This window comes from Embiotoca jacksoni, unplaced genomic scaffold (genome assembly GCF_022577435.1).
Source record: "Embiotoca jacksoni isolate LCO1_2020_lvr unplaced genomic scaffold, fEmbJac1.0.p SCAF_15, whole genome shotgun sequence".
NCBI classification, from domain to species: Eukaryota; Metazoa; Chordata; class Actinopteri; family Embiotocidae; genus Embiotoca; species Embiotoca jacksoni.
This window is the reverse complement of record NW_027185285.1, coordinates 1836258-1980436: the sequence shown is the minus strand read 5'-3', so window position 1 is coordinate 1980436 and position 144179 is coordinate 1836258. Positions and strand designations below refer to the sequence as shown.

General features: G+C 39.6%; 6 protein-coding genes across 8 annotated transcripts; 1 reads left to right on the top strand and 5 right to left on the bottom strand.

Moving 5' to 3' along the window:
* Window positions 1-59669: 59669 nt before the first annotated feature.
* On the bottom strand, window positions 59670-71697 carry micall2a (mical-like 2a). The gene is made up of 17 exons (XM_069148746.1): window positions 71555-71697; window positions 71065-71113; window positions 69796-69937; window positions 69448-69614; window positions 69154-69284; window positions 68541-69053; window positions 68244-68428; window positions 67058-67118; window positions 66379-66578; window positions 65183-65290; window positions 64925-64989; window positions 64599-64725; window positions 62199-62301; window positions 61723-61796; window positions 61518-61632; window positions 61341-61387; window positions 59670-61252 (listed from the first exon to the last, which is right to left on the bottom strand). Exons 1-17 carry the CDS (start codon window positions 71695-71697, stop codon window positions 61173-61175), a joined length of 2310 nt encoding a protein of 769 aa, XP_069004847.1. The 3' UTR covers window positions 59670-61172.
* A 2956-nt stretch (window positions 71698-74653) lies between these two features.
* Window positions 74654-76338, bottom strand: LOC138197704 (visual system homeobox 2). The gene is made up of 3 exons (XM_069148562.1): window positions 76104-76338; window positions 75642-75799; window positions 74654-75070 (listed from the first exon to the last, which is right to left on the bottom strand). Exons 1-3 carry the CDS (start codon window positions 76336-76338, stop codon window positions 74654-74656), a joined length of 810 nt encoding a protein of 269 aa, XP_069004663.1.
* Window positions 76339-83661: 7323 nt separating this feature from the next.
* ints1 (integrator complex subunit 1) lies at window positions 83662-101864 on the bottom strand. 3 transcript variants are annotated; one of them, XM_069148744.1, is made up of 48 exons: window positions 101761-101864; window positions 101301-101429; window positions 100911-101201; window positions 100587-100783; window positions 100101-100238; window positions 99839-99998; window positions 99635-99740; window positions 99231-99417; window positions 98877-99022; window positions 98651-98792; window positions 98347-98523; window positions 98148-98256; window positions 97937-98057; window positions 97758-97835; window positions 97508-97665; window positions 97123-97222; window positions 96950-97041; window positions 96787-96847; window positions 96502-96699; window positions 95875-96004; window positions 95111-95290; window positions 94818-94967; window positions 94562-94741; window positions 94350-94454; window positions 94089-94256; window positions 93679-93790; window positions 93438-93596; window positions 93199-93345; window positions 92999-93097; window positions 92596-92720; window positions 92144-92398; window positions 91884-92043; window positions 91673-91804; window positions 90761-90929; window positions 89998-90139; window positions 89772-89887; window positions 89591-89678; window positions 89228-89478; window positions 87580-87709; window positions 86711-86844; window positions 86407-86599; window positions 86177-86301; window positions 85946-86055; window positions 85619-85732; window positions 85447-85517; window positions 85265-85356; window positions 85013-85122; window positions 83662-84816 (listed from the first exon to the last, which is right to left on the bottom strand). In XM_069148744.1, the coding sequence occupies exons 2-48, from the start codon at window positions 101353-101355 to the stop codon at window positions 84701-84703; spliced, it is 6579 nt and encodes a 2192-aa protein (XP_069004845.1). In that variant the 5' UTR covers window positions 101356-101429; window positions 101761-101864; the 3' UTR covers window positions 83662-84700. The 3 variants fall into 3 exon arrangements, with proteins under 3 accessions (XP_069004845.1, XP_069004846.1, XP_069004843.1); XM_069148745.1 differs by having other exon boundaries at window positions 97123-97219; XM_069148742.1 differs by having other exon boundaries at window positions 97499-97665; window positions 101823-101837.
* Window positions 101865-108010: 6146 nt separating this feature from the next.
* mafk (v-maf avian musculoaponeurotic fibrosarcoma oncogene homolog K) lies at window positions 108011-118072 on the top strand. Its single transcript, XM_069148741.1, is given in 4 exon segments — window positions 108011-108104; window positions 108106-108191; window positions 114120-114198; window positions 114277-118072. Coding segments are annotated over 4 exon segments (684 nt in total). The 5' UTR covers window positions 108011-108029; the 3' UTR covers window positions 114721-118072.
* A 1049-nt stretch (window positions 118073-119121) lies between these two features.
* On the bottom strand, window positions 119122-137962 carry tmem184a (transmembrane protein 184a). The gene is made up of 9 exons (XM_069148740.1): window positions 137618-137962; window positions 137187-137408; window positions 131565-131730; window positions 130561-130651; window positions 128179-128254; window positions 124705-124796; window positions 123186-123355; window positions 122901-123098; window positions 119122-120838 (listed from the first exon to the last, which is right to left on the bottom strand). The coding sequence occupies exons 2-9, from the start codon at window positions 137385-137387 to the stop codon at window positions 120609-120611; spliced, it is 1224 nt and encodes a 407-aa protein (XP_069004841.1). The 5' UTR covers window positions 137388-137408; window positions 137618-137962; the 3' UTR covers window positions 119122-120608.
* Window positions 137963-139012: 1050 nt separating this feature from the next.
* psmg3 (proteasome (prosome, macropain) assembly chaperone 3) lies at window positions 139013-141889 on the bottom strand. The gene is made up of 3 exons (XM_069148493.1): window positions 141780-141889; window positions 140548-140770; window positions 139013-139595 (listed from the first exon to the last, which is right to left on the bottom strand). The coding sequence occupies exons 2-3, from the start codon at window positions 140758-140760 to the stop codon at window positions 139443-139445; spliced, it is 366 nt and encodes a 121-aa protein (XP_069004594.1). The 5' UTR covers window positions 140761-140770; window positions 141780-141889; the 3' UTR covers window positions 139013-139442.
* Between the last annotated feature and the right edge of the window lie 2290 nt (window positions 141890-144179).

Genomic DNA, 144179 nt, shown 5'->3' with positions numbered 1-144179 from the left:
AATGTATATGTAAGTGAATTTTGCTCTTGTAATATGCATTTGTCACTGTCACCATGAACATGGTGGGCTGGTAGGCTCGTTGCTGGTACTTTCCAAATATCAATGATGACAGAGGGTGCCTAAACTATTGTGTAGTTTCGGTGTAAGGATGTGTTTTTTTGCTTTTAGTAAAAGTAGTAATACTTCATAATTCAAAGTCTTGCATTCAAAATGTAACTTAAGTGAATAGTGTTAGTGGTATGAGTAGTTGTATTATCTGATGTATTATTTGCAAAGCTTACTTAAAGTATTAGGAAACAAAAGTGGTTATTACTCAGCATGTCCATGTTAAGAGTGGTATACAGTTATACCACAATTTTTTTTTTTTTTTTTTATTGCTGAGTATAGTTTGTAATTCCCAGCAAATTTAATTCACAACAACAATTCTTCTTCTTTTTGGCCCCATTAAGTGCAAATGTCCCAACACAATTTAATTAAAAAGTGGAAAAAGCAGCAACCACTGTTGGGCTAGTAGTCAGAGTTATTTCCCTATTTAGCTAGTTATATCCCAGAGGAAAATTTGAGTTTGAAAAATTTGGTTTGAACTTCAATTTAGTAAATTCTAACTCAACACAATTATTTTCACAATGAATAGACTGACATGTGGATGGCGTTTAACCTGTCGTCTTAAAATTTGCACTGCATGCTAATGGAGGTCATAAAAAGGTGTTACTCCACGTAATGTCTGCTGGAACTGTTTAAGTGACAGAATCAATTAGTCTTCAGTCAGTTTAATGTGTTAAAGAGTCTCACTTTATTTTGTGCAAATAACCAAAGGGACAAGGCAACAAAAGAAAAGCAATCATTTTGCTCCAGTGGTCAATAGCAAATAGATGATTCCTCCAGGTAGATTTTTTTTTTTACTTCAGTTGAGCTGCATTGATTTGGCAGCATCGGGTGGATGTCACACATGCACTGAACAATGCTCAATGACTTTGCTATCCTATTCCCATTTAAATTGCCTCTACGTTTCCTTCCTGACACCTGTTTAAATCAATGCCTTCCTCTGCAGGTCATGGGCTGAATGTACTAAGGCATACACCAGCCGCCTCTCAAATCCGCTAAAATCAACACAATAATTGAAATATTTTCAAGCTGATTACACCGAAGCCCAGGGCTTGGCTGGTTGCTAAGAGTACGCTCCCTAGTTGCTAGGGGGAGTAAATCATCTTGCATTATTTGATTTTTGTTACTGATATGAAGCTGCTAGTCCCTCGATTAAATGTCTCACAGTCAAACACCTTGGGGATGGACAGGAGAGAAAAAAGAAAATAGTCATTGCGAACCTGTAAAATAGCATCTCTAACTTCTCTTCTCCGTGGGGCTTCAACACAAATCTGTCTGCTTGTTTATGTTTGTTCCTGCTGAAATAAACAAACTCCGGTTTTGCTCTCATTGAGGAAAAACAGAAAAGACAGCAAAATATCCTGAAATCCCATATCGCGCTCGAGTTTGGTAAGATCGTGAGAAATCAATCTGTCCCTTTTATCAAAACAGATTGCACAGTGAAGACCATGATTTTTTTTTGCAGCAGCAATCTTTGGGCAGTAAGAATCGTATAAATAACAGTCAGTCAAATACAAAAGGGGAAATATTGAGTGAATAATATACTGTCAAAGGAGATTCAAAGATAAATCACAGTTTCTACAAGTGTCCCAACTTATGGAAGATCTCTTTGTCTTTGCAGCAGACATCTTTATAGTCAGCTTAATGTTATATGTAACAACAATTTTTCCTTCTTTTGCATCTGAAACATGACATTACTTCTCTATAACACCTCTGTTGATTATAACAAGCTCTAATACATTTTTTTTCCCTCCTACAACACGAATAAAGAAGGGATCCCAGTCTATTGCACTATACTCTTGGATCTGATGCACACTGATTACAACTGGACCTTCACTCTCATTCCATTTAATATTAATACTGCAATGAGGAGGATTTTCTCCAAAGACTTGTCAGACATTGAGGGCTTCTCCAGCCGGCTTTGTCAAATGAGATCAGTGCTCACCATAATGGTGAGGTCAAGTGGAGGGGCAGCCTCTCAACTCCATAACAGCCTGACAGCGAGCATTATATTATGCTCAGTAAGTATAGAGCACATAGACATACGCGGTCCATGCACATTACAAACTACAGATGCACTTGATGCACATCCAAGGTGTGCCATATCATTTAAAAAAAAGTGTCAAAGTAATCCTCCAAATGGGTGTCAGCTGAATTAGTTAATCTACTTATGCAACATTAGATTCTATATCTATCAAAGGACTAAACTCCCGTGAAGAGAATACAAGCCATTTAACAGTATTCCTTGACCTCCGCTATGAGCTAGCCCCTGATGTTGTCATCCTGCAGCCAATGGGAAAAAGCCGCTTGACAGCTCCACTAAAGGGAGGCTGAGCCGTGATCAAACCTGGCTGCTAAGTCCCTTCATTAGGGGGCCGTCAGGTCTGGCTCACGGTAGTTGGATCAATAAAGCAGTCCCACTCTTTTTTTAATTTTTTTTATTTACCAACTAGCACATTTCTTGTAGCTGAGTTGTCTTTAAACTGTGCTGCTGTTTAACTGCTTTATTCAGCCTCTGTATGAGACCATCTGGTCCCCTGTCCTGTAAGTCTCTTCTAAAGCCCAGGCCTGACAAGCAAGAGATATGTCAATGCAGTCCTCAGCACAAAGCAACATCTGCCATGCCTGACGCCCACTATTGTATGGCCATTTAATCTGTCCCCCTCCTCCCCTTAACGGCACACAACAGTTCCTGGTATTATGTTTTGCCACTCAATTAGCATTATCATCCCGCTGAAATAGAAGCCAATTTACCTTTAATGACGTGATTGTTAGATGAGTGACAGCAGTCGGTGCTGCCACTATCGCTAGATAAACGGAGGCCTGCCCCTGTTTTCCTGACTGGTCATGCCGAGGGCTGGGAAGTCAGAGCCAGCCAATCGCGATGGCCTGACTTCACCCCTTCACCACCAACATTGTTTCCTCCGGTTCATAGAGGCAGTGTGCTGGAAAATTGAGTCCAGATTCATTAGGTTTTCAGTGTGCCGCTCGAGTCAGTTAAATTGATACATTTCCTAACAAAATTGAAGTGCTTTTGTGGTGCCTGCGGATGGCTGGTGACCCCACTCGGCCCACTGAGCAGGCGAAGCAAGCTGATGGATCCATTAGACCGCTTAGACTGCTTATTCCTCTCTCTCCATCTCTGACTGACACTGTAAATCTGAACCAATTTCAGACTCTAATCACCATTACAAACCCCTTCCACTGTCCATTTGTTACTCTGCAATTCGAATACACTACCTAGATTGGTTCAGAAATACCAGTTTAGAGGGGCCCTCCCGCTTTCCCATGGTTAAATGGCTCATGACTGGTCCCTTTTCTCAGCTGAAGCAGAAAAGTAGTGGCTACTGGAGAGAGGTGGAAAGGGGGGAGGGGGGGAAACATACAGTGAAACAAAAGGCCTTGAACAATTCCCAAAAGATAAACTGGAATTAAGAAAAATGATAGATAAATGAATAAATACGAGGGAAAAATGGGAAGTGTGAAATTCAGTGAGATGACAGACAGGTCTCAAGGCCACACTGCCGGCTGTGGAAGAAGGGTGTCCCTTGAATAACAATCACTGTTACACCTCCAAAACATTTCCTCATCCACTAGCCATTTTTACCCAAGCTTTTATCTGCTCAGTCAACCGCGCAGCACTAGCGAAGCGGCTGGAGGATATTATTTCCCTGTTGGCCCCAGTCATATAACTCTGCTTAATATGCACTCTATAATTTAAGAAACTTGAATTATAACCCGAATACGCCTTGCTTTATATTATCTATCTAACCTTCAACTTTGTTCAACTTTGAATTAGTGACTCCGAACATTTACACATAACAGGTAAAAAAATGCTCCAAAAAGTCTGAAAGTAAAGCCTCACATGCATTATTTATACCCTTAAATCATAGCAGTTCAATTGAAGGGCTTATATTGAAAACCGGTGAGCTCACCCGTCAGTCTCTAGATCTAATTAACTGCTGCACCTCATATCCTCTAAGTGCAGTGGAAACACATTTTAATTGATATTGAGATGTTTATGCCCTTAGAAAGTAATTAAGATTTTCAATTAATCCCGTCTTATTTCTGGACATCTTGGTTCTGTGTCCTTGAGCGTCCAGCGATTAATTCCCCAAACCTTCTCCAAATGAGGGAACTTCAATTACTTTGTACTGAATCGCAACCCTGTGAGTGACCTCATCCGAGGCTGCATCATCATTTAAATTAAAGGCAATACAAACCCAATTAAATCATAGAAGGCTGCTGAAATCACCGGTAACTGCGTGGCTCCTTGGTATATCCCACATAGTGAAACGAGGTATTTTGTTTATGTCTACTGTGGTTGAGGAGACAAAAACAGCTGTTTTTACATTATCAATAGTTCTACAGCAATCAATTACAAATTAATGTTAAATTTCCTCTGGGTTTAAAAAAAGCTTTATGTGCCATTTACACTGACCTCTTCCCACTCCTCTCTCCATTTGTTTACTATATTACATCCAAACATGCACCACACGGAACTACAAAAATGTAAGCTCGCCGATAGGAGAGACACTTTATCAATCAACTAAAAAAAAAACATTTGTTTCCACTTCCCAGATAGACCCACACTGATATGTGTAAAAGGTAACGACTGATATGAAAACATAATCCACGTGCTACAGTATTTTTATACCTTTGGAATTACATCTCCCCAAACCTCAAATGTGTACATACAATATGACAACACTCTGACTGTCCAAACCTCTATTGTCATGCCAAGAATAAATAATAAATTTCCCTTGCTGCCCTTGCAGTACTGCTTTGCTCACACATAGAATCACCTGCCCATCTAGGCAACAGAAAGCTTGCTTAGGGATTATGGTGACATAATCTTAGCAGTGGCCTGTGAGTCGGGGGCTGAATGGGTTTGAACCCTCTATGCCACACAGAGATAACATTTGTCACCGGGGTTCCTGGGCGCCCTATTCATAGATTAGTGGACTGTCGCCTTTTCAGAATGTGAAATGGCTTTGGCACTGCTGCATGTTTATTTTCAAAACCTATGCCTCCAAGGATGAGGAGAGCATCTTGTCCCCTTCTTGAGAACACAACCGCTTGGCTTCATCCGAGCACACAGAAATCAGTGGCCTCTGTTGTCTATGTGGATCTGTGAGGGCAGTGAACATCGGGGAATACTGTTACATCTTGTTGTTGCTCAGTGGTTCTCCTGAGATAACACATGATATGTCTAGTAGGAATGGTGTTTATGTTGCGCATCTTTAAAGAAAAAACAGACGGGTATTATGTTTGCCTTTTTTTATTGCTCTGAACCATGCAAGCAAGAACAAGAAATAGCCTTTACTAAATGTTCTGTCAAAGAAATATTTTAATATTTTTGTTGAAAACAAACACCATCTGTGCTTTCTATTTGAACTGGGAAATTGGAGTTTGTGAATTCTTGGTGGTCAATTTGACCTGAAATGCTCCCTGAAATCAGATGTACAACTTGGAAAGTTGGAGGAATCTTACCAGCTCTCACCTCAAAGTGCAAGTTGGCTACTCTGTGCATCAACAGTAGTGAAAGCTTTAGAACTGCTGGCACTTCTTTATTTAAGTCTCACTACAATAGCCATACATACACTACTTTCCAACTTCTGTCTGTGGACATGCTGCTATGGTATCTATATGCGCAAAATACTGCATAATGCGTTGTTATCAACTAATATGCTAACAATGGCTCCATCTTCTTACATTAGAACGCAGTCAATTTGGGTGTGACGTCATTTCGAGCCCTGTTTTCTGAGATAAATGGGACGCACCATGTGTTTGCTTTCTCGACAAGAGTCATGTAGAAGGAATCATGTAGTGTAGCTTAACGCAAATAGCTTAATGTAAATAACAGTTAATGTGGCTCTGTAAAGGTTAAGAGAAATTTGTGTGTTAGCACCTCTAAAGCTCTCGGGTTAACACACTCACATCTCATTTGTTTAATTTGTACAAAAATGTCAATTTGCCATTTTATAGTGGGCTATGTTTCTGAGCTGTTCCCTAGCTGGGAACAGTGATTTCCTGCTTCTCAGCTAACTAACTGCCCCCTTTGAACATTATTTATACTTTTTTCAGTCTTTAAGCAAAACTAAACTAAACTAAGCCAAGTTAACTGCCAGCGGTAGCTTTGTCTTTGGGAAATACTCTCTTCTTTTTTTGGCTTTCTGGAGTGTCACAGGAGAAGACGAATAAAATTATAAATTACATTATAAATGTCTTACTATTCCTTTAAGTGACGAACGCTGCTTTTCCTTCTCATCAAACCAGTCATTGTGAGCCACGACTGATTGGTTTCTTAGTTATTTATTCACTGGAAGTCATTCAACAAAAGATTTGGGGATGTTCACTGCTGGAACATCCCTGCTGTCCCTCTCTAAACATCCACAGTTTATTATTTGAGCACGCTTCAAGGGGTCTTTAATCAGCCTGAGCGGTCCCCACATTTAGCATTTAAAGCGAATCTTTGCATCACAAAAGGGTGGGATGTGTAAATGAGATGTGACATTTTATTTGTGTGGGGCTATGCAGCAAATAAATAAATATCAGGCCATGACAGACAGAGACTGCTGGGAAAATCTCCTCTACATTGCAGTCGCTGGTTAACTGTCACACCATTAAATTGTCTTTCACGTTGACACGTTGCCTTCCGATTGGTTAGCAGATGTAAAAAGAGGGAACACTTGCCAAACAGTTTCCAAGAGCATGAAATTGATATTGTGAATCATATGTGACACTGACTCTTCTGCCCTATAATTGATCTACATTAAGGCTACAAGGCTTCAGCCTGTGATTGGAAAGCGAGGCACATCATGAGGCTCTGTGTATCCCCGGCTGGCAGCCAGAGGAGTTTATTCTTGCACTGGAAAGATTACATCTTCAATTTTACCTGGGGTGTATAGACCTCAGTGGGCCAGCAGATATCTCTCTATAAGTGGGACCTTACTTATTGCTCTTTCAAGTGGTAGATCTATCCATTCACTCTAATTAAATTGAGCTTTTTAATCTGGTTCTTCTAATCCAGAGTCAAGTGTGTTGGGACTTGGATGATGTGATTTGAAAGGGAATACTCTTGATTCTCTGAAACACTGTTATCTCTCCTCCACTATTGAAATAAATTTGAAAATGAGGTTTGTGCACTTAAGCACCACACACTCAGATGACCTGAGCCGGGTGCTTTGGTGTACAATGTGTTCCAAGTAAAGCAGAAGGATATAATGGAAAGTAAAAGCCTTCAATCAGCGGCTGCCATCTTTTTTAAACTGAAATGAAATTACAGAAGCAGGAACTAAAACCAGATCTCAGCAGGGATCAGCAAGAAACATGCTCTTCATTTTTTTTTCTTTTTTTTTCTCGTCAAAGCAAACCTGGCATCAGCGTGTGGTTAAAACCTTATATAGTGGTGAAAATGTAAAATCGAAATTCCTAACTAACCTGTGAATTTTAGTCCCAAACTCTGCAAGGTGAGTATTGAGAAATTTGATTGATAAATGAGTTGGATCTGTAAATTGAAGATGACCTCTCTTAGCAACGCCAGGGTCCATCTAGTTAAAGTTAAGCCTTCCATGTGAAAAGCAGTAAAGCATCCACTATATAACCTCTCTGCTGGGGGAATTCATGCAGTTTGGTCTTTAAGATCCAGATCAGGACGAGGCTTGATAAAGCTTGTTCTAGCTGGGTATCCAGAGATAGGGGTCTTACCTATGAGTCATTTTCAGCATGATCACCCTTATCTGTGTTGAGCTGGGCTCCCCTCGCTACTCGGGGGCCTCTGTTTAGCCTCGGCCCTCACATGGCTTCAACACCAAACACACCAAAAAAAACCCACTCACAGCCAAAGATGCTTGTTTGTCAGGGATTAAAGGTATTTTCCCTGCCTCTGTCGCAGCATCCGTTTTTGGCAACAGCGGCCCTCTAATTCAGGTCACGGTGCCATCACTCCCACCAACAAACTGTAGGCCACTTTCCAAGTTACACTGGCTCACATAAAACTGTGCAAATCATGCTGTACAAATATCAGAAACTGCCCCCAGTGTGAAAAAATAAAATGATATAAATTCAAAGTTTAATGGTCATTATTCAGACACGATTTGAGTCAAAATCATGAGAAAATTAAACAATCTGGGTGGAGAAATGTTGCAGCAATATGAGTGAAAATAATGGGACAACGAATATATTTTAGGCAATAACCTGAGAGAGCAGAGTTCCATAATTTATGTCTGCTAAGATAAAAGTAATCCACAACACAGAAACTAAAGAGCTGATCTCATAATGGATATTTTTAATCAACTCCCTTAAAAAGAAAGAAGAGCCTATTAAATTCCAATTTTAATTTATGAATAAAGAAATGATTTTGCTCCTTGGTGAAATTACAAACGGCGCCCTGACAATATATTATGCAGGATTAAACATTTAACTTAAAAATGCAAAAAAAATACTTTGTAAATGCTATCCATGTTTTTTTTTAAGGTATTTATTTAAATACATATACATATATATACACACATATATAAAAAGGTATATATATATATATATATATATATATATATATATATATATATAGTAGTTAATCCATCATCATACGCTGTCACTGTGGAATTATTAAGTAGAGCTTGTGAAAAAATGTTTTCATCAATATTTCATGGAGGTTTGAGGGACTCGGTTAAAGCCCGCTGTAGGTTGAAGTGTTGTCTCTATGGAAACAATATATCTAGTATATTTACATCTCTACCTCATGGGAGTGTGCATGCATGTTGGGCTTCCATCCCCAAAAGGAATATCACAGTAAACTAATCATGAAGCTCTGACACCAGCAGCTCTCATGTCTGTGTATCCCAAAGTAGAATACTCTCCTACAGACTAATTGCTAAAGTTAGCCGCACTGCGCACATCTGCAGATAGAGCACTCAATATGATTCCACTGTTTTATTAACATTTATTATAAAGAGACAAAAAAAAAAAAAAAAAAAAAAAAGAATCATCATATTTGTTTTGTTTCTGCACATTCATCTGGCAAAGTCAGTAGGGGATCTCATTTTAGGTTATTATTTGGATAACAGACAAACACCAATTCAGCAGCCCTGATTCCATCTATTTAGGCTAACATACATTACCGCTCAAATAGCCCAAATGGATGTCTAAACGGCAGCTCGTAAACAAACAGCAGCGGGGTGGGAATGATCTTTGCTACAGCACAAAGCGTGACACTCTGGGGGGTTGCGGATGGGATCTCCCCATAGTGACAGGATGTGATCAGAGACGTCCCTGCTGAAATCTATCCAGGTTACATGATACCCAAAGCAGAGGAGTCTGAATTTTAGAGAAAAAAAACGATGTGTGGCTGTTGACCTCAAATGCACGTACCTTTAAAAAAGCAATTGTGCCGAGATGTAACAAAGGCAAGACCTTGGAGAAAAGGAGGAAGAGGGTATGAGGAAGAAAGTAAGACCAAAAGGGAGAAATAAATGGGGAGATGGGGCTAAAAAGAAGGTAAATGACAGAAGAAGGAAAGGAAGTATTGGGGTCACACTGATGGGTGCTGAATTGTGTTGTGAATTGAATGAACTCATCTTTAAAAGACTACTGTGTATTTTCCCTTTATTGAGAGAATAGCCATATTAACATCCTGTTCTCTTTGCGAAGCCAAAGCCATATCCGATGATGATTGGGTTTGGGAAATGCTCTGATGGAAAAATAGAGCCCATTGCATCCACATCACCATCTCACACCACATTGGCATATGCGGCTCACTGCCTCCCACTTTTGGCCAAAATTGAAGAGCTTGCACAGAGGAAAATAAATAGATGGTTGAATAGCAATGGCCTCTGCCACTGAACCTTTTATCAGTGGGAATCTAACAGCCGTGCCGTTTCAGAATTTCAGTTTAGCTTCCGATTACGGTATGTCCCGGCATTTTATTCCCTACATCTCTATGCTTCATAGCCTTCAAACACTTCTTGGTAACTGCCTATTATCCAACAGTTCCACTTCACTGACCCTGCCAATAAAACTTTTCATATCCTTATAAATGAACTCAATTGCAGCGTTCTAAACATTTACACTGCACTAACAGATCATCTCCACACCTTGGAATTGGCTAAATTCTCTTTTCCTTATGAATATATAGGAGGAGATTAGCGATATGATAGCTTTTCAGATTGCTGCACCCAGTGAAATTAGTTTAGCGAGCATTTACAGACTAAATTGGAACCATTAAATAGCGGATTGAATTGATGGCACATTCATTGTCTCTCCATCGGTATCACTGTAAAATCAATTAGCCGTCACTTTTCCATTCTCAATAAAGTATGATTGTCAGCTACGGATGAATAAAGAAGACCCTGACAGCCACTCAGACCAGAACACCATGTGAAAACAAATCTGTGTAGGCCAGGGACTGGCAAATGTGATCTGTAATTGTGCAAAAACGCACAATTGTCTTCATCAAAAGACCACTATGCATTGGATGGGCCATTAGTTTGAAAATGTTCCACATCAAAGTGATATTGAGCACATGAAAAGCTGCAATCACTGTTTCAGTGTAAAGATTTGGAAGGAATGCTTATTGATTTTTTGGATGAATAATGTTATTCATAAATTCTTTGCCATTGTCAGATAATTGTGACGGTCATGTATCGACAGTCTTCCTAAATGTTTGATAGCTTTGCGATACTATGAGAGATGAATGAGTGAAAAATGAATATATAATACAGTTCATTTCACAAGTCATTATAAATTGTCCAAAATGAATACGGCAACAGTGTCCCATGTCAGTAATTTCTGGTTTAGACACACAGTGAAGCCCTCGTACACAGATCAGGTAAAATATGTTTTCTAGGGTTACAGCGGGAAAAACATGACACCACAGACGCACATAAAATACAGACCCGTATCACCCCGAAGTGTGAAATACACCTGTCGGTCCAATAGAGGATACCGTATTAGGGCCATGTTTTGCCTCGCCTACACATGAAAAGAACACGCATGTATAACGAAGAAGGAGGTCATGTGACAAACAACAAAGACTGCTGAAATTTGTGTATGGAAGACGACAAGGGGGATTGAATAAAAAAAAGGCACAACTTTTACCTAAGAGTCTGAGTCTGTAAGAAAGCAAACTCAAAGTAATGCATTTAACTTGCACTTCAATGCGCAATGCACAAATGTTAAGTGACAACGTACATAATGACGTATAAATAAATGACTTATCTAAACCCAAACCACAATCCTTTCTTAACCCAAACAACATGGTTTCTGGTGCCTAAATCTAAGACACCGTACTTTTCACGCCTACACGAGGTAAAGCGTCACACTGACACGCTATCCCCTGGAGGACTAAAAGGTGTACTACAGACTTTGGTGTGATACCGGGTTAATACATTTGGTGCCATGCTAGTTTCCTGATCATGCGATATTACACCTCTTGTTTTCTGTATCAATACAGGGAGTGCTATTTGTTTAACTAAGCGCTCTGTTTGTACCAGACGTTCATTGTTAGTCAGCTGTTCAGTTTGAATTGCAGATCAAACAGCATTATGTCTGTCAATTTGCCAGAGGCACTGCTAAGTGTCCTCTGAGATCAAGACTTTCATCAAATTTTTCTTTCTAATGAAATCAAACAGGGTCTCCCAATATCCCCCATCACAGCGCTTTGTGCAATATCTGCAGAGAGCCTCTGCTCTGACAGCTGAAGTCCCACCTCTTTATTTTTTCTGTATAGAGTAACATATGAGCATGCATATGAAAATTACCAGAGGCAGCAGCATCACATATGCTGTAATGCCATAGATGGCACAATGAAACAATGCCAGTTTTTCATTAAGCCATTTTGTTGAATTGATAGAACAGCTGAAGCTTTTTTTTCTGAATATGCCAACAACAGATTAAAACAATGTGGCCAACAGCCTGATGGACAGCAAACACTGCAAGTTTTAAGACCTGCCAACAATCACTAGCCAAACGCACCAGCTCCAAAGCACTGATGCTAATACAGTACAGCAATAATATAGTGATTTCAACATTTGGTGCCAATTTTCTGTACTTTTTGCACAGAATTTGCAAGTTTCAACAAATTGTTACCACACTATTCTTTAAAAAGCAGAGTGGCAACATCGTTCTATTTCGTCCATTTAAACCTTCTTATCACAGAAAATGTCAACACTTTAATGTACATTCAAAATGTTAATTCCTGCATTTTAAAGGTGTTTTACCAAAAGCCAGGGAAAATTCAAACCTTTTCATTCTAGAATAAGTCTCCTTACATCTGAAGGGAATTATTATGTGCAGCTAAAATGCATGTTGAGTGGATGATTAAAAAAATAATGTGTGCCATAGCATTTACAGGTAAAGGTATTAAATTCACTGTCAAGACCACATTGGTCTAATTTCTACAAAATTAATGAATCTTCATCTCCCTGCTGCAATTACTCTCATGTGCATTGTACTGGCAGAGGATTGGTTATCTCCACACAAAGTAAAGGGCTTTGGGATTCCCAGATGAAAGGTGAGATGGAAATGCGATCGGGTATTATTGCTTCATGTTATCAACACTTCAGCTTCCAGTATATGTACCAATACATAGTAGATGCTCATCTCAGAGGTAAATACTTTGATTTCATGAATACAAATGGTTGTTCACAATAGGTAGGGTAAGAATTCAATCTATATCAATCTGATTCAGCAACAATTCCCGGCCTTTAGAGGAGAATGAAGGGATCCAGCGGTAGCCTTTAGATATGAGCTCAGTGTTTGGTTAGAGCAACGAGGGAAGGTATAATAAACCGCCTGTGTGTTTTGCAGTCGGCCAATGGCTGCTGTGCTCTCGGGTATGGTGTGAGATTGACAATGTTTAAGGAGGCAGGCGGAACAGCATCGGGGTCAGAGGATGTCCCAGGTAACAGATCAACCTCAGACCAGCAGAGGAGCTCTTTAATGTTCGAGAAGTAGCACAAGGTGAGAAAAGCTTACAGGGGGCTTTCTCATGAACCATGGCTGACCTAGGGGAGAGGCTGTAGGGGAGGCCTGCAGCATCAGAGGAAAAATAGACAGCTGATGTTTGGTAGCAGGTGGGGTGCTGCTCTGTCCACAGGTGCTGCACAGATGCCTCTGAAGCAGAGCAAGCACCAGTTATCCTGGGACACTGGGACTCGCCGCAGTCTCCTGATTCAGTCTCACCACAGCCTTCGCATCTGCTCAGCCATTCTCTAGGAGTAATTACACATGGCACCGGGTGGGCACATGATGGATGCTTGGAAACAAGGACAGAAATCTGACATGATTGTTTTTTGGGTTCAATGGCAACAAATTAAGCCAGATCCTTTTTTTTTTCCCTTTTAAATTATTTTCATCATGATCTAAATTATGTTTTGTGTGTAGAAGTGAGGTCAGGCGCAGCTGTTCTCTTCTAAGGAGATTTCCAAGATGTTCAGTATTTCAAAGCCATAATGGAGAATAAATGAAATGTATGAGGAAATGCTGTCCAATTGGTGTCATAATTGCTATTTGGAGGATTCATAATTACAGAGTGCAGCCATCAGATAAAGGAGTGCAGATAAAAACGAGTTGGGCTGGTAATGGAAATCTGTTTGGAGAGGAATAGTTTCTAATAAGTAATTTTGCCTAATAAACTATAACCGATTTAATCTCCACCTTATCAGGCCAAGATTTCACCACTTTCCTTTTTAATTGGCTATTTTGTAATCCCGATTCCCAACAGAGCGGATGGTCTGTCTCCCTCTCCTGAGAGTTAGCATGAAATCAGTTTGAAACACTGTGTCAATCTCATTCTGAAGTGGCCATCTGGCCAGTGTACAGAAGCTGGGGATGGCACGCTGAACCATGGGGTCTCTGTGAGGCAATCATCAGCAGATTTACACAATGTGTTAATGCAAATTTAATAGAGACTTCCTATCGGCCACTTTAATCTTCCATGTGTTCTCAGTGTCAGCCAGACCAAAACCTACACGACAACAGGAAATGCAGCCAGGTCTGTGAGCTATTTTGTTTGTTACATTTTTTTTAAATAAACATATCATTTTCTGCATATTTAATGATGAGTTGAGATGAAGTCGCAGTAACAAAAATAGCAAAACGCAACAGAACTACAAAGCTTTCTAGTCCAGCATCAAAACTTAACATTGGCATTTTATGTGGAGTAAATACTGACGGTACATCTGATTAATTCTAAAATATTTCCCTATTTCTTTATTGTAGCATGGCGGTTGCCAAATCCATAAAATACATAGATTACTGATTTGATGGATTAAGTACGAACATGTGATCCTTCCACATGGATTTAATGTGGATTGTAATGCTGTAAAAAAGATTTTGGCTTACAACTGAATTTCAATCCATCGGATGAATATACATGAAATTCTTCACTTTAGAATGTGAAAAGCAATGCTTGACATGGATCATACTTTATTCAGTGCTATACACTCAGTCCTGGCACATTCCCAAGAGTCTTTGCATGAGTGCAAAAGCTTGCGTCAGCCAGAACAACAGAAGTCAAACAAACATCAGTAAGCGGCCAGCTGGTGTGATATGTGTCAATATAGGAAGTATCGTGTCCAAGACACTAAATAATTAAACTATATTTTGTTCTTTTATTTACAACAACATAAGAAACTGATGTTAAATTTTTTTTTTAACATCAGTATAGTCTCATTTAATTATGAAAAATCTGCCGTTTAATGAACTGTCTTCTAAATATTAATTCCACTGTGAGAATACTGAGCAGTAACTTTTAGTCTGCTTTACAATAAATTCCTTCTATTCATTAAAGTGGAATATATCATGCAGGGCCATAGCTAGGAATTCTGGGATCCTCGAAAGAATATTGCTCTGGGCCCCACTTAATTAATTCATGCACCCTACTAAAATTTTAATGGTCCCTCTCCAGCTGAGGGCCCCTAATATTATCCCCACCTTTCGCCCTCCTGTGTTCACACTGGCATTTTCAACAATCTTAAAATCTTTGATTTCAATTAGGGTAACACTGTGTATTTTGAACACCTGCACAAGAAAAACGGTATATTTATCATATTTACAATACTGCACTGTACTGACATTTTATTGCACTTTGCTTTCGGATTATGTAGCATTTATATGGAATCATATACATTTCAGTAGTGTAGAGTCCTTTCTTGATCCTAAACACCTCTTGGTCAGAGAACAAAGAACTGCCACACAGCCTGAGGGTGGCTCAGTGAATGGGACACACTCTTATTGTGGTAGTGCTCTTTTTCCCTGATGTGGAATATGTAGTCTGATCACCAGAAAATTGTCCAGGGCAGCTTGCTCGCTCACTCTCTCTCACTCTCTCTCTCTCTCTCTCTTTCAGTGACCTCTGCATTTTTTCACTCCATTCTGTATGGAGGGTCACAACAGAGTGACATCAGAGATTACAGTGTGGAAAATCCTCTCTTTAGTGGCATTGCAGAAATTGGGGATTCTGTTCATTGAAGTGTCTTAACTAAAGCAATAGCACATTTCAACGCAGAATTACAGATGTAGTTAAGCACGAATCCCCTGAACAATTTGGATCCATTCAACATCTTATTTTGCGTTTCTGTCTCTGAGCATGTTTTCCTATCCTCTATGTTTATCTCTGGTTTTTCTGCCATAAAAGGATGTGAAAGTTCAACTGAATGAAATTCAATTCAATTATATTTACATGGCTCCAAATCACAACACAGGTTATTTCAGGGCACTTAACACAGTAAAGGCCTTACAACAGAACTTTAGAACATAATACAGAGGAACATGAAAGCTTAAATGTATACAGCTTCTAAATATCATGTTCCATTTCTGCCAATAGAGCCCCCTAAATCCTATACACTGAACCTTTAAAATGTATGTAACTATTGTGTATAGTTGTATTTACATTAGCGATGTGACAGTTATCAGTTCAACACACAAGGAAAGACAGTTTTGGTGTCAACATGGAGTGACTTAATGAGCAACATTTACTGTCAACTGTTCCGAAAAAATATGCCTTAGTATTTTTGCTCTTTTTACCACACTAACTGTAAAAACACTTTTTATTTTTTTAATTTTTTTTTTTTACGTTTTGTCATTCTGCCCTATGAAAAGTTTTATTTTTTGTCTACAATTAATCTCTTTCATTTTCATTATTTAATCCACCACAGCTTCTGTATTTGCTCCATTTTGAGGAAAGAAGAGTTGAAGTGAAAGATAACACTGTTGCTCCTCGGCCAGAGGACATTTTATGCTTTTGTTCACAGACAATAAACAGACATTGTCTTGCCAAGTCCCTCTCTGTATTATTTGCTCTGCCCCTGTCAGGCCCTTTGTTGTTTCATAATGCTGCTCCACAATGCTACGACACCAGTCACATATGCATCAATAGTCTCCAGTGGGAGTATTGTTATGTAAATGCATATTAATGAACTTCGCTGGGAACAAGTGTACAGCCACTGGTGTTGGAGATGTATCAACGCAACAGAGGACGTTATGTCCTTTTTTTTCCCTTTACTATTGATATACATGGAGTCAGACATAAAAATCTATTAGATATTTATTCCTTCAGAATAGGTGGTGAATGAATAGTGAACCAGTCTCTACAAATCAGGGCCTTTCATCGACTAATAGTGCCGTTTTCCCTACATTCAGCAGAAGTCACAGATGAGCAGAGGAGTGAGTGAGACATTTCCCCAACTCTCCAGAAACTATTTGATAAACTAGTAAACTCAACACAACATTATTTATTCCAATCAGTTAAAATAGTAAATGGACTAAATTGTTTTGTTTCAACAATCCAAACATTGAAAATGTCATCATATTTACACTTGTTGGACCTCTCAGCTTTCAGGCACTCTCAAATATTTTTTTGTCATGCTAAATTCTGAACTAATTAAAAGACGCAGAGTGGTTTTCAACAAAATGACATTGTCATATCTGCATAATACAGGGACCTGAATTTTTAAATGGCTAAGAACAGGTAAATAAAAACCTTTGATTTCATTTCAGCTTGAATGATTTTTTTTAACAAAAGAGACAAGGCTAAAGACAGAAAATGGATATCAGGAAATTCCCTGGCTGTTTAATTGGATGGCCACTTTTACTTAACTTATCTTTGCAGCCCAACTCATTCACTGGAAGTGAACATTTCCAATTAGAGAAAATAGCAATTTCTTCTCAGTTCAAAAGCACGTCTTTTTACTGTGGTATTCAGTTTTGACAGCACGTAGCAGTGTAAACAAATAAGACGCTCAGCGATGTCCTCTGTTAACCCTGCTCGTGTCTGTCAACGGGTTTGTAAAATAATACCACTATACAAAAACATGTCAGAATCACACTCATCTGAAAAAAAAATTCAATATCATAAAACATATCCTTATTTATAGCTCTGGAAAAACTATTCTGGCAGCAGCAACCACCCTGGAGATCATCCCCAAGTAAGTCAATATGACATGAGTCATGATGAACAACATTTTAAATGGCACGCAGTTACGATCTTAACAATATTGCAAACTGATTTAAGAACAGATGATTTCATCCTCTATAGCCACAGAATAATGGAAAAGACTCCCATATTATTGCCCTTTTTTCCCCCCCGAAAGCCATAGAGACTAACATTAATCCCAACTGTCTGTAAAATTGAAGCAATAAAAATCACAAGCAGTGGCTTCAAACTTCACCATGGTGATGCTCCTCAAAAATATAGATCCGCAGACAAACAATGATATACTTGATGGTTTCAGTAAGGATTCCTGGATCCTTCCCTTTGTTGTACATGAGAGAGACATTACACCAATGGTGGAATATGACCTCATTTGCTGCAAAGAGGAAATTTAATTAACAGAGCAAACAGCGGCTGCCAATATGCCTCCATAGAGACTGCAGAGAATAAGAACAAGAACCTGCAATACTGTCTTAAGACCGGACCAACAGCTGGACGAACAGCACCGACGCTCTGAGGCTTTTAACTCACAGCTTTAAAGTGCCATTAAATCGAGATCACTGAAAGGATACACTTTACGTACACTATAAACAATGCACAAAACATCATAAGGTCCTGAAAGCTGCATGAGGCCAGTTTAAAGAACAAGAGCCAATAGTGTGCTTCTGTACCTTAGTAGCGGAGTAAAACCTCTAACGTTTTCTCTAATATTATCAGCCTTTTTTGTCTTGTAAAACTGCTCACTTGACTTCATCGCTGTTCTTCTTTGCTGCTTCTATTGTGCCAAAGTAAAGTGAAAATCCTCAGAGGAGCTATATGTGTATTTCCAATCGAGTTAATTTTTTGGCGAAACTTACTTTAAAACAGTAATTTTCACACTTCACACTGGTACAGTGACTTAACATGCAGAAACAGTTAAGTAAAACTAAATGAAAGTGATTAATATCCATGTTTTTTTAAAACTACAATCCATGATTCAAAAGGACAGCCCCTCAACATTAAAAACAATATTTGTAGTCTTTATTTATTAAATATTAACATTCAAAAACTCAGTTATAAACTTGATCAGGACTGTGAGTGAAGTTCGATCAAATTTGATTGGCAGTGATCAAAGAACCAACCAAACAACTGCCACCAGATTTTAATTCAAATGTTTCTTAAAGCAGATTCGTGCACGAAAGTATGTGATATCATCGCTTTTTAACAAAGCGCCGCCAACTTCAAACCATTGAGAAGAGCCCAAACAAAAAACACAAAAAGTCTATCCTATAAAATGACCAAAAACTAAAAATTTTGGCAGGATGAATTGCGTTTACAGGGGATCCCATCACTCAGTAATATGCTCAACATGAAAATATGTTTTGGCCTTTAATACATGGATGAGTTATTGCTTACATGATGCTATGAAATGCTTGTTGGCGCCAGAAATATTTCATGAATAAGGCGTGACAGCTCTGTAGATTAGTTGATGAACACATAAAATGCAAATTTTTCACAATTAACACTCACTTTACTTATAAATCTGAATGTGGCTCAATTTTACACAGAATAAGGAAGACTGTTGAGAAAGACATGTTCTTTCTGTCTGACGACCATCTCTACTTAACATTTGGCTCCAGCACAGTCAAATAAAGTTAACACCTATCATCAAGTGTATACATAAGGACAGCAATAAGGTTGTTTGATTTAATTAATGTGTCACCTTTAAGGTTTGCTAATGACTTGACCTTTCGCTGCCTCGACAACGCGCCAACATCTCAAAACTTGTGTGAAAAAAAAACACCTTCACATGGCAAGCAGCAATAGAGGTGGTGCTCCATTACCCATGTAGCCCATTCATGGTTATGATTATTATGCCTCTTTGGGTTCTGCCTGAGACTTAAAACACTTCCAGGGAGGACTAGCTTCACTGAACCGCTGCTACCTTGATGGTTCAGTGGACTGATTTGTTTGCCCACAGAATTGTTCATGAGCTATCAAGAACCGATAAAATACACATGGAGCCCGGACTGCTCGATGTGGAAGCTCATCATCATCTGTCAGAATAACAAAAAAAAAAAAACAAAAAAAAAAAAGGAACAATAGATACCCAACCTAAATGTCACTATATCCATGTTTTTTCTCATTCTTAATCTTTAATGTAGAAGCATAATTGGTTTCTGGGGTATCAAATTCATAACTAAAGCGAAAAGCATCCAAACTTCAGTAAACAATTTTAAGCCTAATTTGGTATGAGACATGACTGGCCCAGTGGCAGTGTGCAACTCCAATTATGATAAGGATTAAGCACATGCAATCAAAAGATATAACAAGATAATGTGCAAAGATACATTTGGCAAGCAAGCAATTAATTGGAGAAGCATGACACCCTGCCTGCAAAAGATGAGGCGGGAGATGATGGTTCAACACTTCAGTATTATTAAACGGCAAAGACAACTGATTTCTCCCCATTCCTGTGAACTGGTTGCAGTCATCGCAGGAAAGGCTGTCGGTATGATTTGGAGGAGCCAGACGGAGCTGTCAGGGAGTCCACTGCGTTCGGTGGTCGCTGTCTGTAACTGCTGTCTGTGCCTACTGAACCCAGGAGGCAGAAAATGACCGAGTTCACAAGTTGATTAATGAGCGCACTGCCACCAGTTGTCAAAATCTGACACTGATTGTGAAGCTTCAAGCTTTTTTATGGGGCAAAAAAAATAAAATACTACATCCTTTGATGATTCAATTTAGTGCAGAGAATTAATTATTTATGGAAATATCTGCTGCTGCCTAAGAAAATCAAATACATTAGAAGGCTTTGCAGAATTGGCTAAATTCAAACAGATCAAACTCTGATCTTGACAGACTGCTTGAAAAAAGATATAATGACATATCAAGTTTTCACTTTGCAAGAGAAATGATTGCAGAGTAGTAGTCGTAGTGATGATAACATATGTTAAATCTGTTTGGCTGCTGACTGTCCAACTGTTCGGAGAGATGATGAGATTAATTAGGAGTGGGATGACTACTGAGGGAGAGATGAAGCTGTCATTATACAGTAGGTGTTGAGTAATGATGACTACCTCGTCTTTATCCTCGGCGAGACCGTCTCCGCCGCGCTTTTAACTCTGACCCAATTAATACCCCAGGTAAACAGGCTCCTGCCGCGGTCACGGGCTCATTCCTCCTGAGATTACCAGTGAAATGAAGCTGTACATTTTATCTGTGCATCATGGTTGGAAAGTCAACTTGACAGAACACGGGGCACTTGATAAACAGTCTATCTAGGGCACACACTGTATCGCGAGTCTCTCAGGGGGGACAGACAAAACCCAAGACATTACAGAGAAACCCAAAGCAAATTATCCTGACATGGATGAAACAATAGCAAATTGGACAAATGATATAATTTGAGTCATATAGGCCCCAGCAGAGTCTAGTTGTTTCTTGCACTCGGAGGGATTTGGAAACAAGAATAGTGTTTGATGGTAAAGGTCAAGAAACAAAGGTGGCTCCCTCCATGGTTTCCATAGAAGGAAGACACAGTGTCCCTTTGAAACACCCCCACCGCCAAAAGTATTCATTATTTTGTTCCTGTTTTGTAATGTGCCTCATATGAGAGGAATGCTGCTTTCATTATTCACAAGTGTTTTCTTTTGGTCTTTGCTCAAAATACAGAGAGATTTGAGGGATTGTCGAAGGTGCCAACCAGAAGGCAGCGTTGTCTCATTTTCCGCACACTATAAATCATTTTTGTATATTTCTGACACCAACACTGCTCCTCACCAATACTACGACTGGATATCTTTATTGTCAAGCAGCACATTGCTAATGCAAAACAACTATTTATAATAGACCTTCTGATTCCAAAAACACTACGTCTCCACTTTGTCCAGCTAATTAGACTTGATTAACCATGTGGGAATTGAGTGATGTAAATGTGACTTTCCACTTAAAAATCAATTATGTTTTTTTCAGTCAAAGGAACAAATGTGTTAAATAAGTTCAGGGGGACAAAGGTCTCTATGGGATTTAAAATTCCTCTACCGGTGTATGGATGTCTCCTTGGTGAGGTGGAGGTAGGTTGGGGAAATCTTAGTCTAGACTGAGTATGCACTTTTCAGCAGGAGGGAGCCACAGCGAGCCATTAATCACCCGCTACTGACACCGAAAACCTTCTGCCCCTCATAAGGGCAAAATAACCTCCAACAATGAGAGGAACTAAGTGGCCAGAGACAATGGGATATTGGGTGGTAGTTTATGTTCCTCTCATAAGCAGCCCAGCCAGCCTCAGAAGATGGAGCAGCCATTTGATGCAAGTCCAAGACCATACGCAGCAGCAGGGAGGGACATTACATGGTCGGCCTCAGTGAAGCGGCCACAGAGACACAAAATGCGAACTGGAACGTATGTCGTTTCTCATGATGAACCTGACCCTAAACAGCATCATTACATGAACATTTGGGTCTGAAAAACAAAACAAATGAGCTGTCACAACAAGAAAACTGGCGACCAAGTTTAATGGTGCAAAAAATATTAAACTTCAGCTATAGTTAGTGGCACCATTTACAATTGTAAACAACACCTGTCCTGTCACTGTCTTTTTACTTGTTATCTATTGCCACAAGCAAAGACAGCAGTGAACAAAGTATTCAGATCATCTACACATGACACCGAATGAATAATAATGTTGGTTTCTAACTTCTGGATGAGTACATGCAACCCATTCACATCCCAATCAGACATGGACAAGGCACCAAAAATCATGTGGTTCGATTTTGGAAAAGAATATGGTTTGGGCTAGGTAATTTTACGTAGAAAGTAACATTATGTTGTAGTAGAATGTGTTACTTCATATATGTTACTTACAAGAAATACACGCTTTTGCTTTGTGACGGACTAGAACTCTGGCCTCCCGAGTGAAAGCCTTGCCACCCCCGACGTCCTCCTTCTCTGATTGCGAAAGATCTGACAAAGCAAAAGTATCTGACTCTCTGGGAATGAGAACCGGCAGGTAAATGACCAACTGTTTGCTAACAACGTTGCCATACCAACTAAAAAGATGATGTCAATCTTGTTTTTCATTGCCAAAAAGTCAGTTATTGCAAGTTCCAGTGTTTTTAGAATTTTTTTTTTTAATATAAATTCCAAATATAGAATATCTATACCAAATAGATATATAGATATATACCAAATATCTATATTTGGACTTTGCTGTTTGCAATGTGGAGTTACACTATTTTATAGTTTTATGTAGTTTATTATGTCACTAAATACAGCGAATTGCTATGTTTTCCATCAATGGAGACATAAAATGTTTTCTTTTAATCATCATATATCCAGATTTTAAAAACGTTTCCTTCATGTTAACAAACATTAGACGACACTATCCAAGCATTTTATTCATGTCTGACAACAAAGGTGAAAGATATTGAATTCCAACATGGTCATATTTATAATTTCTCTCACCAGTTATGTCTGTATTGGGGAGAGCACACAGCTGTCTCCAGAAAACAAAACAGCTGAGTTTGTTCTGTTCCCTAAATTGTGTTGTCAGTATCATCATGCTGCTGCTCTCCAGTGAAAATAAACCGGGAGAGAAATGATAGATTTGACAGAGTGAGACACCGGGATGATTTTCATGGAAGCTGTTGTTGTACAGTGAAACAGAGAGACACTTATTTGATTATAAATCCTCAGACAGACACTTGTATCTATCTGCAGGTCTATTCAGTCATTACCAGCTACAGTATTTAAAATTGTGGTCATGTTCAGTGTTTCCCAAATGTAACTGGAGACTTGTAAATTCTTAAACTGAGAGATGCTCTTCTTTGCTTGTTATTGTATTAGTCACATATTTGAGCTACATGTATGTCACAGGAAATTGGCACTTGAGATCTGAATGATTTAAGTAGAAAAAAAAAAATCCATAGAAATGGGAACTTCAGCAATAACACAAATTAGCATCGCAGATCTTGTGAAGGCATGAAGCTGATTGATTAATAGAGACAGAGCATGCCAAGCCATATCAGGGCCCCGGCACAGGTTAAGTGGTGCTAAGATTGTTTTATATAGTCTGTGATTAGAGCATGAGGAGGGAGAGTTTGATCTCTCAGACTTGCTGACCTCCTAATCACAGGGGGTCTTTCGATCCAACCTGCCCCAACAACTTCAATCAGACACACTCGGCGAGTTTGAAACTGGCAGCAGGGAAAATGAAACACTGAGAGAGGAAGGAAATCAATGGTTTTGGATCAAGTAATTATATATATATATATATATATATATATATATATATATATATATATATATATATACACATTATGAAATGTGGTATTATATGATTAACAATATTAAAGTATTGTTGTGTAAGCAACATTTTGTTGATATAATTGGTTGAGGTGGAACTAGCTTCAACTACTTTAAATACCAGTTTGTTCTTATTCAGAGGGCATCAAATACTGCCTTTTGTCAAAGCCATTGGTGTTAGAGAGACACGCGCAGGGTGCTCTTTGGCTCTGTTATGACCTGGGGTCAAAGAAGGAGGTTATGTGATGGAATAGAAAGAGCAAAAAAGTCGCTGTTAGGAGGAGGTTAGAGTGATCAGATGAAACAAACTTTCACTCTGGAAACTGGTGTTCAAGTATGTGAGAAAACAAACGTTGACGTGGATTTCTTTTTTGTAAGGTAATATATTTAATTTATGTAATAAATTAACGTAATGTGACGCATATAACATTACTCACGTAAAATGACTTTTTTTAACCTAATCAATGATTTTTTTTTTTTTGTAACCCGATAACCAAGTATAAATGGTACCTGAACCAAAAGAAATTGCGAGCTTTTCACAATTAACCCTCTTTTCCTCAACCTAACCATGTGGTTTTTTTGGGGGAGGTCAAGAAAAACTTTGAATTTGGGCATATTGGTAAAATATTATTTACATTGGACAGTTGTAGCTTTAAGGTTTTTCTGTAATTTACTCAATACAAAAACTCTCTGGAGTACAACATAATTATCTACATCATCAAAAGCAATTATGGATGCATAAATTGAATGCTTGTCTACGCCCCCATTGTCCCTTGCATATTTGTCCCTTGCACAGATAACTCGGCATTAACATTACAATGGAGGAGCAATAATGGAGTTGCCCAGCTGGGGTTAAGGGGACGTGACAATAAGCATGACAAGGCTCAGTCAGATGCACGACTGCAGAGATGAACTGTGATGTTAAACATAAACTGACCATCAACATAAATAAACTCAATAAGAGAACAACACCATCCAAATGTGCCGTTTTATACCTTCAAACAGACGTCGTAATTGTAAGTAAGTAGTAATAATGATAATAATTAAAAACTTTAAAAACTTCTATGTAGTAATAATGACATTTCTAGTTGTTTGTTTGTGAGAAATGCGCCTTAAGTTTCTGATAACATCAAACTCTTTTGCCTTTATTTGGCTATACATAAGAGTTGTAACAAGTAAGGAATAAAGCCTAAATATAATACATTAATGCAATTGCTAGGCTGACATATTTTAGCATGAAGGCCACTGAGTAATCTATAACTACTTACTTTTGATTTATACAGTGTCCATTTACTGATTTATAAACAGATGCAGATATAGACATTTTACATTTAACATAATTTTGGGCATTGTCTTTCCCTAAAAGTCAACTGCATCAGTCATTTTAGCAAATGACAAAATACAAGATGTGCTTATAATAGATTTAAAAAAAAAAAAAAGAAAAGCTATTGTAGGAAGTCTTGTTTGTTGGGATCAAAGTAGGAAACATAATTCAGTGTTGTTGATGATCATTCCCAACAAGTCTTGTTGTGCCTCTATGGTACTAAAACCTTTAATTTTTGTATCTGGGCACCAATGATTTGGTTTTAGAAGGCACTGGGAAATGATGTTGTCCTGTTGATAGTATCCAGAAAAAAACAAAAAAAACAAAACGATTTTACTATATGTGTGGTTCTGGAGATGAAAAACAATGATTTCTTTTAGTTTAATTTTGAGGACTAAAAGACAGTAAAGAAAAATTAACTTTGACGCCCGTGTCCAGCAGTCAATATTAGTCAAATTTTCCCACTCCAATCAGAACTGCAATTAATCCTGGGAACCACAATTGATGACACTGATATACAAGATAATTATGCTATTTTTAGAAACACATAAATACAGGGCACTGCAGTAGCCTGATGGATTAAGTGCATTCCATGTAATTATAAAGTCCAGGGTTCATGCTCTGGTGCATGTCGTACCCCTATATCTCTCTCATCTATAATGCATTTATCAAATGAGGCAAACAAAATTATATTCAAAAATAGTTGTGAGTTTGTTGTTACATTCTTTAAGACTTTTTCAGATTTTGTTTTCAGAGTAACTCCTCTGTCATCTTGTGGGAAGTTCACCATGAGTTAATGAAGCTAGGAGAAACACCAATAGTCCAAGTCTGTTTGTTGTAGTCTATGCAGACACACAAACTGCTGTTACTTTAAACGCTGGGGACTAAAATAGGCCAAATACAACCACTGCTTGCAAATGAATAAGCACCGTATTCAATATTTTGATAACAGGGATGGAGCATAAATTGTTTGCTGTCAAATAAAATAATTATTTCTAAGCCTCTTGAGACTTTCATAAATTATGTTTCTCTTTTTTTTCTTTATCAGAGGACCACATTTCTCAATAAAATAAAGAGCCACAAATGGATATTTTCATACTAGCTACAAAATATTTTAATGTAAATCAACTAAGTCATTATTTGTCAGGAGAAATCTTCATGCTGAACATTACTTCTTTACACATTCACCATCCAACAATCTGCAGTGAAATGATCAACAAAACCCAAAACTATTTAGACATTTTTCATATTTTAGCTTTTTAATGAGAAGTTGGCATTTGTCAAACAGCGAAAAACATCTCTGTAATGACGGATCGTCAAACATCAAATCATCCTCTGATCTAACATCCGTATCCTCAATCAACAAGAAGTGATAAACGTCTCCAAACGCTTGATCCACATTATTACCACAGTCTGCTGCAGTGGCTCATTTTGGGCCCGTTTCCTGAGCTGCAGTCAACACACCAGGCCTTCTCTTCCTCAGCTGAGACACTCTGAGAATCCCTGGCAGCTCATATATCAAGGGAGATCCTCACAGCAGTACTCCTCTTCCTTTTTCAATGCACAGGGTAAGTATTTTAATTAGTTGGCTAATTGTCTAAGTAATTGGAAGACAACTTAGCTCAAACAGTAATCAATCTCTACAGGGCTGTGTTCTATCACATCAAAGGATCTGTAATTAACACTGCAAACCATGGGATGGTCTTTGACTGAGCTCAATAGCGTGGGGGCGTATGATCACAGATAACACAGAGGTTGAGGAGACGGATCTGGGAGGCGTCCACTGACCAGGGAGAGGTGTTATCATTTAGACACAAACGGACCCAAACACTTTAAAGCCAGAGACAGTCGGACCCTCGTGCACAGACTGTGATGCAAAACAAAACAAAAGACAAGATAAAGCCACTGCTTATTAAATAATGTGTATGTGTCTGTGTGTTTTTGGCTCACACACATCTGAGCAGCTTTTACTTGTTACTAAATTTTGGAAAACATTGGTTTTATCGTCAATAATAATAATAATTAAAAAAAAAAATCAATATGAATATTTCCCTGCAAAGCTCGAATGTCCATATGTGCATCCCCTCTTAAATTTCCCCCAAGAATATCTGTTAGCTTGATTTTGACAACAGAATTGGCAATTCATTAAATGTTTTCATATACCGAGTATCAATTTCACTTTGCTGCACAGCTCACGCCAGGCATTAAAAAAATTATACATTTGGGATGAACAAGACTAATCATGTCTCAAATTCATCCATTTGAGGCCCCTTAATTTCCCCATTGTAGAAAACAAGACGTATAATGAACAATTATACATAAAGTCAATTTCAGTGTTGTGCAGAAGACTTAATTAAAATTACTAATGAAAAAAGAACTGCTTACAGTGTGGAAGTTTACTTGTCAATTTCAAAATGAGTAAATGCTGTGTCTTCATGGACTCTAATGAAAATGACCCGAATGGCAACACACCCTATTTTTTTGTTTTGTTTACAAACAATCATTATGAATAAAATTAGTAACCACAAACCCATCTTGTTATCCATTCTGAGGAGAAGTTGGCATAATTGGGGGAAATTGCTGAAGGAAACAGTAGCTAAACATCAATACCATTACATTGTTCTGGGACAACGTATCATATTATCAATTAACAAATGTATTCAAAATGCAGAAATGACTGTCATGCTTGTGGCAGCAGCCTAAAATGGATAATTATGATGAAACATCCAGAGGAGAGCAGTCATTGGAAGACATGATATTCCCTGAAGTGATCCCCTCCCCCCCCTCGCAGCCCCACGCTCCCCGCTGCAAAGCACAATCCGCGCAGTGGCACTGACAGATTGACAAATAAGGTTAATAAGTACTTTCCACCCCTCCTAAAAGCTAATCAAATATTAATCCTTGAGGTGTGGTCAGCAGAAAAAAATACAACAAACAATTGGTAGAGGGGCATTGATCGAATTGATTCTCTCTCGTAATGCTTGGGGCCGGGAAAGAGGAAGAACAAGAACCAGAAGTGGGGAGGGGTGGTGTTGAGTTGGAACTGTAGGAATTCATTTCAGGCTGAGAATGGACAAATATTTGGATATAAGCGCTTAAAGCAATTTCAATTTTTAATCCATCTCCACATTCTGGTGGCTTGGTGGGCGCAGTTTATATGCTGCATGCTCACAGTATTGTGGGTGTGAATGTGGCTCATGACCCCCCATCCCACCCACGCACACCCAGCCCTTCCCAAAGCCTCCACACACTCGCACACAAACCCCACGCCTGAAAAACAATCGTTTTTATGTTATTCTCCACTGCATACTGCATGGAGTGCAATTGAAAACTGTCTTTTGTATCTTTCTTTAAAAACAACAACAACAAAGCATAGAGCATAGAGTTTAGTCAGTACTACATGTGCATATGAATATGAGCTTTATAAACGCTACCTTGTGCACACGGGTGCAAGAATTAAAAAAAAAATGGGAGCCTTAAAAAACGTACTATTGGTGACAAATTTGAATTTTACACAAATCTCTTTTCCCCCCTCGAACAGTTTTCACTAATCGGAAGCCTCGGGACATCTCCAGGCCTGGTGGACCATGTGAGCAGAGCCACACACTCATGTACTGATAGGGCAAAATTGGATCCAGTGAGAATGCAAAGAAGCTTATCAACCAACACTTCCAGGCAGTGCTCCCTGCAAGAGCATATGTCAACATCATTTATTAGATGTGGCCAGGGACTAAATTATGTATGATCACAAAAAAAAAGGGAAAATAGGATCACACGCAGCAGGTGGATAGAATAATATTTGGAGAGAATATGAAATTATTAATAGAGGCCCTTAAGGGAGAATATTTGTTAACATTAACCGGTGAGTCATTTGTAATGCTTCCAGTCTATAATTAATCATATTGGACATTTCAGAAGCGCATATAGAGTTAAGTGAATGTTTTATTTGCTCTGTTTTGAGAGGAGCAATACATATTATTACTGTCACATATATTTCTATATTTATGTGTACTGATACAACAAGAGGTACATTTTGAAATGGCATCCGGTAAATTGTATAAAAAAAAAAAAAAAAAAAAAAAGAAGCTGCGAGCAGAATTTAAAAACCTGTTAACTGTACTTCCTTCATTCCAGCCAAACATATACTAAGTAGCTTTAATATTGCCAGATGAGCAATCTCTCAAGCAAAATACTCTTCAGAGATACTATGTAATTGACTCCACATCTAACAGTATGGAACAAATCCCACTAGCAGAGGGAGTTGACAAATTGCATTAAAAACACTCAATTGGGCCAGGATTGGATAGAAGCTCATGTTCCTCCTTATCCCATTAAACATGAAACAGTTTAATCTCTAAAACTTGCTGACATACGGAGAAACGCTTAAGCATGCAGCTCGTATTTGATTTGTGGAAGCAAATCAAGGTACAACAACATGGCCTCTGAACCACTGTGCGCTTCTGTATGTGCGGAACACATGTAGACAAGAGCAGAATTTACTCATGCTGCAACATAGAAATAGCACTTTTTTAATCAGCGTCAATTACAACATCATTAAAGAGTACAGTAACAGCGAAACCGTAGACGTGCATATCATTTGTTTCAGCCTCCTCAAAGTCGGCAATATTAAAGAGACTCAAACTGTCAAATCATCCAAGTTTTTTCTTCAATAGCTTACCCGATTTGAACATGTTCCGCTTCTTTTCATGACATGTAAACAGGTTTTGACATGGGTCTAGTTAAATGTGTAAGACATGCTGAAAAAAAGGAAAGGGAAATGCCTGTGCAAAAAAAAACCTGAACCTGTCAACACACAGTACCTGCTTTAAATCTGTTCCCCATTTCAGGCAATCTGTGGGAACCAGGCCTGTGGAGTCTAATCCTGTTTTCATCCGTACCCCTTCAACACCCCCCTCATCTGTATCACACTTTCAATTCCACTTGCTAGTGCCTTTGTGCGATTTTCATTTGATCTAGCTTTTAAAATTCAAAATCTATTCAAGGTTTTTTTAGTTGGATTCACGCCGTTGCCGTGAAGCCCTATTTATGGTCTAGATTTGGAATTGCAAATCAAGAGTGTGTGATTTAGGGGGGAATGGAAGTCTAAAATTCCCCGGCATCACCTTTTATGATTCTGTAGGTTTAAAATGTTAACAAGGGTGTTTTAGCAAGCTGATTTGTGCACTATCAGCCCGTCTCTGGCTGTGTGTGAACAGAAGACTCTTTCTGATTGTGGCAGAAAATAATCGTGGTAAACTTATTCTTATTTAGTCTGTGGTACAGAGGCACTAATTCTAAGGTCTAGACGCAAACTGACTTCCATATACTATAAGTCCCACATCATCTACTTAACAATGCCCTATTTTTTATTTTGTATATAAAAAATTTGATTTATTCTTTACAGCAGAGCATCAATGAACAATAGCTCTTGGTTGAAATCAAAAGATTTTCAAAAAAGAGTTAAAATATATTCTTTTGCAAGAACAGTTGGTTTGTTTTTCGTTTCCAAACTGTCATAAAAGCGGTCACACCGATATCATTTATGTTGCCATTTTTAGGTGTTTTGTAATTTTTCCAGTAGAAGTCTCAGCAAACAAATATTTAACGTGAAATCTAAAAAGATATTGGTTTAAAGTTATTGGTTTTATTGGTTCGTTTCTTCTTTTTTTTTTTTTCTATACTGTGACAAAAACAGTCCATCTCATTTTTTACTTGTAAGTATAGCTTTTTAATTTTAATCACAACTTTATATTGTAGAGCAAACATGTGTGCTGGCATATTTAAGTATTTTGTTTGTTTTTCTTGTATCAACACAACCAAACAACCACTTATAGTGAAATATTGATTACTACCAGAAATAGTAAGTAAAGGCAATTTTTTTTTATATATTTTGTTAATTCACCAAAGTGGTCCCATTTCTTACACAAAGAAGTATTATCCATGCTGACATTTTTAGGAATAGCTTACTTGAATTACTCTTTTTTTGTGTGTGTGCAAACTTACAGTATACTCTAGATTTTGGGACATTGTTGTGATAGGGGACAGTTATTAATGCAGCACCTCTTTGGCTGGTTTAATCAAGCGTGCAGGCCATGATGCATTGCAGCGCCTAAAATAACCATGAATATCAGGCTGACTGAACAATGCACCTACCTCTTCATTGAGGTGTTCTTCTCTTTATACTCCTCATCACTGCTGTCACCAAAGTCTCAACAAGGTGCAGGATTTGAGGACTGCGTAAAAACAACGAAACAGCAGCACAAAGATAACCCAGTGAGTATAAACACATAATAACTCGGATAGATGACAGCTGAAAAATAACCTTTTCATCTCAAACAGTGATGCCAAATGTCAGCATAAATTGTGGTGGGTTTTTAAGGAGGAAAAACATCTTGGACACTTTGATCAAAAGTATAATAATCTTATATGTCGATATAGAATTTCCCTGCGAGAGCAGAACAATAAGTTTAAGAAAACACACAACAAAAGGATTAGCATTCATGACAGCATGCAATTTGGATTGATTTTCCCCTTAGACTTAACCATTATAGTGATACCAATGGGAAAATATCAATATCGGCCAAATTAATAACTTCCCTACTGTGAAAGATCTCCGGCTGTGCTCCACCTGCATGTACTCACAATCCATAAGAACTAGTGAGGAAACTTTGAATCTATTGAATAAATTCCTGTGAGAAATTTATGCAAAGAAATTTAATATTGCTGCCGACTCTCATCCGCTCTGCAAATAAATGGTTACTTCTGTACTCAGATATGACTCTAAAGAGCACATCAGAGAGAAACCACAGCCGGCCCATTCATAATCCTGAATCACAGACGTTAACATTTAAAAAAAAGACACACTCTGTTGTTTTTCAAATGTCAAGGCATAATAAACAACTGAATATGTCCTATGTGTTTAAGCTCAGCAGTATCAGCTGTATCTAAAGATGAGCAGCAGTAAGTATATGTGAGCCTTTGATGACAACAAATGTTTGTTTTGGAATAAGTTGCGACTGATAATCGTATTACGGGAAAACACTGTATCGGCTTATCAGAGAATATTTCTGCCCTGCTCGATGCCCAGTGAAGGATTTAGGTGAGCGTTATGAACTCAGCCATAAAAAGCCACACTTCTTGTGATTATCCGACACAAGGTGCTGACAGACGCTCACTGTTGACATTTCTGTTGATATTGGCAGTGGAAAGGACAGCAAAGGCAGAGGACTTAGAGCGCTTACAGGACAGTTGTATTTTCCTCTTTGTTGGCCCGTGTTTGTAGGACTCGGCGTGTCATCTGCAGCTGAATGAGCTGTGGTACTGACCTGTCGTAGCAGACCGGGATCGTACAACAGGGCTGTTTTCTCTCTGTCATCACTGTTGTGTGGCCAGGCCTGACACCTGGAACAGCTGAAACATCACAAATGCAAAATGTAAAAGCCCCATTGTAGAGCTGCATGTCAGAAAGTAGTATGTGTAATGGATAGAGGGTCACCATGTCAATGTTTTCTATGTTGCAGTCTGATCCTAACCTGATTGGCGTCTGTTAGAAGTTATTATTAGAATAACACAGACCCTACTTACCATAAAATAACAGGTGAGGTTAATGGCAAATGATTTTCTGCATTAAAACCACAGTTTTTGCATTTCCCTCTCCTTTTTTTGCCTTAATGGATTTTGTTTTACTGACGATTCTCTGAAAGCATACATAATTCTGTGTGGAAGCAAATCTCTGTTTCATGAATACAAAGCAATATTAAAAGCACAACTTAAGAGGATCTGAATTAATCATTTTGCATTACTAAAAATGAAAAATGAACAATTAAGAATATTTTTTCACACCCTTCTGTGTGGTGGCATAGAAGATAAACTGTATCATATTTTACTGTGAAACAAATATTGAGTTGTTTAGCTCTTGTTACACAAACCTTACAAACACAAGAGAGTGAGTTTAGACAATGCACAAGGGTAATTTTGCAAGCATCAGAAAAGTTCATGCAATCGCAAAAACAAACAAAAAGCAACTTACTTGTGGGATAAGAGAAATCTACTGCTGGTCAATGCAGGTCAATCCTGCATCCATCCACAAAAACATTGATATTTATGTCATTGTAACCCTTTGACATCTCCAGAGGCCTCAGGTAAATTATCTGGTAAGTGCCTAGGAGTGATTAGACATGATTAGACCTGCATGTTAAATTATACATTTGAGCTGATATTGGTACATGAGCGATATGACAATATTCTGTATTTTGTAAATATCAAAAAATCTTGGAAAAGTCTAAAACCAAGCACACATTGTGTCTTAACAGTTTCCAACATCTTTACTCATCCTGCTTCACACCATTTTGGTACAATGGAAATGGCTATGCAATATATATTTTTTTTAAATATATCTTAACTTAAGAGACTATTGACTAGCACCTTTTGGTTCCCTGTTGTTTCCTGATTATAGTTTGGGAACCCTGTTCACATGGAGGCTCGCTCAGCCTAAAGGGCGGAACAATCAGGGACCAGGTAGCCACTAGGTACTTTCTAGCCCAGTATTACCAGACCAAATTCACTTTCTGAATATAAGGGTCTGCCACACTCCATTGACTGCTGAAACTCTACTACTGCAACTGTTGTTGGAACTCATCGCACTTAGCCACCCCCACTGTTCATTGATTGGTTCATGGTGTATTTTTAACAGTGTTTGAAGATATTTTTTTTCTTTCTCTAAAAAGTCTAAACTTATCAGTCGGATCGTTTCTGATCTTTTCATGTTTTTTGTTTTTTTTGTATCCCCAAACTCTATAATCTACAATTCAACTCAATGTTAGCACTATAAACATCTAAAACTCATTATCAATAATGTGGTGGGACAACATTTTCACTATCAACAGCTCACTAAGGTCAACAATCAGTGGCAAATGGGACCATTATGATTCTGCGTTCAGCAGGATGAAACACTTGCGAGGTCTGTAGCAGCAGCTCTTCTGCCACCAAAAGCTTTGCTGTCTTTTGGTAAAACAGCTAACATGTAAATCATACAAAATATTTTGTATGTGCTTAAAAGTCCACTGATACTGATATATCATTTACAAATTTATATCTTAACACATATGTCTGGTATAATCTGTCACCAAGCTTTTCCTACCTGCAACGCTTACAGTAATGACTGTGGCACCGGCTTTTCCCATGACATTTAGAGGTTAATTTGCGCTGGTTTCATGGTCATTTATCGATGGCGGGTTCAGAAATTAGCATTCTCCACGCTCTTTATTGACAGAAGTGTTTAATAACCCATCAAATCAAATAGGATGGTCAGCCAGACTGTGCTTCTCTGCAGAGAAAACGGGCGCTATTTAAATGTTCAGTTTAGTTTCAAGCATACGGATGCTTGAACTCATGATGTTGGAGCTGAGAAGTTTCTGCGCAGAACTAATTTCAGAATATTAAAGGAAGCACCGAGACAGATTTATGCCAGGGAAGCTTTGTGGTAAATATTCTCATGATGCCTCATGTTGGGATAATGTGTGTGGGGGGATTTGGAGATGACGAACCTGCATGAGTTGCTTTGATCTAGATGGACCTGGTCAGTGTAGTGGAGACAGATGAGGAAGGAGGAAGGAGGGGGTTCTTGTTCTCACCACAGGTTTCCTTTTTATTTTAAGAGATTTACAGCCTTGCTCAATCTATTATATCTTTTTTCAGCTACGTTCTGCCGAGCACTGTGTCTGAGATTTACTGTCTTTCTTTTCACTTCCTTTCACATCCCTATTCCCAAACTTTGCCACATTCCTCTAAGCAACAGTGAAATTGTTTACTTGTGTAGCTCAATGAATGACTATTTTATTTCTGAAAGGCTGCAGAGGAAGCATTGTAGGTTATGAAACAACATGCCGTGTTCACAGACATGTATTTCATTTGGATTGAACTTATTCATTAGACAAAGTGCTCGTAACAGCTGAAATGCCAAAGAAAATCATTTGCATTTTTGTCTAGGAAATTAGTTCAAACCCATAAAATACATTGCACAGAATTTCTGTGATCTCCTTTATAATTCCCAGCTTCCTCCTCCACCCTTATCTTCCTCTAACCACTGTTTGCTCAAATGTGTATAATTTCTCATCCACAGATTCACACGGCATGTCACCAACTCCGAGTGAAATATACTTATGTTCAAAGGAGTCCTAATGTGGAGTGATAGGTGGGCCTACAGTAGCCTCAGAGAGTTGACACACAGCTGTCTTTGCTATAAATCTTGTAAATCCACACACACACACACACACACACACACACACAGGAAAAAAACTGTCTCTTGAGACTTCTTTGAGTGGTAAATTGCTTCAGCTCGGAGAGTAAATGTAGCACGAATCTTCCTGCATGTGGCATTATTGAGCAAATAATTTTAGTCCAACAGAGAAAGGCAGTCAAAGCTGCAGCTGCATATAATAGCACTAAGCAATTCTTTCAAATTATGTGTGTGTGACCAAATGTAAATAAGTAAACAAATCTGACTTCTAACGTATAGTTACTGGACAAGGTTAATCCTGCAGGTTAATAAATACAACGCATTCCCCTCTTAATAGCACACATGGCCTTGTCAGAGTTCCTTTATCTACAAGACTTGTCTGTGAGGCTATTATATAATTATATCATTGCATTTGTCATTTGGTTTCACCCTTGGGGTGAAGAACAAATTAAAGCACTGAGTATGTTAGCTTTATAAGCAGAATGTGTGCTACACAAACCAGAACAAAAGTTCATATTTTCTGTGTAATGAATGTTATATTATTTATACTATGAATTATGGATGAACTTGTGCAGACCTGCGCAGCCCTGAATGGGATGGCTTGTAATCAATCCTTGTCTGATGGACCTCTCCAACAAACATTTATTAGCGGTTACTCTGTCTCAAGTCTGTAACTAACTGGTGCACAGCAATAATAGGAACTATTATTACCTGCACTCAAGGTGTAAATTACACTACTATTCACAGGAAATGTATTGCCTGTAATTTGGGAATAAATATTAAGATAGTGGTGATTTGAAGACAGAGATTAAGGAGCTTGCTGATTTAGCATCATTGAAAAGCTTATTGAAGCGGGCTTTTAATACTATTCACAAAATACTAAAGAGAATGTACATTAAATGACAGCATCCTTTGAATTAATACACTTTGTAACTTCACAGGCACTGGTATAAGCACTGAGCTGAGATAGGGTGGAAACATTATTCATGGTGTTTTTCATCCTAACTCTGCTTTATTAGCTTATTTGATTCCCCATTCTCCTCATAGTTGATTCAATACATTTCCTATTTGCATAAAACTGTCCGGTAAGATTATCTTCACTTATTCGATCTATCCTAAGAGTCACCTTGTTCAGGATCTTATATGAATAATGAGATTTTAAATTGGAAGACACTCACACAGAGAATGAGGCATTTACAGTTAATTCATCTCATTGAGTTACATTGCTTAGAGGTATTGGAGGGTTTAGATTTTCATTCAAGCATCATATTTAACAGTGTCTGCTTCCCCCACTTTACTGGCATTGAAATTTAAATGGCCTGAGCCTGACAGATCCAATATTGCGACCCACTGTTGCTATTTTCCAGGGAGCAAATATATTGTCAAAATCCGTATATTCAGAGAATGAGAAGGCAAAAAAAAGAGTGATCACATGGAGCCCCTCACCTTTGTGGTCTCCCTTCTTTACAAATATTTGAATAGGATAAAACTCCATGCTTTATTTGCCTATTTATAGAAACCCATCCGAATGTTGCAGGAATCGTTTAACATCTCTCATTCACTTTTAAACACTGCTTTAAAATAATAGTGTGTCAGTTTTGTGAAACAATACATATTTGTACAATAGCATCACATGTTCAGATTTCTGTCACACACATTCATGGTGATTTGACAGAGAAAGACACAGAGAATGAGAGAGTAGGAAAGAGAGAGAGGGGGAGGGGGTTAATTGGCTTTTTATGACTCCAATTAAATAACATTATGCATATACTGGCTTAACGGCTTATATGTGGCCTCCATTAACAATGTCCTCTTGATTGGTTCTTGGGCTTAAGGTCTCCTCAAACTCAGGCAGTGCTTGTCATAGTGTTTAAATCCATATGTGGGGAAGAAAAAAAGCTCACGACAGATAGAGACTTTATGCGGGTGTGAATAATTTAAATGGAAAACTACAAATCTGGAAACGATCAATGACCCCATCTGTACCAACACAACCTGCAACAAGACCACTTGAAACACTATCTGTCCGAGATGACAATTGAATCAAATAAATCTCATCATTAAGGCCTGGGTGCGTTATCTTCAACGCAAAAGAGAGAGAAAGAAAACAAGTATGTGCCTGTCCTGAAGCGCAGCTCCTGAGGTGTTAACTAATCTCTGGTGGCCAGTCTATGCACTGCCTCCTCTAATTGCTCCCTGTATTTCAGTCTGGTGTGAGAGCAGCCATTGTAGCGAGCGCCCAGTCAGCCCCCAGAGGTCTCACACCTTCATTATCACTCTTTATTGCAGAACCTTATACGGGCACTCGGCACCAAACAGCCTGCCCGTTAAAAATAGAACCTTCTCCTCTCCTCTCCTTTTGGTGGTTTCAGTTTTAATTACTAACACAGAGCCAAAGCCAGAGTCCTCAGCAGGCCTGGCGTTTTTGTTCACTAATTAAAGCGAGGATGGAGTTTATTGAAGGGACCCTGACTCTGCTCTCTCATCTATTATTAAGAGGGCAGGACAAATCATTTTCAAATTTATATGCTGAAACCTGTCCAGGGACAGGCAAGGGGCGGCAAAGGTTGGGGGAAGGTGGGGTGAAATGGTGCTGAACACAAGGGAAGGTGGTTGAGACGCTGTGTATGAGGAGAGTCGAGGAGACCCCGAAGAAGAAGGATAAATGCAAGAAAATCAACTGTTACATAACACATCGCAAACGGAAGGAGGTGCAATAGATTAATGCTTAACTGCTCTACATGTGCAACGTTTGTGTGATGCAGCAGTCCCTTAATTTTGATCATTAAAGGGGATGAGAGTGTGATAGGCCTGCACCAGTAGTATTAGCAAAGATAATGGCATTGATTGGAGGACCCCCTCTGTGTGCTCTGTGTAAACAGTGGGCATAAATACCAAAACAGCAGGGTGGTAATGCGAGAGCACAATGTCCAGCCAGATTGATGTTCTCAGTGATTCACTAACCTCCTCCGAGCTAACAGTCTTAATTGTCTAAACAGCCACGACCCTGACAGCTGCACAGGTACCTCGGTGAAGGAACAAAAAGACAAGCCTCTTACCGGTGAGGTGGGACGAGGCACGACAGCTGGCAACTGAAACGTCAAGTAGAGCAGGAGAGGCAGTTGAAAGTAGTCCTTTAAAGTCTATTTTTTCTAAGTAAAGTATGGCAAAGATATTTCAAACACAAAATAAATACAAAGGTTTTAAAGTTTCTTTGCATTATTTTGAGAGTCCTGCAACATTCAATTTCTGCACAGAAATGTGTGAAAGTTTAACATCAGAAAAACTCATCATAGTGTAGCATTAACAGAAAGGCTTCAACATAAAAAGATAAATAAAACGTACTTTTATAGAAACAGTAACGTACAAATGAATGCTCTGTCAAATTGCTGCTAACTGCTCTCTAACAGTTACAGTGTTGTGAACAATCCATGCTGAAAAACACAACTGGGAACAAGTCCACATGGAAAATTAGCAACATACAATTAGAGAAAGAAAATCTTCATATCTGGTTTCTAACCTTTATGAGATGAGGTAGAGTGAATTGAAAAGGAGAAATAATGAATTTAGCCAGCTGAAGAGAAAGAGAATCCTCCCTTAGCCTAACAAGCAGCTCGCATCCTCAGGGCAATTAGTCACTGTCATATGAGGGCAAATGTAGAACCCTTTGCATGCTTGTTAAGTAAAAACTTACACAGAGGTCACTGACATGTAAGAGAAATGCAATGTAACCACTGAGCTATAGAAAATTTCCAGAGTAAAAAGAGCCAGACAAAAATCCTGCATTACAATAAATCAGTGTTATTTCAAATAAAATCTGACTTATTAACCCTATGCTAAGTAGGTAAATTAATGAATGCACAGCAAAACTCAGAAACACAGCACATTAAAGCACTTTAAGATCACTGTCTTTCTGACATTCAAAAATGTAGCGTAAATGTGTAATAAGGACTTTTACATTATTTATAAAAACAAAAGTAAAAGCAGAAATAGCAGGGTTTTGGCATACTACACAATCTGGCAACTACTGTTTCATTTAGCATTTGTGGAGGATTTTACTGCATGTGCTGCATATGTATCCGACTTACTTCCAATTCTTCATCCTGTTAAAAGCAAACAAATTCTCCATGTGAAGCAAACTGAAGAATAAAGAGAATTTCACAGTCACTCAATGCCTGATTGTTTAATTTGGCCACTTCTATGCATTATAAATGTACACTTCTTTCAGGGGGGATTTTTCCAATACATACAGGGAGGGATATATAGGTCAGAGACCCCGGTGCCTTATCAGTAATTCGCCATTGCCTGGTTATTAAGGACAGCTTAGGTGGAGAGGGCTGGAGTACCAGGAGGGGTTAAGGTGAATTGATTGCCTGTGGACATGTTAAACATGACCCTGTCAGGCCTCCACTCCACTCCTAAAATGCACCAACCTGTGCACCTCACTCCAAGTAATCAGCTGTAGAGGCTTTAATAAAATTCAGAAAGCCCTGAGAACCTCCCCCCAGGGACTGTACCAAGTTGGAAATAATCGAAACCCGAGGCAAGAGACATTTGCACTGTGTTACCGTAGGAAGCATAACAAAATGCCTCGTGCTCTGACCCTTTAAAAATGTTTTCAGGGTAGAAAAAAAAGAAGTTGTGGTTTATGAGCGTAATGGAAGCACATAGGTTGTTGTTGTTCACTGTTAAACAGATTGGAAAGTAATCACCAAAGTGTCTGTTCCTCTGCTGACAGTTCAGATGCAGCAGCTTGCAGCAGAGGGGCAGTGGCAGGGTAATTACGGGGTAACTTGGGCTCAATCTGTCTGTAGACGCCCTCCCTCTTGGAAGGGGGTGTTTCCCTTGATTAGCCTGACGCAGGGTGAAGCCCCCACTGCAAACGGCAGATTGAAGTTCATCACAGGGGTCTCAGCTGCCAGTATGTTGCAATGAATTGCTTGGTGTAAGAAGGTGTTGACAGGAGCAGCTGGACATCAGAGAGTGATGAAAAGAAAGGGAAATTCATGGAGAACCCAGACAGAACAGTCCACTGGGGAAAGGACACAGGATTGGTCATCTGCCGGTGGAGAGCAGAACTGCAGCTTCTGTAGCCCCGCCTCAGGGTGTGTGTGTGTGTGTGTGTGTGTGTGTGTGTGTGTGTGTGTGTGTGTGTGTGTAGACAAGACATATCTGTTTATGTGTGGCCTTTATTATGGAGAAACCCTGCGTTTCAGAGTTGAGAACACTGAAGTGTATGAAGTTCTGTCACGCTGATTGACTGGATCACTGACGCCTCTGGCAATTTACTAAAGTGATAACCTCCCTGAAATAGAATTTTAAGTTAAATGATAATGTAAACCATTCAAAAAAAAATTAGGATATGCCTGCAGCATGTTGATAAAATGACAATCATAGTGAGACTACATAATAAATATTGCTATTATCTTTTAAGTCAACTCTCGGCAGGGAGACTGAAACTGTCAGTGATTTGTCTTTAATGTGTCGCAGTTTAAAAGACAGATCACATCAAACCTTCTTTAACATCCAAGTGATAAATAATGACATCGCACAGGCCGTTCAGAGCGGCTGACAGCAACTGTAGGACATTACATGTGTCTATTGTCTCAAATTCTGCTCCTTAGCTCAGCAATGGTGACTAATGTTAGTGAAAATGAGAAATGTGTGTGTGTGTTTTGATGAATAGAGATGGTGCCCTAAGGTGAGGACAGACTATATTGGTGTGATTCTACCATTCACTATATTAATGAACTGCCTAAAGGTGCAAATTAGGTTTTAATGGGTGTTACTTTACCATCCTGGTTCTACCACACACAAAGCCCTTTCACTCAATGTTACGACTGCACCTTTATATATATATATATATATATGAAAAAAGCAATTACAATTTGTAGTAATTTTAGTGTTGCTAAAATACAATACAAACTTTAGCAGCTCAACTTGTAAAGATAAAAATGTGTATTGATTTTGTTATGACTACGTTATGACTTTTTCTTACCTCAACTCGTACTGCTAAATTGTGTTTTCCAATAAATTAGAAAATAGCATTTGAACATAGCCAAACCATTTTGCAAAACTGCTGCATAATATTACCGCCCAGTATTTTCTAGCAGAAAAACTTGGGAAAAGAAGCCGTACATCGCCACATTTGAAAAACAATAGGGTGACAAAAGATGAGTTTAGAGATGAGAAAGACTAATAGAACAAAATGCCTTTTTAAGTCAATGGTTTGAGAGAGCAGCATCCTGCTTAACGTGCTCTCCTAGCACACTTGACACCAGCCACTACTTAATTAGCTGCCATCATTTCGGAGCCCTGGAGGAAGAAGGACAGGCTAATAATTAATGATACAAATTCATGGAACGTTTTTTTTTTTACAAAACACAACATCCTGTGTCCTCCAAATATGTTAAACACTGCTGTTATTCACTGTCTTTCATGCTGACGAAGATTATATGAGCACACGCTGTCCCTGTTTTTTCCCCTTTTGGACACTTTACATTTCTGAATTATTCTGTTTCCAACCCAATCGGTGATTGATAAGATATTTTTGACACACATAATGGCTGACTGTGCAGAGTCTGCAGGGAAATCTGAAGAGTCATGTTTCTGTCTGTATGGTCAGGCTGTATTGCATTTTTCATGCTTTAACTCATCCACTGAATCTCTGAGCATACTGCAAAATCAATTGCCTTATTGATCTATAACTAATTAGGGGAAGATAAATGGTTCAACTATACAAATACAGGCTCTATAATGAGCCTATGTCGAGCAAGACATTTTAATTGAGTTCTGCTTATTAGGCTATTCTTCTACATTAGACTTTGCATGCTGTTAGATACCTGCAACCGAGACTACAGTGGAACATGAAATAATTTTTACATATTTTCAGATTACAATTGTTGAACCTCCACACCAAGGTATTTTGTGCGCTCATGTCAGATCCCATGGTAAAACCAGCTTTCGGGTGTGACTCGTGTTGTGTGGAGTCACCAGCGATCAAAGGCTAATTAGTTTCAGCTGACACGGAGTACGGCCCTCAGGTCAAAGATCATGACTGATGTTATGGAGATGATGGTGGAGAGAGGGAGAAAAGCAAGGGAGAGCCGAGGGATCTGAATCCTCATTAACCAGAAATTGTTGCTCTTATATCAAATCCCAGGGCAAACTATTTCCTATTCTAATCACATGTTTTACACTTAAAAAAAAAAAAATCTCAACTTTGGGCTGCTTGTGTGAACACCTCACCATCGCTTTGGAGAGCGTTTTGTAGAAAAGGCAGAAACAGAAAGATATAAAATATAATAATTTTGCTGTATATTTCCCCAGAGGCTATTTAAAAATCCATAAAAATATACACCATGCAATTTACATTATACAGTACTAGTGCCAGTGTGGTTAATAGACAGACATGTAACCAGGGGCTCCCTCTACAGGCCGACAGCTAACTCCAACAGCTGAGTCTCTTACTGACAGCATGCTCTCTTGCAATGCTTCATTTGTCATAGCAGATGTTCAAAACTATTTTCCCTGGAAGCCTAAAATCTGAAGAAGTAAATTAATATCCCCTCCCCTCCCATTTTAAGTCCCTCAGACTCAGTTCATAGCCTGCACTAAGTGCCCTTGTTGACTCAATTGGATTAGCACTAATATGTAAACACAGGAGGTAAGAGGACTAATCCTCTAATGAGAGGAGAAAAAGTGAAATAAATAACTTGAAATGCCATGCCTTGCATTTAACTGAGGCATCTGTCAGGTAAGCTGGATATGTGTAGATTGAAAGTAGGTATTAAATGTGGACCAGGGGATATTCGGAGGCAAACAGTTGTGACCATTCAGTGACAGCGTAATTACTTGTTTGTAACTTAGTTGGATAATAGGAATAGAGCCTCCAGGGGATAAGACAAAGACTTGTTAATTATTAAAGCTTACATCAGCCGGGCACTAGAGAGTTGCAATTATTAATGTTGTTGTTCTTGTTTGTGCTTAAACACTACTTCTGCTGTTAATATACTCATTAACCAAAATGAGTGATTTTATTACTCTTGATTTGGTTTGGGGTTTGTTAAACATATCAGGGCTCAGCTGTCGCTGGTTACTGAGGGGTAAACGCTTCCAGCACATGTGACGAGAAAAAACATTCCAGTCTTATTTAAAAAAATCTAAAAGATAAACTTTTCACTTTAGTTGAATTACACTGTGGTGAAGTTATGTGTAATCACTTCTATTAAGAAATACTTTCATTTTGATCTAAATGCACAAGACAGCAGGAGCTGACTCCAGTCTAAAGTCACTTATTGTACTGCAAAGAATCACTCACAATTTAAACATAATATCAAAATGAGTTCAAGATTAAACAAGCTGTGCATTAGGCAATTGTTCTGACTGAAATTTTCTTGTGCAATTATTTAATAATTCACTGCATAATTCAATGTATTCTTGTAAATGTAAAATTCTCTTATTTTTGTTGCATAGAACATCATGGCACAAAACATGAATGAGTTTCAGCAGCACAAAGCACAAAACAAATTCAGTAGGAAACAACTTTTTTTCTATATATGTACAAACGTTTCTTTTATGTCCTGACATATTAGAAATGAAAAGAGAATTTAGTGTAGAGCTGACGAAATGTTCTGTTAGTTAAACTTTTACCAATGAACGCTCACTAACCTCCTGCCAATAGTGACTTCAGGTGTCTTTACTGTTGTTAGTGCTCAGGAGGACTTTCTAATTATACCTGTCTGTTGATGCAGGGCTACAGCAAGAAGTTGGGCGATAATGCACCACTGTGACATATCATTAATAAACAATAATTAGTTCATTGAGTTATTTACTAAAAAATAATCTGCTTTATTTTTGTTTGATATTTCTATTTTCAGCTTGCTGTTATTGTTCTTTATTTAGTTCACCACTTCAGATACAGTGAGCTGCACAGTAACTGCTGTCACTCCTAAAACTGCTCCAAATCTACACGTAGCCTTTGTCTAATTTGGCAATTTTTTTTTTACCCAAACAGATTCTTGAAATACACAAACAAAACCAAAAAAAAACAAACACGTAAAGCAAACAAGCAATTATATTTGTTCCCTCTCCATTATGAGCTAAAACCATATGCAGCTTTAAAGGGTGTTTCTCTTCCTAATGGGCCCCGTGGGGATGAAGGGGTTAATTGATGCAGATGTTGATCGCTTTTACACACGATGCAGGGAGCATCTCCCCGGTGGCTCCTATTAGAGGCAGTTTTAATGAAGTGCTAAACAGAAGGCCTTCCTACAGTGTGGCCCGTCCTCAGGAAGATTCAGCAAAGAAAGCACTTCACAGGAAAACAAGGTCCCCTATTGATTGTCATGCCAAATAACTGAGTCCTTTCCCAATCAATGCTTATTTCTCAATTTATAGAACCTAATAGAGGACGGCGTGAGAGGAAGTCAATCAGAGAGGTGTTATGTTGCTTAAGGCACATGACTGAGTGTGTGGTTGTCATGAGGAGAAAAAACACCTTAGATTTTAACCTCTTGATGGTAATGGTCCCAATAATTCAAACGTAATTTACTGCACTTCACTTAGTAAATGTAATACAGGATTAACTGGTTTATTTAAGACAAATATGTTATTTTGTAAATTTTATTTTATTATTATGTTAGATACTCTGAAATAAACATTAGAAATGTAAAATGCCGTGATTACATGTTCTGAACTTTGGGCCACACAGACAAAGAATTATCATATTTGCCCCCCCAAAAAACCCATACATGAATTTAATTCCAAAAATGACATTTTTATCTCCAAGATTACACATGAAGAAAATCACACCGCATATTATGTACTAGTAAGTGGAGGTTGGTTAAAGTGATGGTAATGCAATGGGGCTTCTCACGCAGCGTTACCAGCCCATAGTCACTAAATTCTGCTCATTAAAATGACAAACCCAAACACACAGTTACTCAGGCGTGATCTTCAGCTGTGTGTGGCATCTGGCCCTGACGCACCTCCACCCCCAACTCCCCAGAGTATCTCACACACATGCATGCACACAAACACACAGAGAGAGAGAGAGAGAGAGAGTAACCCCAATCAAATTTTAAAACAATCAGCATTCTTTTCATTTCCAATTTAGTCACCTGCCACAGTTTCCTATTAGTGTCCACTATGATACAGTATTAGGGGTTTATAAATGAGGATGGTGTCTTCTTTCCCTTCGGTCTGACAGAGTTCTCAACATTTTCCCCAGCCAGCCTCTCACTCCATCCGTCAGCGTTCTCCATCCTGATTATCAGGAGACTCCAATTTCAAAGAGACATCTTAATAGTGATGTCAACGTATTAATTAGAAGTGTTAATGAGCTAAAAGCAACCCAAATTAAATTAATGCAGCAATAGACAGAGAGCGAAATTAGCTTCAATTTCTGTAAATGATTCTGAAGTGTGCACAACATATCAGCCTGTCTGAACATTCCCATCCCCCAAAGCTAATCAAGAGCTACATTGCAATTAGCTGCTTAATTAAAGCAACACTCTGCTCAGAAAATCCGGCACAATTAAGTAATGGCTGTTATAGCATGAAGACAGACTGTATTTTTCTTCTGGAGGAGAAAAAAAAAAAAAAAAAATAGAACACAACATATTCTATCCCTAATGGCCTGCAGGGGATTGAGCCAGCCAAGATGTGCCAAAATGGAGGGGTTTCCATCTCACGCTTCAATGGGAATCTTTGCTCCAGCTGGAAGCCTTGTGAATCAATGACAGCGAGGCAGATCAAACTTCCGTGCCCAGGGTTGCTAAGACATCTGAATTGGCACTGACTGGGGTGACTGCGTCCTAATCACCAGTTCTATTTTAGCAGCTCAATGGCTTCCAGTTGGACAGAGGGGCTCCAGACTATTGACACTTTGCACATATTTCAGCAGCGGACCTGTTACTGATCCCTGTGGCAGTGGACACTGTTGTCCTTCAGTCCCTGCTGGTGTGGCTGGAATATAACACAGTGTGGAATAAACAGTCTCGGAGCCAGAGGAAAACGTGTCAATAGCTTTAAATTTCAAGTTTAAATATCGATGGATAATCTGGATGTGTTTATGACTCAAAAATAATGTAAACTAAGATAAAGTGGGGACTTAATTGGAAAGCTGTGGGCCAATTAGTGCCTGAAATTGAAATTTCCATTGTAAGGAAAACAAAATGCAGACCTAACAAGAAGAGCCCACAGGTGAGGTCATTTGGAAATTTACATTTTAGCCAATCAACCCCCTGATGTCAAACGGTATGACTTTTCTGTACTTGTTTTGCGGTTGAATAAATTCTTACACATGGCTATTCAGGATATTTGAAGAGCCATACTACTCCTTGAGGTTGACTGTTAGCTAACCGAGTGCTTCTCTAAAATGTTCCTAAATGTGAGCGAGCTTCGAGGCAATCACAGGAAGGAAAAACTTAAGTAGCTTAATCAAGATGGACCTTTGGTTACTAAACCGTAACTCCAGATTCTATAATTACAGGCGTCATCCGCCAAGCAGCTAAATTAGCCTCAAAACCAAATCTTCGCCGTAGCTAAGACCACAACAAAACCACCCATATAACACAACCAAATTTAAACATTACAGGCACATTAATGCTAAATGAAAAAAAAAAGTTTCTTCAGAATGTATACTTACCAAGAGTAAAGTATCTCTGTCATGGTCACCTGTACTTTTCTGTTGTTTATCTTGAATCATTTCAGTTAGTTTGACTGGATCAGGTCAGAGAGAGGAGGGCATTGCAGTGCTGCTGCTGCAAAGTGCAAAATTAGTGCAAAATGTGTTCAATCAAAAATGACAAAAGGCACCATAGCATTCAAAATCCCAAAGATAAATTTTAGTTTTTAATCTGAGACTCTACATCTTTTGATACACATATACTGTGCTATCCATTGTAAAAAAAATAAAAAATAATAATTACTGTAGATGTTTTATTCTACATTGATAATTTGACATATTTTAGACTAGCTAGTATGAGAATAACAAAGCTTCATATCTTTAACATAATTACATATTTCCTTAAAATACCCAAAAATGTATGCTTACTTACCAAGACTAAAGGCACGTTACTTCTTTGCTCCTCTTGTGGGTTGTACATTTTTCTCTGTATGTAAAGACAAGCCAGCACTCCTGAGATAGTTGACTCAATTTGAATCTTTGTGTTCATTCAGTGTGTATCTTCCAGGATTTAGAGAGCACAATGTAACATGCTGTCCCAACTAATTCAGTTAGAAATGGGTTAATTCAACATAAATCCAGATGTCCTTTTTAAAATGTGGAGCAAGGGCATTGAGGTGGACCTATTTTGTCCTAAATACTTACTATATACAGGGCTTTATATACTGTAGTATAATTTTTGCAGTTATTATAGAATAAATACATACATTTTACTGTTATATTTTTAACAGGAAATGATACAAAACACTACTCAAAGTTTTTTTTTCAGAAAGTCTTTTGTAAGTTGATATATTTTTGGTTGTTCGTTGTTTTGTAACTGTGAGCAACTCCTCCAGTATACAAAGACTGAATTGTGCAACAGTAGTTTCCATCAAAAGTAACTCAATAATGAGGTGGTTTTATATTGTCCTTCTTTGATCCCTTCTTTCTGTTGTAGAACAGCTTTCAGAGCCTCTTAAATGCTGTAATAAATGAACCAAAAGAAAACAGTATCTTAAATCTAACTAACAAAAACGCGCTCAGCTAAGTTCAAGTGAGGAACCCTCCCATGCCACCGAGTTATTTTCCTTGTTTTAAAAGTGCCTGAATGAGTGGTGAGCTGTGATTAACAGCTTTCTCGGAGGTGGAGTCCAGGGACTGTGGTGTAAACGCCATCCTTCAGCAGGTGTAGGCCACAGCAGAGCATATGCCGTCAGGTAACCAGGCTGGTTCGCTCTACAGAGACTCAACTGTGATCATTTCCCTGGGCCTGCTTCTGCTGGGAACCAGTGTCACTCACAAACACCATCTGCCAGAAATCAGGTCTGCCTGCTAAGAGCATTTATCAGAGGGTCAAGGAGTGGTGCCTTCCTCTCATAAAAAAAAAAAAGCCCACACACCTGCTGATGGAAACAAAAGGAGAAGCTGTTTCGCACGACTTTTACAGCAACTAATTTCTTCTTTAGGAATCAGCCATATAAACATAAAGCAGTAAAAGCACCAGGCACAAGAGATGGCGCAGACCCCGCAGTGCTCCGGGATACCTTTCCCTTTGCTGAAGAGAGGGGAAAAGACACCTGAAGTGTTTGACGCTAAATTAGCTTTTCAAAGACAATAATTAGACTTCTACCCTAAAGGTAAATTACCTGCTAACCAACTGAACTGTGTTCTAATTATAGGATCTTGCCTCTGAGCCATTGCCAAAGATCATTGTTCGTAGCAAGAAGATGTAAAACACATTTAAAAAGGAAAATACATGTTAAAGTGGTAACGCCTATACAGAATACAGAGTGGAAGTGCGTTCAGTTCTCCCATCGCTCCTTGACACAGACCTGGAAAACTGACGGATCACTTGCGTAACTGCAATAACCTTTAGAGGATTTAAACAAGATAATTTCATACAGCAAGCAGATGGCAGCTATCGTTCCTTATGTGGATCCTGACAGAGGAGGTTGACTGAGCAACACTGGATGGCTGACAACTAGGTACTTATCTGTGCTTTGCATATTTTGCAGTTGATGTTGTGACACTGCAAATTGATTTGTAAGACACACAGTCACTGAAAGGATATTGAATATTTGCACTCGCCAAGTAATAAAACCTATCATGCCTGTGATGGGGAGGGTTTCGGTGGCCTTTAGGTCTAGGTAATTTCTCATTGTTCTGCAGGGTTGAGCGCTGAGCTGCCCGCAAGGCGGCACTGTTGCTGCGGATCACGGCAAAGGGCCACAGCAAAGGGCCATGCATTTGAATTCATCAGCCGTACTGATAGCCTGCCACTAATTAATATGTAAATTTAACATTGTTTGTTTGCTGCTGTGTCAAACTTTGATGTGAAGAGAGGCTTCCAGGTTAACAGAGATTTAGTGGAGATTGAGGGCTGAAGACCCACTGCATATCCCAACCACTCTGTAATCTAATATTTTATTTAAATACATCAACTAATACTGTACGTCTCCACAGCTTAGAACCTGGGAGACAGGCTAATGATATTTTATTAAGCCAGAGTAATTGAGGATCCCATCAAAATATGTAATTAAACACTTAAGCATAATTATCCAACACAGTAGGAACCCAAATGAATTAATTAAAAAATGTCAATACATCAATTTATTTGAATTCCTTTGTCCCTTTTCTACTTGTAATGATTAACATTTTAATTGCCTTAATTTGTGATGAGTAAAAGAAATTCACACTTTATTTGACACCAGCAATAAAGCAAGAAATTTGAGCTCGCACTAATATATTCGCAGGAAAATTATGATGAATGTTAGCCACATATTGCAGCTGAGAGAAGAGAAAAAAAAAATCTAAAATGTATTTTTTTTTTTTTTATGCAGTAAAAGTGGGGGATGTGATGAGGTGTCTATCTGTGTGTGTGTGTGCGCGCGTGCGTGTGTGTGTGTGTGTGTGTATGTCTTTGCTTGCTTGCCTGGGTATATGTTCATTATCAGCCGGCTGCCTGGGTTTGATGCATACCTGGAGAGCAACTTAATATCCTCAGGCCACTACTACATGTCAGGCCATGAGAAAGATACACACACAGGACAGAGGAACATCTCTGGCCCCGGTGGAGCCATTTACCTTTCTCCAAGTAGGTTCAAGATATTAATTAAGATAAATCTACCTCAATTCACACATTCTGCCATCTGCCTATTTATCAGAATTATGTTAATCATTTCTGCAGGGCAGAAGAATTATTACCCATTTTGTACGTAATTCGTATTAACATTCAGAACTAAATGATTTTGCATTCTGCTCCTTATAGACTCCTTACACCATGACATCTTTTCAGCGTACTGTATTAAAATAAGGGACACATTCATAACGCTCATACAGAGCGTGTGACAGCGCTCTCCCCCCAGTACTCCCACAAACAATATGGAAATGTATCCATTCTAATCATACACAGCCTCTCAGGATTTATTCGTCATGATGCACCTCGTGCGTTTGAACAGCTTTAAACAAAACAATAATCTTATGATGATCCGTTCTGTCTCGGTGGCTGTGATTTGAAGTGATTCAAGGCGGCTTCTTTTTTTTTTTCTTTTTTTTTTTTTTTTCCTTTTGGCCAATAGATGAGGTAGTTAATTAAACTCTGAGGAGATAATTAAGATGAGACGGCTGCTTGAATCACTCCGGTCATTCTGCCATTATCTGGGGCAGGCCGACAGGTGGCACAGGCCTGCATCAGGTGACAACTCAGCCAACAGATCGCACCATATGATGGTATGGGCACATTTCATGGCATCCCCTGGTGCAAGACACTCCTGCACACCTACATGTCATGCAAATCTACTGTAGGTTTACTGAGTTGTTGGCTTTGATCTCAGTTTTAAGTTTGTGCCTGCATGGATGCTGCTGGCACGTTTGGGTCAGAGTTGGGGGCTGGAGAGGAGAGTGCTAGGACTGAAACAGGGCAGATCATACTCCTGCACAAGCCAAGGACTAATGAGGGTGAAGACGGGGCCAGGCAATGCTATGTGATTAAATTTAGATCTGGTGGGAGATCTTGACCCATGGTGGCCTATGTCTAAGTGACATTTACCCAGGAGGAACACACGGCAGCTGAGGCTTATTAACCTTTTATAGATCTAAGCACCGCCACCTGTCTTAATTGGCAATTGGATTATTAAATGGACAAAATTCAGAGTGATTTGATCCAACAAGGTCTACAATGTGGAGGCTATTTTGGAAGGTCCAGTCTTTGACAATGTGTGCATCCAATCCCTGAACAAGGTTCAATCTTCTAAAGTAAATTCTGTGGGAAGATTCTCAGTCAATTACAGGATTGTAACAAGCGTTATTGGAGGTAAGTCATTAGGTTAACTGTGACTTACACTGTCATCCATACAGTTTGACTTATGTTTCCTAGGAACTGATTTAGAGTAAAAAAAAATTATGTCAAAAGAAAAGAAGACCAATGAAGGAATGGAAACTGTGTCCAGCACTTAGAATTGAAATCTCATCAAATGCTTTTTTGTCAATTGTTACAAAAAATAAATTCCTAACTTTCATTCTCATTCAGTCAAATAATACAAGATGCTTTCTTTTGCAGAATTGTTTGTGCACGGTCCGAGTACCAATTCAGTTCATTGAAGTTTAAATTAACCAGGAAGGTAAAGTTTCCTGCCCGGTAAGGAGAAGTAGACTTTGGCCTTTCACATATACGCATATAAATAACTCCTGCTTTGAACAAGATAAAAGATGAACAGCTGAAAACACATTTATTAAGGTTTAAACTAGATTTATTTTTTTTGTTGAAATTTTCAACGAGATATCTTAATTATTTTGAGTCATGCAATTTACACGGCTGTCTTTTTTGTCACAACTTCTTGAAAGTATTTTTTTGGAATATGAATCATGTGTGCTTAGATTTCTTTACAATTCTGTTGTGACATTATTTTGTGGAAAGTCTCACTGGTGATTTATGTATTTCCCTGTTAAAGTCACACATACAGCAAGTTGTAAGCTATAATGTAATTCTGTATCATGTGCCTTGCAGTGCCAATGTTTGATTTTTGATATTCAAAAAGCAGATTATAACTGCTTACAGTATAAATCTGTATCTAGACTGACCACTGAAAACCCATGTTTTATGTTGCAGGTAGAATAATTGGGTCAGCTTAAAGGTTTTAAATCATCAGTCTGACTGGGATGATTATTTGTTTGAAGAACACTTTATGAACACAGTGTGTCGAATGTAAAAGAAAGAGGATGAGCGGCTGAGCCAAATATCATCAGTGCAACCGTTTTCCCACATGCTCTAAAACTTGTGTCTGTCTTGTGGTGTTGATGCAGATACTCATTCAGTACAAGACGGCCACTTTTATAGACTTCTTACAGTCAGTTAAGATGACCGACAAGCACTGGGAACATTAGTTCTGTGCCACAAGTCCCATACATCAACTGTCTTGTGGCGAGTAAGGGAGGGGATCAACATATTCTAAATGAGCAGACATAATCCCACTGAATGTGGAGTTAAGCCATTTCATAATTAGCAGATTTTCTAATGTATGCCAGGCTTTAATGACCTTTGCAAATGAGAATGGTTGTTTGAATTTCCATCCTTCACATCGTTTTATCCCTGCCATATCTGCCTGATAGAATGAGTGCACCAGCTGATGATATGCATAAGCTTAATGAACAAGTGCACACACTTCTGAATGGAAACTGATGGGCTCAAGCCAGGGAGATTGGAAATGCATTTCCACACCTTGCATATCATCATCATGACCATAAGTGGTGTCTCTCTGACCCGTTAACAATGCATTTCAAGCCTTTTCCTTCAATTAGGTACACTTCTCACTCAGATTTCTCTCATCAAAACGCTATTAGCATGGTCTAGTTTCAAAATATACTAGACTTATGGAGCAACACAACCTTTTAACTATTGTAAATGACAAAATTATCATTCATTCAGCAGCATAGATGACAGTTGTAAAAGAGCAGAGTGTTGCTAGATCGATGGGTTGTTTCGAAGTATATCTAGATAGCAAACCTGAAATTCTTATATATATCAAGCTTTAAAGCTGATATAATCAATATTTTACATAAACATTAGATCATGACTATGGTTAACGTAAAAGTGGTCACACGGAGTAACAAATTTCCCTCAACACTCTCTGCTGTGTTGTGTTCAGTAACAACATTTATTTGTGAAACGGGTCTGACAAACATGCTGTACAGAGAGTTCATAAAGTACTGCAAGTAGGTATTTCCAGTACTTCACGGTGGAGACCAAAACCAGAGTTAAAAGATCGGACTGACATTCCAAGTCCAAATGAAGGCTCATCTTATTCTCTATCTACTGGATGAGTTGTCTGTTTGCTAAAAACTTTATATATTAGCTTAAAAGTGGAGTCAGCGATTATACTCCGATTCACTTTTTGTGTAATTGATCAAATATCTCGTCACAGTTACGCCAGCTGTCCGTTCTGTGTGTGCACAGGGAAAAAAAATAACGTTATTTGTTCAGCCAAAGCTCTCTAAAAATGAAACCGACAACATGGCTTGGACCACGACATACAACCCTATTCCAGCCAATCCACAACAGCTCGTGTTCTTGCACAGGATGGGGAAGAAGAAGTTTGAAGAAGAAATGAGGGAAGCGGGACGGTGGGAGCCAGAGGCACGGTAAAGATGGCACATGCTAACTTGTTGAAGTGCACAACATAAGGACGTTGCGAAAGAGGCGAGATGGGCGAGAAACAGCCAAAGAGGAAAATAATTCAAACTGAAAAAGAAGAGCCCGGATAAGGCAAGGACAAAGCACCACGTTAACACTGGTGAGGGCTTTCCAATAATGGAAAGACCTCGGAGAGTTGAAAGGTAGACGGATGCGGATGTGACAAGGGTGGATAACATTAGTTTTGCAAAGCAGGTAACGTTGTCATATTTACCCGTCAGGTAATTTTATGTTAGTTTCCGAAGCACATTCAGATTTCCTTCTAGTTTGTGAAGATATGCTGTTGTAGTGATGCCAGCTGTAGCAGCGGGAGAGTTGTTAGTGTTGCGAGCCGGAGCTGGCGAGCCGACTCTGGAAAACTAGGACGCAAACCCGCAACCTAGATACGGTTAGTTACATTATTTGCCGTGTCGTCATTCACTGTATTTGTACATAAAATGTTTGGAAAGCATTTTAAATCCACACGGGGCAAAAATAATACAAGTTTGCACTGTGGAATTATTATGTTTGATGCAAAAATCAAATGTCAAGCCAGATAACGTCACCTTTTTTGTTTTGTTTTTAAGCTTAGCTTCAAACCTATGATCCAGCAGAGTTTCTACTCAGGTGGGTTTTGTTTTTTGTTTTTTTTAGTCGAGGCAAAGCTGTGACACCGAATTGCTGTCCTTTAGTGGACTGGTAAGTGTATTACACGTTTTGGCGTGATACCAGATGTGCTCCAGATGCTTATGTTTAGGATTTCATAAATAACGCGTAACGCTTATAAAAATGTAAATAAGGCTGTTGTGTACAAGCTATTAACAAAGTGTGTTCACTTGCCTTCAAACTGCACTTAAACACATAACTAGACAGACAGGATTGTTCATCATTTGGAAATCCCAAATATCGAACAACCTTTTTATGTTTTCAATACAGCCAGCAAATGTAGCAGGAAGTGACGAGCTTCAGTAAGTGCAGTTCCCTCTGGAAAGAGAAGTTCCAGGATATTAAACTCACTGACTCACAAAAATAAAGTGTCATTAAATGATACCAGGGATGTATTTACCACTCCACTGTCACGCTGCCTAACTTTGCCTCTCGTCAGACGCCCGCTACGAAGCCACATGGTGGGCTCTGCAAAAAGCCACCAACATTCATCATGGCTTTAATGCTATCAAACTCTAATCTGTCTGGGATTTCATGTGTGTTAAACACGGCTGCAAACGCAGAGCAAACACTTCAACAACACTACATAAATGTCTCAATATCTTAGCAAGACAATAAACAACCCATTCAATTCTGGGGATTTGCATGAGAAACGTGAGCATTAGCGAACAGAGACAAGTCCTCTGCCTTTCTGCTGAGGGGAAGGATGGCTTCAAACATGATCCTTTGTCAGACGGGATGGGAGACATGGACACAGAAGCCTCTCGGTTTTGGCAGATCTGGGCTCACAATGCCATAGATTAGTAGCAGCCTGACCACAGAGCTGAAATAAGCTAATTGCTTAATTAGCTGACCCAATTCTATAAGCTTCTTTTAGCATATTAACAAGAGCTATGTAACAAATAGTTGTGCTTCACAGAGGCAGTGTTTGTTTATGGAATTACAATAATGGGGATCAAACACAAAACATACGGTCAATGGCACTCCTTTTATGGAAGAAAATCAAAGCCTTATGCGATTTCAGAAAAACACTGAGGTGCTTTTATTTATGTAAAACTGATTTCAGTCTTTGTCTGATCCACCAGCAGGGGATCCTACTGCTTATTTATTTCCTTATGTTTTTATTTGTATGTTGTTTTACGCCGCACACCCTTGTATTCTGTTAAACAATTAAGCAGCTTCGGGGAACAGTTTGACCGACCTCTCAATATTTCTGGACATTTGAGCAACGAGGGACAAACGAGAGAAGGGATGGGGAAAAGAAAAATCTTATTAGATTGAATAATGATTGAAATGGATTAATTTACATTTTCTGCATGCATACTTTACATACATGATCTTTGCTCAGCAGTGGGAGTTCTGGGCAAAAGAGCACTATTTGTATGAGATGAACTCATCTATATGCTAATTCATTGGCATGTAGACCTGCTTCATTTCTCCCATTCAGGACTGTTTACCTATTAGCTCTTATAGATGCAAAGGGAATTGGAATATTAAAACCAAAAAGCTAAGGAATACAGAACATTAGCAGTACATCAGCTGTTATTATATGTATATTAGGGCGGCATTTCTGCCCTTTGTTTAAGATGTAACCACGAGTCAACTTCCAAGACACTTTACAAATAAACCAACTCTTTCACTTAAGTGGGACTTGTTGCAGCTGACAAAGACACAGCAGGTTTTCAGAAGTCCTTCAAAAGGACCAGAACAGACTGCACCCTGCTGAAAACCACGTGAGCTCCCATGATTCAAATGAGGAATGATCTGACGCTCAAAGGCGCAAAAAAGTCAATTTCTCGGTTTTAAGGTGCTCTAATGTATTTTTGTGCACAACGAGAATACAATCCAAGCACAAGAGCAGATTTAAATGTTGGTTAAATGTTGCATAGAAACACCAACATGGCCTTATAAAGAGATGTTTGACAGATCAAGTTACAAGTGCTGCCTAAATGCTAATGTAATTTCATATGAACCAGGCTAAAAGAGATGCGATCAACCATCCCTGATTCAGAAGACTGTTGTGTTTAAGAGGATGACAACCCCCTTTCTTATTGTCTATGTAATTCACCAAAATTGCCACTTACAGCCGCTAAGAGCAGGACGTTTCATCTCCAAGCTTCCTCTGGTCTTTGCTACTCATCCCATTTCTACTTCCTCCAAAAGTGCCACCACTTCATTAACCTTGCCAGGCATGAGATAAGAGAGGCAGTGCATCAAAGCTGCCTGCCCACAGAGAGAACAGAGCCCTGCATGTCTCCACTACACAGCAGCCATCACACACACTGGCAGATACACAGTCCACAACCCATCCAACATGCAGAAAAGACCTTTTGTGTTTCAAACTGTCATTCAGAAGTGGGTTTTTCCTGCGTGTCTGTGTGTGCACATGACATCATTATGTTTGAAATATAATTCAGGGTAGGGCAAAAACCATTTGGTTGTTCTTGAGTGAAGGGAGTTTGCGAAATAATTGGTCTGGGTCAGACTTTTCATTGCCTCAGACACTTATCTCATAACACGTATTGTCCGTTTGCACAGTTATAAGAGGAGTCCAGGTACACAGCGCTGTCGCCACTATGACCTACACTCTTAAAAACTCAAAAATGAGAAAATTAAACAAGAAAAGCATCAAAACCAACTTCAGCCCAATGAGTAACAACTCCCGACTTCCTCAAAGCCTGAAAGCAGATGGTAGGAAATGTATTAACTGAGTCACAATATTGTTTTACTTGCACCACATACAAATCTCTCTGGTGCATTTAATCCCTCTACCCACAGTTTCTCAGAAAGGAGGATATAAATTATTTTCCTTTGGTGGAAACGGCAAATCCCTGTCTGGATTCTGTTAAAAGGCTTAAAATGTCACTAAATGCCAAGGCTGAGACTCCTGCTAACACGTAGGTCTTTAAGACAAGATGTTAAAGCGTTGAAAGTTACCTGAAATTGATGAGGTTAATATTCTTATCGCAAACTGAGGCTTCTGAGGAAGTGGATATTGAAAATAGCCAGGTAACCCTTCATATTAGAGGCTATCATACAGATTAGCAGCATAAACACCAATTACACATTTCATTGTTTATTGTCAGTAGTATTTAGAAAACATGTTAGAATGCATGAATTAAAAGGATTTGGTTGTGAAGGGAGGTTATTTTCCGTAATACAGTATTATCACTCGTGTGTATTTCAGTAAAGAAAACAAGAAAATGTCCCTAAAAATAACAAGTCAAAATGCTGAACGCTGGGTTGTAAATGAGTAATTTACCATGAATATCCTTCTATATCCCTTTACGACCATATGAATTTCCAAACCACATTATACGAGCATGGAAGGGTCTGTCACTGAAATTTGAAATAGAGGACAAAGGGCCACCGAGCAAATAGGTTTTTTTAGACACCATCCTCTGAGTTCTCTGCCAGTGTGAATCAGAGGTAAAATACAGTGCATTAAGTCGACCTCTGAGGCAGCACAGAGGAGGGTAGAGTGAGACATTCTGCTATCTATTAAGACTTGCGTTATGTATATATTGTGTTTTGAAGGAATTTTACTGATCCACAAAACCAGCAGGAAAGGATAAGAGTGAGTCCCTAAGACCATGTGGTAAGCAACTGCAGTGCAGAATCTCAGGCAAGTTGAAAGTTGCTGTGCCGTTAAGGAGAAAGTCTGGCAGAATCCTGCATGCCCGCTGATAACATGGTTGGATTAAGGATGTTTAAGGGAAGTGAAAATTATTCATTTGAGATGGATGAAAGCTGCACTTGTCAAGTCTACCAGTCATGCACTTTATACATTTCATTTCCACTAGCCAGCATGCATAATTTCCCCTCAATGCAAATTTCTACACACTGGAAATTGTGAGCATATTTACACCGCTCCCTTAACACATTCTCTGACACAGAAAACGGATAATCTCTATTGAACAGGGAACAAAACAATGCAATTTGGTTTGCAGAGGTGTGAGAATCTAATTTTGTGCAGGAAGATGAACGCACAAGATCCAGCAGAATGCAAACAATAGCTTTCATTTGAAATCACGTCTGCATCAAAAAGAGAATGTTTCGTGCCCTGCTCATCACAATGAGATGTAGGCACATTATTTTAGCATTTGCACAATTATCCAAACAGACTTCTGTAATGAGCGCAATTACTCATTTTAAGTCACAAAGTCTTGGCCTCAGTGTTGGTCTGGGTAACCGAGTATATGTATGTTGTTTATACTGCATCTCTCTCTTTCTCTCTATACAAATATTATGATCTCTCTGATGAGAATTAAGTCTCCAGCCTGGATGGCCAATAAATTAGAGGCACGCTTCTCGTTTACTCATCAGAGCTAATGAGCCTGATAAAATTACCTCGAGGATCATAATTACAGGCTAGTGGCAGAGACTCTGGCAGGGACTGGAATAAGACGAAATGCACGCACACACACACACATGCACGCACACGCATACATACATACACACACACACAGAATTCAGATTGTGTTGCAAGAGGCAGAGTACAACAGCAAACCTAAAACATCACAAAGCACCCACGCCTTATTAATAGAATAACAGACCAATATCAACATGCATAAAAATTATACATTAAAAACCTATATAATTCAGCTAATGAAACAAATAGAAACCAATATGGGTTGACATCATCACATTTTAAAAATGTACAGGATTAACATAATGCAAGGTGCTGAACAATATGAACAATTTCCACCTCTCTGTCAGAGCAGTTCAAACTGATTTTACCACCCTTTCATAAAGATTAAGCACTTCATGGGTAATGGCATATTTTAATGAACGATGGCAGCCTGGACACAAGAGCTCACCTCGGAGGATTCCATTTCATCACACATTCACAGGATGAATTGTTTTACTTATGAATATTAATGTCCCTCTAATTTGAGGCTGTTGTTAATGCTTGTCGCTAGGAGCTTGGCAAATCAGGTCCCATTCCTGTTAAAACCATGTATTAGACACCCCCCTGACACTAAGCCCTCGCCTTTGATTCTTAATTGCAGAAGTGCAAGCATTTGCAGTAGATGGGGCGCAAAGCTTTAATTAACTCTAATATCACACATTCAGTCTCGACTGTCACCCACATCACGCATGGCATTTTGTACCAATATCATCCCCAACTCTGCTCAGCTAGAAAGATTGTGTTCCAAGTTCATGATCACAATTTCATGCATCTCAAAATGAGCGATATGTAGTTTATAAGTAGCTGAAATACATTGACGGCAGTGAATTACGCCATCTTTAAAAAGCTTTATTAAAAGCATACATTGATGCAGCTCTATGTGATCGCTGCGCAGCTTTAACGCAAAGGTGCTGCAGCGTTGTTGGTTTTCTTACTAAAAGCAACGTCTGATCTTCATTGAATCAACAGTCAGTGGTGAAGTTTGGGAAGCGTAACGATAAAAAGTTCAGGGATCTGTATAAATAGTGAAACGTGTGCCAAATAAAGCCGTTATTAAGTAAATAATTCAGCCTCTCGTTCCCTGTAATCTTCAAAGGATTTATTGGACAACAGATTTCAAGTTTTTATAGAGAACAAGCACATACCATTAAATAACACTTCCAAGTTGCCACATTACAGTACATTCCTCACAAACATAGCGAATGCCATTTTCACACACGAGTGACTTTGAATATTTTAATAGCTCAGGTGCGGAGCAATTCTGATGCAGATATTAGTAAAGAGTAATGTTTAATTAAACCAGGTTTGAAGATAAAGAGCTCAATACAACCTATAGTTTATAAGCCTTCGCCAGCCATAAGCTACTGCTCTACCTAATCCTCTTTCACATAACATTATTGCATCAGCACAGCCGAACATTTTTGCAGCATTTATAAAATTAGCAAAGAAATTAACTGTCTGCACTGTGGCAAATTGGATTTCCAAGTTGTCGCCTTGTGATACAGCATACCCAGGCTGCCACCTACAGTACAGTGAGAGAGGGAGCCACAGTCTGCAGCAGCTCAACATGTGTGGCTCTCCATTTTACACTCCACAGCCATTCAAACTTCATTGTGAATGCTCTTAGAGGAAATTTGTTAAAAACCATTATTGAATAAATAGTGAAATAATTTCATTTTGGATCAAGGTTTACACATTTATACTCCTCAGTCCTATTTGGATGTGGAACAGCCAGCGTTCCATCCATAATATTTAGACATCGTGACAGTTGATGATATAAACCCGACATCCATTTTTTCCTGACCAGGTGTCTTTCATATTTGATAAAATTATGAATATGCTACCTCACTCCAATCATTCCATAAATATTTAGCGTCTTTACACAACAGACATTCATAAAGGACAACCTTCCTTTTGACAACGGTGCCGTATAATCAATATTAGGGAAACGTTCACAGCAGCATTCACCACACAATTAAACCGAATGTTCTTTTTTTTAACAGCAAAACATTTGTAAAAAAAAAACATGAGACCCCTTGTGGAACAAAAGCAAAGATTGAACAATAACCGAAACAGAAAATGCACGCCCCACTTAACTAACAACAAACCAAGAACTTACGGTGAGTCTTTAACCAACAAAAGATTTTAAGCCAACATTTATTTTTTGAAATATTGTGAATAGATAGATAGAATAGATAAAAGCCAATGATTTGATCCATTATGCTTCCTAATTCTACAGCTCTTCCTTTGCCTCATTATCAACCTATATACTGCCATAGTTAAATATAACAACTTGAATGTTTGAAAGGAATGTTAATATAATAAAAATGCCCCCATTTACTAAAAAAAAAAAAAAAAAAAAAAAAATCCCTCAAGCATCATTCAACTAGTCTTTTACTTCTTCGCCTGAACAGTTTTGAGATGGAAGATTTCCTCTTATTTTTGCCTTTCTTCAGTCCTGTTCACCAAAAGAAACACTAAATATTAGAAGGTGCATTTAAATTGGAAAAACAAATGTAAAAGAGAAATTTGTGTACAATACTAACCCAGATTTTGCATCATTTTATTCAACTGCTGATCCTCTTCTACTTCCCTGAAATTCACCAAAACTCTAGTTAAACATTTTGTCTTGTTTACAACAAGCTGTTAAACTCTCTGCATTGTTCTGAAATGATTATCTCTCTCGTCATGTAAAAAAAGAATTCTAACATGGATCGTGTTACCTCAGCCTGTCCTCATCAAGACTCTCCACAATCGCATTTCTGCCGTCCACGATCTCCATCAGTCGCTGCATCAGCGTCTTCTCCCTCTGTTGCTCCTCTCTGGACTTTAAATGATCTGTGATACCGAGTTGACAAAGTTGCATGTTGGGGGGAAAAAAGGTGGTTAACAGAAGTGTTGTTGAGCATGAAGTCTGTGATGTCTTACCTGGCCTCTCCATCAGCCTGCGAAGTTCCCCCTCCACACCTGGCTGCTGCTGCTCCAGCTCCTGAGTCCTGGCTCTGACAAATGTATTCATTAATGACATCAATCAGGATGTTAATTTATAATGCATCTCAAAACCGTAAAAACAGACCTGAACAAATATATATGATTTGACAGTTAATAACTTTGCTGACCGTGTTAATTGTCAGTAAAATGAAACGCAAGTGAAGAGGAATAATGTAAAAAGATTAAAAAAAAAAAATTAATAGTATGGAATCGTTTCATATCAAAATAATAAAAGCAGCTTTCAAGTCGCAAAGCAAAACCTACACTGTAGAAAAAGCCTTTGGAGGTAAACAATTATAACCAAAATAAAGAGTTTAAAAAGAAATCACTTGCGATAAAATGATGGGTGACGGGACACTTAATCTTAGTCTACATTTGCAGTTTTAAGTTATTATAAAGAAAATGATACTCACATGTATACGAGCTCCGATTCCTTCCTAATGTACGTCTGCTTTTTTCGAATGAGGTTAAACCAGTCGACCATCAGTGGGTCCATCAGTATGTCCCCCTCTCCCTCTAAAAATAGGTTAGTGATACACAATATATCATAAATGAGACAGTGCATATTACTCCTGTGTTATGGTCTTGGTGTATTCTGCGATCGTTGATGTGTACACATTGGGAAAAAAAATAAATCGAACAGTTCATTTAACATTTCGCCCGTACAGACTCTACAGGTTTCTTTAAAATGTGCGTTTATCATGAGCTCTGGGTCGCTGGTAGACGATTCAACACAACTCAAATGAATGTTGTGAGTAAATTAAATCCTGCAGGGATAAATTTGGCTCAAACGAAGTTTTCAGATGTCGACGTGGCTCTGAGCTCTTCTAATGTCAGATGATACAGCGCGAGAGCAAAGTGCCGAATTCAAATAAGACATTTTACATCATCTTATTTAATATAACAATCCAGAAGCCCACTCTCAATCAGAATCATGGCTCATTTTATTTTACCCAGATAAACCATTTGTTTTCTTATGACTGTGCTATTTATTCAATATTAATAATATTAATTGCGAATGAGGTTTTTAAGATAACTTGGCTGGTTTGTAGGGAGGTGGTTAAGAGGTTTGTTCAGAGGTGGGAGGTTTATTAAGATGGCGCGTGACTCACATCTTGGGACTCTGTCAACACCTTTATTAAGGACTATGTTGCAGCCAACGATCCCAAAATGGAGCCCAGACTCTTGGTAATCTGAATTTTTAAATTTAACACTGAACAGACTGTCATATGCCACAGAACAGAGTGTTACAACAAACGTGTCCTCCTTTACTGTATCTTCAGCATTCGTCGTCTCCGTTGTTTAATGTACTTCGGAATAGAACACCACTCCCCTTTATTTTGCTTTAAATATCTTAAATGTTATACTCGTTTCAATTCACGCTGTTTAAGAAAGTAAATTAGAAACCAAACTAAATGATAATTACGTTAGTTCTCATTTTGACTGTTGAGTCACACAAATAAAAGCATCTTTAACTCTCAAATTTGTGCAGTATATATATTTTTCCACAGACAGAAAAGGACAACTTTCAAAAAGCCCTCACCAAACACCCAAAGAACAGAGAAGCTTCAACATCCACAATGATTCATATATAAACCTAAAATGTTGAAACATTTACTTGAATCAGAATTGTTCAGTGATTGGTCCACTACAATATTGTGACAAGCACTGAGACACAGCTCGCATTTTCTGCTTAACCAAGTCCTACATGGATACCCGAGAAGGTGGATCAAATGATTTTCGGCTAAATATTTGCCGATCCCAATTAGTGACCCATCAATCAAAGTACATGTACAGTACAGACTGAGCTGGACGGAGACAGAGGCACATCCTGCCGCATCAAACATGATTTTACTCTGAACCGCATTTGAGTGTCAGAGTTTCGTTTTTATGCAGACAAATTCCAGTTGAGAAGTAGATGATCTCCTAGGTGGTGTGCAATTGATGTCAAAATCTGGCCAAGCAACTGCAGCCTTCCTGGGTGCCGTTCAAAAAAAAATAAAAAAGGAAGCAATAGACCAGAATATATATTACTATACCCAAGTCATGTTGACCTTGAGCAAAGCAATCAGGCCCCCTACTCCTACTACCTCAAAGGAGAGGCACCCTCCCTGTGGGCGGGCTGTGCCTCTCACCTCATTTGGCTGCAGAAACAGTAATAGAAATGGCAGATAATCCCCCCACCCCCCTCCAGCCCGCCCCCACACATACACACACACACCTCCAGCTGATGGCGAGTGAATGTGGGAGGCAACCAGGACAACTCACTGACGCAGCAGCGGGATTCAGCAGTTCACACAGACACCATCACATTTTGCATTGAGGTTATTCATTGCGAGAGTGCAAAATTGACCATTGGATCGACACCTTAAAACCCATTTCGGAACAAAGTGACGCAGGGGTCACAGCCAACAGTCCTCTTGACCACGGTGGGACCCAGCTGCCCAGCTTTGTAACCAATAAGCGTTGCCATCAGAAAGAGGAATAAGTCAATGAGACCAACGTTTAAAACGTCATTTACCCGACTGAAGGGGAAGCGACAGAAAGAAGGAGAAAGAAATGGTGTATCCTGGGTAAGAAACAGAAAGGGAGAGTGCATATTGGAGGATGTGAAACGCAACTTTCTTCTGGTAATTCTCGGGTTTATCAGTGACTTTTATGGAACTATGCTGCTGAGTGAGTTCTTTGAAAGACTCAAAATTTTTCTAAACTGCACACTTATTTTTAAATCACATTTGCATGTCTAAACAAGGAAAAGGGAAGAAAGCGGGAGAAAATGGCGAGTTGTGAGAGAAGAGTAAAAGGAAACATACCTTCCTCACAGCTGCGCAGCTGCTTCTCCAGCTCCACTCCCTCCCTTTCCAGCTGAGCCAAATTTGTCTCAATATCATTGAGCTCTCTCTCAATCTGCTCCACCGGAATATGATAAGACTTCACCTGCTGTAAAACAAAGAACTTGTGAGTCCCAGTCAAGTCAAGATAATTTTAATATAAAAATTCTGACTTTGGCCACTTTAATGTAAAGAAGGTCATCCATTTTTTTTTAATTTTTTTTTTTTTTTTAAACCAGGAATGTAATGAAAGCATATTTGTAGAGCTGTTAATTAATCTCTTAAGAGACTTAATGGAGGGAACTTACAGAGGGTGACCTCATTTCAGTCCTGGAGGCGTTGGTGGGTGACAAATACTTTCCCTTTTTAGCAGCTAAGAGGTAGATAAAATAGGATTAGATAGTCCTTTCATGGCAGCTTTTCAGAAAAGCATTGTCACATATGACTTCACCTGATTTATTTTCAGGGAAAAAAAACGACTGTTTATATGAAAGCAACGAGATGGCTGAGGCCATGTATGTGTGCCTTTGATGACATTTAAAAAAAAGAAGAAGCTGGGAACCAACCTGAGGGATGTCCGTGATTGGCTGCTGTAGTCGTTGAAGAGCTAATAGATTCCACAGCTGGCGGTCTGGGTGGGGATTTCACAGGCGAGTGGCTCCCATGTTTAAACCCTAAAAATAAGGACAGGAGGTTTTACATGCTGTACATCTGTCAGTTCAGAAGTTATTTCTGCAATGCGTATTTTTATTTGCTGGTCACATTTAGTAAAAAAAAACTACAGCGTTCACCACTTCAACAGCTTTTGGACAGATAACATTTCGTAGAGACATTCATCATCTCCAGAGGATGATTCCTACTGACATGCATTTATATTTTCCTCTAGTGCTTCCTTTAGGCTCACATTCATGGTTTTGAGTGAAATTTGTAAACCTTTGGATGAATTGCCATGAGATTTGGCACAGACGCTCATATTCCCCCTCAGGATGAACTGCAATCAATTTGGTGATCCTATGACTTCTCATGCAGCAGCATCATTGTGTCAAAATTTATATAAAAAATAGAAATACCTTGGTTATGACCATTGACTGTATACAAAATGTACATATAATAAGGCCATTGCAGAAGTGCAATAAACTGGGTTTGCGCCATAAAGTCTCCGGCTCCACAGACTCCTATTCAACTTCTCATGAAATGCAAAGCTTTCCACAAGTTCTTATGGTGTTGTTAGCAAAAGTCACTCTTCCTTATTAGTTTTCAGGCAGTCCATTTAAAAATAATTCCTTCATTAATTTGAAAAGAAGTCTCTGAAAGCCATGTGTTTGGGGGCGTGTCTGTTTGATTGACAGGCCTCATCAAGTTTCCAATCAGATAGAGTCAGATCCACCGCTTGCTCCTCCTCTTAAAAGCTCAAACACAAGCTGCTTTTAACAGCTTCAGTTGCTAGCGGGGCTGCAGACGAAATTCTAATTTTGTAATCACTATAATCATTTGGTGCTGCTCTTAACATCTTGCTGCGTTGATTTCACTATAAAGAGTCACTTAAAGACAAATTGTGTCTATTGAGGACAGTCAAATTTCTTAAAACTGACAAGATGAGCTCAAAAAAGAAACACTTTCAAGCACTGAAGCCTTTACTGTGATGTAACAAACTGACTACATCTAATAGAGCCAATCTTTTTTGAGATCCAACACTCAATTCATAGAATTTACTACACTTGCAAACATTTGTCTCCCATTATAATGCAAAGAAATGTCTCACCTTGACTTTTGGAGCCCGGCAGAGATTTCTGGGGACCGACTTCTCTAAAGCATGCAGGGTCAAACACAGCAAAGTTAACTGAAGGTGCTGCAGGTGTTGGAGCCAAGAGAGGCCTGGCTGTACAGATGGAGTCATTAGTAGCAGTCGTGGACTTGAAGCCGGGTGCATGTTCCTCAGTGAAGGCTTCAGGTTTAGCATCTCTGTAAATAAGAAACAATGAAATAAGCTTTTAAAAATGGTGTAACAGCACAGCATTTGTCTAACACAGATGGAAGACGCCAACAGGTTGGCTCATACAGATTGAATATATGCATTAGAAAAGGCCTCACCTTAGATACTGTAATGTTAAAAAGGTGATGAAAAGAGTGGAGGAATCATCAGCAGGAGTTAGAAATGAGAGAGCCTAGTGTTAAAGGAGGAAAGGTTCAGGCCTGGCCCTCCTTGCAGCTTGTTAAGATGGGGACAGAGCTAGCGGCTGCACTCTGAACCAGTCAACAATAACAGAGATGGACGGAGGTCGATGGTTCCGCAGTCTGGAGGAGTGAATAAGCTCAGAGGTCAGAGATGTCGGATGGAGAATCTGTCAAGCCATTCTTTGGTCCACTTATGTGACATTTCAACTTCCAGGAGAGTGAGTTATATAGTTAAAGATATTATCAAGATAGTTAAGCATACTTACTTAAGTCCTAACTCAGTTTTCACAGGTTTGAGCTTTTTTTGCCACTCGTGGGTAAGTTGATCTGTAAGAAAATGTAGGGATAAAAAAAAAAAAAAAAGTGAAAGACGAATATATAATTGGGGCTGAAGCAAGTTTATTTTCATTATCAGTTTGTTATCTGTTAATATTGTTTGTTAAATTTAAGACCAAAACAAGTGAATCACAAGTTTAAAAAGAGCATAAATTATTATGTTTAAACATCTCATTTGTATGATCAACAGTCAATAACACAAAGATAATCATGTTTTAAAATCAAAATGATATCAAAACAAACAAAAGCAGCAAGTCATCACATGGAACGAGCAAAGTTTTATCACTTTTGCTTGGTGAACAACTAAAACAATCAATTATTAAAGTCAGAGCAGATCAACTCAATTAACTGTTACTCTTTTTACCCCCCCCCCAAAAAATAAATAAATAAATAAATAATAATAATGGCATCTTGCACAGCTACCAACATCCTTCAAAACCATTAAGAAGTTAGTGCATTGCAGATTATGTGACATCTTTAACAATGACTTGCACACTCAAAGCAGTTCATGTACACAATAAACAAAAGACTCCCTTGACTCGTCTGAGCCACCTGAACAGCTGATAATGAGTTCAGCAGCTGCTGGTTTCATTATCTAGTCTCTCACAACAATCCACTAAAGGGACTCGTCTTCACCTCCAAATCTGTATTAAAGACCCAAATGATGCTCTAATCTGCGCTCGTAACGTCCACAACAATTTGCAGTTACATCTGGTCTACAAATGGTTAATATTAGCAGGCAACAGAGTTCATTTCCACGTCAGGAAGACTTCTATCAATCCTAACAATAAAACACCATTCACAATGAAACCAGCAGTAATTGTGTTTCTGTCTGCAAACCCTCTGACACCCGTACATGCACATCCATCCCGAGAGAATGACAGTTCAACTATGAAAGTTCATTAGTGTGAGACAGAAATTAAAACGGCCTGCTAGATGCACAGGCTGCATAAATGGGGCAAAAAAAAAAAAAAAAAAAAAAAAAAAATGACAAAAGGGCTTTGTTTTCTGTGAATGTTTGAGGCAGACAGAGAATGGTGGGGGTGGGTGTGTGGATGTTGGCGACATGTCAAATAATGGATCAAGAACAAATGGAATGAATGTAGTCGAGCTTGCCTTTGGCGGTTTTGTGTACAGTTGTTGGCCTTGTCTTGTCTTTGTGGATGGCCTTTAGACATGGTGATTCCTTATTGTTTGTCTGGCTGGTGGAGGGCCGTCCTGCCCAGTTTCCTGCTGGGCCTTGGCTGTATTTCTCCTTTCTCAAACCAGGGCTATCAGCTGAACTTGGCTCATCACCAAACCTGCAGAGACAGAAAGGCTTCACCGTTGGCCTCACAAAACCGTGCAGACAGTGGGAAAGCGTTGGAATATACAAATTCATGGCCACATGTGGTATAGAGATGCGTTACTCACCGTCTCTCTGCTGATCGGATGGTAAACGGGCGTTTGTTGTTATTGTTGCAGTTTTTCTCTGCTAGGTTCTTTCCGATAACGACCCTGACGCTGCTCTTCTCCTCATCGGGACTCAGTGGGACCTTAGGCTTCGCTAAAACATTTGAGGGCTCTGTGAGCTTCCTGTTGCCTGTCGAAGTTTCTGTGACTTGTGTCACAGTCTGGAAAAACTTCTGCCGGGCCACCTGCGTCTTCTGGGCCGAGTCCGTCCAGGACTGGGAAGGTGGAGGAGGACTGAATGGCTTCAGAACAAAATTCTGTGGGGCTGACGGCACCGAAGAGGGACGAGGTGCATGATGGGTCTGGCTGGCACCATTTGGTCGTACGGCTGAACCGAGGGGTCCGTGTTTGACCGCAGCATCGGATGAAGAGGAAGGCTTGACGCTGTTCCAGTGGGCGTTGCAGATAAAAGTGTCTGGATTCTTACCTGGTTTGTAGCCTCCTGCATGAAGTACGCAGGAGCACTCACTGCATCTGGTGGTGGAAGTTTATTAGCATGACATTTTTTTTTTTAAAGAAATAAACTCCAGCACACAAAAAAAATAGTACGAATGAATGTAGATAAAATTCTTACTTGAAACATATTCTGTGATACAGCTTGCCCTCCACAAAGTGCCTCTGAACCAGATGAACATGGCTCTTGCATGCAACACATTTGCTATTAAGAGTCCCATTTTTGTTGCCGTTTTCTGCCAAAACCACCTTCTGTGAAAGAAACCAAAGCTACAGTAACACTGTATCCAAAAAGATTCAACATTTTCCTTTTAATATTAACCTAAACCACTGAAAATAAACATCCTCCTTGCCATTAAATATAATAATCAAAAAAGTATTATTATAAAATAACAAAGATGTATTGAGTTCGGACCTGAGCGGCTGCTCTGGCCATCTTGGGTGAGGTCTGAGCGGTAAGAGTGGAAGGTAACCGATTCTCAATGGCGCTTTTGGACACAAAGGTTTTGGCAACCACTGGGAGATTTTTCTTCTCTGACGGCTCCTCCTTGGAGCCCTCTGCTGGCCTTTTCACACCTCCCACTGAGGAGAAGTGAAACACCATTAGTGTCAAACAACACACGAGACAGAAACAACATAACTCAGCCTATTCTTAAAAAAAGAGACATGTCAGAAAAAGCTCTGCATTGACGCAGTAGGAGGGAGGACACCTCAAACTTGTCTATAAAGTTACTGTGGATTTTTGAAGCAGATATATTCTCACTGGGAGGCCGTCCTTTGAAGTAGTTGTGGTACTGGGAGACGTAGGTAAGAATGCTTAGTCTGTCTGGGATCCTTAAAGCCACCATGTCTTCTGCATCTAACAAAGCTGGGATCCCCAATTTCTCCTCTGCCACCTGAAAAGCCTTCAGAAACAAGAAAAAAAAAATACAAAGTTTAACCAGCATCTGATAGTAGCATATAATGGACAAAGGCACATCCAAAGTGTTTTTGCAAAATAAACATGGAATTCATCGAGCACACATTCACATACATTTACAGCATGTGTAAAAATGTCATACAATACAATTGACTTTAAATAGACTGGCAGTATTTTGCGGTGGAGCCCAGAGAGGTCTGGAAAGGTCTGCATAATGAATAGCACACTTCCTGTGAGCTTGTACAGATAAGAAGGAGGATGGAGGGAGCAGGATATCAGGGCATTGTTTAGGATCAGTATGGACATGCTCATTAAATTTAAAGAACAGCCTCACCGAATATCAAGAGTGTGCTACAGCAAAAGAAGAACACAAGACATAAAATAATCAGAGGATCCATTTAGCTACAAATACACAGACAAATTTCAACTCATGAAATATACCACCTGTAAGAAACACGACACTATTCATGAAATATAGAAGGGTGTGAATTACTGCACCAGTCACACTCTCACGTTTCAGTACGTTTCAGCAACGGTTGATCAAAACTTTAAACCAGATCAAATACACGATTCTCTGGCCACAAATCTGTTCATTAGTGTAGCATTCAAGCAGTATACATCAGCAGTGTATTCAAGTGAACTGTTATCGTGAGGATCGAGTGGCAGGATGTCAGCAAGCCTCATTTAAAATGAATAAACTGGAGACCACCTCCGAGCTCAGGTTTGCTGCTGACACTGTCAGGAAGATCCAAGACAACAAGGATGTCATAGAGAGTGCAAACTGCAGCGCTCAGCGGGGCCTGTAACCCTCAGAGGAAGCTGGGAAGATGGTAAAACACTAAATAATGGAGAGGTCCTGGCTGTGCAGCTCATGTCAGGCAGGGGGTTAACAAAATAAATGAGTTCAAGTGGACAGAGGAGGAGTGAAGATTTAGAAATGTTTGAGAGGAGTTTTTGTTGTATTTTGTGTGTGTGTGTGTGTGTGTGTGTGTGTGTGCGCGCGTTGCTGCATGCTCCGTCATGTTTCCAAGGTTGATGAAGTGGATGTTTTATACTCGAATATGAAGTGTGTTCCTCTCAGCAAGGCAAAGACTGAACAACTTGACTTCTTACCAGTCTGTTATTCTCAAACACATCCTCCTTTCTGAGTGACTCATAGTCTCTGGGGGAAAAAAAAAAAACAGAAATACAATGAACAAAGAGAGGAGTTAGACATGTTAAAGAAATCATCATCTAATTTAGGATCATGAGGATTTAAAATATAAACGCACAAAGTGACATTTTCAAGTAGTTTTTCTTATGGCCATTTATTGACAGCAGAACTGACACACCTAAATACATTAAAAGGATCATGAGTTAAGATTAGGAAAATAAACACAAATAATGAGTACAACATTTTTTTTTATTTTTATTTTAAATAAATAATCACTCTTAGGTTAAAAAGTACCAAAGACAAATAAACCTTTTGCAGAAAACAACAAGATATGACTGCAATTCAGGAGGAAACAGACTGCTTCTGTCAAAGTTAACAGTTATAGAACTCAACCAAACCCCAGCAGAATTTCACCACGTTTTAACCAATTCGTCAGAGGTAAACACTCACATCAGATCCGGTCTGTACTTGTGTATCAGCGCACAAAAAGCCATCCCGTTCCTGAAAGAAGTGGTCATGTTGGTGATGGCTACATCTCGGTAGCCGTCACACTGCAGTTTACACCACTGTTCCAGAGCCTTGACGGCCGCCATGCTCCTCTGCGCGTCGGAGACTCTCTCAGTTCCCAAAAGTGCGCAACAGGCAGAGGTTTCAGTGCGGAGGAGCCAGAAAGGAAAGAGAGATAAAAAACAAAAAACAAAGAGTCTCTGCTCGGGGTTTGACCATGAACTGCGGGGCTGGAGCTGCAGCTGCGTCCTGTTTCCTCCTTTTTCTACCTGGCTGACGGACCACGGACTCTCCGGCACAAGCTGCTGCTGCTGGTGTGCGTTTCTCTGCTCATTACACTAATTGACACGGACTGCTGATTCGTCATTCACTGACAGTTTTATAAAACTCACCCAGGAGAGTAAATAGTTCCTCTGGTGTTTATTTATTTATAAAGCATGCACGTTTTTAATCCCAGAAAGTAAATTCTGGAAGAAAAAAAAAAGTGACTGACCAACAGAGGAAAACCTATGGAGTACACATAACGCTAAAAATGAATAGATACAAGAAGTTTGAGGTAAAAGTTATACCCAAATGTGGTCACACACTTCCTAACCAAGTCTTGCATCCAAACATATTTTGTATCATATCATCAGCTCCCAGGATTCAAATCCAATTAGTCCATCCCTATTAACCAGCAGGCAGCTGGGTGGAAAAAGCAGTGAAAGATATGCATTTTTGGGGTTTGCTGCTTACAGAGCCTCATGTTGAACATCCAGTGACTTTCAGGTACAAATATGACTGATGTTGACCCTTTTATTGCATCTAATAGTGTTTTTTTTGTCCATATAGCTATTCCTTATATGTCAAACTAAAAGAGAACAAAAGTAGTTATTTGTATTTCAATTTGAACAGATGTGACCTTGTTTGCCTGCCCATAATGAGACTCCATATTGTAATATGACAATGTTTTGAGTACAAAAGACTCAGCTTTAATTCTCACATAAGTTATAAGGGCATTTACAAAAATATATTTATTTAATTATTCATGGGAATTATCTTTTGGGCTCTGGTGAGAAAGAATTGGGCTTCGGGATTTCTGGAGAACATAAAATACTAGAGTTTGTATCTCAGCCAGCATAAATGTGAGAATAACCATCTGAATTTATGACATGCATTTCTTTCCACCTCACTCTTTTTTATGTGGGGCCTAATTGGGGACTAATTGAGGCCAACCATCCTCATATAAGGACCCTGACCTAATTAGCCCATATCATGGTGTCCCACAAAATCTTTGGAAAAACTTGTGACTTGATTTCCCAGCAACTTCCATATAGTCAAATAATTATGAAGAAGAAAATCTGTGAGAATGCTTGCAGAGTCATTCAAATTTACAAACTAGCTCAGTGTGCTTCTCTGACCCATTTTGAATTTGACCCACAGACCTCATCTATCAGTGGTCAAACCTTTGACACAGTCGATGTAATTAGAGTGAGACCAAGAGTTGAAATTGACTCTTTGAAATGTGATCGACCCACAGCGACCTCGTTCATTAAAACGGCCCACAAACACTGTAAGACATGAATTGTTTATTAATTGTCAGAAGAGGACTTTAGCCAGAGCCAAATACTTTTAAGAGTCTAAAAGTATTGTAAACCACAAATAAGAGATGTGTGACTCCATCAAAGAGATTGTGACTCCAACACACACTGCCTGTTGCCTTGTCTAAACTCATCTTTCCTGTCTGAGGACATCTTCATGCCCAGGAGGGGGCAGTGTCACACTGCACTGTTAGAGGACTCTCTATACACTCCCTACCTGTGGTCAAATCTATAAACAATTCATGATCATCAGCATTTGTCCCTTTTCAAAGCACAAGTATAGATCCATGTGGGAGAGTTTGAACTAGAAATAATGCAGCACTCATTTATAGATATTCCTGCCTGCATCTGCGTGCACAGAATTTGATTTTATATTTTCATATTTAAAATGTTTCAATGAGTTTAACATGAAAAGAAAACCTTGTAATTCACTTTTACACCTCCCAGATTATTTTAGTCCACTGCTTTAAAATTAATTTCATATACCAACAGTGTTCATTGGCCTAAAACCAGGAAAATAATGTTTCAAAGCAAACTAAACTGTTTTACATTAATTAAGTTAAATCTAAAGACTGATCTGATTTGTTATTTTGTTATTACAATATTATTTTGTATTTGTTGGTTTAAATTTCTTTTCTTCTTTTTAGAATTACAGTTTTTTATGGAATCTGTTAGTACATTTAATCTTTGATGCAAACAGTTTCAGAAAAAACAGACACTTATCATCAGACACTGTGTCATAGAGTTAGGAATAATGATTTCATTTTTCAGCTATTTCCATTGTTTCCTGTGAAGACGTGTGGCTGCAAGTAGACATCCTGTCTGTGAGTGAGGGGAAACCGAGAGGTCAAGGATGAGCTCATCATTATTGAAATCATTTAGAAATGATGTCCTTGTATTCCAATTCAGCTGTTCCCTGATGGGCTGAAATGTAAGATAGCAACATTTGTCACTGTTATTTGTTAAAGTCCCCGGCACATGTACGTATGTAGCATTCGTTCAACGCAGATATTGTCAGAGGTACTGAAAACTGTATTCAAAATATAAACAGACATGCAGAGTGCATAGCTTGAGAAATAATCAACCAGCTAAGTACAGAGTTTTTACATATGGATTAAAATAGACACATTTATTATTGTACATGTTAACCAACCCAATTTCAAGAGTTTTAAATACAAATTCCCACCAGAAAATATTAGTTGAGATGCAAGAGAAAGATAAAAACTGAACTTTGAAAATTGATTTTGATGTGGCAAGATAAGGCCTCATTTATCATTTGTTTCAGAAAAAGCATACACACAGAAATATTCAGTCCATACTACCCAAGTAATGAAGCTCCCCAAAGAGTTAAAAAAAAAAAAAAAAAAAAAAAAAAAAAAAAAGTTTGTTCCTGCATATTAATAGTGTCTACACAGTTATTCTGAATTATTATTATCTGAACAAACAGGAAGAAGGAAGGTGATCAGTCATTGTGCACGGCATCAGTTTCCTGTGTTTGGGACTGTGTGTCTCCTCCCGATATGCTTACTGTGCTGTGGATCTCGGCCTCGCGCTCTCTGGCTTTGGCCCGCAGCTTGGCGATGCTGCAGCAGCGCAGCTCCTCTGAGCTCGGCCCCTCCGGCCCCTCCCACTTCCCCGACCTCTGGGTCAGCGGCTGCACACGCACGCTCAGCACCGCACTCGCAGCTTTTGTCCAAGGGTAGCTTTCCCCTTCCTGTTGTCTCTCCCAGTGCTCGGCGTCACAACTTTCTGTGTGTCCTGAACTCTTGTTCCCTCTCTCGCAAGTGTCATCGATGTCTCTTTTCACGAAAGGGCCTGCGAGCTGGCCCTGCAGTTTCAGCTGCCGCCTCATCTTGGCACGGCGGTTTTGAAACCAAACCTTGAAACAAATGAAAGAGATCTAAGATATAAATTATAAGAGAAATTAAAAAAATAAAATAAAGCTTTTTGTAACACACACACACACACACACACACACACACACACACACACACACACACACACACACACACAAAATACAACAAAAAGAGTGACTTTGGAAGATAACAACATTACTGAACTCACTCTGACTGCTGAGTCCAAATACTGGTTTCAGCTGAAATTCTGAATGCACTTTTGCACAGACTGAAATTTTGACCCCCATGTCTTAGTGTATCTGTGAAATAGTTTCATGGTATGGTATGTTTTCAATATGTAAGTTTTTCAATATATATATATATGTTCAATATATACAGTACATTTCATTAAGGTGTTCTTGGTATGGTTGAACACTTTAAAATCTTGAAAAGAATTGAAATAAAACGCAATATTGTGTTACTTATTAGGTTGGTTTTGATGCAAGAGAGACCGTGGGGCTAAGGAGCTGAATTTGCACACTGTACATAAGAATTAATATAATTTGACTGAATATGAAATAAACTGTTCCAGCAGGAGTTGAGTGTGCCAATTACCTGCACTCTGGCCTCGATGAGATCCAGTCGGAGGGCCAGGGCCTCCCTCATGAAGATGTCCGGGTAGTGGGTGGTCTCGAATGCCTTCTCCAGCTCCTCCAGCTGCCAGCTGCTGTAGTTGGCCCGTGCACGACGCTGCTTCACTGGCCTCTGTTCATCTGGAAAGCACAGTGCAAGCAGCAATTACACAATTGCCAACGGGTGACAAGGAACTAATGGCTCTGGATTGGATAATTAGCGCAGCAATCATTAGGCCCATTTTAACACTGCTTGATAATTGATTGTTAGTTACGAGCTGTTAGTCAGTCTTTTGTAAACATTTACACTGCAATCAGATGGTGCTCACAGACTGTCTTAGAGACTGTGGCCACACAGTGCCAGTTTGGCTGCGCTCTATCTGAACAAGTCCAGCATCATACAATCGGTCCCATTTTATCTCCAGCAGCTGTGCTTTGAACTCACCTATGCTCTCTGCGAGTGGCCCCATCCCGACAGCCTGCGTGGCCAGCAGCAAAGCCTCCTTGCATGGCTCTGGCTGCAGATAATTCCTCAGGGACTCATAGCTGATAAGGGGCCCCGGGATCAGGAACTGAGGCTGAGAGCCCAGTCTGGTCGGGAACGCAGGAAAAAAGTGAGCTGCAGGTGAATGAAAAACTGCAGGCAAGAGAGTGGATACCAGCTGCCCTGGGCCAAACATGTCAGAGCGGTTAAGAGTCCAATATTTAGATTCAGTCCAGTGAGAAGGACCAGGGTGGCTGTTAAGAGGATGCTGATGAAGTGGTGAAATGCATCCCAATGTCCAGGGAGAAAAAAAGAAGAAAAAAAAAAGACTGATGTGTCCACTTGGCTGTCAGAGCTATTGTATGTTGCTCAGGTGCTCAGCGCAGGTAGAAGGTGTTACCTGAAGAGTAAAGGTAGGACTTGCGAAGTGGAGGTGGCCTCACCTTCTTCTCCTTCCCCCAAATCCTTTCCCAGTCACATGACATCCAAACAGACAGCAGAACTTCGTTTTTGAGACTGAGGTGAAAAACCTGTGACTCATCGGTGTATTACCGTGTCAGTATTTACTGAACATGTCATTACTTTTCTAACCACATCCTACAATCTATTTCTAACATGCTGCATGTTACCTGAACGTCTTTCTCTCTGCCTTCCTGGGACAAGTTACAACATCTTTGCCTTCTGAAATTTCACAGGGTGAGACAAATGGGAGCTCGGTAAGTTGTGAGGACGTTTAGACACATACACCTGAAACGAAACAAAAAAAACAGTTGTTCGGGTTTGTGGGGAAACATGAAGGCAGCAGAACTTAAACAGCAGGTTCAAGGATAAACACATAAAGTGACAAACCAGTGGGTTTATTTTCAGTTGTAAATCCCTGCTAATAACCTGCTATTTACACTACTGTTGACTTTATTTGATTGTTTTTAGTGAAGTAACTGGCGGTGCTATTTTTTTTAGCTTTCACAACATGTATTCCTTGACTTCTATTGATTTCATTTCCATTATTTTTCAAAACATCCTATCACTTGCTATAGATTGCTGTTAAACTTCAGACAAACTCTCAGCTGTAGCTACAAAGGCGCTGTTCTCACCTGGCATTAATAAGCATCCTGGTGCGATCAGATCCCAAGTGGGCAGCTCAAAGTTCATATGTCAACAAAACCCAAGAGGCATTGAGATCCAATCTGCTCAGACCACGTACGGAGGTGGTCTGAGATGCATTTTGTGTTTAGCAAATGTTGAATTCAGCAAAGTTAACATGTTATCTGTGCTAATTTAGCTAACGTGGTTGAGATTCCCATCCTAAACATTTTATCTGCAAAATATATATATATTTAAAAAAAAAAAAAATATATATATATATATATATACATGGTGTGATTTTCTTCAGATGTCTGTGCAGGATCCTCATACAGTGTAGAAAACAAGCCTGTTAACGAGAAGATGAACGCTGTTTTATTTACAGTTGAAAAATGGGGCATTGGCACTTATTGCTCAGACATAATTAAACACACTTCTGAAGGGTTTTTTTTCTAAAAATATCATGACATTAAAATTATACTTTCTCATAGCAAATCCTTTAAAATGGTCATTTCAAACATGGAGCGCTTTCGATTTGATCATTACTCTCCTACTGAAACTTGGGGTTAGATGAAACTTCAAGCTTCAATAGTTATAGAGAAACACTCATGTCATCTTATTTGCTTGTTAATAACTGATACACTAAGTAGTAATACATGATTACCACTGCAGTAAAGTATGTCGTCAGTCGTCAAAGTGTTACCAAACAGAGGATTTTTCTGTCTCAGATCAAAGCATACACATCAACACATTAACAGCCAAGACAGGAAGATTATTAACACTTTTTTTTCTTCTTCTTTGAGCAAAGGCAGCTGTAGCTTAGCGCTGACGGATCTGTGATGAGATGATCACCAGCACTGTCTGTGTGAATTAAACACAGGTGTGTCAATTAATCCAAAGACACACATCACCCAACAACACATCTCGCTAACTGCTCGTCAGGTCGGATGGTGGCGAAAACACTGAGCCGTCAGTGTTCGTCACCGCTGAACTGACGAGGCCGAGGGGGCTTTGATCAGCCCGGGACCTCTGCAGGAGGCAGCTGGTCAGAGCTGAGGTGAGTCACGGGATGGTCATTGCAAGGCATGCAGCGAGGACTTGCAGCTCCATCACCTGTGTGGCCCTTTCATCTGCACCTGTTCAAACACTAAATTAAAGCCCCAGTGGAGGCAGTGGAGAGGTCGGGATTAGGCGCTGAGCAATTTGGATTTCTTTAAGTCCCGAGTTGAAACTGAAAGCCGATATTTAGGTAAAGTGGAGTGATTTGGATCAAATTGCGGACAGAGTTTGCCTGTTTGCCCCATAATGTGATCTCCTGACAAAACCCAAGAAAACTAAACACTGTAGCATCTCTTCAATCGGGAGCCTGATCCCTTAAAATCTGTGAAAAAGCTGCCCTACACACATTTTACCTAAAAACATTTCGATAAATGCATATTAAATGAATAATCAATTCCAGCACCCCTTTTTTTTTTTAGGTGAAGACACCACCAGTGAGCTGAATAAAAAAAAAAAAAAAAAGCTTTCAGCACTGCTTCCTGTTTCAGAGATTGAAAGAAATTATTTCCTGGGTTTTCAGGGGGAAAAGGAAAATAGATTAGAAGTGTCTGGTTTGAGCTGTGGCTAAATAAACACTGTGTGCGGTTGGACTGACGACTGAACAGCCATCTCCGTTTGTCCCTGGCACACAGATAGTTAGGGGGATTTCTGGCCTGTCTGAAAGTAGACCCCCCCACCCCCCCACCGTCTCTCAAACTGCTGTGTTTGTCTGTGCCTGGGTCCTTTAATGCCCACTGATCCAGATAATCAGGGACAAAATTGGTGAAAAACCAGTGGGGGAGGTTCTGACAGTAGATGCTCAGAAGACCTGCTTGCGGATAATTGAAGGAGGCTTTAAGACAACAATAGTAAGGTGTAATGCCCGGCTGTATTGGAACGTCGGCTCCCTGAATGACAAGGCAACACTGGAGATCTGCAGCGAAAATCATCGTATTATTAGCAGACCTTCAGCTGCAGGGACAGAACGTGCATTATCTCCGGGTTTAGCGAGTCACCAATGGGATGCCCTTCACCCGTCTTTAGTTTGAAACAGGCTTGTCTCAGCTTGTATTCATTCATTGGAAACGTGCAAACGTTCAGGACCACCTGAAATCACCCTGAAATGTCTCACTTAAAGTCCCCCTCCAATAAAAAAAAAAAAAAAAAAAGGAGTTTGTTTTTGTTTTGATTATTACTTGAAATGGATGTTTGACTTAAACTTCAGAATAAAATCTGTGCAGTTTGATACTAGGGGGCCGTTTTCACATCCATCTGCTGAAATGGGGAAGTTTCTGTGTGGTCACTCAAAAGTTTAGTTGAAGAAGTTCATGTATGAGCCTGATTGTGTGACATCACAACTCATTTGGAAGCCAATCATCATCCAATGTACAACTTAGACAACTGGGACCACCTCACCACATCTTTTTTTTTTTTTTTTTTTTTTCAGTCACAAATTATTATTCAAATTAAAATATTCGTATACATCTTACAGCATGCCTGAAGGGGACTTTTGAACCTACTATAACTGATTTGGGATCAGTGGAATGACTTATTGCGTTGATATGTCAAACATATATGCAGCCGTAACACAGAGAAACATTATCAATCATTTTAAGATGTGGGCACCTGACAAATTTAAATCAGATATCCACTCTCTTTTAGCTCAGGTTTTCATCTCCTTCAACTCTTGAGGGAAATATCTAGCTAAATTCTCCACTATAGCCACACCAGCTAGTCACTAACGGTGTCTGTCTGCTATCAGTTGCAAAACAATTAGTGTACACTCCATTTTAAGAACACTTTCGCTAAAAGAAAAATGCAGCCAGCTGCAGCCAAAAAAAAAAGCTCTGAGAGTGAACCAAAACAAAGTTGAACAATAAGCCGGACCTCCCTATAAAGTTCTGGAAAGGCTACAGCAGCTTCAACTTTAGGTGACAATGTTCTGTAGGCTCTCCACTACGACAACCACCTTTCACATTATCATCTATTATATTATTATTATATAAATATTGATAATAGTGGCTTCCGAAGGGGACAAAACCCTGACACTTTAATACATGGCTAGCCACAATTATGCATAAAATAATCTGAAATTTGAAATATATCCACATAAAACACGTGATTATTTTTTATTCTGTTAACAAGGATCATGTGTTGATGTATAATCTTTTGGAATTTGTTGCAGAAAAAAAAAAAACTTTCACCGAGCTGAAATTGAAATGAAATGATGTGGGCTATTTACCTACTTTTTTCCTTTGACAGACACGGCTGAAGTGGATTAACTGTCACACACTCTGCCCCTCACTGTGATAAGATACCATCTGATATAATGGAGATCGTGAACACTGCACATTATTATTCTTTCTCATCCACTACAATGGCACTTTAGCTCGTAAAACGAGAGTTCTGCCAAACGTCAGGCGAAGATGGATGATTATCGTCAGCTCCACTGTCGTGGGAATTTATCTTTGCGATGTAATTTGCAGGCTGAAGCAGCAATGAGCACATGTTCAATATTTAATGAAAGTATAAGTGAAGCTTAAGGGTTGTCACTTATGCCTCTGCTGTTAATGACATGTCACATTATCATACTTATCACATTGGGTCAATCTTAACTGCAATTACTGGGCTCATTTCTTTTTAATTCATTACAAATGTTGGATCATCTCAGTTGTCCACCTCAGTGCAAATACATCGGAAGTGTGTTCTTGGACTGCTTGAATATGTATTTTAGAGTCAACAGCCTGCACAAACTCCAGACTAAAATCTATTACTGGATCGGTATAATTCAATCATCGCACCTAAAATGTGTTTGTATCTTAGAGAAAAAAGTGTATTTCATGGCTGAGGAAGCCCCTATGCTCGGTGCCTCACTCTCCTTGGTAATAGTATCCCAGAGGGAGCAGGTTGATTGTTTTAGTCCTGGATCACTGGCCGTGGGATAAACCTGAGAGCCCAGCCTGCTTTTCATGTCAAAACCTTCAAGGGAAAGCGGCCACAATCCAAGAGCAATCACACTTGAGACATCAAAGTGCCACTGAAAAGAGAGGCGAGAGACGGTCCACATTTTTTCCATGCAAGCCAAGTGCAACTCAAGCGTGGAGTAAGAGGAGATGATCTAAGACGAGGGTGCCATTGAGAGGAAGACGGAGAGCAGACAGATGTGCACGGGCAGGTAGCGGCACATCGGGGCCCCTCCTGGAGCCGAGAGAGACACCGAGAAGCCTCCGCTGGTCACATTCCTGATCGCTGCTCAGTCACTGTCCACTTTCACATGGGCAGAAGGAACCAGCGACGGCCATGTGCCTGCACTTTTGAAACATTATTTTAAACACTTGCATTGTCAGTGCCCGAGGAAGTATTCTGATCCTTTACGCAAGTGAAAGTACAAACCGGGGGGGGGGAAATGCTCCATTTCGAGTAGAAGACAACATTTTACATAAAAGTAGGGGGGAAAGTATTATCAGCTTAATGCCCTTAAAGTATCAAGAGTCAAAGTACTCGAGCACAAAAGTGTCCTGAGCGACATACTGATGGAGAAACGTGTAACGCTTTACTATTTTAGCTGGTCGAGACGGAAGTAGTTGTAACTACTACTTTATATAGCGTTGGCTGGATTAGTCCAGTGGTTCCCAACATAAGGGACAGGTTCCCTCCATAGTGTCAAAAACTAAACTTTGAGTGGACGGGGGCATAATATGACTAATGAGGTAGGAAAGAAGACAAAACAAAGTTACACTGCATGAATTTGTTTGCTATTTTTTTTTTTTTTGCCTTTTTGGGGGAAATATAATATTTGTGAATAGATTATTCGATGTTACTGTCTGAGCAATCTCTATTGTGGGACTGCACACAACAAGAGTGGACACTGTGTTTAAGGGGTCATGACGAACAAGCCAATGAGGTTGACGTTCAATGTATTAAATAAATGTAATGTTTGCTTTAAAATGTATGCTTTTAGTCTGAAAGGCCCACTGCAAAAATATGCAGCTCAAAACAGCGTTAGTTTTCAGCTCTGCTCACGGTTGCTTTAACATGAATTATCCAATGTTTTATTACCACGAAGCAAAAAATGTTTAGTATCGACAAAGAAGCAATTGGCTCTGAGCAGCTGCATGAGAGGGCACCCAGCCTGGTGTGATGAATAAAGGCAGAGGTTGTTAACCTGTCAGTGGTCCATCAGACTATTCAGCAACAGGCCGGGAGCCTCCACCCCCTCCCACCACTTCCTCGTTAGCTGTCACTCATCTCTGTTCCACCTCACTGCTGCCCAGCCAATAGGATGCTGGCGCCCGACCAAGAGCCCAAGCTGCTAGGACTTGTGTCGTAAGTTGATTGATAACCATAAACAGAGCTTTTGGTCAGTTATAGGACACCATACAGGTGCAATTAACACATCAAACAGAAACAGCACAGAGATGAGCAGGCATGGTGCATGATGGGTTCACATATGACCGCGTCAGATATAGAAATGGGTGTATAAACGCATTAAATGCTTTTAATTTAATCTGTGTTCCTCCATAAATTGGCCTAAATGGCTGTTTTGGATCAAATTTGAAGAACTTACACCACCGGGTTTGTAACGGTTTTATATTCTTAAAAGAAAACGCAGCATTAATGAAGTTTTCGACAGCCTACTTCTCAACCATCCCGTCCACGTATCTCACTGAACGCCTGTTATTTCTGAATGACAGATTCCACTGACCCACCAGTGTGGGCATGTCTTACCTTCAGCGAGTATCCTCAGCAGTGCTGTGGCTACATCTCCACGTCTTCCTATGTAACAAAACACCGGCAGCATTCTGCTGTAAAATGGCCTACCCACATCTCACCTTCAAAGAAGCGTTTGGTCTGTGTGATTGAACAATTATCGCCGTGGTTAATTTACCATCAATAGGGAGTTTCCTTGTTTACCAGTATGCCTACACATTGTTTAACTTATCCCTTTGACTCCATCAAGAGGTTTTCAGATGAAGTCACTGGCACTGGGCAAAACAACTCCCACTTTCATGGCAAAATGGTTTCCACCACAGCATGAGCATCACGCCTTTAATTTGTCTGTTACACTCCAGTGAAGAGCGAGCGTACCTGTGACAGCTGTTTCTAGTTTTATCAGGATTCAAGAATTAATGGAATGACATGAAACCTAACACCATTTATTTTTTTTCCTCTCAACCTTTTTTTTTTGAGGTGCTAGAATATTTTTTTTGGAAAAGTAATCGTGGGTTCGTGTGAAATTTCCGTTTTTATGATTTCAACATTAAAACTGCTTTACAAATGAAGTTGCAGTGAAATGTCTTCACTGAGCATCTGAACTACAACAGATAACTTCTGCAATCTTACATAGCTCACTTTATGTCAGTTAAAGCTGAATAAGAAACGATAAAAGAAAAAAAAGTCATATTTCAAAGGTATTTTATTAAGCTCATACTAATGTGGTTTAACGATGGTGTTCGGGGATTTGAGGAATTCACAACATTGTTTGGGATGAAAACACTTTTGTATTTTGGCTTCTTAGTTTTAGTAATATGAAAGTTTTTTTAGCACAAAGAAAGGGATGACCAGCTAAAACAAACAAAGTTTGTCTGACGATACAGTCTCATAAATAAGTCAACCTCTCGTAGATTTTGGAAAATCCAAATTGCTACAGCACTGATACACACTGCTGTGATGAGGCACCTTGATACAAAAAGGTTCAGTTAAATATATTAACTGTACAATAATGTTGACGTTTCATATTCATACTAATAAAAATATGAAGCCAAAACCGTGTAGAAAAACATTTTTCTCATGGGGCTCTGTAATAACGTATTCTATTGATAATTTAATAACCACAGAAATGCAAAAGTCTCCCTCTAAATCACAACCAAAACAGCTTTTACAAGTATTTCAAAACAATCTGTGTAATAATGATAATATAATATTTGTTTCTATATCTATTTTTTAGCAATTCCTGTTGACAATTCCTCCAGTATTACATATTCTGCTGTCTTGAACTAATATAGCTGATTTACTAACGGCGCCTATTAATGTTCTATTTCATGTAGTTATCTTTTTCCATTTTTAGTGTGAATTATTATATCATCGTTGAATTTTTTTTTGCATCCCGTACAATGTAGCACACGCTCTAATTGTTGCATTATTACAGTAACATAAATGGTACAGTTTTAATTGTTTTCTACTCATTTAAAGGGAATCTTAATGCATTCTGTGAAGTCATTAAATTATCCAGAAGTTATTACATTACTGGTTGCTATAGCAGCTCGGTGGAGGATCCTTTAATCTGCACCACCGAGGAGCCACCGAGTTTGTTAATCTGTACTGATCAAATTAAATGTTTGAACTGAAGGGAATTAGAAAAAATAGTAATCGAGCTCTGGAATGCAGAGAGGGAACGACACGGTTTCCAATCAGATGTGGAATTGTACGCTGGGTTGTTATGTTGTTGCTTCCATGTGAAGGACCTTCATGGACTCCGAGATCATTGAACTGGTGTCAATTTGCCCGTAGATACCCACCAAAAACGCCTTGTGGAGCAAGATGTCCGCATGTTCTGGAGAGAGAAGAGAGTATAGTGCGTCACGCAGCTGCAAATATGTGACGATTACGGTTGTATGGTTTGTTAAATCACTTTAATTACGATATGATAAATACTCTTTATGAACGATATTGTGTTTTCTGGCACGGGAGTGAGAGCTTCTGATCAGCTCACCCTCAACAAGGATGTAGCTTATTAAGAATTCCCGTACCTTGACAGAGAAGCACGTATTCTGGGAGATTTCTCAGAGCAGTCTGCACCACGTCGAAGTTACCGCTGCCCATGCAGTACATGAAAGTGGGCAGGAAGTCTGTTGCCAGGCTGTGGCACAAAAAAAACATAGATGGTATCAAAGAAAACATGTAAACAGATGGACTGAAGAACAATGAGAGACTTTTTTTTTTTTTTCTTCTCAGCCTGCTTTTACTGGCTGGTTTGTCCTGACGTAGCGATGTAACCTTACCAGGGATTATTCTGGATGCAGCGCAGGGCCAGACTGAAGGCCATGTTCCGACACAGCTCCTCAGAAGACGTCATGAGTCTCTGCAGATCATTCTGCAAACAGCAACGCAAAGTGGTGATCGATGTGTTACACACGAACAAGACATGCTCTGTTTTTTTTTGTGCATGTTGTTTGTGACTCACAATGAAGTACTGTATGATCTCTGGGCTCCTCCTTGACTTGTCATCCACCTCTGTCAACACTTCCAACACATCTATGAGCAGATGGCATTATGTGGAGAAATAAAAGAGTGCATTACTCAGTGTGATTTGGGACATACACGGGTGAAATTGCTGCAGCAGAATGTTAGTTTACCCTCGACTGCCTCTCCTCTCGACATCTTTTTCAGATACATTGTCATGTCTGCAGCACTCAGTGAAAATGAGGCAGATATGTTGACTAGGGGAAGGGAACCAGCCGACAAGTCATCTGATAAAGAGCAAATACAATCGTTTCGTAAATGTAAGCCTCTGTGGAAACTGTAGCACAAAAACTGCTCGTAACAGGTACCGCTGAAAATTTAACCCCATCTATTCAGGATTACTTGCAGCTTGAATGTTGTTATATTTTAGATATACGAGGGCTCTGTAAAAACTCAAAGCACTCAGAGGATGTGAGGCTGGTAATTACAACTGCGTTTACCATCTCTTTCTTCTGCTGTAATCTCTGCAGAGGACCTTCTCACTGGTAAAGTGAGCCCAGCGAGCAAAGACTTCAGCTGGACCAGGTCTGGATTTTCTGCACACATACACCTGAAACAGCAAAACAAAATCTCTCATTTTCAAGCAAAATCACATCAACAGTTTGAAAAAGAACTGATTCAAGATGTTTAATCATCGCCGAATGTATTCAAAAGATACTGTTTCCGCTTACTGTAAGATGGCAGAGTGCCTCTGTAGATAAGGAATGGCTGCTGCTGCATCGTGCGTTATGTACTTCTGAGTGAACTGCAGAAACTTATTAATGAAGACCAACGGAGAACGAGTCCTCTGAAAGTTCTACAAGACGAGACGTGGACAAATACATGCAAATGCCGTTAAACTCTGATTTGTAGCTCATCAAAAACGAGTTACGTCTGATCCGAAAGCCTGCCAGCAGCCCACCTGAAGGACCTTCATGAAGGACAGAAGGCAGTCCTGAAGCGCCCTCTGGTGATCACTGTGGAAAACAAGCGGCTGCAGCAGCTCCAGGATGGCCAGCACGTTGCTGAAGAATGTCATGTGGTTCTGCTGACGGAACTCCTGTATGTTTAGGTGCATGCGACCGTGCAGGAGGCCTGCAATCATGGGGAGGTGTCTGGGGGGGGAAACAACAGTCAGCAGGTTAAACACGGCAGCAGATAATCCACAAATTAGTCATAACCCCAAAAACTGCAACAAGGTGTATTTTTTTTTTTTTTTTTTTTACCTGAGTAGAAGGACAGGGTGGGACACAGCGAGCTTCCGACAGGCGAGGTTAGCATCAGACACACGACCTTCAGCAGACTTTGAGTCTCCAATATCAGCCAGCAGTGTGACCAGGCGATGGACCAGGACATCCAGCTGAGAGACATTACGTTCCCAAGTTACAATCTATATCATGCTGAAATCATGGTTTGAAGAACGGTTTGTCCAATAGTATTCAGCACAAAACAAAGCGTGTCTATTTGACAAAGACACAATAGTTTATGAAGAGAGTATTCTGATTATGAAAACAATTTTCAGCCAAAATGTATTTCCACCTTTCATTCCCCCAGGCAACACGAGGGGCGGTGCAAAATGCAAGGGGAAGGCATAATCAACAGAAGCAAACACAATCAATAAAAACAGGCACAATCGATAACAGCAGGCACAATAGATAAAAAAGAGAGGCACAGTCAGTAGAGGAAAGATATTGAAACAGGCACAATCGATAAAAAGAGAGGCACAATCAATGAAACTCTGAAAACTTTCTGTGGGTAAATGTCAAGCGTGCCGAGCAGTCGATTAAACTTTCCCTATTTCGTGACCGTACGTCAGTGTTTCGCGCTTCTTGTGTTTAATTTTAATAGGACTTACAAAAATCAGTTTTAATCCACTTATGTAGGAAGTGGCTACATTTAATCAGACGTTTGATGACACGTGCGGAATCTCTGGTCAAATTTTGACGTCTCTATAATATTCACAAGACAAACAAATTGAAATAATTATATCACGAAAGCAGCACATCAAAATTCAATTCAGTTGCAAAAAAAAAACAAATCACTGGTTTTGTTTAGCAAGAACCGTGTGACGTGTAAAACACGAACACATCTTTACCTTGCAGCTGCTGCCGTCTGCGGCCCCTCCGCTGCTTAACGTGCCTTCAGGCAGGGTAACGTGCTGGATGACCTCGGGGAAGTGCAGATAGATCTGCAGTAGCAAATTCTGGCACCGCTTACTCATCGCACTGTTTAGAGCCAAAACAAAACAACCAACAAAAAGTAAGTATACTGTATGCTATGGTTTCATCAATGAGTTAAGGCATCAAGGAATAAGACATTCACTTTGTGGAAAATACATTTTATATTTGTATTCTTAAGAACAGTTCAGCTGTCCAATCTGAAGCCACAAGCTTAATATGGAAAATAATCAAGTGTAATCCCTGATGTCATTGAGTTGTGTAGCTGGAAGCTATTTAATTGACAGTGAATGGCTGACCAGTTTTGTGCGGCCACAGAAACCCTGTCACAGCTTTTCTACTCAAGTGGGCTTTACTCTATAGTTGTTCTGACATTATAAAACACTCTCAGAGAAAAAGTACTCCAATTCACTCTCACTTGTCTTTTTCAGTTTGATCATCAACAGAGCTGACATGAAATCAGAGATTAGGGAGCACAATAAAGTCCTCAATTGTTTCTGTCTACAAGCGACAATAATTAATGTACATTAATGCAAACGAGGGACATGAACAGCATAATGTAATTCAGAGGTATTGCTTTCAAGTGACTGCACTTTCATAAAATCCTCTTACTGCCTAAGGCTCTTGTCAAGCTCAAATGATGCACTGGCTACTAAGTGAAGAGTTTATTACAGCCGTGCATTAAGCAAATCACAGTGACCTTGACCATGAGGAAAGCGTCTAGTCGCTGTTCAATAGTTTGTGTGTAATTGGAATAAACACCAGCTTATCTGACAGCAAGCTCTTGCAAGAAGAATGCTTAACATACAATCGAGTGTTTATTCCACACAAGGCCAAAACCCTTTACTTTCAACATGTTTTTATCCTGCCATATTTTCCACAAGCAACCGTTTTACCAGACAGCTTAGCTGTACTTAAAATACTGTAATTCTGAAGCTAATTTTGCTTGACCTTGGCCAAAGTTTCCTCATTAAAGTGGTTTAATAACCAGAGACATATTCATGAAAGGAGGTTTTGCCTCCACAAAGAGTTGCACCCTGATCTCTGACAGCTAAGTCAAAGCAGGAATTCACAACACAGGCAAGTTTAGAGCTCCAGCCTTAATCCTCTTGCCTTCATTATAATACACTGAGCTTTTAAAGAGATCACAGTACAGACGACTTCTGGTGGTTTTAATTTCACACCAATAGACCTAATTATCGAGTTTTCCCTGGTCCGCAGCATTGTGGCTGACAGAGGAAGTCTGAAAAGTTCATCTGCACTGAGAAGTAAAACCTTGTGCTATTTACCCCAAGTTTATCAGCACACCATAACATTATAAAAAAAGAAAAAAAAGAAGAAAAAAAAAGACTTTCAGTATTCGGGCTTATTAGAGAGAACAATACAATGTGTCAAAATGGACTGGCTGAGCACTTTGGTAAATTGTGCTTGGCAAACTGTAATGAACATACGTATCATAAACTGTGGATGGACGAGCAAAAAGAAATGAAACAAGAGAAATGTGAAGAAGAGAAGAGAGGTGTCCATAATGAATATATACCGGATGGCAACTAATATACACCTTACCTGTCCTCCCATTTCTTTGTGCAGTTGATGAGGTAGTCCGACACTTTCTTAATGTTTTCCAGCGCTCCGTTGCAGTAGGAGTGAAGGAGGGGCAGTCTGGACTGGATGAGGGAGCAGGAGGCCTGGCCCACACCGCTGCTGTCATTGTGGGGCGAGTCGCGACCGTTGAGCTCCGACTCCGACAGGATCAGGTCCACCAGGCTGATGAGCTCCTCTGAACTGAGTCGGAGCACAAATTTTTCTATTTTCTTCTGCACAGAAGAAAAAAAAAAAAATCATCATCATCAGCTTCAGAACTGTCTCCCTCTGATGTTGCTAAGTAAGGACTTTATAAGCAGGTTTTTGTTTTTATTTTTATCCTACTTGAGGGATCTTCTGGTCACGTCCTTGCCAGATACGTGGAATGTGGCTGCACGCCCACAGGAAGTCCAGAGCTGACGATGGGTCCAGTCTGAGAAACAGAAATTTGGCAAACTCTCCATGTAAGAAACAACATCCTCAAGAAAAATCAAGAAAAGAAAAAACGTTTAATAAAATGACGTACTTGTAGTCTCTGCGCTTGCTGAGAAGAGCACCGATGCACTGCAGCAGGGTGGACCAGTTTGACTGATGTGTCAGCAAGGCCAAAAGATAAGGTCTGTAGGCTGGTGTGCCTCGTGCCTTAAACAGATAAACAGTAAGAGAGGATGCGTCGCTAATGCCGAGAAAACACCTACTCCGGTGTGATAAGACGAGAGGAGAACACTATCTGCAGACAATGCTTATCTTACCTTGTTGAGGGCAAACAGCAGCTTCTGCTGAAGGTCTGAACACACTGAAGTAACTTCAGGGTCGAGATGCTCCAGCCAATCAACGAGCAGCCCACAGCTCAGTCCCGACTTCGTCACCTCGGAGCCAGTGGCAACGGTCAAACTAGAATGTTACATTTATAGGAATGTAATTCAACTTCTATTGACTTCAACAGCCTAAATCAAGACTTCAAACAAAAATAATGCACATTACATCCACAATACGACTAACAAAGTCATTTCGTGTGTTCAGAAAATGAACTGTTCATTACATCCAACAAATCCAAAATTGCACCTGTTGCGTTTCATTTAAAAGCTGCTTCGTTTGCCTTTGATTGATTGATTTTAGCCCACAAGAATCACAGGGCGACACACTCTCTACCAACAATTTACAGACACTATTCTACACAAATAAGTGCAATCACTCCATCTACTGGCACTCCTCAGATCAGACATTGATCAGACAGTGAACAGCTCGTTAGTATGTACCTGCCTCACCGGCATGATCGAGGTAAATGCAGTTCCCTGTAAATTTTCACAGCATGTGAATTGGAAAAGCCCCAATAAAGCTGCAAAATTAAACCATCCCGAACAAAACCCAGTAGTTAGTTTCCGAGTACAAGGCCACAGACAGCCGGCGCCGCTTTGCTATGTTTGTCACAGGCAGCCGTGTTTGTCATTTATTCCTGTCAAATATAAATGTTTCTTGCATGACTTGAGAGGGAAATAGAATTGCAGAGCTCACTTGTTAGAATCCACTTCCTTTTTCACAGCTCGCTCCTCACTTTCCTGAAGGAGCAAGGAAATCACCATGGCAACAGGGCCAGCCGTCCCGTTCTGTGTACCCACAGTCATCAACAGCGACAGTAGCTCCTCCAGATATGGCGATTTCACTTCCATTAGTCCTTGTAACACTGAAATAACAAATAGCACATTCAGTAGTGGGCTTTGGACGGCCCTAACTGAACGCTTATAAAAGAAAACTAAATGTTAAATGTGACAGCAGCTTGTGTGCTTTCGTGGCAGCAAACTGCGGATGTAACAATATATCACCATATGATTTCCTCAAACCAATAAAATGGATTCTCTTCACCAGATGTTTTGTTACTGATTCAAGCTGCTGTTTTTCTCACCATCCCTGCTTTTGTTTTCTTTTTATTGTAAAGGACTATTTTTGTCTCGTGCTACCTGTATAAAAAAAATCTAGAAGGGTCAGAAATTATACTTTTATTTAACTGATAGAAAAATTTGAAAATGCAACAATCCATGATGACAATAAACCGATGTATCTAAGCTGTAGGCCGAGGTACCCTTTTGTAATTAGCAAAAAAAAACAAAAACAAAAAAAAAACCCACAGAGCACACCATGTTGCACCTTCATATTTCTACACAAGCAAGAATAGCCAAAACAAACACCGGCACTAGAGAGGGCCCTACACATTTTTGTGAGTTTCCGGGCCACCGTAGACTCTTTTACATGCATGGAAAGGGAGGAGTTATTCAGTTTGTCACTGAGATGCTACTAAATCTACATACTGCTCCTTTAAGTCACCAAAACCAAGTAGTTGATTAACTTCCTTTTTCAGATGCTCTATCGACTAATCTTTCAAACAAAAATCAATGCACCTTCACATCCACACAGTGACTCCAGTAATACCTTTGCCGATGAGCTCAGCTTCTGCATTACATCTCTCTCCAGCTTTCAGCATCGCCATGACGGCTCTCAGTGGCACTTCAGTATCTCTGCGATAGGCCAAGGCCTCAGCCAGGTGAAGGAAACCTGCACGGACTGCAGAGCGGAGACACTTATCAGTCCTTGTTTATATAAAACGATGCATCTGAAGAAATAAAACAGTCAGGGTTCTTACCATCACTGTGTCTGTGTTTATGAGAGTTCTGACCAGCAAAGGATTTGAGGAGGGTCTTCAGTGGCCCCGGCTCCACAGTTGGGTTGTCCAACCAGATTAACATCTCAACAGTGACTTTGAGGAATAGTGAGGAGAAAGCAACATCCTGGGACACGAGACGCTGGAGAAAAAAACAAAAACAAAAAAGGACAGAAATATTAGAATTACAGGCTTTATAAAGCAGCATACAGAATTATGCACTTCCTGTCCGTATGTTTTACCTGGTAGAGGTGAAGTTGGCGCATAAGTGGACACGAGAGCGCATGGCTGCGGTGCATTGACATGACAATCGGCGCTGCATGGGCAGACGAGAGCAGGGCTAAGAATGCCTGCAGCAGACGAAAGGCCAAACCACCCTGCTGAATCTGACCCTGCTTGGCTCGCATAAGCTCTTTAGCCAGGGCCTGCTGCAGGGCCAGGGAGAGCTGACTGGGAGGAGGGCCGTGCCAGCGAGGGTCCACCTTTACAGGGAAAATCTGTGGAAGGAAAGGAAAACAAACAAGTCGGTTTGATAGCGAAGTCACTCAACAACAGTTTCAAATGTTTTGATGTGAAACTATTTGCAATTAATAACTGGCATTTAGCCCAAAAAGAACAGTGCTCACAGACGATCAGTTAAAAAGAAAAGAAAATATCACAAAGAGATGAGAAACAAACAAATTGTAAATCTTACCTTAAGCAACATCCCTGTGAAATCATCATCAGGCCCGACTGCAGGAAGCTGACTGGCTGCTCTCATCTTCACAGAGCTATGAGGCGTTTCCACGGTAACTTTGGCCTTACTTGTTTCAGCTGAATCTGTCAGGGATAATGTAATAGGGGTATTAAGTAATTTTGATAATTTACATACATTTCTACTATGTAACTTTGTCATCTTCTTCACATGAAAGGCCTAAAACATCTCAGATTATGTGCGAGTAAAAATCAAATCTTGATATTATTAAAAACATTAAAAAAAATTAAAGTTTAGAGAAGTGATGAGGATAAACATTGAACAAAGCCATATTTATTTAAATGTGAAATATTGTAGGAGCTAAAATTGCACATAAACAACCATTAGGAGGATAAAGTCTGACCTCTGAGTGGAGGAAGAGAAGAACTAAGTAAAGAATGGAAAGTATGCCCCCCGGTGGCACCTCGCTCATGTTGCACCTCAACCAAGTGGGCCATGTAGTCTGTTGCAGAGGAAATACACATTAGGCTCAATTATGAAGATTTTAAATGAATCCAAGACATTTTTTTTTTTTTAAGTGCTTCAAAGTAGACAAAATCTCACGCTTGTCCATGATGTTCTGCTCCAGCGACTGAGGATCGTGAGAGACAGCCTGATCCAGGTACTGCAGGAGTTTACTCATGCTGGAGACAGGAATGCCAAAGGATTGCACGAACAACAGCAGCTGCTGAGGCTCCAGGTCTTGTAAAGCTGCAGGAAATACGTGCATGGGTCCATTAAAAAGAAAGCAATTATTTACTCGGTGAGCAGCACACAGCTTTGTATACAATACCAGGTCGTACCTGCATCGACCAATCGGGAGACCTCAGATCGGATCATCCTCAGTTTCAACCAGTCTGGCAGCAGAAGAGCCTCCTCTGAGGTGTCCACCAGGAAGGCAGTGGGTAGAGGTTTCTTGTCGGGAAACCAAATGTCCAAAAGAGCATGGAAATCACTCTCTCCTGTAAAAATCCACAATCGTAAACGCGTTCTTACAGCCCGTTTAACAATGTAAATATTGAACTTTAAAGTGAAGCAGACTACCTTTGGGTGGCCCCAGAGTCAGCAAGATAACCATGGCATGGACTACAAGAATGTGCATTGTAGCGGTCTCTCCTGTAGTCCAGCGCAGAAACACCTGGTCCTGAGATTCTGACTGGAAACAATAAACAACATAAGAATTGTCGAGCACAAGTGTTATCAAGTAAATCCACACTTTTATAAATAGTAAATGCCTATAGTTACAATACAAGACTTAACCTTCATTTAAAAAAATGTATTTCAGTTGGCTGACTGAATGATCACAGGAAAAGGACAAGATCACAAATTCGAACTGCGAGAATATTTCTTATGTATTGAAGATGAAATCACTGAAACAGTGAGAATATAGGCAAAAAGTTTCCCATGATGTAAATGTCAGTTCAATTAGTAACACAACTCTCGTACGCGCTCACCCAGCTGTAAAGATCCTCCCCATCCTTGGTCTTCCTCATCCGCTTGATGTAGCTAGAGAAGATAGTGAGAAACGCAGAGAGCACAGCGTCCGACTCAGGCCGGGTGGAGTGTTTGGAAAAGAGACTGTTCATGATGGTGGAGCGTTCCACAATCAGCCGGGCAATGTCCTGCCAAGAGCAAGAGAAAGACTGCTCTGTGAAAACTAAACTGGCGAGAGAAAATCACGTAATGCGAAACTGTAAATAGCTTGCCATTATTACCAGAGCCAGGTCATTATGAGAAGCCTGCTCCTCCACTGGTGCATGCATGGATAGGTAGATGAGATAGGCACTGATCGTCTGTGGATCTGTCTCCATGTGAATGGCCTTCAAAGGAGCAGACAGACAAACAAACAAACCCTTTAAACTCCTACTTTTCAATAGTCATACATTTATTTCCACTGAATGACAGTTCACTTCTAAATCACACTGACCTGCTGCAGTGCAGTGGATGTCATGCCCCTCACACTGTCAAACAGGGGGAGCTTTGGTAGGTCTTGCAGCAGCCACTGGTACCCCGGCAACAGTTCAGCATCTGCAGAGTCCTCCTCCATTGGCTGGTCTCGCTCCTCTCCATCTTTCAAGCCTCCTTCACTGAGCACCAACGACAAACCCTGCACACAAATACGCAATACATGAAATAATTGGTTACAGTGCGACTAGAGGTTTGTTCTGTTTTCGATACGGTACCTTCATAGCCAGAACTCTCGATGCCACCTGGGAGGAGCTGAGACGACGCAGGAAGTAATCCAGCACTTCGCACGTTGTCTGTTCGTCCGCTTTGGGACCCAACAGAAGATCCTGGAGCCGTCCAAGTAACTGCCTTTGCTTTTGTTGTCTCTAACAGGAACAGAGATAATATCAATCCAACAGTCCCATTTTGTGAATGCAAATATGTATAATTAAAATGTATCTAAAAAATGTTGCATGCTGCATGTCCAGTGCCTTGTAATCAAGACAAAAATCCCAAATAATCAAAATACTTGTCTCTTCTTGGCCTTCTGCTCTTTGCTCTCTCCTTCTTCGTCGTCCTCGATTGGCAGGCTGTCGTCAGCAGCGTCATGCAGAAGGAATTCACACAGGCACTGCACTGGAAGCACATCCAAGGACCCTTCACTGGACTGGACCAAGTCAGCCAACCATGGCATGGACTGAGAGGAAGCCTGTCAAGGATTAAAAAACAATGCATTACAGTTAAAAGGAGTCACACTGACACTACAAAAGCAAAGACTAATGTCATATTGTCTCTTCTTTTAGCCACGGTACATTATATTAGGCTCAATTTGTTTGCTCCTGGCCAATGCTGTACCTTTTTAGCTTAAATTCTGGGTCATTATAACAAGTATTTGCACCAAGCTGACACACGTTATGTTTGTCGAGGCATGATGTCTATTTTGAAGGCAACATATGTGTCCGTTTTGTGTGAGTTAGAGGCAGTCTGACAAAGACTTTGAGCACGTTTTAAAACATCGTAATTTGTTTTGCCTCAACTCTGTTAGATTTTGGTGATAAGTAAAGACGGGTTGAGAAAACTGAGCAACAGACTGAGTAGCACGCCTGATTAATTGACTTTCTTAATGATGGCTCTTTTTCATTAGATGTCTCAGAAAGCTGAGTGAATCAACATGCACAAGACCAAGGCTCCAACAAGAAAAGCAGCCATATTCAAGAAACTACAAACTGAAACTTTAGGAAAATAAAGCTGGGGGCTGTTGAAGCGGGGTCAGTTGTGTACGAGGCCATTTACCTGTCTCTGGATGATGTTGAGAAGAAAGTCTGGGTTGCGGCTGCGGCAGAGCAGATGACCAAGACGCAGAGACTGGTTGAGAGTTTTTACCTGCTCCTGGACCTGAGGAGGAGGTCGGCGAGGAGGACCCCTGAACACAAACAACAGCCATGAGTCGATCTTTCCATCACAAGAATGTTCTGAACATTTATTATTACTGTTAAAAGCTCACAAGTTGATCGAGTTACACAGGACATTTTGCTGACCATTATGTTGTAAGACTTGCATGCAGCATAACAAATAGAACTGTCTAGGTCAGCTGTCTCAGATCTGTATAGCTTGAGTCTGAAACCCCTACTTCCCACTTTGAGCAACTTTTCCAGCTGATAACTAAGGCATATTTTTTGAGGATACAATTTGTTTACGAAGATGCTTACAAGCCTGCCTTTTTGGAGGACTTAAGGAAATATTCCTTTAATGATAGGCTTTGACTTTATGTGGAACATCTAATGGTGATGCCAAAATAGTGAGATTGTATAATGTAAAAATGATGAGTATTAAAGTTGAGCATATTCCCAGCACAATATGGTATTTCAAAGGTTCTAATTTAGGAGCACAAATCTGAAGTCATTTCTCTCGCTTTCTTACTGTGGGTCCAGACTGGTAAGCTGAGACAGCAGCAGGCTGTTGCTTTCTGTGATGGTCTGTTTGGTGGAAGCTGCTGCCAAGTGGCTCTCAAAGGCCAAGATCTCTTGTTTCTCTCTCTGGGAGATCTGGAGCTCCCTGTTGATCATCTCTGTCTTTGTGTCCTCATCCGCAATGGTGCAGGGAGGGTATGTGTAGTTACTATGGAAACAGAGAGACAGAGGTGTGTTAGCTGTTCAGCATTATCATATTTAAATGGTTTTATTCTCATTTATACCCTTTGCTTACTTTGTCATAACCATCTCCATGAGCATTTTCAGAGTAGGATATCCATCCCAGGCAGCCAAACCTAAAGGGAAAATTGTCAGACAACATATTTTATCAAAAATATTGCTTTTAATACATATAACAACTTATCATAAGTATGTGTATATGTGTGTGATTAGTTTACCTATCTTCTGAGGATTGAATGCAGCCACCACAAGCAACAAGAGCCATGCCTTCCAATAGAGCGTGGATATTGCCAAATTTGGTGGTTGGTACCTTTGAACAATAGGAGCCATCTGTTATTTTAGTCTGTAAACCGTACGTGACATTAAAAGGCATTACAGACAGCTGACGTACCCTGTTGGCAGCTGAATGTTCTCTGGGTGGTGGTATGTACACAGATTCAGCACTGCATCAATGAGTTGGATCCTTTCCACCTTCAGGACCTCTAGATCTGCTTAATAAGAAACAGTCTGTGAGCTTTGTGGCTTACAAATGCTACGCTGAAGAACCACGCCAAGAAAACTATAACAATGAACTATTGCCTTTTGTTCACACTTTCCTGGCACGATTTAGCAAAGATTTGCAAAGATAAGGAGTTGACTCTTGGAAGACTTAAGGAAGCTCGTTAAACTGACGCACAAGCATTTACTTATGTCCAAATGTTCTGCCAGAGTGTAACATAAACATCTGTAACTGTGATCATAAACATTTCCAGCCAAAATGGAATCACCATGCACACCATCAGACTGCACTCCAGCAGCTCTTTTAACCAGGTGATCTGCGAGCTCCATGGCGTCTGCCGGACCCAGAGGCAAATCACGCGACAGCCCGATCACCAGGATGCGCATCAGTGTGTCCTCCAGCAGAGGCACCTCCGAACAAAGGCGGAGGAAGAAACTGAGGGATGAAAACAATTAGCTCCGTAAAGTCTCAGTTGTTAAAAAAAAAAAAAACTGTTATTCATTTGTGAAGGCTGGAGGGAGACTCACTTTCTGTCACTCTCTGGAGGCCAGTTGTCCCACTTGTAGTACGTCTCGGGTTGCTCTGTGAAAAGCACTTTGTGAAGGCTGCGGACATAAAAAGGGATAAATCATTTATCAAGAGCAGAAAGTATGACTAGCTCATGCAGTTTGGACAATAAACACATAAGTTACATGCAGATACTGACCAGTGAATGTAGTCTTTTGAGCCAACTTTGCTGATAGTAGGAACCACAGTGTGAAGCCACCACACAGCGTCTCTCTGAATGGCAGCTATCTGATTCTGAAACGACCTCAGCCCCTCCAGATCTGAAACAAACCGGAGACATGTTCAACCCAAGGCGAAGCCAATCCCTCATATAATGAATTAAACTAGAAGAGCAAAGACACAGCACGCACTCTTCTTCTCTCCTTTGTCCCATGCAATGCCGGCTTCCTTGACCTGAGCAGTGATGCCCAACATCATGGAGACGGTGAGTAAGTCAGTCACCTGGATGACAAAGCGCTCCTATACAAGAGAGGAATATAAACAGTTCAGAGTCAAGTGTAAATAAAGGAACAAATGAGGCAGTGCTGGGGAATATTGGTGTCTACTTACCTTGAATTCCATGTCCACGTAGCTGGCCTCCTTCCTCTCCTGCATCAAACCAAAGCAGAAGGACTGGAAGTTGATCTCGTGCTTGGTCTGTTTGATGATTTCTCTCAGCAAAGCTCGGGAGGCACGGAGATAATCGTCCTTATTGGTCAGCAAGTCTTGGAACACCATCGCCAAGAACTACAGACGCAACAATACAAGAAGAAAGACAATTTTGAGAAAATAAAGGAATTTCAAACCAGAATTTAAAAGCGAAATAAAATTAATAATAACATTATTTATACAATTCAAAAGAGTCTAGTTCCACCTTTGGCGCCTGCTCTGGGCTGTGCTGCAGCACTGTGTGGAGGACTTGCATGTTGTTGGGGTTCCTGGCATTCGACAGCTCATTAAAGATCACCAGCTTCACCATCGTGCTCAGGTTGTCTCTGTGTGCATTTAGCAGCTCCCTGGAGAATCACATCCAAAGCACCAGTTAAATGTGAGTTACTGAGATTTAAAGACAAGATGGAGGCAGGACAATAAGCACAGACCTGACACACAGCATGTAGTGGTTGAGGAGGACTTTAGGTTTGAGTCGGATCTTGATCAGGTTGGAGATCACCTCCATGTCGTCTGCTCCGTGGGTGTTGCAGTTCATGCACAAAGACATGAGGAGGTCCTGAGCTGGTCGAGTCAGCTGAGCACACAAAAAGATAAATATAAGAGTTAATGCTTAGTAATCAATAAACAGTTACTTTTGATTGTTTTGTTTTCTACATCAGAGGATACATTTAACATTTCACTTACAAAGATACTGTGACAAATGATCAGGATCCCTACTTAAGAACACGTGACAAAATACTGTTAAAATAAAGTATTGTCGTTATCAGTGTTAAACCCCTCACCTTTGGGTTCTGGAGCCACATCTCCAGCCTCTGCACAGCCATGAGTCGAGCCTCTTTGTAGCCACACGTGGCTGTGAGCAGACGCAGCAGGTTTCGGGACACATTGTCCATCGGCTGCCTGCGGTTCAACTGATCTCTGAGGACGTCGAGCACGTAGTCCTCCACGCTCTCTGCCAGTTCATCATACCTGCAGATCAAATCAGACCAGTGGATGAGAAGAAGAAAAAAAAAAAAACGTCAAGGAACTCAGTACATTTTTGTAAGCATCATTCTACATAATTCAACTGAGAAATATTAATGAAAGACCACAATCTAATCGTCCACCAAAAATATAAATTTGATATACAAATCAGAATGGACTGTACACTGTAAAAGTAGTCACAACTATGTGGGAGCTTTAATACCTCGGCATAACCTGTCCTTCGTCCTCAGGGCTGAGTTTCTCTTCTGCTATCAGCAGTTCAGTCTGGCTGTCATCCTCATCTGGGGTTGAGGGATGAGGGCTGCTGCCTAGAAGACCGAAAAGCAGCATAACCAATTAGCACTTGTTTCCGACATCGACAAGCCTAACTCCGAACAAGCCGGGGCATCTTGTGAATGTACCATACCTGCACTGAGATCTCCGCCAGAGCGGCCAGTGTCCGCCTGCAGTAACATGCTCTTTGGGGGCATCCTTGTGCCAAAAGCAGTGTGGAGGTTGTCAACAAAAGTCTTACAGTGAGAACTGTCCACCCAAATTCTTTCCCCCAGCGAGTCCTCAATGTACACCTGAAAATGCATTAATTGACCAATTAGAATAAATGTCTCATGCATGACAGCAATAAAAGGTTGCCAACATATCATTTCTGAGAATTATCTGGACATTCTCACTTTGACAAAGATCTCTGGCCAGTTCTCGTCCTCCTCGTAGGCTGCCATCAGCAGATTGCAAGCGAGAACAGAGACCAGGCTGTTGCCTTTAGCTTTAAAGTTGATGGAAGCGTCCCGACGCAGGAGGCTGCACAAGGCCTAGTGACAAAAAAGTGGAAAATAATACAAATCTAGTCAGATTCCATCATCTGTGAGGTTCACTTGAGGAAAAAATACTGATGTTCACTGACTTTACAAGACTAACGTTCTATTTGTGCAATGCATTTAATATCAAAATGTACTTTTTATTCAACTCTTAAGTTAAATGATTGTACAACTACACTGCTGAAAATGTATCATCGCTATTTTGTCATGACTTTCACATTATATTAAAATTAAAGAGAACATTAAGATAAATGTGTCTTACATGGTTAAAACTGGTCCCTATAAATCAGTTAATTTCCTCTGGGCATATATATTAAAACATCACTGCATTAGAGGTCTTACCTCAATAATTCCTTCAGTAGCAAAAACGTTGGGCTTGATTTTGGCCAGAAACATGAGGCTGAGGTAAAGTGTGATGTCAGGCTTGGCTCTGTTCATCTTTAGTTGTTTCACTGCTCCACACAGCAATCCCTCAATGCGATCATCATTTCCCTCCGATTCTGCAGCCTCAATTTCATCCAGCAGTACTGCTGGAGAAACTGCCATAAAAAAAAAAAAACATGAAGCTTCACTTGCTTTGGCAGTCATCAACTGAGGGTTCGCAGCCATTTCCATGTCAACTTTAGCAATTCTTTCAGAAATACAGACATACAGCCAGTGACTTACCTTCAATAGGTACGACTGACGGTTCCTTTATTGAGGGGGATATAGCCCTCTTGTCCACAGCTGCGACATCAGCAAGTCGTCCCAGGGCGCTGACTGGAGGGGTGGTGGATAGTTTGGGTCGCTTGGCGAGGTTGGACAGACCCGATGAGGAAGGCAGAGCCGAGGAAGTCTCTCTTTTTCTGTCGGCAGGTAAACCTGTGGACGCTGGCTTCAGGAGGACAGCGGGGGCTTTGGACTCTCCAGCCTGGCTCTTCGACCCGAGAGCAATGAAATCTCCTGGTGGAGGATGACCTGGGGAAAAGTCACAGTTAAGATTTTTGCTTAGACACTATCATCACGCCAAGACACTACGATAACACTCGGGATGGATGGATGGATGTCAAGTCATACCTGAAGGTTTGGCAGCACTGGGGCGCCTGAGAGTCGTTGGCTTTGGACGATTCATCTTCACTGACAGGTACAAGTCTAAACCAAACCCACAGCAGGTTGAGCAGGGGACATGACCGAGCTTAGGTTGGCCTGTGTGTGACAAAACAAAGAATAAACACAACGTTAGGAACATTAGCTAGGTGCTAACATCTATTGGCTTTTTGAGAACCTAAATCAAAAACATATAACGGGCTGCCAAAGACAACAGACTTAGCAATATAAGAGCAAGTTCAGAAGATATGGTCAGTCTTAAAGCTGTTAACTACATCTGTACAACCGACGGGACAAAAAAAATTGCTCGGCTAACAACAACAAATCTGGCAAAACGCTTATGTGGCTCTTAGCAAATTTAGCGTCACGCGTTAGCAATGAAAGCGAGCTAAGAGTTAATTATCTTTGTTTTAAAAAAAAAAAACCTCACCGTGATAAAAAAAAAAAAAAAAAAACAACCTGAACGACGTTCTTTACACAATAATTACTGACATTAACCGCCTCAAAACTGAGAAGGACCGAGCTATGGTGGCTTGTTCTTCTCTGGACTGGTGGTCCCCTGAACGATGCGCCCTCCAGCGCCCTCCAGCGCCGGGGATGGTCGGGTACACCGGAAGTTAATTTACCGGTGCTGATCAACCTCCTAAAAGCGGGAAGAAGTATCGATGCCTCGCTTCAAAAGTCTTAAATACTTGTGTTTTGGGCGTCTGGGTAGTTGCCGTGAGTGCATGTAGCTGGCAAGAGCGACCAAAAGTTTTACTTTGAAGTTTTTTTTAACCGGAAGCTTTACTTTTTTTTTTACTTTTTTTTTTTTTACGTCTACTTTGACGAGACTTTTAGTTACTCACTGCGACCAGCAGGGGGCGTTATTACAAAAGTTCAAAATGCCACATTTTGTACTTGTGTATTGTAAAGATCTGCCTGAAGTATGTCTGCTGTGCAAACTTAAACGATAGAGGCGTAATTACCTACTACCGAAGGGCAACGTGTATGTGTGTGCCGTCTGGTGGCCATAGTAACAACTAATGTAACTTCCGGTCAATGCCTTCAAAGTAAAACTGTCTAAACAGACGGAAGTGTAGTTACGCGCTGTTCCTAAGGAGGGCACTGAAACGCCAAAATTTGTTTATATGAAGAAGAAAAAAAACAAAGATTTTTTTTTTTTTTTTATAACAAATTAAATAAATACATTGTGGTTTTACTTAAATTGTTACTTCATACCTATTGCGAAATCTAGTATATGATTATATAATTACATTTTAGCCCTTGGAAAAGTGTTCAGTATTAGATTTATAGATGCACTGTTAGATGGGCAGCTTTCAAAGCTATAGTGTCCGTTTAACATACCATACATCAAGTAAAAAAAAAAAAAAAGGCCTTGCTGTCATGCTGGTTTTGAATACCTTGTCTGCCATTCAAAGCAGAGAGTCACTGTTTTTAAAGTTATCACTTTTGCACCCTGTACTACAAAAACACCAAGTATGAGAGTAATGAGTTGATTTATAATTTGATTACATTGCATGGTCTTGTAATTCATGTGTGTAAAAATACAAGACCAAGAACTCACCAGCAGATGTCATCTTGCCGTCTGCATCAACCGCGTCAAAACACTGGTTCATTTTAAACACAGATGTTGACAATTTAATGGGGTTCGGTAGCTGTTTGGGAAAGGATTTTCCCCACCACTAGTGACAGTGTCTGCAGAGTTTTTGCCATTGCATAGTCATAATTGTAGTCCTCGTTTTTTCTGTACACAGTTCTTAACTCCACCTTCAGACTGGTCCTGGTGAGACATTACCCCTCTACTTTAGCTTTGAGCCCTTAACGTTTGTTTCATCTCTCCGGTGTGAAAGCTGTCTGTACCTGATCATACACAGACTTTAGTCCTTCCCTCAAATGATAATAGCTACATAGGATTCCTGACTCTTATAGTGGAAAAAAAACAAAAAAAACAATGTGTACTATCTATATATGGGACATATATAGGGCTGATGGGACAATGTTTTCGTCATGTGTGTTTTTCACACAAGGCACAATCCATAAAAGACAGTACATGCAAAACGTATCTTGTTTTCTTATTCATTTTGGAGACAACCCTATGGCACTAAAAGCTACCTTTTTCTAAAATAACATTAAAATGATAAAAAAAATAAAAATAAAAATAAAAAAAAACGAGCATTACTTGCAACTGAAACGGTTTTGGGAGCTTTATGTTGAAAAGGTGGGCTCCCCCTCATCAAGGAATCTGATTCTGATCATCACATCAAGAAAATAATTTCTGTGAAAAAAATTACTTATTATCTCTGGAAAAACAGCACATGTTGTTAATGGCCTCACATATTTCCATATTCGACAGTAGTTTTAAGAAATATTATTTCCTACCGGAAGTTCATAGGGTTTTGTTTTTGTTCCAATGTAAAAGTAGAAACCTATAGGGGTCACAGGTAGTACCAGTTTAAAATGTCATGCTGGCTTTAAATTACAGTGATTTAACACAAGGTGGCAGCAGTCTCTATTCTATGTTATTTCTTACTACCAGAATTGTATCCTTTGTACATATTAATTTGAATATAATCTTAAGAAAACAGCAGTTACTTCTAAACAAAATAACCTGCCATGACAAAAGAACATTTAACCACTGAACCACATAGCAGCCACAAAGTACATCCAAAAGGAAACAAGATTGGTCTTATGTCATTAAGAAAGTTGTAAAACTAGGAACTACGTGATGATGGGTCTGAAATGTCAAAGCAAGGACACCATGCAATTTTTTTTATCTCAACAACCTATGTCTCTTTTTTCACAACTTTCCATTCCCAGAGGGAAATAAAATCAGAGCATCAAAGCTCCACCACCCTTAATAATGTCCATATTTAGTCCCACCCATGGTCAGCGGCCGTGATTTGTTCATTCCTGGAGCATTGCTCAGCTGCGACAAGACTATCAAGTATAGAAAGATGTTTCTCTCTTTCTGTGTTTTACCAGAACTGTTCCATTCCTTTTATTTCAGCTCGCAGTTCCCAAAAGCCAAAACTTTTATTTTGGTAATAAAAGAGTTTTCAGTTTGGTGAAGTTTTAAGTAAAAACATAGTAATAGTTCACCATGGCCTGCTCCTGCTCCGCTGCCTCCCCTACTACTGTAACTTCATGTTCATTTCCATGCAGCTCCAAGCTGCCAGCTGGTTACGTAAAGTGTTTTCATATGAAACACATTTTGGTGAAGTCAGTGGAATGTTCAGTAAGTTCTCCAAATTAAATCTTGTGTCATATGGGAAATCGACAAATCTGCAAAAACAATTCTCGAACTTTCGAAATTACGTATACGGCTCAAAGTGTGCCAGAGGCGGCTGTCTAATGTGTCGGGTATTTTCAGCAAGATATTCCTGAACACTGTGGAAAGATATTGAGGGAAGAAAACGTGTATAGAATTTAATATTTTTATGCAGTGTGACTTTATTTAAGTCAGTGGTAATGCTATTACTGCAGTTAACTGCCCTGTATGGTTAATATCAGGCTTTTGTTCACTAATAATTTAGAGCATTTGGAGGTAAAAATGGTCCCCTTACAACAGGGGGCCTCTTTGTACCAGATCAGATTTCTGAGTTCAACAGTCTGAGTCAAAAAGAAGCAAGATTAGTGACTCAGTGTTACTTCCTGTAATCCAAAACTGCCTGCAAGAACCCCAGACCCCACAGCAAGTTGATCTAACAGTCTGCTGCACATGGTGCCCTGTTTTTATTTTGTTGGACACAACGGGTGTATTTCAGGTCAGCTACATTGTGCTGCTGCCAGATGGACAGTGATTGGGTGGTATGGCATTGACTGAGCAGCTGGATGTCTGACTGACGCAGAATATCAGTGGTCCTACAGTGACTTTGTCTCACCACTGTTGTCTTTTTCGTCTTTGACTGCTGACGGATTCAGGGGGGGAAGAGACAAACATCAGTCTTTTTTTTTTTTTTTTTTTAATGTTATTGTTAGTTTAATTATATATCATCTCTTTTCTAATCTCATGGCTCACGTCTACAGAACAAATGTAATCTCATTTAAAATAAATGTCAAGGAGCGTAATCTCATCTCATCACCTCTATTTTAATCCATTGTGCCCAAGTCTTATTTGTTTAATCTTGTGTCACATGTCCTTTCTAATCTAATGCAATCTAATCCAATCTGATTTCTCAGAACAATTCTGAATTAACGTATTTAATGTAATCTCATCTCTAATCTGATGATGAAAACAAATCTTATCTCAAACCTTGATGCTTTAACTTAATTTAAGACTACAACAAAGCAGTGTTTCTATTTTATCTCGAAAGTGAAAAATGCAACCTGGTTCACCAAATGATGTATGTTTCTAACTCATTACAGAAATGCCACTCACAGGAAATGGTGTGTTGTCCCTTGTGGTCAACATGATAGTGATACAAGACTGACAAGAACACAAATCTGATTACACATCTGGTTCATCGGCTTTTTTTTACTCGAAACATACTCTCGTACAGATGAAAGGATCAGGTCCACCATCTTCAGTCAACAACTGATTCCACATGCAATTCCGGGGAAGAGGCTGATCTGCTGAGTCATTAGCCATAAACGATGACAGTAACTATAAAGCTACACTGATCTGCCCATGTGGCGCAAAGCCAGGGTGAAGAAAACCAAATGGAAGGGGTTTGTCAGTTTTTGCTGGAAGCAGGACTTTGTGAAGCTTCTAAGGGAGTATTCCTGTGTGACTCATAACTGTCAGTGTCTAACGTCAGTACTTTGGAAAAACAGTAAGAGTAAACCCTCCTCACAGCAGAGAGTAGTCTGTACAGTGTGTCTTCAACGTTTCTGCTTCTTCTTGCCTCAACAGTCGCACTGACTAAATCCAACTCAGCATTTATGATTTATTTATTAATCAGCCACTAGTCACACTCTATCTGAAGGTGAAACTGAAATCATGCATCTGACACCACGTGCTTGAATTTGTGTGTCTGTGTTTCCTCTTTTGTCTCTTCTGTGGCTAAACATAGCACCATTAACCACCCTTAAACAGAGGCCATCATGGGACAAAAATGATTCAAGAATGAAGGTGCTTTTGGCCTAAAATGGTCAATGAAAAAAAAATTAAAAAAAATACCACCAGGGAAAACACCAGTCCTTCATTGACGGTACTGTCGGGGTTTGCCCTGTAGATGCACAATTGGAGTTCATTATGATGGAATTTCTGTAAAGTTTGCAGTTTTTAAAAAAAAAGGTATTTGACAACTTTATATATCTTTAACAATGTGTTTCTAACAGCACACATCAATGGACATAAATGAACAAATACTCACCAACAGCTAGGTATGAAAATGGATGACACATTGAATGAAGCTCTCTATCTTCATTTCATCAGTGGCTCCAGATCCAGATGTTTGACAGGCATTTGTAGTGAGGATGCTGTGACCTAAACACAAATGTGTTTTACATTACAACAAAATCCATCCTGTATAAAGACAGAGTCAGCAGTGCCAGTAAGGCGCTGTTGTTGGACTAAGACTAGACAGATTGGAGGCTACAGTGGACTCGAAACCACGACCACCCAGGGCAACTGCACTTTATGATGTGTTGTGGTAGATAGGGAGCACCTTTAACTGCAGGCTCATCCAACCCTGATCCACAGGTGCAAGACTGAGCTTTGTGCCAACAATAACAAATTGTTGCTCTAAATTTGTTGTACAATAGTTTATTACTCATTATCATTTTCTGCGTATTTGACCTTTTGTGGTATTGTTTTGTCATGTATTTTTTTTTATCTCTATTTGTTCTTGCCGTTCTTAATTTTGCAGTAACACACAACTTTCCCCACCTGAAGCTCAATAAAGTGTTATCTTATATACACATGTAATGCACGAATACTAATATACTACTGAATACTACTTTTCTGTGATGTAACAGACTATTATTTGTTTTTAAAAAATGGCTCAAAACCACATTGGTCCAGTCAGCAGAAAACAAAACAAATTGAATGTGCAACTTGTTCTTCTTCTTTTTCACTTTGTTTGAACTGTGCAGCTCTCAGTGTTTATAGTGTAAACACACTTCATCTGGTTTTAACAGGCCCCTTTAGTCTGAGGCGACCGCAAAGCTGAGGTCTTCTTCTTCTTCTAACGGATAACGGAAAACCCACACAAGAGCAGGCCTTAAAAGGCTTAACATATTTACATTCAGTACTTAATTACCCAGAATAACCTGTGACGTTACTGGCAGCAGAGCAGTTAAAATAAGAGAAATCCTGTGACTGCTGGGCTACTACACCACATACTTTCCTCAGGAATGGAATGCTGCTGTTGCTCCCAAACTCAGACGGAGAGAGGAGGTCCCTGTTTTCCCTTAGTTAATGCACATTTTTGAATACCTTGTAGTGTAGACCTGACCATAAAAGAATCTGGTTATATTAGAGGAGTGGGTCAGTCCTCTGCCTCAGTGGACTGAGAGAGCAAAATCCATGACTTCTTTCAAAAACTTCAACTTTTTTTTCTCGGTTGCTGGCAACATGACCTGACTTTGATTAGTTTTGTAAAGTAAGCAAAAGCAGCAGTATCTATCTTCTATTTATGGCCTCCCCTCTGCCCCCCCTTCCCAGACTGACGTCAGCAGAAAGTTATTTTCATGAATGGAGGGGGCGGTCACGAGGAATCGGTGACGTGAGTGCTTGCGGAAGCAGAGCGTGGAATGTTGGTACATTGTTGTTGTTTTGTAGTTAATTTAGTACGAGGATACACCGCCGCTCGTCTGCTGGACGCTTTATACCAACTGTGTCAAGTTACTGCGTCGCCCGTTTCGGAAACCTACTCCGCCACTTTTACGCATTCCGGTCCACAGATATCGGCAGAGGTGAGCTGATTGTTGTTGTTTTTTTTCGGGAAGATGTTTTGACATTCCTTTCTAAATCGCTCAAGTTCTCACGGTGACATATTGGCGCATGCAGGCAGGTTTGTGTTGACGACATTAAAGCCCGTCATGTAGGACAAGTTTTGATCCCGATTATGAAAGCTGATGTTGACTTTGTAGATTTGTTTCAGATCGTGCGGACACGTGTTGTGTTGGAGAAACATAACACAATGCCCAAACAATAGCTCAGACATCGGAGTAGTCGCGTGTCTGAAGTGGAAAACATATGAAAAAAAAAAAAAAAAACTACATTTTTTTTTTTTAAATGAAATAACTTTTATTTTTACTTTCTTTATTTACAATTTTTTTTTTTTTTTTTTTTGCCGAATTCCAGCCACTTAAATGTCTTTATTAAGTGGTTTAATTATGACATGATTGATGAACCCTTTCAAATTTGTAGCTAATAAATTTTAAAATGTTTCTATAATGAGATCGGGGAACAGAAACACAGGGGCGTATTCGACAAACGTAATGAAAAAAGTCAAATTTTTTTTGGTTAGTTCATGTTTTTATTGTTACTAAAAGTTGTTATGTATTATTAGTCTTCGCCACAGTCATTAGCCATCAGGGTAAAATGTATTCGAATATAAAAACGTGATTTTATATTTACTCATTTATGTCAGACGTTTTGTTACTTTGTTGAACTTTCTGTCACTCCGAAGAGATTTAGGGGGAAAATGGAAGTGGAATAAATGTCTCAACTAGCCTGTTGAAACAACAAAATCTTTTCACATCCCCTTTAATTGTGGCACTCTTGTTCAATTCAAGGCGGCATTTGAGAGACTCGGCGAAAAAATGCTAAACACAAGCCTTCTTTTGACATTGGAATCAACACGTGGTCTGCATTTTAGACATGTGGGACAAAGGGCACGATGTGAATTTAGACCACCGGGGCTGACTGGCCTACACAGGAGAAACAAGCAGTCACTAAACAGCGGGAGGGGGCATGTTTCCACAACCAATCAATCACTCTGGAGGACCAAATGGCTTTTATCTTATCAATCTGTTTAGCTATAATTTCTAGTTACCATCAATCTTTGTGACATGGGTGAAGATAAGGAAACTGCCTCCCTGAAACTACAGTGACTTAATTTAATTTTTTGGCAGTGACCTAATGATACCTCATAATGATCACTGCCTCAGTCTTTATGTTTACCTTTCAGTTCGTCTTTTCCTGCATAACGTGGACCTGTGACCTTTTTAACACTTTTGGGGAAAAAAATATGGAAAATATATTTTCTGTGAGTAACTTGTTCCACTTAGATGATTACAGATTTGTGCTCAGGAGGCTTCTCTGATTCGCTGTAGTCCCTGGTGGGTGCACAGTGTCTTTCGGACTGAGTGGCAGTGGGAGAGGGTGCACCCCTCTGTCATGAGGCTAACATGTGGTTCAGTCACCAAAGTGATGATGTCTTTTTTGGATGGAGAAGTTACAGCAGCTGACTCATTTTAACGCCAGAGCGCAGTGGGAGAAATTCCCCTGAAGACACATCATATAGTTGAGTTGTCTTCAGCTCTGCGCACACTATTTCTCATTTGTTTTGCTGGACAGTGATGATGGATGAAAGCAGTGCAGAAAGCAAACTGCTTTTGGTGGTGGAGTATTGTGAAAGTGAAATATTTGTGGTCGGTGATGCAATGACTCACAGGGAACACATTTTGCTGTGATGTGTGTTGCTCCTCTTACTGAAAAAAAGATGTCGAGTTTTGATTATTGACTTTGGAGGCCAGTGATTGTAGGTGTAGCTGAACATGCCAAACAGAGTGTATACAGCCAATACGAAGAAATAAAAGGTGTGAACAGGTCTGTCTCGCGCACCTCAAAAGTGACTCCCAGTTACATTATACACTGTCTGCTCGCTCTGCAGGTGATTTGCATCCTGTCTTTTCCTGTTTTTCTGTCAGAATGACTGGATCTAGAATTTCACCTTATTATGGTCAGAGGTGTGGCAGGTGTCATTTACTTCTACTCATTTGTTTATTTTGCGGGATTGTGTTTTTGAGAATTCCTGGTTGACTCTTAATAGGGCTGACGGAAACTTGCTGATTCCACTTGTGCCTCGACTTGCGTGTTGGCAGCAGCACAAACAAACATTTTATAGCTCCGAAACATTCAAAAATGTTTGCTTTGCTGTCACATTCTGTCTGTCCACGTGCTTTTGCCTCAGCATTGAAATCAACTACATTTCCATAGCGCTATTCAAGGGTTTTGGGACGAGAGTAGTGATATTTCTCCTACTATTCGCTCATAATTGTTTGTAGTAAGAAATGGGACTGGTATGTTTTGCATTCTTGACATTTCTTTAAATCCAAGTGTCCATGGCTGGGAGAGGATCTTTTCTCAGATATTCGGCGAGTTCTCCTCCCTTTCCGCACAAATGTTCCGGTGGTCATGCCAACCATTTCTAAGGTTGTCTGTACTTTTCCTTCCTCTCCGTGAAACAACGGGATTTTCCAGGAAACGTCAGATCAGGAGGGTGTGATTCCCTGCCGCTGGTCGTCGCTTTTACCAGTAAACAGCATGACTCACTGCTCAGCTATGCACTCCATTTCCTTCACATAATATCCCACCAAATGTGCTGCGCTGGAGAAAGAGCAGAGTGCTGCGCGCCTCGGTCTGGAGAGAAATCTCTCCACCTCCTCGAAAAAGTGCAAGAAAAGCAAGAGCTTTCTCGAAGGAGTGGAGTAGACTGTCAAGGGCAGCAACAAGTCTGCTTTCTGCTGAACCCACTCCCACGGATAGAGAAGTAAAACAAAAAAAAGTCCAGACAAACCAACTGTGCATTTATCACTAAGGCATGAGCACAGAAGTCTTTGATATGCTGTTTATTTTAGGAGAAGGCTGGGCCCCATGGTTACCTGCTGGAACTGAAGTGCAGCCTTGAACTTGAGCAGATCCCTGACTTTAAAAACAGTTGTCGGTGAACAAAAGATAACAAATATTATCTCCAAAAGGGCGTTAGTATTTACACTATTTAACAAATCTTTTGTCCAAGTTGATTTGTTCCCACATAAAATTCACTGTTTGCCTGGTTTGTGTCTTTCTCTCGTCTCTTGAAATCAAAAGTAGTTTATTAGTTTCTCTTCCTGCTAAAGGGGAGTTTTTTTTTTCTTGTTGAACTTTTGGGCTCCAGAAACAGAAACAGAAATAACCTGTTGTGTTGGGATTTGGTGTTATATAAATAAAACTGACTTCAATTGACTTAATTGAAGAGTTAACCGAGTGTTGAGTGATAACGTTGATGCTGAATAAAGAGCACATTTTTGGTTATTAGTCATCAGAAGAGCATCGTCAGCAATGAATGATGGAGCATTTTGTTCACAATTCCTCCAACAAAGGAAGACGGTAGACTCCTGACATTCACACATGAGCACACAGGCTGCCTTTGATTTATTTGGACATGTGATAGATAGGAACCACTTCTGAATTCCAGACATTTTGTGAACTTTGCAGCCATTGTTTCACAAGTGGGATTGTCTGAACTCCACCCACACAGTTTGATGCATCACAGGCCATATTCAGACTGCATGTTCCCTTTCCAGCGAATATCTGCCTGTGTGCATGTGAGGGTTTGCACGTGTGTTCACTCAGGAATGTGTTTTTTTGTTCGTTACCCGCCATCTGTGGCTTCTCTTTGAGGTATTTTCCCGGACTCTTTTTCTTTCTGTTATGAAAAACCCCAATACGAGTTGTTTTCTTGACTATATTGAGAAGCTGTGTTTTGTTCGTCCATCTTGCCTGTGTGGCACAATCATAAAGAGTGGATTTGGCTGTGTGATATAATTGCTGTTTTCCCTCAGAGGAAACTTTGATCAAGAAAACCTTGTCCCTGTGTAAGGTCCAAAAACATAAGCACATGCCTAAAGAATTTTGGGGGAAACAACCTGGCCTCTTGGTTCAGGCTGGAGGCCTCTTGTATGAAGAGAGGGAGGCCCCACACACCACCTTTTCATGATCTTTGCAAAGAATATACCCAGGGACCCCCCTCTGACGCAATACCTCTTAAATTAGGCTGTTTAGGCCAACTTGCCATCGAGGAATGTTTCATTTTAGTCCTTCATTTTTATTTGATGAAATCTCAATTATGCAATTCTTAGCAGTGTGTCTTGCAAGCGTAAAAAGGACACCAGAGAGCACACCAGATGTTTTTTAAATCTCTAAACAGAAGTTTGTGTGGTTCTGGGTTTAGCTGTTTGCTCGCGAGACTCATCTGTTTGTTTTCCAATTCAGGGTTCTGACTTGGGTTTGAGCTATTTTAAGGATAACGACTGATGCTTGAGAGTAACCAAGTTGGTTTTTTGTTACCACTGCACTTTTTATTTCAGTCAGAATCTGCAAAGCCCTGTTTTATTAATATTTATAGCTGAAGATGCAAACACAAGATAAAGATTAAGAGCCACACCCTGAGTATTTTCTCCCATGAAAGTGGGAGCAAATAGGACTGCGGTGAATATTTGCCCTGTTACTGAGGTATCACTTATCGCATGCTCACTTAAATTGTTTAGTTGGCAGAAATTCGTGTCAGCACTGTGGGCTAAATATATCCACCAGAGTTAAATAAGGGCATAGAGCAGCTCAGGAAAGCCCAGTGTAAGAGGAGCCAACCAGAGAGACACGGCTCTAAATCGATAGACTACATTGTCTCGCAGCAAAAAATACATCAGTGACTATAAAGGAAACTATTCCTCTGTGACACTCTAGCTCCAGGAATTTTCCACATGCGCACCTACTGCTCTGTAAAGTTCAGCACAAATGTAAATGTTATGCTGATCTGTTTTAATGTGTGATGAGGAGGAGGAGGAGGAGTGGTGTGGACTGATTTGGTCCCTGTTAGACCCAGAGACATCAAATTAGAGGCTAAAAAAAATTCCACATAAGACTGAATTTAGAGGAAAGATCCCAGAAAAACGGAGGAATTTTACACGGGATGCCTTGAAGTTATCAGCACAAGTTAGTGCTTCTTATTTGTACTATGTAAGGGCTGTGTTGCGGTTATGAATGAGACTTGTTTACCCTTTTGGTGACCATGTGACTCAGACTCCTACGCCCATTTGCAGGGCGTTTCCATGGTAGCTGTGTAGCATGGAACAGTGCACTCCTAGTCAAAGCTGGTCTGCAGGTCCTGAAATGGAGCCTTGGGGGAATGTGTGCCTCTCACAGGATCACAGCTCAGCGCCTCTGGCTCTTGCGTTTTTTGGCCATGGCTGCAGTCTGGAAAGCATGTGGCTCACTGTAATGAGAACAGAGAGGCTTTTCTAAAAACTGCACTGGCAAAATCACTTAGGCAGAGAGCTTAAATTCAAAGTTCTATGAGGAGCAAGAGAGGGAACTTGCCTGTTTCTAATTTTGCTTGGTCCAGTGAACTACATTGTGAGGGCACTACTCTAAATAGGTAAATACAGGCACTCTCCAGTGCTAGTATTACATGGTGTCATGCTGCCCTCTGCTGACATCTATGGTACTAACACGCAAACATAATGTAACCCTGGAATGTTGTTGTGATGTCTGTTAAGTGAACTTACAGAGATGTGTCCCAGTAGATGTGTCATCTGTGCTCATCTGTCACACTCTGTATTTGCAATATACAACACTATACAGTTATGGAAGAGTTCTGTTGCTTGAGTAAAAATATCAATATCACCTTTAAAATATACTTAATTAATGGTCCTGTTTTTAAAATCATTATGCAGTAGAATTCCCCTGAAATCATGAATTTATTGGGAGAAGACATACAGAGAAATGTAAGAAATATGAATTGGGAGTGCTATAGTATATTGCAGGGCTTGAGTAAATGTTCTTAGTTACTTTCAACCACTGACAATGGCCTGTGTCATGTTCACTTACAGTTTGCCTTTCTTTTCACTTCTCAGTGTGTCTTCTGTGAGATTCTGGTCAGTTGTCTGCATGCAGGGAATGACGACTCAGTTTAAGACGAGCAAAGCTTTAAAGGTGAGTGTGAGAAAATCGTACTGGTTTATGTCTACACATGTGGTGCTCTTCTTCATCCACTGCTCACATCCCCCACAGGTCAAGAAGGAGGCAGGCGAGAATGCCCCGGCGCTCAGCGACGACGAGTTGGTGGCCATGTCGGTGCGGGAGCTCAACCAGCACCTGCGTGGGCTGACCAAGGACGATGTCGTGCGGTTGAAGCAGCGGCGACGGACCCTGAAGAACAGGGGCTACGCCGCCAGCTGCCGCATCAAGCGCGTCACCCAGAAAGAGGAGCTGGAGAGACAAAAGATAGATCTGCAGCAGGAGGTGGACAAGCTGGCCCGGGAGAATGCCAGCATGAGGTTGGAGCTTGACGCCCTGCGAGCCAAGTATGAAGCCCTGCAGTGTTTTGCCCGAACTGTCACCCGAGGGCCCCTCTCACCGGGCAAGGTGGCCACCACCAGCGTCATCACCATCGTCAAGTCGTCCAACCGCAACAACTCCAGCCCGACCCCGTTCTCGGCTCCTTCCTTGTGTTGACAGGACTGGGCTCTCCTCCTCCTGCCTGGTCCTTCCTGGTTCTGACCCGGTCTGAACCCACTCATCCTGTGCTGAGAGGACGCTCAGTAGTTAGACTGAGGGATGGAGTGGAGTGGCAAGCTCTATGTGACGTTATGCTGCAGTCATGATTCTGTCTCCCTCCTTCCTTCTGTCTCTTTTACACAACCTACATTTTGTCTGTGCACTGTGCAAACCCCCCTCCCTGACCCCCAGCACCGGCAGGGTATCGGGCCTCTGTGACCCTACCTCCATGACTGATAGCAGAGATTTGCTTTTACTCCAGTGTAAAGTATTTGACATGCCTTAATGTGGCAGCACATGGTCCAGGACAGCTCTGATACTCAATGCTACAAAGCACCAAATGTGTCAGGAGTGCATATGCCAGTATAGCTATTTGTAAAGACTTTGCCAAATCAGTTTCTTCAGTGTCTCGATGTAAATTGAGCCTTTGAAGCTGTTGCCTTAAATAGATCTACATCTCATATGTAGTTAAACACATTGAGGTATTATCACTCTAGCTTTGAGGTCAGGCGGACAGCTCTTCACAGCCACACTTACTAGTGCTCTCCAACCAGATGCCTTTGAGAGGCAGCCAAACACAACACCAGATGTTTCGCTGATATCTTCCTCTTCTCTTTTAGGAGGTGCTGAGCAGTAAAATCGCCTGTTTTTAGTGTTCGGTAGAAAGTGAAATCCTGCCCACACATGGCTCTCCACGGCATGTTTTGGGAACACTGCATTATGCAGTTTATAACTGACCAATGTTCAGCTAAACGGCTCCACGAGCGACACACTATAGTTTGTATTTCTGTCTTGGTCATGCAAAGTTTGCAAGCCATTTAAGATAAATGACAAATTGAGGAAGCAATGTCAGAGAACAGCAGTTAGTGAGCTCCAATAAAGGCTTTTATACAACTGCTGATGGGGATCTAGTTTTGAGGTAACATTTTTTATTTTAGTTTTATTTTTCCACCATCTAACTCCCCTTGTAGAATATTATCAAAGATGGCCATTTGTGCCTTCTTTCCCTCCTATTGGCAACTTCACGAAGATAAAGTACACGTCTCTCACCCACAGGGTGTCTGTATCAGGAAGATCAGATTTTAAAGAGGCATATCTGATGCATCTTGACGTTGCTGACATGTTATATTTTAGTTGAGAAAATGCTGAATTAGTCAGTAGGGCTGAAAAGTGCTGTTATGATTGTGAAAACATGGGAAGCAATTGGGAAGGTGCTGCAAGTGATTCTGTTGGTGGCTCCTTTGACTTGAGAAATTGCTCACAATTTCCGTGTATATATGACACATACAGATTACAGGTTTAAAAGCTATTTAACAGCTAGACTTGGGAAGAGTAAACTAACATTGGAAAGTGAGAAAGGAGCATTTTGGGCCAGATTTGTTTGGATTCAGAAGATTTGTCTCCCATCATTTAGCACTTATAAGGAAACTGTTAACATACAGTATATAATAAAACAATTCACAGGGCTGCTTATTTATATAATTGGAAAAGATGACATAGAAGCTATTCTTGCGTTTTTGTAGTTATTTCTGCACGATGATTACATGTGGTGTGACCACGTACTGCAAGGTCAAGTCATGTAACCAAGGATGGTTAGCTCTCTGATATTTACTGTATACTGCAGCATTTATTGGGTGATGTTTTGCCTCTTTCCTTTATACGCCACTCTTTGGTAGGTAATCCATATTGGATAAAGTGATAATGAGAGCGGTCCTTACAGTATAAGTACAATGCAATTCAACTTCCTTCCTGTATATTACAGATTAGAGGTGACAAAGCTCCCACTGCTTCTGTTGTCACTTTACATTGAGAACTCCGTCCAAATAGAAATCATTCCTACTGCTGGGTCATGAGAAGCGCTGCTGCCGGTGTTGGTAACTCTGAAACAGTAGCTATTTAACCTTTGCTTTTGACACACTCTTCAACAAGAGAACTCCTGACGCCCATCTCTAGAAAAAGTGGGTGTCATGACAACTAAATGCAGTTAAAAAAAAAAAAAAAAAAAAAAAAAAAAAAACCCACCTTGCTCTTGTTGTACGTTTTGTAATATTTAAATATGAAATTCACTTGAAATCCATCCGTTCTTACTGAGGATCCATTCCTAATTTGGAGTGAAGTCAATAGAGATTGTTCATGTCAGGATTTTCTCTTGGCTAAGAGGACATGACTGTTCTTCCCCTGTTCCATAGCTGCAAAGAACAGTATGGGGAACTTTGCTGCTGTACAACCTGCTGTGATTTTTAAGCAGGGGCATTGCTGTGTTCTTACTCTCATTTTGTATTTTCACTTGGTTTCTATGTTGATACGTCCCATGTTCTTTTTCTGATACTTAGTTTTATATGCATATGCAGTATATGAATATATATATATATTACATATTTTTCTATATTTATGTCTTTTACTATCCTGGGAGTGGTTTGATTATGTAATCAGTCTTTGAAGTCTAATTATATGGATGTTGACCTTTTCCTGAAAAACAGTTGTATTCACATTTACAATGAGACAACTATTCTTAAGTCTTTTCTGTGAGTATTTATAGGCCATGAATAGTTCTTCTCAGCACATCTACATTTGTCTAATACGCAATTTGGACAGATAATGACTAGAGTTACATACAGGCTGCAGTTAATTATCTGTAACGGTCAGGAATTAACTCTTTAAAAATAAGGAAACGACAGTCTGACTGACAGTTAATCATCAGTGAGGAGCACATTTGATATATTTTACTCCATAACTTGTAAATCTGTGAGTGCGAGATGAAGGGAAACAGATGGAAATGTAAGTAGGTGAGCAGTTGCAAAGCAATTTACTAATTTTAAATCATTTTTGGATTGTGTAGCACAAAATTTATCCCAAACATTTACTCTACCACAATAATCATTACCTTAAATGCTAAAAATTACATAACATTAAAGCCATCTAATAAAAACCTAATGTTAAGTTGTGCCTTTTAGGCTTTATCAGTTGAAGACTTAATGAAGATATTTCTTTTACAGAAAAATACATTTGCTTTATAAAGACGTTCATTCTTCAAATTGACAGTTTAAAATTAAGTTGACGGTAAAGCTTTTGTATCTGTTAAGAAACTTTAACTGAAAATAATTCCAAAGCTGTTTAAGGCTGTTCAGCCAGACCTCTTAAAGCTAAGGTCTGTTTGAAACCTACAGGCAAATGAGTACATGTTATGTGTTTACATACTTTTTAAGTTTTTGAGTACAGAAAAAAGACAACAAAAATAATTTTCTGTAAAGCACTATAGTGCCCTCTTGTGGTAAATCTTCAAAACAAAATGTTAAACGAGGCCTGACATCATTTTAGCACTTAACGCATATGGGTAAGAAGTGCTTGTATTTTAAAAGCACACTTAAATAATACTTACCTGGAAAATTAATTTTAAATGCTGAAGTATATGTATATCTGTACTGTGCCAAATAAAAGACAAACCTTTTTCTGGGTGAGTTAAGTACTCTGTTGTTAATCCTGCATTCAGTGTGACCCAGCAGAGGTCCATTCATGCTCTCGAAGACATGTTGCTCTTTAGCTGGCCAAACATCACAATTTACATTTTCTATGAGCCACTGTTTTGCTAAAACAAAAGAGAATCTGCAAAATGTTTTTTTTTTTTTTTTTTTTTAAAGAGATGTTAGACAAAAAGTTCACAGTGAAAACAGGCACAAACATTACCTGCCATGGATGTTTACTGGTCTGGATATCTTTCTTTGTTACTACAGTGGAGAAAAGTGAATGAAACTTGTGATATCCAGGAGCTGTAATGATATCAGTGGTTATTTCAGATTTTTACATGAACCATAACAATGCAAACGCATGTATAGAATGAGCTTTGAGGTATTTAAGGCTATTAATATACTTCTTTTTTTTTTCTGAAAACATGTCTGATTAAATAAGCTTTTACACACAAGCTTTGCCAGTCCTACAAGCTACAGTATTTAACTTTAGCCATGCAGAAAGTCAATTTTGATCATGTAGAATGTATAAGGATTACATTGTGGGTGAAATAATGAATGAAATACATTAAATGCTAGTTAACAGCAGTAATTTCTATGTTAAGCTTGTATGTCTGAGATAAGTGGATTTTCTTTGTTCAAGTCTCGTGACAACATGTTGAGGCTTAGTGTGTGACTGTCAGCAAAGTAACTTTAAAAGAGGACAGTAACAAGGCAGCATAAACTGAGTATGCACCCTCCACAACTTGCCATCACTCTGCTCATATATATTTTATATTTATTTCTTTGATTTGTGTAATTTTATTAAAAGAACACCTAAATTATTTTTTATTTTACATTCATTTATTTACATGTTTTTTTTTCAATGAACTACCCTCATGTAAAAATAAAATCTGTATTTGTTTCTGCTCTGATCTAAGTGTGGTAAATTATTCCTTTAAATAGGTCTGCTGTGTCCGTTTTTGTACTTTCAAATAAAGCTTTTCCCTCATTACAAATTTTAGTTACCAAGTTCAAAGTATGCAAGTTACAGAGGCAAAACATTTTTTTTTTATTTTGTAGCACTGCCGAACAAGACTAAGACACACATGTCAAAACTATTCTGAATATGTTTGTACCCCAATGTAAATTATTTTCTGCTTTCCCAGAAAGGCAGCTATCATTGGCACAAGAGGGTATACAAATTCCACAAACTAGGACTTGACATACAAAAAGTGGTCTCTAATTTCTCCCATATGACAAAGACAGATAACTTTTCTAGAGAAAAACAAAAAAAAGGAGATGAAACTACTAAACTTTTCTTTGAAGTACAAAATGTTATTTATGTTTCTCTTCTCCCTGCACACAATTTTGGTTTGGTGTCACTATGCCTCAATTACACACAATACATATAATACAATTTTCCCAAATCATAATCCAAACAGATACTTTTTTTTTTTTACATGAATAGAATATATTAAACACCGCAATATGCACTAATCAAATTTCATAATCTGTGGAATTACAATAGTAATAGTAATCTGAACATGTCAATCACAAAAAAAAAATCTGCCAAAAATATCTACAATTGTGCAGAAGCAGCAAAACACAAATTGTTTGCATCTGTTGGACAGCTGTCTGGTTGCCTTGGATTACATTATTAGGCATGCTGAGAAAATGAATAAGAATAATATAACTCCCACTTTGTAGGAGAGAGGTTTATCCAATTCGTCCGTGGTTTGTTAGATACAAAGGATTGTGAGGGGCGGTCTGCAGTTTGAAGTTCCTGCTCCAAAACTAATGTGTCTTTGAACGAATCCTTCCGTTTGTCGGGAAACCATGCAGAGGAATGCTCAGCAAATACTTTAAACAAGCAGATGCGAGAAACGGTCCATGAAGTGTCATCCCCAGCCATCGCTGGCTTCCCCGCTTCCCACCTGGAGTCGCATACTAATCATCTCCTCTTTGAAACTGACATGAATCAGAAGTAACACTTCAGATGGCCGGAGAGCGAGCGGCGACATAATGGCAAGAAACAGAATCAGCATTAGGGACACAGCTGAATATCTAGCGGCTTGATTTAAAGAAAGCTCCAGACTTCTTTGATACAGTGAAGGTGACATGTAATTTCCCTGCAATTATTCCTACCAAGATGGAGACAGATCAGTTCTCTGGCTACTGAGCTATCCATTTTAAAAGTATTACATTTCACCCTCCTCTCGGTGCTTAAATTACCATAAAAACCTGACAGAAATAGGCAGTCCATCTTAAATACTGGAATAATGAAAATTAAACATCTGGGTTCAATCCAGCTCCGTGCGAAATGCGATACAGCTGTTTCCCCAGGGGGTCAGAGATAGGGGTGGGAAGGGCACAAACACCTGGATCGTGCTGGAAAAATGCCTAGAACTCATCATCAGATGCAATCAGCATGATTTTGTCAGACTTGCGGGAGCTCTTGTTGTCAATGGCCATTTTCCCATTTGTGCTGGGCTGGGTCACCTCCTGTGTGGACTGCTGTGTGTACTGCTGATAGGCTGGAGAGAAGTTGTGGATGGCGTCCTGCACCATGTCTCCCGGGTTTATGGTTTCCTTCAGGCCACTGGAGATGCTCTGCATTGGGGGGATGTTCTCTGTGGAAACAACATGGGAACAGAGATGGAGGAACTTTAATGGTCAGACAACAATGTATGTGACTGCAATGTTGCAGCTCTAAATCCCTGAACAATGGAATCAATGAGCATCTATACAAGGGTGGTGAATAAGAAGGATCCGTTTTCAAAAAACAACAACAACAAAAAAAACTTCTGTTGCATACCATAATGTTTTATTTCTTGTGTCTTGCATGTCCTGGTACCATACTGGCAGCATTCAGTGGATATGTATACTAGATAAATTAATCTATCACCTATCTTTTCAAATCATTGTTAACATACAAGATGTTAAAACCACGTGTCACACGTCCATTACAAGCTCCAATAGACCAGGGTAACGTCTTCAAATTGCCCAACTGATAGATCAAAGCCAAAAGCCAATTTAATTAATAATTAAAAAGTTTAAAAAAACATTCATGAAGTATAATTTTTTTTTTTTACTTAATAAATGTTTAACACTCAGCTAGTCTTTGTCGTCGAGATTTTTTTAGTCATTTATTTTGATCTAAATGTTGAGAACCTTTTCAAGGTGGTTAAATGATTGAAAATATGAATTAAGTAAATATTTCAACGCCACCATCTTTTACATGGAGACATAGAAGCAGTTACAAATCACTGAATAAGCATGATTTATTTCTTTCATTGGTGCTTTTTCGCTCGCTGCGGTCCATATATAAATGGACTGAACACAATTCATTCACAGTCACCGTTTCCTTTGGCGATCCCTGGGCACCCAGCTGTGAGCAAGGTTGAATTTACCCCACAACTAAAAGGATGTCCAATAGAAAAAAAAAAAAAAAATAGAAAAAAAAAACAGCCTGCAGACAACTATAGCCTTCTGTTTCAGGGTCAGTGCCAGTGATGTCTGCATCGGCTTATGGTGGTGGCAAAGAGAAGGGCACGGTGGGGGGTTGGAGGGGGTACAGAGAAGTTATGAACGGTCTACTGAGTTTCTCCTTGCAGCCTGTGGTGCCTGCATGCCTGCCTGCCTGCTTCACAGGGCTAAAGCAGGTGAACAGTAAACCAGAGGTGGGGCAACCACTGCAATCACACACATCAACGTATCAAATGTTACTGCCCAGAAGTTCAGTTCGCAAAAAAAGGTCTTTACAAATTGAAATATTTAATGTTCATCAACATTTTCAGTATTTCACTGCAGACTCAACATGCCCTCTTCTCTGAATATGAACCTCTGCCATCAGGAGGAAGACTCAAGGTGCCAAAGTACAATTCAAACAGCTTGAAGCTACCATTTGTTCCTGCCTCCATCAAGCTGTTGAACTCTAATACTAAATCCCTGTTCAATACATAAACAGGCACTTTAATTCTTACGAGTTTTTAAACCACCTTGTTGTCAATGTCAAATGTATAGTCAAATCTGTCATGTTTCTGAGATGATTTTTTTATGTGAAGAAACTGTCTGGTATCGTGTCAAAAGCTTCTTATGATGTCTTTATGCTTTTATATAAAGCACTGCGCCCGACGCAATTTTCCCCTCAGGGACAATAAAGTTTACTCGTCTTCTCTATGTTAAGCAGTAACACAGGATTTCCCACAGCAGGAAAAATGGCACCATGACATTAATGGCATTTTCCTTTGCAGTCATTTGCATTTTACTTGCAAACAGCGCTGACGTCAAAGGAGTGATTCTCGCTCCGTGCTCATTAATGTTCCGTGGATTTGAATTTCTCTTCGTCTTCCTCTGCCTTGCTTTAATGGAGACGTGTCTTCGAAACCTGCAACCTGACTGACGTGCAGTTGCTCACGACAGGATTGCATTTAATCTAAGTACAAATGGAGATATACACAGATTTACAGGGATTGAATAGAAAAGCTCACTTTAAAAATCAGTGACTGGACTAAAAGTAGAGGATATTGCCATTACTGTTACTTCTAACTCTTTAAAGCCCGCGTCGGCCCTTATTCTGGAGGGGAGAGGCGCAATTAGCCTCGGAACACTTCGACATATTTTCAAGGCGAAGGTAAGTGGTAACAACCAGTTCAAATGCTTTCCCCTGCTCTCTGTGCAAACATCACTCACCTGGCACGTCATTTTTTTTCTCCTGGTAGACAGTGCAGGTGAAGGCATATCGGAGGGCAATGGCGGCAAAGAACATTTCAATGCAGATGATGAAGTTCTGCCAGCCCGCTGCCACGGTGCCGGCGCCGACCTCTACTCCGTCAATGAAAAGCGCGTTGGGAATGACGCCGCAGCGCTCCAGGATGGCGAGGACCATTCCTACACAAGGAGCAACATTTTCACCTTCAACTTTATACTTGTATGTGCTGGTTATGACAGAAAAACAAAGAAGGAGGATGAACTTACCTTGCCAGAAAGATAAGAAGATGACAGATTTAATCGTGAGAAATTTGAGCACCGGTTCGAATGGCCTGAGCAGGTCACTTGTGGCGAAGAAGAAGAGGAAGAGAGCGTAGAGGGCCAGGCTGACTGAGAAGTTGTAGATGATCGTGATGTACAGGTATCCTCCATTCACACTGGACAGGAAAAGAGTTGGAAGAGTCCAAGAGTAAATACAAAAAAAAAACATATATCATCTTGTGATCACCGTGACAGGAAGCTGCCACGCGGTGATACGTTTTTTGACTTATTCGAGTTTTGACTCCATTTATAAGTGACGGCTGAATAAAAAAGACAGCAGCTTAAACTTGATGAGGTTTCAGCCTTTTTGTCTTCTCCTGAGAAAAAGAAGTTAAACCTTGCTTGCACATGGCCTTCTTATTTCAAGGATGCATCTGATAAACAGGCAGATATCTAAATTTGATTGCGAGTCTGCTTTTCTACCTTTTTTACATTCAAGAGAGCCTCTCTGAGGACTCAGCTGTGACTACACTAATTACTCCCGTGCAGTATAGGAGTGCATGCTTGGCTGAAAGCATATAAGTAAACAATCTGTGAATCATAATGGTCTTGCTGCAGAAGCTTTAAGAAAGACATGGAAAAAAAAAATAGACAGTTATTTCTGCCTGGTAATTTTACTGCCTAAGTATATGGAGAAATAAGAGAAATAATTGAATCAAGTTTCTCTTTTAGCTTTTGCGGTAAGAGGGTGAAGACACAGAGCTGATTGGAAACTTCTGTATGAAGCCCTCATTGAACTCTGCGCTTCACCTAAGTAGTTTTGAAACAAGTGCTGTCACAGCTGAATCTTCAGAAAGAGACACTGAGCCGAGAGACGGAGAAGAGCACCTGAAAATAAGTCAGGCAGAATTCATGGGCTGCAGATTTTATAGCTTTTGATTACACGCTAAAGACAATTTTATTGAATATATTGCCCTCTCCTTATCCTATCGAGACCCGTATTGGCTCATCTGAAGCACTGAAATACGCTTAAATTAAATTTGTCAGTCTGCAACTCATCCCCAGCTTTTGTGTCACTTCACACACAAAATAGAAGAAAGAAATTAAGCACTGCTTCTCTCCTTACAATAAAGTTCTTCACAAGCGTGAGATATGATAAGAATTAAGGGGCTTCACTTTTAAACACTTAGTACATATAGGGACAAGTTGAAATATCATTTCTATTGCAAAAACTTCTGAATTACTCATCGCAATATCAACAACAAAGAGGATGTGATTATGGCTACAACAGTGGCACAACTGGGACAACGTGCAGAAAAGCACCTGCAAAGTTGGAACCCAGCACTTTTCGGAATAAAACCTTCGCATCCAAACATTTTCGTTGTGCCTGCTGTGAAGAGGTGATACAATTATCTTCATTTCCAAATTGTTTCCATGTGCACGTAAACAGCAAACAAGCCTTCGGGCAACAACATGGGTGCGTGCGATACATACAGAGTGAAAAACAAAGAGAGGTGGCGCTCACTTAAAATCTCCATCGTGATATTTGCCAAAGGCCTGCAGGATGATGGTGATGACTGCCATGATGGGTTTGACAACGCAGAACTGGAGAGTCGCCTGGAGAACACATTACAATTCAGAATGAGACGCCGAGAGACAACAAGCAAGGACACCAGGAAGGAGGAGGAAGAGGAAAAGGAAGAGGAGGATGAGGATGGGGACGTCAGAGTCTGTTCATACATCTAATTAAATGGAGAAGATTTGTAACTGCACACTGACAACAAGGTGTCTCTGTTTCCCAATCTCTCTAATGCAACCAGTGGCCATTTCTCAACTTAACAATTAGAGGTATGTATTAGTTCTATCACTCACCCAACAAATGAGGTTATTCCCATTAAGCATAGCTGTTAATGTTATCACTTAATATGATGTTTTGACACCTCGTTCTTGTCTCGAGAGCTAGCCTGTTTAATGATAACTAAATCTATCCACTAGCACGACGAAAGGTCCCTAACAAACAGGTCAAAAGACAATTCACTGCTTGATGAGCGATTATGTAATGGAGTATTTCAAGGCTCAGACTTTTGGGAGTTTTTGGTGGTTGCTCGGCAATTGCTTGGAGCCAAGAAACTGTCGAGCACTGACCCCTTACAAAAAGCAAATTCTTGTTTTTTAAAACTTTGGTTTCGGTTATTCATTTCCAGTCTTTGAGCTAAACTAAACGTTGGTAGCCTTAGAGGTAACCAATGGATACAGTATCATAAAACTCAGCAAGAAATCGACCAAACATATTTCCTAAAATGTTGAACAGCTGCTTTTATTAAAAGACCTAAACTATCGAACTTGATACGTTTTGTAAAATATACAAGTGGTCTATCCCGTCCTACTCTCTCTTCAAACATTTAAATTAATCAAAGGGACACTCATGTCTTAATTATGATGTGGATGGGGACGGGATGAAAACAGAGGACACGGAGCATGGGGACAATATAAGCTCGGAGGACAGGTGTCTTCTGTGTTGTGTATCGAAGCCTGAACTAACCAATCTGAAAGAGGTGGCTCTGAGCACCCATCGCTGCTGCGGCTGCACTTGAAAGCAACAGTTCAGAAGCGTTCAGCTCGATTAGCCAGATGGAGGCTTTTTTAGACTGACCGGAGTCGGTGGTGGGCTTGGCAAAATAGCTTCAATAGCCATTCATAATACAACTGATTTACTTTGAAGCTTCTCGTACTGACAGTCTCTACTTGCTCTGCGCCGGCTGTAGTGCCAGCTTGTCACACTGAAAATCCTCAAAGGAAATAATTTAGCATGATACTTCGTGACATGCTTGACATTCAAAACACAATGCACATTCATAGTGTCAGTGGATTAAAAGTCAACTGTGGTTTCTGCCTCAAATTAATTTGGAGTCAGGAGCTGCATCCATGCAATCCAGACTCTTCACAGGCCTGGTAATAGACGATAATACTACGCTAAGCTACGTGCCAGAGTGCATTGCATGATACAAATGTAAGATAAGATGATGTTAAGTCTAAATGCTTGTCAGCTCTTCACTAACAACTCTATTGCAAACTGGTTCATCAAAGTGTTATCTGAATTTAGGATAACGAGCAAATCTGTCATCACATTTGACTCTTTCGATTTTTGTTTGCAACCTTTCAGCGTTTTCCCCGTCAACATTAAAAAAATGTTTCATTGAATTTTCACAGATTGAAATGACCTGCAGATTTTTCCCCTTCTATTTCAATTTTTTTTTTTTTTTACCAAAGCAGAGTTCCCTGCAGAAATTCACTGGTGGCAACTATTCCAAAACTGATTCTTAAAAACAGCAGTGGCTCCTTGCCTAGTGTGCTATGAACAGATCTCCAAACGACCTCTTTAAACAGCTAAAAGTTTAATCGTGTTGCCGCAGAGTCGTCTCATTTGTGCTGCTGTCCACTCACACATTGAAGATGCAAACCTTCAATTTCGGGAAGAGTACCCTCAGACAACCTTGTTGGAAAGTGTCTGCTTACATTTTTTTTAAATATGAATTCCCAGTGTATTTTTACGGCCATTCATCACTTGTACCTGCTTCTGAAGAGAACGAGAGCAGCTCTTCTGATTGGACATTCTTTAAATTTATCATGAAAAATTTTGACCATAGAGTCTACAGTCGTTTTTTTTGTGGTTTTTTTGCATTCATTCTGAAAAATGCAGCCTGCTGTGGCCAAAAACAATGCTAACAGAGCGACCACAATAAACCAAAGCTGCAAACTCGCAGATACTGAAATAATCAAATATGTTTTTAAGCTCCGTAAAGCTGAGGGAAGTTGTAGTAGATTCATTATAAAACGGGAGGTCACACCCACTTGCACTTAATTGTTTATTTATTTGGATCCAAAATGGCCATCACACCACAGCAGCTGCACCACTCGTTCCCAGTTCCAAGAGGGTAATACCCTGAAGTGTCCCACAATATGATAAATGACTTAAAAGTGAAATGTCAAATCACAGTTTAGGGTGTATGAGCAGCTTATCCTCCAACCTTATCTTCAAGAACCACCATAACTCTTGGCTGCTTTTTCCATATCAGTGATTCATTTGTTAAGCCCCCTGCTAATGACGTACTGACGCTAACCCACAATGTGCGAAGAATTTGAATGCTTTTTACCACCCAAAAAAAAAGTCTATCAGATCTTCTATTTTATTTTATTTTTTATTTCTATTTTGAATGTAGTTTTGCCTCACTTCTCCTTGGTTTTGACCTTTCAAAACAGCATTTAATAATTTCTGAAGTGTTAAATACACGGATTTCTGAAATTCTCTTTTTAATACAGGTCAAGGAGTTTGACCAATTTCAAAAGCAGAATATGTTCTCTGGGCCTACGATTTTTACAAGTAACAAAAAAATGTTTTGAGTTTTAGACCAGCGGCTGCATTTAAAATCTACAGTGCAGACCTTTAATTGCTCTCCTGTATTCCTTTCAGGTACGCCACCAGAGAGAACTTGCAAGGTTTTCCTTTTAAAACACTTCACGTAGGATTTCTGTCAAGGCACACTGAGTGTTTATCACTGGCTTCGCATAAAAAAAAAAAAGAAATAAAAAGATCATTTCACACTGTATTTTGTTTTAAGGACATAACTCTCAGTTTTAATATCCATCAGTGTTAGACTGGAAGCTTGTGCAGCCTCCCAAGACACTGGGAAGGGGCTCTGCGCTGACAGCTCATATCATCTCTCTGTGTTTATTATCAAGCTGCTTTCACCTGGCCTCAATTGCTTTTGTTTTCCTTTTTTTTTTTTTTTTTTTACCAACGGATGTTATCCCCTGAAACACACACAGCCAATTATAACAGCTGTCATTTTTAAGCAGCCTGGATATCTGGACAGAATGGTAATGTACAGTGCAGTATGGTTTGGGATTTTGTTTCCAATATATTCTTACTTTCAAATGCGTGTGAGTTTATAAAAAATAACATCTCCAGAGCAGAGATAAGTTGACGACTGACGCTCACCTGTTTGCAGAATCTTAAAAAGCCGATGGAGTAGCTCATTCCCACGAGGCAGCACGTACCATACAGACAATTTGACCTGTGAAGACAACAGGAAGTGATGAGCTATTCAATCACCTCAAGGCTGAAACGTCATGTATTCAACTTGTTTCTGTTGACTGATACGTGCAAAGTGTATGTATTAAATGACATGTGAAATACGAATGCAGGTACAACAAAACAGCCATATGATTAAAAAAAAACAACACATTGCTCAAAAAAGTTCATTTGTTGTTGACATGTGAATAGCTTTCATTTTTGGACCGTTGGTTGGACAAAAAAAATACATCTAAGGATGGAAACTTTAGTTTATTATTTGATATTTTATAGCTGAAACAAGATATCAATCAATCAAATAAAAAGTTATAATTTGTAAATGAAATGACAAAAAAATGATGGTTTATGTAATTTCTCATTGATTGACAAAAACATTTTAAAAAATGATATTGTTTATACAAAGCTTAAACATTTAAAAGTCAATCATATGGACTGTAAGATGCTTGTATAATATTGTGTGCAGGAAAATTCCTGAGCAAAACAACTATTGCTGTTATCTAATGTGTTAAAGAACATTATATGCAACATAAATGTTAAGTCATGTCTTTATGATTTTAAGCTGGACAAGTTTGACAACAGTAACTTCGACATCTGTCTATACAGGGAAATCATTTTACTATTATCATCATACATTCAGTCAGTGGTGTTTAGATGTTGTACAAGCCGGTGGAATAAATAAAATGTTGACATTGCTCTCTGGCTGAGCATGGCGGCAGCAGGAGACAGAGATCAGGACCAAACTCATCCTCATCCTAAACAACAGATGCAGCTACAAAACAGCTTCAGCCTGATACACATAAGGAGCTGCTCAGAACACTGCAGGTGTTCTTCATGCTCGTAACCATCAGACAACACAAACATAATGTCCCCTGTTTTCACAATATTTCATCACTTGCACCATGTCTGCATCTCTCATTTGTTCCAATGCATCTGTTGTTTTCACTTTTTAACCATTGCAGTAGTTCAGCACTCAAATGCAGTTGCAAATAAGATGATGGACATTCAGTCAAATTACATTCAAATTGAGGAGAATACATTAGGATTTGCATGTATAGTGATAATAGTCTTTGTTCTCCTTTGAATTCCCTGCAGGACTTGTCTGTATCTAAGGTGTATTTTCTGAGCACTTCACACATAATCTATTGCTTTTAATGGGAACAAGACACATTCAACTCAATCTTGTATTGATGTACAATACAATACTACATGCTGCCAATTGAAAATTACTCAGCTTGAACTTTAATAGTATAAGTTATGCTCTCATTTGATGAAACCATGAATACATTTAAAATTAGATTTATGTGCATATCCAATTGGAATCCAATTATGTAGCAAGTCTGAGCAGCCAAACATCTGTTTCTCAAACCACATTTGTATGAGGTCTGATATCTCTGCAGACACGTGTAGGTCTGACTGTTCTGATCCGATTTCAGGTGTGTTTTTTGTTCTCTGTGACTTTAGACGTCACATTAAACTTCATGTGCACACGGCAGACACAGGAAACATTTGGAGGTGGAGGAAGCCAGTCACTGCTGGTCTGTCTGGACCACACTCCTCGCTGGACAGTGATATCAGCGGTGACAGCTGCATGCATTAAATAAAACAAAGTGGGCAAGTCTCCTCTGACTCTGACACTGTCTCGTTACGTTTGTAAAGCCCACGCCACGGCTCCGCACTGCCAAGTGATAAATAAACAAACACATTTAGTACCCTTCATTTTGGTTTGTTTACGTCAACTACAATGTTATCAGCAACCAATTTGGATTAGACTGAAAATGATGATTGCCACCTGGACACACAGATCAGTTCTGATCACTTGCAATACATAATTAACAGTCTACCAGAAAGTTTGGATTCTGATATGCAAAAGAAAATCTGATTCTGACTGACAGTCTAAACAAGTAAACCATCATTTATCAGGGCTCAACATTAGTGTCTGTACTGTCTTAAGAAGCTGGCAAAGAGCTGCTGGCCCGTGGCTGAGTCAGCCATTATACACAGCCTGGTCAAAAGCTCAGAGATAAAGAAGAACTGCCGCCTACGAGTAGCTGAGTTGTTTATCGACAGCACTCTCACTGTGGTGTTCAAACTAAATGCTAATTCAGGGCCAGGAGCTGCACCTTTATGATCATAAACATAAAACCAAACCACACCATACTCAGCCCCACACAGGGTAATGTATTCATCACCTCTGAGTCAACAAGCTGTTTACAATGAAAATCTTTCAATCTAACATGTACTGTATATGTATAATGTAGTTGTATGTATAATTGGACTGAGACAACTCACTCAATGGGCTTCCCTCGAATCTCGGACATGATTGCACTCTCTCCTCCCAGATACTCAAAGGACAGGCTCAGGAAATTGTAAATGACAAACGCTGTAACACAAAAGAGAAGAGTTACTTCTTATTTATTTTTTTACCCAACATGTTTTATTGCATGATTTCAACTGTAGAATAATTTCTCTTCACCTTCAAGTATAACTTCACGGAGAAGGTCAAATAATGTCAGAGGAATAACTTTTACATGATAAAAAAATAATTAGTCCTACATTTTGGAACAATAAACGTTTCAGTCCTTACATTAAGAAGCTTCCAAGGGTTCTGTGTCTTGGAAATCCCTTCCTAATCCTTTGTTGCTATTTAAAGAGGGATTAAATGAAGCTAATGCAGATGGTGTCCAGTCAAGAGAAGGTTCATTATGTTTTAGCCGTGGCCGCTGGTGGTATTCCAGTCTGCCTGCTTTCTGATGCACTGCTCTATCAATCAGCCACAAAATTGGCCTGCAAGCTGGAAAGTAATCTCCTGAATAATGTATTTCTGTTTTTCCCCCCATTCTCAAATTACTTGTAATCCATTTTGCATATGATTCACCTTTGCCATTGGTTAAGTCCTTTGGTCTTAAAACTCCAATACATAATTATAGTTCACACTGCACAATGGCAATTAAACTTTAATTTAGAGAGCAAGGTTTACATCATATCTGAATAGTGAATAATTTACAAATATATTTTTCTTTAAATAAATTACTCCATCTAAAAGCAAACTCTGGTTTTGTTTTCACAAACACTATAAACCAGTGCACAAAAATGGTTGCTAAATGCGAAAAAGTACTCCTCCTAGAAATGTAAGTCTTCCTACATGACAACAATGACAGGTGTGAAAAACTAGTTCGGTCACTTCTTTGTCTTTCTGTTGTTGGTAGCCATCTAAAGTATGATGGCATGGAAACAAGCACAGCTGTCCAGAAAAGACACAATGAGGTAGACTGTTTGAGGCTTGCGATACTTACCTTCGTAGCAGTCTCGAACAGAATCAAAGTAGACGTAGTACTGGTCGTTGCTGATGAAAAGGAGACTGAGCCAGGAATCAAAGGCGTAGATTGGCACAATAAACAGGATGCGGATGATGTAGCGCTGCTCATTGGGGACAGTGTAGGATTTAAGGTGAGTATAGATCTACAAAGAAAACACAGACAAAGCATGTGAAAAACTTAACTTGATTTCTGATAATGATATGAGATTGAAATGATGTACTGTAGCCTGCATGTGAAAATTCATTCACATGTTACCTGGCAGGGCCCATGAAAAAAAAAAAAAATAGACTGGCTTCTGTAACAAAACAATGGCTGTCAGAGGTAATATAACATGAATAAAGCTGCAACATAATGATTATTCTCATTATTAATTAGCATGCAGAGTATTTTCTCAATGTATTATTTTACATGTCTATAAAATGTATATAAAAATGTTTAAAGTGCAATTTCAACTTCCCAGCACCCAAGATGACATCTTCAAATTGTTTTCTTCCCAAACCAACAGTCTAAAACCAAATATATTTAATTTAAATTGGTAGAAAACAGCTATAATATAGCAATCCTCAATGCTGTATTTGGCATTTTAGTTCATCGCTTTTCAAATCTCCTCAAGATCAATAAATCAAACAGTTACAACTCTAAACTTGACAGTTTTCATCTTTATAGGGTTGCAGGTAAGTAATATTGTTTCAAGCGGGAAAAACCAATACGTTGCATAAATCTGGCTTAACAGATAGTTAGATCTGCATCTAAGTTACAGTTCAGAGCAAAAATGTTCTTGTCCATATTGAATAAATCATTTAAACAGTCACAGTGTATGCTGAAAAAATGTTTGTGAGCTTCAGGTCTAATGACATCAACATAAACCTATTGGAATCAGCAAACCTGAAGCCCAGTCTATGAAACAACACTGGAGCTGTGGTTTGCAGCTACTTTGACTCATAGACTCATGAGGACATTCATTTTGATGAAGAGATGCATTTGTATAAAGCTGGTAAGGTTTACAAAGTCATGTAAAAGACTTTATATACTGATCAGTCCACAGTTTGACAGGTTGTCCATAATTGGAGATGATTTAGTCACTACTAAACCTCACTAGGCTACTCCCCCTAAATGTGGGCGCTCAGCTTCAAGAGCACAACCGAGTTATACATTATAAATGTAGGTCATTTAATAGGTTAAACACATCGTGTAAATCTATACATGTGCTAATATAAAGATTTGATGACATTTTATGACCAATAATTGCAGAAAACCAGATAATTCTAAAGGGTTCACATATTTGTTCTTGCCACTGTATACTGACAATGAACATAATACAACTTGTTGTTAAGAACCAATAATTTATCAGACATCCTTGGTGAAGGAATGAACAAATACCAGTAATAACCAAGTTAGTTGGTTAGTGATATAAGCCAACCGAGCGTGAACACTGTAAAATATCCACCTGCAGAGGGAGTTTTTTGTTGATCTGGATGGTATTATTTATGGCCCCATTTTATCTTGCACTGACCGTTCTATCTGCCACTATGAAATGCAGCCGCGAGGTTGTCAAGAATAAAGAGCGATTACCCAACTCCCATTTTAATGACCTCCCAGAACATTCCTGCTTCACACGTACACCTTGTGTTGTATAGGAGCAGACAAACAACATCAGAAAATAAACTTTGTGTCACTGAGCTGATAAAGGTCTTAACCTTTTGTTTTAGCACACGCACGCACGCACGCACGCACGCACACACACAACTCTCCAGCATGGTCCCATATGACCGCCATAAATGGAATTTAGTGCAGCTCACACGGCACCCATCAGGCGATCCAGTTATCGTTCTGCCGAGTGACCTTTAGTCTTTAGACAAGTCTAGATACGGCTAAACTGACACCCACTTGAATAGTTTTTACACCAATACGTCGCATTCAAATGCTCAACAACATTTATGAAGTCCTACAGAAAGATAGACACATTGATGACGCAGAGAAAATGACTTTTCCATTCCAACCACAAGCAAATAAAGCAAAGTGTGATCTGTATGTTAGTGATGTGATTCACTGGATGCAGAATGGTGGTATAAACCTGCCATTGGACGACTATTTCTGGTGACAGTCTCCTCCTTTTTCACTATCTGTGTGTTACCGTTTCAAACTCCCCCCTGCAGTGGGAAACAACTACCTCAGAGTTAGCATCCTATTGAAAATGACAAGTTTTGTGTTCTATTTATGCTTTTCTAATTATAATTATCACATTTCCAGTGAAGCATACATTGTAAGTTCTCTAAAGCTAGCGTGGACAAAAATCTGTTATTGTGCCTCCATTACATATTTTTGTCACAAGTGTCAGAAGACTTTAATCACCATAATTGAGGGGTCACTGCAAAAAACACGTGTTTATATATATACACTTTATATGCAGCCACGGATAATGGCTAATATATTGATATTGGCTTTTGTACTAAGCCTCAAAAATCCAGTAACACTTCAACCCCGATGCTATTTTGCAAAGCACCGCTGTTCCATCCTGCACTTAGCGCCACCCAAGATAATTGTGATTGGTTTAAAAAAAACAAAAAAAACACACAAACAAGCCAGAGTCTTCAACATGTGAGGAAAGTTCATTTAGTTGTTCCTTTCAAGGCTCTCAGGTGATATTGTGCCACCACATGACTGCCGTATCAAATGGCACCAAAGGGGAACAAATCAACAACACACCTCTTGGGACATATTGCACAGAAACATTTTAATAGTTTGTTCCTGGAAATTTAATCCGTCATTGAATAAATAAATTCTTCTATACTCTAAGGATCTCTTCAACTAAATGATTAGCGGATCAAATTGAGAAATCTGTTAAATTATCTAGTTATTGTCCCTCTGAAGATGAATGCTGTCGTACATAAAGAGCTGTTAAAATATAAACCCTGTTAAAGACCAAAGCATATTAGGGAATGTCATTGTGGGTCCAGAGATGATGGCAATCATTCTCTAGTAATGACTGATGACTCAGTTTTCACAAAAAGAACCTTTAAAAAGGACAAACCAAATCAACCAAAATGCTTATGACTCATTAGTCAGCTAATTGTGTATGAGAGGAAATCAGAGTAATCACAACTCAGACTCATAACTACAACTCACACAAAACACAAGATAAAAACATCACTTCAATGTTCAATCATTACATCTGACAATCAACCCACTGAATAAAATCTCCACCCTCAAAATTATATTTAAAGCAGAATTAAATGAATTAGAAACTATTTTGAAAACTGATTAATGGTTAAACTATTTTTTTTTTTTTTTTTTTTTTAAACAAATACACTCCATTTTTCAGTTTTTCAAATGTGAGAATTTGGTCTCTGTTACTGAGAATGTGACGACACTGATGTGGTCTTTCGGAAGAGATTTTAGAAACCGATCGAATCCAATTAACTGAGACAATTGTTAGATGCAGCCTTAATTTCAACTTCAGCAGAGACAAGTACTCAGCTAAGTAGTCAATGACTTTCCCTACATTACATACATTCTTGCAACCAATGACGAGGAAAGCTGTTCCTGCATTGACTGCACTGGTATTTATGATAATTTCCTTCCTGTATATGAATCAGTGTCTATAAAGGCATTTTGGTCTGTTGTGAGAAAGAAGTGAAATATATGATAATTTACAACTTTTGAAGGCTCCGACTCCTTTCTTTTAGTCATTATGAACACATACAGTTGTTATGATATTTCCTTGATGTTTTTGCACTATTTTTATGTGAAACACACCATCGAGTCTCAATGTTCTGTGAGACATTTGGGAAACTTCCCTTTTGGAGGAGTGAACAAAAAAATGTTTTAACTGCTCAACATCCAGAGTCTCTACTCAACACATGCGGGGTGATTATGCCCGGTAGTGGCTGCACATCACTCTGAAGAGGGCTGTGTGACGCATTCAGCCAGATCTACATGCAAAGTGAAGTAGATTGTAGACTGATGGCCTTAATTTGCTTGAAAAGACAGAAAAATCTATGTCCGTCCTGAATGCAGAACACTGACCTGACAGCTGTCCATTGTTCTACTCTGAATAATGATTTCAAGCTCAAGTACTGCAATTTTTGCCCTGACAGGAGGAATCACAAACTTGAAAACATAACAAAAAAAACCTGAAACCGAAGTGAATCTACATACTGTCACAAAAGGAGAGTGCCATGTGACAAATGTAATACAGTCATATAGAAGGAGATAAGTCCGGTCTGCTGATCTTAATACCCAATGTTTCATGTCGCAAAGGTTCCAATAAGCCCACCATGAAAGATGAGCCACAGTCCACTGCCTCCTAGTCCGAAGAGAATTGGCAACATTACAGCAAAGAGGATCTGAGGTCATTGTCTATCTGTGTTTAGTATTCAGAACGTGACTTTAAGAGTCTATAGCAATCCTCTGGAGCCGAGTCGGATGCAACACCACCAGCATTGTAACGCTATAGTCCTGCAGACCGTTTTATTCCCCCTGTGTGACAAAAAAGATGCCTGTTGCAAACCTGCTGCGCCCTCCCTGCGGAACACTTGCTATTTATTTGTTCAATTAAAACGTCTTGCTGGCGAGTGTTTGGCCAAACACGTAGTATATTAAAAAGATAGAAACCAATTTGCAGGATATTGAGTCACAAATCCCTAAACAGGGATTGCTTTTGGATCACTGGATGCAACACGTTGATGATCTGTGATGCTGTGAGAAAGCTTCCGAAGCAACAAACAACTCTTGCATTAATTACACCAGATAAGGTAGTTACAAATGCTTGTAGATATGACACAGGGGTATAAACTCCAGCTCAAGGATAGTGGAAAGATGCATATTCAGTATAAAATCAAAAACTAAATCTGGGGGCCTCTTACACAAAACCCGCAGTGAAGAGGAAAACAACACCCTCATCCTTTATAACACTGTAAATGTTATCTCAATATCAATTGATTTCCCTGCTGATAATACACGGCACCCTCCTGCATTCTCTGCAAATGATAAACCCATAATGATAAGCTATCATCTTTGCACAGTGGGTAACTTACCCACACAGGAGGAAACACTCATCTACAACAGCGGTGAAATAGATTCAGGGTGAAGGTGGTATGTATTGAGCTATTTGTTCCTCCTGGCCTTCTTCTTCTAACAGAGAGGGCTCGCTGTGCGTTCACTGTCCTGTAATCAGCTTGAGGACTTTAGTCAATTTTAATCTCGGTCGCCAACGACAATTCAGTAAGCAAAATATTCCCGCAATGCAGTGGGGGAGAGCAAGCAAGATAAGGACAGTTACACCTGCCTGGAAACAAAGTTATACTCTTAAAACTAGACAAGAAAGTCTTGGAAAATAAGCACAGCGAGTTGAGACACTGAATTGACTGCACCCAGATGTAAGTTAATAAATCTTTATGGATGTAAGGATGTGTTTCTGCCCTCTGGCAAGGGAGGTGCACAACGTCAGTCTCTAACCATGTCTTACATCACGGAGACACCAGAGCTTTGAGACTGTGTGACTCACTGGTGCAATGCGATGCAGTGATTTTTGTTCTCGAGGCATCTGTATTCAAAATTATTCATAAAAGCTTTTTAGTGAAAATGACACAAACTCACCTGGTGGCATGTTATGAGCAGCGCAAACCAGACAAATATCCCCGAGACGGCCTGGGCACCCGTCGTGTTTAAAAACATCTGATGTACTATGATTGACCCGTTGCTTGTCCGAATAATGGTCATGTTGGAGATGTCTGACTTGTCCGGGAGAATTGGTGCAGCCAGGTGAACAATAGAACTATTTTCGGCTGATAAATCCATGTCTTTGACAGAAACGTTAATCTGAAACAGACAGGAAACACAGAAAGTTAGTGTAAAGCACACAGGAGCACCAAATAAAAAATACAGTATTTACTGACGTAAAACGTACACAAGAACTTATTTAGAAACTTTTTTTTTTTAGTCAAAGGAAAAGACACAAGCTGTCCTGCATGTGTTGTTCAGGTGATCGTAATGATCTGCACCTTCTTTACTGTCAACAAACAGCTCACCTTGGCCCGGGGAGGGTGGGAGCAGCTTTGTCCCGTTTGGATGTCCACAAACAGCCCAAGGGTTGTCACAAGCCAGAGTTACGGGCTCAACATCGACGGTAAATTCGCCTTTCAGAAAAGCCAAACGAGCGCATTCACTGCCATTTACCAACGGCCCGTCGACTTCTTCAGCAACAGGCGAGACTTCCTCGTTTGAGACAGGTGCCTCACCGAGGTCGAAGTCCGCAAAGTCGGCGAGAAAAAAAAAAAAACCACTCGGAACAAAACCTGGTACAATATACGATCAAAACACGGCGGCAGTGTCCCGTTTACTCCAAGAAAGAAAAAAGTCAAACTTTTGAGCGAAAACAGTGACGGCTAAAATGTCTTCTTGAGCGACGGTTTAAGAGCGGTAGAGATAAACAGGTTGGACACAGGTAGAGGAGTCACGTGGCTGCGGTTCCTCGTATGTCGTCATCACGTTGCCTCCTCAGGTTATCATGTTCCCAGCACTGGATATATTGCTTCACTTCCTTTCTAAAAAAAAATTGTATATTTGAGGCTATATTTACCTAAAACTATTTACAGTTATTACTACAAACTCAGCAAATAAGTTCAATAAATAAGAACAGTGTCAGATTATAAATTGTATGTGCACATTATAGCCTACTCTATATTTATTAAGGCTGAATTGATTGTCAAAAAAGTAATTGACTATCTAATACTGATCTATTATCTACCTAGTACTAATTTACAATTTTGTAAATGTGAATATTTATTGGCTGTCTTTCTCTGATATTAAACTGAATATTTGGGGAGGTTTCACTGTTGGTCCTGGACAAGGCATCACGGAAATAATTGTATTCGTAGGTAGTAAAGGTTTGTTACACACTGGTATATGCCGCAGTAGCTACGTGTTATGAGAACAAATATGAAACAAAATCTGCTTCACAACAGTAAAGTTTTTCAGTAATAAAAACCCATGTGAATCCTATAAGCTATAAATGTACTGTATTTGACACTCACAAAGTTCTAAAGATGAGACCATATGAGGTAATATTCTGCAAATCTTAAAAAAGTGAATATAGACTACTGTTGACCTTTAATGTTTTCTGACAAGGTGCTAAAAGAACTGTGATTAAAAACTGCTACCACACCGTACATTACTCTGAACTGTGATGAAAGGCCCTAAATGACTGCTCAACTCTATTGTAACTTGTGTAACAGAGTTTTGATAAATAAAGCAAAACTCTTAGCAAGTTTAACAGTACAGAGCCCATTTTTTTTTTAGTTTGATGGAAATATTTGTGATAAAGTGTATCCAGGGCCAAACCAAGACTACCCTTCACTGGGGACGAAATGTTTCAGCTGCATTTGTAAAAGGAAAGAAAACACATTTCACAAATGACCTGTTCATGATGGAGTTTAAGATTTTTATTTCTAAATTTTTCACATGAAACAAGTGTGAATGTGTTTAATTCGTATTTAGGTACAAAAACATTGAACATTATGAAATAATAAAAACAAAACAAAGTAAGGTCAACACATATTTCATAAAATGATGAAACAAGAAATGTTGGCCATCATTCTGCAAACTACAAGTTTTGAGCACAATGACTTGCAGAAAATCCTTCTTTACAAACAAAAGACACTCTAGTCTGTCAGAGGAAATGATTTTAGATTCTTGGAGCAGAAGCCCATTTCGTTTTCTTTTCTATACCGGATTAGTTTCAGGGAAAACTTTCAGTTTGAAAAGATGGAGTGGAAAAAGTGTGACATGGAGGGCATCCAGAGGACTTTTATTTTACTTATAGTCTTTAGGCTTCATGGCCATTTGTCTGGCTTCCTACCAGACTTTACAGCTTTTGATGATCTCTTTAAAATTTTTTATTGCGTCTATGGAAGAATCCTTCAGTGCCAGTCCCAGTAACACAGGCCTGTTGCCAGCTTCTTGTGACACGAACATTGCCAGGTTTTTGGCACAGACGTGTGTCAGTGGCTGGAAATGGAAACACAAAAAAGGTATTAGATTATCACATACAAAAATGCTGCATGTAACATGTAAACATTAGAAGACAATTAATGAATAAACAATCATTTTGCAATAGCTGGGCTGTGAAGCCTTACTGCACATCAATAATCTTATTTTATGTTAACAAACAGAAGTGCTTTTGCAAAAAGCTGAGGGCAAATGATTTTAATCATGTTTTTAAACACTGTAGGTTTTTACAAGAATCATGTCACTTTACAATTGTTGCCAGAGAAAAATACTTTTTCAATCAAATTATGTGCCGTTGCCATCCATACGAAGTAAATAATGTAATCTGCTTTTTCAAAGCAGCATTATTGGTTCATTCCACACACATGACAAAGCTTTTTTTTTTTTTTTTAAGTTCTCCTAAAGTGTAAGCAACATTTGCACATCTCTCAATTTGACCTGATTCAATTTGAATTAAACCACTGATGTGGTTGTGAAATGTTTTCTGGCTGCAGTGTAATCCTGTGAACTAGAAAATGACAGAGATATAGACGATGTGTGATGATGCCTCTTTACTGCCACCCTCCCTTCTTCTAATAAAACAATATTCACTTTACGAGTCTTTTTAAACAACAGACAAAAAAGGCTCGTCAACTTTGTAAGCAAACTTTGTAATAGTCCATTTCACTATTGATTATACATCCCCTGCAATGTAAGCCTGTTAGAAAATGAAATGCCCATGCAGAGAGGAAATAGTTTTCTCTGTGTAAACTTTAACAGACCACTGAACTCCAAGCCTGCACACAACTTATTTCTCCACAATTCGCCAGAGCAGTTCAGAAGCAATCTCATTTGCCCTTTAACGGCATGAAATGAGTTTTCCCCTGCGCTGCAACAAGTATGTCTGACATCATGTGAACAAGTCTATATCACACTGATACAATATTTATCTGAGCAATTTCATTCACCGTACCTCATCTTTGCCCAGCAGTACTTTAGTGGAGAAGGCTGGGGTGCTGATATCATTAGATCTGGAGTCAGGTGAGACAGACACCAATGTCCCGATTTTGCCGTACTGACTGAGAACTATGAATATGTAATTACTGAACTCTGTACAGACGACTTCTGTTGAAATTCCATTGACTTCTTTCCGCACTTGTTTCGATTTGATGATGGACTCAGACATTTTGGTGTTCCTAGAAAGAGAAAAAAAAAAACAACACAGAAAATGTTGCATCATTGGAAAGAGATGACAGGAGATATTAGTTGACTTGTGATTGCAGGTGTTTCCCTCGGTTTCTGGAGGGCTTAGGTGGGACTCGTCGTGGGCAGTTATTTAGTGAAAACTCTTGTATTTTCACATAATTTGGGACTATTATCATTACAGTATGTATTTAAACATGCACTGACTGCTGGGAATATAATAATCACCAAACACTGGAAAAACAAAGCTTATAATTCAGCTATAGTGCTTTAGGTGCTGTAAAAAAACAACAACACTTGGGTGTTGCACCTAAGTGTTATTATAGTTGGGCAAACCATGGTTGAAATAATGGCAACATAAAAAAAGGCATTTCTTCAGGTAGTAGTGACATTAATATTCTGTAGAAAGTGATTGGTTCATCTATTGTTTCAGTTATTTGGTAGGCTACTGATTCTCATGCTTCATTTCTACATGTAGAAACTCTCTTTTCTTATCAACATTAAAAAAAACCATAAAATCTGCTCTGATAAGGCTTTCTTCATTCCAGGTTGTCAGATATGAAGACCTGCTGCTTTTGTGAGTCTGCTTGTATTATAACCTGAATATCTTTACGTTTAGGACTGTTGTTTGGGACAAAACAATACAACTGACGTCACTGATCAAATTACAAGCTATAAATGGGAACGTCAGACTCTGTGAAGCACACTTGTTAGCGGCTAAGGAGTGAACACAAACGCTAGACGTACTCGAGAACTGCGACCTCACTAAAAGTCCGCATGCCACCGCCTGCAGAGAGATTTTAAGATCGATTGCATGTGTAACTTTTTTTTTTATTTTTTTTTTAGCAGGGTTGTGAAAGAGAAGCTCTGCAGAACTGATGCTGCGTGCTCACAGGCTAACGTTAGCAACAGAGCTACTGCGAGGTCCGGCTGTAAACTCAAGTTCAAATAACAATAAACTCCTCTTTTCGGGTCGGTGTAAAAACAAAAAAAAGTCCTCACCCTGTGTCTTCCTCTATCCAAGGTTTAAATTCTACTCTGCACTTCCAGCAACTTCAGCAGTGCTCTGTCACTCAGCCACCGCCAGGAAAACAAACCGAAACGGACGTGCCTCGCTTTTGCGTGATGACGTCAGATGGACGTCTTCCCAATTTCCTGCCCAGTTTCTGGCGTCTGTGTTTGATACGAGACGTTTTGGACTTTTTTTTTGTGTCGACCTGTTTGAAAAAGACACTTGATACTAATTCAGATCATTTTGTTAAAGCTCCCATGAAGGTTCTTTGTGGTTCTGACTGTTTGTTGTTGTCAGTAGATATTTCCATATGTTAAACAACAATGCAATAAGTAGCATATTTATTGATTCGTAAAGTAAAATGTTAACTTATTTACATCATTTATACACTCCAGCTGCTGCAAGGACATTAGAAATAAGCTTTAATAAAAAATACATTCTACGACTGAGAATGTCTAATAAGAAAATTGTTGGATAAACCTTTTAGAAAGTCAAGAGACTGGATAATTTTTTATTAAGGCTACTTTCTAAAATTCAATAAATAGGCTAATTGTGACGAAATGTGTTTTGTCCATGTGATACTTAATGGCCCTCAAAATTCTAAAAAATATTATGCTAATATTGCTCTATTTTAAAAGTTCTACAAAACAAGCTGGAGAAGAGGATAAATGTGACTCACAATAAAAGTTATCATGGAGGTCTAGTGCAAAAGTTTGGTTTAGAAAAACAGCATCTTTTATGAAAGATATGTACCTTTTAATAATTTGATAATTTTAACCTTTAACCCCTTACAAAAAATGAAATCCTTGCAGACTCACCATAGAAATACTTTAGCAAAGTGAAGTTTAGTTTACTTTTTATTTTTTTATTTTTGTCGGTGTTTGGCTACAGACTTGGCGAATAGACTGAGTTTTTCTCTGTTTTCCTCATAAATCGAATTCACGGTTCCAGCATTGTTCACTGTGCATAATTACACTTAATCTGCATAGTCATTTTCCTGGAAATTATGAAGTGAGGATGATTTTTCATAGAGTGAATTTGTTTGGGGTTAAATTAAGCTGGTCCTCTGGCCTGATACATTTCAATCAATGTTAGGTAACAGAAACAGCTCGTCCAAAGCAAGAAACCACAGAGGCAGGGTGTTTTTTAATTAACTGTCAGTGGAGCTTTAAAAGAGAAGATAAAGTTATGCTTTTTATTATCATTTATTTATTCATTTACTTTGCAGTGGATTTGATTAAAATTGGTACTTCACACTGCTAGCTGAACAAACCCTTTGTTTACAAATCAGGGGGGTTGTAAACATCCGGGGCACAATGATATGAGATGAAAATAATAGATAGTCAGATGGTGTGAGGATCTTCTTAGTGACAGACAGAAATGGATCTAAAAATAGCTTGTTTATTTAAATTTAAAGCACACACGTATGGCCTTGACATTTGAATTGTATTCTAATACCATATATAGGCCATGCAAGGACAATTTAGTCGGTCCTTTCCATATTTAGCTATAGATTGGCCAACCACTGCAGTCACATTTGCTTTTACAGCCACAAGAGAGGCGGGCAGTTGAAGTATTTTCACTGTTACCAAAAGTGCTGGCATGACTTTTTTTTTTCAGGTGGATGTGAGACTTCACTGAAGTCTGCGAGTGCTGCATCAGGCTGATTTGAAAGGAGCCATCCCTATGAACATGACACACACAATGTCAAATAGAACGGGCTCAGCGGAATTGTTATGCACTCTGAGTAGGCAGCTGTGGGTATGAAATTGGTTGGACCGAACCCTATACTCCCTGGCTGACCATCTGTGTCCTTGACTGATCATTCTGATCTAAACTAAATTGTAATGCAAATATCAATATATAATATTGGCAGTAATGTATGGAATCAGTTGGGCCAGTCTGTTGAACTTGTATGAGAGAGAAATCCAATGCTGTGTGTCAGCACAGTTCCAGCAGGAGTTAAATTGGAATGGGGAGGTCTTTGAAAGCTTTGAAAGCCCACATATGAGGCGATACAGGTACGTGCTCTTGTTCAAAACTGATAGTTCTACTTTAATACTGGAATTAATAATGTAAGTGTTAAAGTTCAGGCAGATAAAATACAGATATCCCCCTATTCATTGCTAATAAAGTGGCTTCAAACTATCTTCTCCCCGTGTGACGTCTGTCTGATATCTTGGGGATACCTTTGTTCAAACTCACACACGGTATTTTGGTTTAGTTTGTTCTCTGTGAGAAATCCTTTCATGTATTTTCTTTTCTCCAAGGTCATACTTTATATGCTTGTGTTTTAAAGGTGAGCTTTCAGATTTGTTGAAAAAAGACAAGGTAGAAGGATATGTTTACGTAAACCAGTAACCAATATATTGTTTTGCATTAACCTGAGA

Bases quoted from the DNA above. Each gene is read 5' to 3' on its own strand.
- micall2a (XM_069148746.1), bottom strand. From the start codon at position 71,697: ATGGCGGCCGTCAAGGCTCTGGAACAGTGGTGTAAACTGCAGTGTGAC. The intron at 65,291-66,378 runs GTGAGACATTTC...CCTTATTTTTAG, and splicing joins GCCGGGCTCCAAAAGTCAAG to GGTTTAAACATGGGAGCCAC. The intron at 62,302-64,598 runs GTATGTTTCCTT...ACCTATTTTTAG, and splicing joins GCTGCGCAGCTGTGAGGAAG to AGGGAGAGGGGGACATACTG.
- LOC138197704 (XM_069148562.1), bottom strand. From the start codon at position 76,338: ATGTTTGGCCCAGGGCAGCTGGTATCCACTCTCTTGCCTGCAGTTTTT. The intron at 75,800-76,103 runs GTGAGTTCAAAG...TGTGCTTTCCAG, and splicing joins GCCACTCGCAGAGAGCATAG to ATGAACAGAGGCCAGTGAAG. The intron at 75,071-75,641 runs GTAATTGGCACA...ATTTGTTTCAAG, and splicing joins TCATCGAGGCCAGAGTGCAG to GTTTGGTTTCAAAACCGCCG.
- ints1 (XM_069148742.1), bottom strand. From the start codon at position 101,355: ATGAATCGTCCAAAGCCAACGACTCTCAGGCGCCCCAGTGCTGCCAAA. The intron at 94,257-94,349 runs GTAATAATGGCA...TGCTCTTGGCAG, and splicing joins CTCATAATGACCTGGCTCTG to GACATTGCCCGGCTGATTGT. The intron at 85,123-85,264 runs GTAAGGTTACAT...TTTGTGCCACAG, and splicing joins TGCATCCAGAATAATCCCTG to CCTGGCAACAGACTTCCTGC.
- tmem184a (XM_069148740.1), bottom strand. From the start codon at position 137,387: ATGGATTTATCAGCCGAAAATAGTTCTATTGTTCACCTGGCTGCACCA. The intron at 128,255-130,560 runs GTGAGTTGTCTC...TTGTCTTCACAG, and splicing joins ATTCGAGGGAAGCCCATTGA to GTCAAATTGTCTGTATGGTA. The intron at 123,099-123,185 runs GTAAGTTCATCC...CTCCTTGTGTAG, and splicing joins CTTCTTATCTTTCTGGCAAG to GAATGGTCCTCGCCATCCTG.
- psmg3 (XM_069148493.1), bottom strand. From the start codon at position 140,760: ATGTCTGAGTCCATCATCAAATCGAAACAAGTGCGGAAAGAAGTCAAT. The intron at 139,596-140,547 runs GTACGGTGAATG...TTCCATTTCCAG, and splicing joins TACTGCTGGGCAAAGATGAG to CCACTGACACACGTCTGTGC.